The sequence below is a fragment of the Limanda limanda genome, chromosome 19 (assembly GCF_963576545.1).
Source record: "Limanda limanda chromosome 19, fLimLim1.1, whole genome shotgun sequence".
Lineage (NCBI taxonomy): Eukaryota > Metazoa > Chordata > Actinopteri > Pleuronectiformes > Pleuronectidae > Limanda > Limanda limanda.
This window is the reverse complement of record NC_083654.1, coordinates 16,371,131-16,515,309: the sequence shown is the minus strand read 5'-3', so window position 1 is coordinate 16,515,309 and position 144,179 is coordinate 16,371,131. Positions and strand designations below refer to the sequence as shown.

Below are 144,179 nucleotides of genomic sequence, written 5' to 3'. Positions count from 1 at the left end.
TTTTTTTCAGGGTTAACTTTAAAGTACTTTCAGCTTCACTCACAGATTAACTTTTCAATTTGCTTATAAATAAATATGCACATTATATATAATGTCTCTAGATATCTAAGATTTCATTTTATACCTGTTTTACTTACAGATGCTATTGTTTTTTGTATTTTGTTTTTCAATCTTTAAAGAAAGGTGAAGCATTTTGCAATGTTGTCTTTAAAAAATGCTTCACAAATGAACTATTTAATCTTAAATTGTGAGAAAACTTATAGGAGTACAATCCAGTCAGTGTGTGAAGATGTGGGTGGTTCTGTGAAGAGCTGTTTTCTTCTCGTGTTACTCGGTTACTCCCACTCGCTCTCCTTCTCTTTCACACACCCACAAAATGGTCTGTTTTCAATTTCATCCTCTTCATTGGAATCACCTGATGACAACACAAAGTGACTCCTTTATTTTCCATCTGTGCAGAACCCTGACATTCATCAGGGGCTTGATGACGGCGGGTGGTGATACCACTTGGGAGGGGGGGCGGGGGGGGGGGGGGGGGTTGGGTTGCCAGCCTATAGCTCGTTGTCCAGTTGGTTCATCAGTTAACTTGATCGATTATACAGCAGTCGCAGTCGTCAAGTTTCCACCTTAAAATCATTTTCAGTCTTTGCTGCCAACAAATATATAGAGGCTGTGTTAACTTACACTTTGGTGAAAGGCTATAGAGCAGTTTGTTTTAGGTTTTTGCAGATTTCCTTTGCTCAGATTAGAAATCTACCATCAATGTTGTGTTTTTAATATAAAAAAATAAGGTTGTTGGTTCAAAACTTTCCATCAGAAGTGAAACGTATGTCATCACTGAGCCAGGTAAATGTGCTGTCATCAGCTCAGGCTCATTTGTGAGTTAACACCACGTTAAGTTTGATAAATGCAATGCAATATGAAAATATTTTCATATGAAATCTCTGTTTTTCGTTTATGGAACCCAGTCGTGTTTGGTTTAATTCATAATGACAAAATGTCACCACACACACAAAAAGGAACTATAATGAAGGATAATGAATATTGTTGTGAGTGGAATAATTGTTTTAACCTTTTCCCTCATTTTCACATCAAGCCGTGCGTTCCTGCAGAAACTTGAAGAAATCACTTTAATGAACCTTTCAATGTAACGGCAAATACTTTCACTGCAGCCAATCTGACGGAAAACCCATTTTCAGACTTTTTCAGACAGAGTTTGTCTTTCACATATAAAGAACATTTTACAGCACATGAACATCTGCCCTTATCACGAAAAAGTTCTTGAATCTCATTGTCCATCCAACTTGACGTCATTCTCTGGGTTTCAGTTTCTGGCATCTCAACTGAACCTTGGGTGTTAAACTTCATTCAAATGTCAATCTTTCATTAAGTCAAGTTGAGTGAGTCACGAGGCTGATCTGCCTCAAAAAGGGCATTTGCTGTCGCTCTAGATTAAGAGTCCACGCCACAAAAGGCTGAGAAGACGAGTGGGATATGATGCTTTCACCATGTAGGGTGGTTCTTTCTGCACTTATATCAGCTGGTGACCACCCATCAGAGCTGTGATAGTGCCGCAGTGATTCTCTGCTGATTGGTGCCAAACCTGCTACTGTGCCAAAAGTTGATTTATCACATTCTGAAAGGATTTGTTTGAAGCTTGTAAGATCATGTTTTTTATGACTGCCATGTGGAAAACAGCCTCCCCCCCCCCAACAGATATGACCACATGCCTTTGCACACTCACAAATTCACATGAGCCAAAGCAATTAATTTCCTGCCTCTTGCCAAAAAGTTGATCTTGTGCAGCACTTGAAGATTTGGAAAGTGCGTGGGATCGTGTGTAGCCTCAAAGAGATACGGATAAATAAATAACACATATCACTATTGTTGATAGCGCTTCTTGCTTTGCCTGACAAGTTATCTATACTGGAGACTTATGGACGTAAACCCTTAAAAGACAGGAAGGGGACGGGAAGAGGACGAGAAAGAAAAACATTTACCCCCAAATATGAAATGAGAATTTCCACTCAGGAAAGGGGAGATGCTTTTCTAGCTTCTCTGAATATGGAAACGACCTGTGAGGCATCACATTGCGTCAGTGTCTGACGACGCCTGCCTGAACCATTAGAAACACAATGAGGTCAGGGGAGCGGAGGGCAGCGAGTGCCGAGGACGTCCAACACCTCACACAACGCAGGGATATTAACTCCCTATTAAAACTCACGCTGCAAAAAAAGCTCTGCTGCAAACTGGCAGTTCTTCACCTGGTGATGTGAGCTGGGTTTGTTTCAGTGATGTGTCAGAAACACTGACTGTGCTACAAACCAGATCCTCATGTCCCTCTCCACACTTCACTCTGAGGAATAACTCCAGCAGCTTCTCGGAGGTGAGAAACTCGACTGCTCATCAGAAACAAGCGTCTCATTAAACTGTCAGGGTTGATGAATCGATCCCCTTTAAATCGGAGTTAATTGCGCTCACGCGACTGATAACTTGACCTTATCAATTTCACGTCAGGGAAACTGGTTGGAGGCCGGAGAAGTGGTGTAAACGTGGCCATGTTTACCAGAGGCCTGTCACATCAAATGAAGCCAGAAGTGCAGCAATGGTTTACATCACGTCACTTTGTTGTACGGGTCAAAGGGCCAACGCTAAACACAATCACTGACTGGCCCTCTCGTCTCGCCTCCAGGACGCACCAGCCAGGGCCCTGAGCGCCGTTTGGAGTATGTGTCTATGAACTTGTCACGCACTACAGCCGCTATTACCAAGTACAAATAAATGGAAACTAATTTAGCAAATGGGGAGCGAAAGCACCACCACATGGTCCGTGACCCCCGTGGCACCGGGGTTTGACCACCTCGCTGCTCTCTCCGGCTCTGTTTGTTGCTCCTGGTTCTCTGACAGTTGACAGAACGGGCGGCTGGAGGCGAGCAGTGCTTCCCCACTTTCCCCAGATGGGCAGACAGCTGTGGCACATTCCCCAGTGTCCCCACTGAGTCCAAGCTCTGCACTGAGAGAGGCACAAGTTATAAAAACAGCTGACAGAACAAAAGCCTCCGGGGTTCATCACCAGTGACGAACTCCTTCACTTCGTAGGAATCGTATGAAGCTTGGATTCAGCAAATCCTTGCCAACATTTATTCAAACTGCATCATTCTGCACATGTATTGCATCAAATCAAAAATAATCACTGTTGTGCTTAAGGGAATTAAACCTCTTAAATTTCTGTTTAAACTTAGAGGAGAAAAATAAATACATTTGAAGCTACCACCATTTGCAGCTTAGCTTAGCAATGCAAAGAGCCTGGGAACAGGTGGCAACAGCAAACCTGGCTCCTTCCAAGGGTAACAACATCCACTCACCACCCACCTGAACCTCCAACGCTCACCAATCAACGTGTTACCAATACCGAAATGTACAGAGATGACGACATGTTGTGGTTTCACAGTGCATTACAGACCTTTTTCTTGGCTTGGCGCAAAAAACCTGTCTGCATGAGCCTTTTATAAACTGTTCTTTCACGTTTGAAAAGGAGAAACATTTTTTGGGGAGGTAAATGTAGGTAATGTGATAGAAGGACCATTCTACAGAGTTTAGATCAAATACCAACTTAAGGTCAGTAAAGGTTAAGTAGGGGAGTTCATACGATTTCTCCAAGTTTGTAATACACCGTTTGGTTCTGAGATATTTTCAGAATCCAGGGAAACAACTTTGGTTGTTTTGGGAGGAAAAAAGAATTTCAGGACAAATCATGTTTCAAACCTTTCTTACATTAGACAAAAAAACTTGATTTGATGCAACGGTCAACTCAGTTAATTCGCCTTCTCTGGCATATCAAAAACACATCTGTCAGAATCCATGGGAGCCAATCTCAGATCAGCTTTTATAGCTTTGTTCTACCTTTCCGTATTTCACTACCATCACCAAAAGTCTACCATTAACAATGACGGCACCCTTTTTCATTATGACACGTGGATAAATCTTCTTAACCTTTTGAACAATCACATTATTTGGCCTTGCAGCATTTGTCATAAGTCTTCTTAATGATGCCAGAGATTTCAAGGGTCTATCCGAGAACATAGAATACAGATGCATCCACCCGAGCACTCGGAACAGATAATTAACAACGAATGTGTGTGTGTGTGGGGGGGGGGCAGTACCTTTCATATCATCCGTGGCTCGTCCATGACACCACGCCGCACAGGACACTGAAAACCAGCCAGCCTTTCAACACTACCTCCCGCCCCTGCTGCTTTCTACATGCAAACCCTTTTTTTTTTCTTCCTCTTTCTTCCTCCCGACCGCTTCCCCTGCCATGGCGAGCGAGACATTTTATACTAAACACCTTCATATGCTGTGTTCTGGTTGCCAGAAAAGCTCTCCGTTTACAGAGATTGGCTTTAAAAAACGATGGCCTCTCTCAGGGTTGTTAAAAAAGTTGGCCTGTCACTGCCACTTCTCTCAGGTCCGACAAGCACCTTTCTCTGCTGGAAACGTCCATTCAGAGGAGCGGGAGAAGAAGGATGGATAGGTGAAACTCCCCAAGTTACCGATGATGACCACATTTCTGTGCAGATGCTGCGGCAGGGCGGGCCAACACGAGAGGGCGATGACCCGACGTCATACCAGGAACATCGCAGAAGGTCGTTAATCATCTCCCGTCCCACCTTTGATACAGAATGTGCTTTTGATTTCGGTAATGTAACGTCCATCCGGGGGATTTCATTTAATTGCAGAAAATGCCGTCAACGGCGTTTTAAAATGCCATTTCAATCAATGACTCATCGACTTGACATTGCGTACCTTGGTGGGATTTGAACCGGCCCGGAGGGGAGGCTGGGCAGAGATATGGTTACACTAGACCTCTTGACCCCCTGGAGAAATGATGTGGTCATCTCTGTGATTTAAAGGGAAAAATAAAAAAGACAAAAAGCCTGATAGATCTTAGCTCTTTCCATGTTGGCTTCAGAAGCTCGTGATACAGCTTTTCACTCAATAATTTAAGTTAGTTTATGGGAAACTGGCCTGGCTGCAGTTAGTGTTGTGCAAGTTACAAAAAAAAAAAGCCTCTGACTAAATGTTTATTTCACAGAAAGAGGTGAAAAGCTAGGGATTGTGTAAATCTATGTTACATCACGCCATAACTTCTTTTTTTTCACTGCTGCTTATTTCCACTTTTATTTTATTTTGACATTCTGGCCATAACCAACAGTGACTGTTCACCTTTTCCTGTGACTGCGATTTGGGTCCAACTCTTCAACCCTGAACGCTCTCATTGATATTTTTTATTGTTTCTGGTCAGTGTCACTTCACAAGGGAAAATAAACGTGTCATATTGTTGTGCACTTGCCCGTTTAGTTTTATAGTATTTTACCAATTAGATATGAGGGGTGAGGTGTAAATCTCACACACAGACTTTCCTCTACTCGCAAATCATCTCTTAATGCCACACACAAATTTGATTGAAACAGTACGGTAATAGTGCTGTGAAGGAAAATACAGGAAAAACTATTCCTATTAGCACTTCATTAAATAGTATAATGTAGTTGAGGTAATATGAGCATTAACATAACATTAGTTGATAAACCAACATTACTTTTGCACTAGAGAACTCAGATATCCCACATTTAACCTTGATTTGTCCTCGCAAAGGTTTGTCAGGTCCATTTGTGATTATGTGTGAATAATTATTGAAATCAAAAGCCTCCAAACAAGCAAAGTCACAGAAATGGGGTATGGTGAGGACACCAGCACCGACTTTCCATGAGGTCATACTGCTTTCTCTAAGACCCCTCAAGATTATGAAGATTTAAAGATTAAGATGAGGAAAATGTTGGGCACTGGTTCCGCCTGAAGGCAGAAAAGTTGCCGGACAGAAGAAGAGCAGAGTATGAACGTGTGTATTATTTTTTGATATCTGCCACATCACAGAAAAGGACACGGTCCTACATTGCAGCGGGAGGCAGCGTATGCGAGCGCCGTCACGCTGGGACGTCCGACCGAAAGACTTTACACCAACTGTGATCATGAGGGAAAGAAAATAAATGTATAATCTAACTTGAGAACCTGCCTGTGGTGCCTACTCTTTGTGCAGTTGGTTTCCGATAATAGCTTTGTGTGAATGTTATATAATGAGTCACTATTTTGAGATCTGGGCTCTTTCCTGACTGTAGGAAATCTTGACAGATTCTCAGTAAATCCAATATATCTCAGAGAGCGCTCAGGAGAAATAGACATCTTGATCTGATGCTGCATAGAGAGAAGGTTCCTGCCAAAGACAAACTGTAATGAAAGCTGACTCACATTAAGACATAGATCTGGATCTTAGTTTAACGAGTCGGATCCACTCGAACCCAACATCTTGTTTCCAGCAGAGAATCAGTGATTAATGACAGCTAACAGAGTCGTCATGTCAATTTAACTTCGGGTCCTCGCCGAGAGCATCACTCACAAAGGGAAATTAGGTGAAAGAATTTTGTGGGGCTCCTGTATTTTGTAGAGAAAGGCTGACAAGTCCGAGACAAGTCCAAGGATTCCTGAATGTTTCCTGGACAAAACATTAAGTAAAAGGGTTTAGCAGAAACTGCGCTAAAGTTGAAACAGAATAATTCAAGTTTCACACTGACAACTTTTATGTAAAAGCTCTAGAAAGCAAAAAGGATAAAAGAAAGAAAGATATGATTAAGCCTACTGCTCATTAGCAAATAAATACCAGGCATGAAAATGTCAAAAACCCTAAAAACATATAAAATTTTCTGTTGGAAGCTGTTTCTTATCAATTTACCCCCAAAAAATCTAAAGTATGTCAAACATTGAAATGGAGCATATTTGTTAGCATGTAGCATATTTGTAGCATAAGCACCCTTTGCACCCATGCTACACACAGCAGACTAGTCTGAGTGAAAAAACACAGTGTAATTCATTATAATCAAAATTGATAAAAGTAATTAAGCAATCAAAAGCAACGGCCTCATTATGCACCGATACCAGACTAATGAAAATTTAACGGTAATGGATGAAATACTGGTATGTAGGTGGCAATAAATTAACTTGAACACTGTTATCGATGTTAATTTCTATAATCATACTCCTTGTGTTTGACTGTGTATCAGAATGCAGCTGAAAATAAACCCTGTAGAAGTGCAGGCAGCTCTGTGCTAACGAGGTCCCTCTTGTGAAAGCACCTCAGCCTCCCTGTCACCTCGGAGCTGCGTAAATGACCAGATGCATTCCAGCTCCTGCCTGGAAACTCAGGACTGTGCTACAGCACATGGCGCTGCCGCCCGGCTGCTTGGTCTCTGCCGGGGCGATAATACGCAGCCTCCACGGCGCTGTGGGCAAACGCTGTGATTATAGAGTGAGCTAATTTTATCTCACAACTCACAAGCACAATAAATGTCTCAGATAAAGAACATTTCAGCTCGAGTTGCATGTTCTCATTCTGTCACGGCTCATGGATTATGTAAAAGTAGCAATGACATAGTGTGAATATAAAATGAAAGTACAAGGAGTGTTGACATTAATAAGAAAAATGCATAATACGATACAAAATATGTAATTTGCAAAGGAGAAAATGTCCAATGCGGTTGGTAGGAATAGTTTTGAAGAGAAAAAGTTTTGAAGAGAATTTTGTAGCCGATTATATTCAACACATTTCATTTCTTGTGAGCAGAATCCGAATCAGAAATACTTTATTGATCCCAGGGGGAAATTGTGTTTGTTCAAATAGCTCCATGCAAGATTAGAAACTTAAGCTTATAAGATTTACAACATATATAAAATAAAATATGAAATAAGTACAATATGTGCGTTCTGGACATTGGAATGAGAATGCACATATTGTACATATTTCATATTTTATTTTGTGTCATGTGAAGCGTGAGACGTTCCTCTTGCACACGTCTGCTCACTTCGCTCTCATATGAAAGGTGCTCGGCCTCTTCCACTGTGGAGCTCCGGCCCCGGGGCCCGGTGTCACCGAGGTGTCGGGAGATTCTACCCACACACGCTATGAAGGGACCGCTCAATTAATTGGGTTTCATATCTGCTGCAAGGTGTCAGGACAGAGGGGCACGAGTGTCTTTTCATTCCCTTACACCCTCTATTTTTACCGGTCACTGACAGCTGCCCAGTGCCGCACATGGAACCTATTCCAGCGGCTCGGGAACAAGTGCGTGGAAGACGCCCGTCCGCTCTGATCCAATCACTCTGAGTTTAATTCATTCTCAAATATTGATGTAGTCCACGATTTTAACGTCTCATGTAAGAGGACGTCCTCTCCAGTATCCCCATCAGTTCCAATTGCGCCTGTGGGGAATGGGAAAGTCTTTTCTCAGTGGTTACAATAAAAATAAAGCAAATACAAAACAGCCGTATGAGCCATCGTGTTTCATTAGGAGAGGCTTCCTTTTTATTTCCCAAAATAATAGACTTCAATGACCAATCGCTCCTCATTTATCGAGGAAGTCACGTTGTGTTAACAAGCCGGCGTTTATCGCGTGTTGCTCTGGGAGATCCAGAGTGAGATGTCTCTGTTGATCTGTAATTATACAATCACTCTCACAGCTGCTTGGGATTATGGTCAATTTGTTGCACAAGCGCTGAGACGAGTCTCCTGCACCGTGCCACACTCCACCTACAACATGATGTATTTGATTTGGCATCGGGATGCACACAACTGTCCGCTTGACATCGCTAATGCGACGGGATTGGCTGAACTCGTGCCAATGAGCTCAGCCCTGCGTCGCTGTGATCGATGAAAAGAGGTTTAGCAACAGGATTTCCACTGTAATTACAGCTCGGCCCATCGACTCCGTGTGCCTGCGCATGTTCGACTGCGAGTGAACGTGATTAATCTGCAAAACCCACGCGTTCCCTCGAGTGGCCCTTAATAAATCTGACCTCAATTTAGCGGTTTATGGGAGGGAGCTGCTTCATTTCACTCCAGTGTTGTGTTTCGTTCCCTCTTCCCTTCGCCACACATACCTGAGCTATGTCTGGCTTCGAGCTGCCAGACAGTTTCCGAGCTTATTACCAGCCACGTCTCTCCCGAGTGTCCCTTACGTGGTTCGAGAGATGGCATCTGCGTCGAGAGGATATTTCTGCCCCGGGTCGGTGAATGGACTCTTTGTGCGACCGGCTCAAAACCCGGCGTTCTGCAGAGCGTCATGAAAAAAAAAAGTGCGACTCGTGTCCTTATCTGACAACGGGCCGAAATGAGTTCCAGACATTTCGAGGGAGAAGAGGGAAAAGGTGCTATCTCAGATCTTGTAGGTGATTCGTCAGCCCTTTTTAAAATTCTGGCTTCGTTTTTTAAAAATATTATTATTGTGACTCTCGCACTATTTGCTGCAAATTACGATTTCATTAGAGCGCGATGTCCTCAGAACAAGATGGCCTGCAGTGATAGAGCTGGAAGTAATCGTTTCTGTAATTCAAAGCTCTCGCAGGGCGACAATGCAACGGCCTCTTGAGACGTCATAATATTCAACAGGATCATTCTGTTCAGCCTCGTATCAGACTGAGAAATTCTGCTTTGATCAAAACATAAATCTTTCTAATCCCTTGTTTCAGCATTGGAAGCCAATCTGCACCAGCAGCGATTTCACCCTTATTTGCCCTCTTGAAACTGGATTCAAGCCAATGTGCGGTGAACACATACAGGAGTTGGTACCGAGAAATACTTAGAATTTGTCGCACAGGTAAATCTTTCAACTGCAGTGATCAACGAAGGATTTCATTCTCGTCTGAGGACTCTTTTTTTTTAAATGTGTGTGGCTCCAGATCTTTTGCGTTAATTGGAAGATTGTCCCAGAATGAATAAACTCATTTTCTCTTTCTCTCGATAGATCCTGTTCTATCTATTCAATACATTGAGTTCACCTGTTGATGACATTGTCCATTAGCATGTTTGACTTGTGCAATCGTCTCTGAAGTAGTGAAAATAATCTCAGTAAAAGTCAGACATATGAATTGAAGAATCTATAAATTCTTTACATTAACTTTGTGTCTCGTGAAGTTCTATCTGAGCAGACGGAATAACACCTGTTAAACGTACTATTTCTAGTCCTGCATTCTTGAACTGAGCCAAATATAAAACAGCAAAACAATGAAATAACGTTTATTTTGGTCTTAGTTTGATTTAATTAGATTTTTGAACATTTTTAACACGATAAAATTTGGTGAAAACACACAGTGATATAAATACATGGATACACACTAACACACACGCCCCAGCGCATCACACAGTCCCCCCCCAAAAGTAAATATCATCACATCCAGCTTTAAACTTCACTTTCAGCCCAGTGACAGGAACGCTGAAGGCCGACAGAAGGATCTGTGTTGTGCGTTCTACAGGAGCTCCGACACCACTTCACATCGTTTGGCCGGCGGCTACACAACACCACCTGCAGAACAAGTCCTGATAAGAACCGGAACTAACATCTCTGTCGTCTGCTTCCTCCTCTGGATGGAAGGAATGAGAATAATGCTGACCGCGATTTGAGCTTCAACGCAACAGCTCGTAATCAGCCCGTACTGATTTGAGATGTGCGATGTAAAGTATGTGTGAGGACAGAAAAGATGTCTGCTCTTAATAAGCGTTGATTGTCAGTGACAATTACTTCAAGTGCCGATTGGAGGGTTGTTTGCCCCCCCACAGAGCCGACGGGTGTCTGAAACCAGACGCCGTGTTGGAGCGGCTCTGATGAGTGTGAACCAGTGGAAACTCTGGCGTCCTGCGGTGTTTTAACACTCACGTCAAACTCCCAGTGACCGTCGTGTTGTGCGTCTGAGTGCGTTTGACAGAGACCCAGCGTTTCACGCTCATTCAATCACCGAGTCCACATCTGTCACCACCGATGGAAACATAACAGCCATAAAAGACCGCATCCAAAAATACCAGTGAAGCTCACCAGCCCGACCTCCAGAGAGCGAGTGTGCAAGTTAAACACACACGGCCGATGAATCCATTAGAAGGAAATGGAAAATCAACCCATGTGGGGTTTTCTTCGTGGTAAAGGAACTGAAACTGCAGATATTTACTTATTGATAAGATTCTGAAGACAAATAGTGCAAAAGGAGAATTTATGGCCGTGATATTGATGAAACTATTAATTTGCTTTGAGGGTTTGACGAGAGGATTGAGACCAATGTCACAGGAGAGTATTACTACTGGCAGCCAGGTAGCTTAGCTTAGCATTACAGCTGGAAACAGGGGGAAACCATAGAATGATCATAAATACATCATAAACATATCAGACATTGTGGAAGAAACTACCAGCTGTCCCTCTTCCTTCCTCCATAGACAACTGATTAATGAATTAGAGAAACAGAGAAAAGAGGATTTTTCTGTTTCAAGTGATGTAATGGTTGCAGGGCCAAGTTATCTGACTGTATCTCCACTGCTGTGTGTGTGTGTTTGTTTGTCCGTGTGTGTGTGTGTTTACGCCTTAAGAGTAGCAATGGATGTAGGCACCACACAGCGTGAACGTCAGAGGTAACTGAATCCTGCTGTGCCCAAAACCTCCAATCCATCAGTTTGCAGGCACGCGACTGAGAGGAGGTCACAGGGGCGTCTGTGAGTGTGTCTGTGAGTGTGTGTGTGTGTGTGTGTCTGTGTGTGTGTCTGTCTGTGTGTGTGATGGAGAAGCTTAGGAAACAGACCAGACAACTGATAGTAGTGTGGTACTCGGGGCCATAGACTGGACAGAGATTAAGTCTGGTTCGGTTGAAAGATCCTCCGGCACAGATCTGAGACAAGCTCCTTTAATATCATCCTCGCTCTAAGTCAGAGAGGAGAGAGACTCATGAGTTCTATCACATCTTAAAGAGTTTAGTGATATTCTGACAAAGGGTAGCTTCACTTCAGTGGTGACAATCTCCTCCAAAAACTTTTTTGTTTAATATTTTAGGAATTACACATATTTGCTGACTCTCTAGTTAACCAAGTTCCCTCTAAAACGCTGAGATCATCTGTTTATTAGAGTTTCCCAAAGACAGCAGAAAGTTTATTGCAGCTTTTGTAAACAACGCTTCAAAGTTGATTAACAGACTCGCGCTAAATATCAGAGAAGCTAGTTCAGTCTTTAGAAGAAAACTTTAAACATTTCTCTTCACTTCAGGCTTTAACTAGATATAACAAGATGTTCCTTTGTTACTTAAAATATATTCTGTTGTATGAATTCAGTTTTATTTTTATAAATATATCTTATGTTGTATGTAAAGCACTTTGAGCTGCATTTATCGTATGAAAGGTGCTACACAAATAAAGGTTTTTACCACTATTATTGTTACTCACATTGTTTTTAAAGTACTATCAATAACTAGTCGAAATGAAAACAAATGTAGTTCCATTAATGTTTGACTTTTACTGCTGCCAGCTGCAGAAAGAAACGTGGGCATAAGTAGAAAGTAAAATAACAGCAAGACAAATTCCAGGGGAAGTTACTTGGGAATTCATCTCTTTCAACATGAGCTGTGTCTGTTTGTCTAAACGATGCCAGGACCGTCCGTCCTTCTGACTCCTGCTTTACCCCTGAGTCACAGTCTGCTCTGCAAGTGACTCAAGGAAGCATCATGCAAATCGAAGGGGATCTAATCTGTGGTGAACAGCGTCTGGGTTCTGTGTGGCACAGATCAAGGGAGTGTATGTAGTTTGAGGTAAAATCCAGCAAACCCTCGGAGCCGATGGGTCATGAAGGGTCTGATACCACGGCCGCAGGGTGGGACTGGGACAAAAAGACAAGGGGGACGGAAGGTATTTATTGGACCTATACTATCTCCACAAAGAGACAGAAGGAGCACGGCTGAATAAACTTTGGGAAGGGTCTCTGTCAAAGATAAAGTCGATGTCTCTCAGTTTATTCTTCAGCTACACGAGCCTGTAAAAGCCGTCAAGTCAGTAAATCATCCATCTGCATGTCTTATCTTTTATTTCTCCATCGTCTGTTTGGGAATTCCATGTCTGTCGTAAAAAAAAAAAGTGGATCGCAGGACTGAGTTTTAAATTGTTGGAGCAGGAATAGTGTCAGTGTCAAAGCGACACTCAGAGACGAGAGATTTATTGATTCGTCTGAGCTGGGGAAGAGGACAGGAAGTCGGTGATGGACTGACACAGGGGGGACATTTAGCATTTATTGGGGACGTTCCTCATTCAAGTGTCGAGCAGAAGTTCGACACTGAAGCTGCGTCCGATTCAAGGGATTCCCATGATTTGTGTCACCATGTTGAAACAAGAGTTTTAAGGTCCCTTGGGGTTTTCAACATGTGCATCGTTAGCTGTTCTGTTGAGTTGAAGCCTGATACTAACATTTAAAAGTGCAGGCATTGAAAATTTTGGTCTTGTCCTTCGCCGCCCCCATTATCTTTTTGAAAAACAGATAGTCACTGAAGTGCAATCAATCCTGGGATAGGTCTGCCTTAGAAGGATCCACTCATTGAACCCTTTGTTCCTTCAAGATTAAAATACAAATCGAGACACAGGTTATATCAACATAATTGTGCCTTTCACTGGACTGTATGTAGAAAGTAAAAATATATATAGGTGCTCTAAGAAACTGTAAGAATGAGTTTGAACCCTGAATGAAGTTGTGAATATGAACCCCAAAAATACATATATGATATTTAAAAAATCGTTGCTGGTTATCTACATTATTGTGACAAATTGCTGTAAACGTAGGTCAAGTGTATTCTTGTTGAATTAACAATAGCATTAAAGGCATCAGAGGAAACTGAAACCTGCTGTGTTCACAGCCTCCACTTCATCAGGCTGCAGAATTATCATAAAGCACTTCAGGCCCAGTGAAGCATGAGCGCCACCTGTTGGACAGAATGAAGTAACGGAGCAAATAAAAGCTTTGGATTCACTGTGAAACATTTCTCTACACACGACACGAGTCTGCTTTGCTTTTTCAATAAAATGGTAAATGCACGACAATAATCAATTTTTCAGCTCAGTGAAGTTCAGTAAGGCCAGTAAAACGGTTGACCTGGCTCTGTGTGTGAGGTAGAGAGTGGGTTTATGACCACACACACACACACACACACACACACACACACACACACACACACACACACACACACACACACACACACACACACACACAATGTCATAGCTTGTGTAGTAAAGTCCCAGACACACTGTCTAGAAGACGACCCATCACTCAGCAGCCAGTAGGAGGTTTTGCTGCGGAGTGTGCGACTATTACAGGGTGCACGTGTGTAGGAAGTGTGTGTGTCTGCATGTAGTATTGTGGGTCGGTGTTACGGGAGGTTTGCTCATCGGTGAGAGATTAATGTTTCAATCCTTGTGCCCAGATGCGTCCATAGGCTGTAGCACATGAGATATACTTCCGTGTGTGTGTGTGTGTGTGTGTGTGTGTGTGTGTGTGTGTGTGTGTGTGTGTGTGTGTGTGTGTGAACTTTTACATGTTGAATTCAAGGTCCTATGTAGCCACTCCACAGGGGGCAGGAAGTATCCAGACACAGTTCATCTCCTCATGTTGTTTATTGGAGGAAGTGGCTGCATTATTGAGGGATTTACTGTTGCTTCATGAGAATCCTCTCCACTTACACATGAGTCCAGTTCAGTGGATTTGAAATGAGTAATATGACTTTGAGTTTTAAACACTTAAATTTCAGGGGTTTCACTTTAACATGTGATCAAATTGTTGCCATTTTAATACATATTCCAAATCCCACATGGTTTAATACTTATAATAAACACTCAACACCGATTATTACTTGTGGTATCACTAATTTTTTTCTATGTTAAATACATTTCTTACCTAGTTTAACACAATGGCCAACTTCAAAAATCACCAAATAACCTTTCAAGATGTTGAGAAGAAGTTTTACACACACATATAGATTTGTTCTTACCATCACACACACACACACACACACACACACACACACACACACACACACACACACACACACACACACACACACACACACACACACAAACATTGCCCGTTTCCCCTTCAGGTCTCTGCAGAATTGAGGGAAACTGTTCCTCACTTTGGACCCCAGGGGGAGCTTGGATCTGTTTATGTCCCAGAGCCACGTGGGGGGGGGGGGGGGGGGGGTCTAGCCTCCCTGTGTCCTCTGAAATGTCCTAAAATGTCCCCTGGTGGCTCGGTGAACGCAGAGCGTTTGTGAATGGATGGGGAGATGTGGGGACAGATTTTTTTAATGTCAGGTTATAAATCTGTGTGGGTATTGAATCAATATTCCACAAACCACTAGATGGCAGTAGAGTATTCTACATAAAAGCACGCCATACATCTCAGTCCATTCACACACACTTTTTATAATAACACTCACACACACACTCAAGGACATATAACAGTCAGCTTAAAAGTCTGCCATTAAATCCAAAGTGCCACATGGTGTCTATCAGATGTTATCTTTTTGTTTGCGTTCAGTTTTTTGAAAAAAGATATAATGCAGAATAATCGCAGAAAAAAAGCATCTGCATATAAAAAGCTTTTCTTCGTGTGCTCGATGTTCACGAAGGTGGAAGGTGAGTGGCTGAAAAGACTGAGACATGCAGGAGCGTTTGCTTTTTATTTACCTGTTTTTGCAACACAATGGGTGAGAGAGGGAACACAGACTCAGCCTCCGGTTGTGTGACTTTGAATATACTGAGCTGTTTTACTGTTTTACAGGAGATGGAACACAGCGGTCTAATGTTACACGCTGCTTTGTGGAGGCCTTGCTCTCCTCTGTTATGAGTTTCTATAAATGACAAACTGAAACTTGATATCTGAATAGGTGCTTCAGCGTATACGCTCACCCTATGGGCCTAATATTTCACTGTGAGATATAAAGCATTCACGGCCAGCTCAGGAAAGGGGACAGCAGGGAATTTGATATATGCTTTTTGGAGTTGTTGTTGCTGGAGGTTGGAGAAACTGTAAAGCCACTTCTTTAAAAAAGCACCATAGCTATAGCTGTAGCTAGAAAAGCAGCTTAAAGTTGAAAAGTGTTCAAAAGTTTTCTGCATTTCCTGGCAGACGGTTTCAATACAGTAAAAACTCTTGTGAAAAAACACTTGGCCCTGCAGCTTCAGTAGAGACAGATACAATCAACCCAAAACTTGATCAACACCATCTGATGAAGCCCGAAGAGACCTGCGTATAAACATTTGTTACGCACATTCCCCAATTCTCCACCCTCCTGCTTTACCCCAATTTTCTGAGTTTTGGACTTCGGATCCTGTGATGTTCTGCCAGTGGCATCGAGCACTGCTCAAATATTTGAGTCCGTTTGCAGCCAGGTGGATTTAGCTCTGAGAACGGCGTTCCCCGGGCTTTAAACGGATGCCAATGCCAGGTACCAACTTCCAGGCAGTACGCACTGAGCGCCTCTTGTACCCTCGCTCCATCTTGCGTCACAACAGACTGTGAAGGAGGTGGAGACGGCCACATGAGAGACTGAGGTCCCCCCCCCCCCATCACAGACACACACTGGCACAGGGCTGCCGCTATCCAGAGTTCACAACCAGCAGAGATCAAAGCGGGTGCTTAGATGAGAAGGTGGGTTTCTTCAAGGTCACTGGGAAACAGTTTAGACTCCAGTTTCTAAACTGTGTTAGTTTATTCCAGTCTTACAATTGTACAATAACCTAAGCTTGAGTGCCCCCTGGTGGCCGGCTGCAGACTCTGGCGCCAAATAATGTCAAAACGTACGAGTATCAGTATCAGGGTCATTTTAATTTAATAGTAAATATTAAATACATTTACGGTAGTTTTGATCCCAGTGATTGTTTGTTTTGAGGGATTTTGATGCTGCAGCTCCACGCCACAGTACTGCAAAGACTCTGGCTCCAAATAACATCAGAAGCACAAAATGGCAGAGAGGTAAGTATGTCTTTATATACAGTCTGAACCGGAAGATAAGACTCTGATGCCTCTTCACCTCACAGAAATGAGGTCCAGCTCATCACTGCAGTGCAGCAACTGTAATGCATTTCAATCTGTTTCAGTACAATTCGCTCATTTCAAAAGACAGCAGAAGCAAACGCGACTCGACTTTAATTGACATTACCCCGTGTTCAATTCAGAGCAGAGCCGACTGTGGTTCCCTTAATTAAAATAATTTGATGAGTTCGAACCAGTTCAACGGACTGAAGAAGCTGTGTTTGATATCAGCAGGGGGGTTTTTCACTCTGTTCACATGTGACGCTGTGATAAGTCAACAATTTGTCTGAGAGAGCTGCTTTTATTTCCATGTTGTCGAGCTGTCAGCTTGTGTCCTCGTCATCAGAGTGTCTGCTCAGTCTGGTGTGGTCCCTAAAGTCTGTGCCTCTCATACAATACAACAAAGGTTCAGCTTCATTATTGTGTTATGATGCCTGTTGAGGTGACAGGGCGCCACACTGCTTATAACACCACATAAGAGACAAATCAGGGTTCAATGAATAAGTGTTTGAAATACAAAGAGGAACATTCTGTCTCCCACTTGGCTTTTACGACAGCAGTGGAATGAGAAGCGAGCACATTTGACACAGTGTGGATCTGAAAACCTGAAGAGAAACGACGCAGAACGGCCACGATACATCGTAACAATCTGCCGAACAATAACAAGACAAGAGAGGCTACGCGTGCACGGTCGGGGAGAATGAAATTCCTCAAATACCAATGGAAGGGTTGGATTTTCTCAGTAAATGAAATCCATCTTGCTCACAGTGTAGGTAAAATGGGGGAATGTTTGTAGTCCAAGGGGATTCCCATGGTAGATCAAACCCCTGTTGTTTCCATGAGAAAGAGGAATCCATGCCTACGCATCTCCAGCCCACAGGCCCGTGAGCTGGAGGTCGTCCAGCTGAGACGGGTTCTGACAACGAGAGATCAGCACGCATATGAAAGCGTGAACTACCCCTTCTTCTCTTTTTCTCTCTGGTTTCAGTCATCTCCGCGTGAAGCGTCTGTCTCTAAAGGTCCTTTTCTCACCAGCAGGGAGACACATGTCCTCCTTATTTTAACATTTTGACTTTCTCTATTTTCTTTCCGTGCGTCATTTATTTTTCCGGTGACGGCTGCTCAGCCTGTCATGTCGGATTTAGAAGGAGAGGTGGTGAAGTTTAGCTGTGGGGTGAGTTGAAGGTTCCACTTGTCTGTCTCCAAATCAATTGTTACCTCAAGATGAACTCCCACGTGTTCCTTATTCATTTTCCTATGTTTTATGTAAAAACCTCTGTCCTCATTCTCCTCTCCTCTTGTCTCCTTCCATTACTTCTCCTCCCTTGTTTCCTATTTTTTCGCTGACACAGTTCTTTAGTCCGTCCTATTTTATTTCCTAAAAGTAATATTTAGCCAGCATCAACAAAGATGATGTCAATTTGGCAGCACGGTCGTGTCATGCTACGACGAGCTGTGTCGGGTTTGATGAGCTCCCACAAGCCTCCACTTCCTCTCAAATCATTTCCATATAAATGAGCAGAAGACCGAGAGCATGTTTTAAATTCCACTTCTCTGCGTATCACTACATCTGCTCAGTTGTGTCTATTTGGCTTTTTGTCACATTTCACATCTTCAACCTCTGACGGATTTTTTCTTTTACCCCTCAACCACAGACCTTTCATCATATTTTGATGTGGCTGATTTTACAGTGTTACAAGGAAAACTTCATTAATACTCATTTCTTTCCTTCATAAATTACTCTACAGCAAACTGTAGTTACTGGATTTTCTCCAGCTATGTCCAAGGTCTTCACTGTTTGGGTGTCGACATGTCATCCATTTCTATATACAGTCTGAGAGCTAGCTGAACTAGCTTTCTACCGCTGGGGAAACAGCTTTTTGCGAGTTAAAGAAGGAAGTTTGAAGCTGAAGTACCTGCTAATGCTAACATAAGTTGTGCAGCAACAATACAAACAGAGAAACTTGGTAGTTTAACATGGAGCTGGCTATTCGAAGAAGATTCAGCTGCTCTTATGGTAAATTTGCTTAAAATCTATCTTTTGAGTCCATCTAGCAGCACACCAGGGTTATGACATTTGTAGAAATCACTTCCAATAACTAGCTCGCTGCTGACGGCTGCACTTCAGGCCATTTCTGACGGACTGTTTGAGGAAATTTCCCCCGAGGCGTATAACAGCCGTTCGACTGCCTCCACAGAATCCTGAGCACTTGTGATGTGTCAGCCGCAGCGCCTGAGAGACTCAGCGCAGGGATTAATTTCACCCTTTAAAGTTTGACTGACATTAACAAAGTTTGGTTAATTGTTCTTCATCGCAATTAAATTTCTTATAAAACCTCACAACTCACCACTCAAACCATTAGTTAGATCTCTCACCTTTCAATAGCACAGCCCACGCACACACACACACACACAGACAGACACACACACAGACACACACACACACACACACAAACACACACACACACACACACACACACACACACACACACACACACACACACACACACACACACACACACACACACACACACACACAATGCTTCGGCTAGTCCATGTCAGTTAATGTGTAATTAGAGGGACCTTAATTTGTATTTTTAATTAAGCAGTGCATAATGGGGATACAAGGCCCAGATATCAGTGCAGTATTAACGGTATGATGGCAATCGGAGCGATGACTGGTAATTACAGATGCACTGATGTCTGATTGCTTTTTGCTGTCTAATGAATTGTCTGCCAGAATAAATGGCTGTGATGTCATGGACGTGGTCCCGGTGACGCCAGCTGACCGCCACCTTTGATGGCAAAAAGTCCAGGTTTACTCTCCTTCGATAAATCACATCAAATATCTAACGGAAATATAGTATGTTTGCATGCTTGGATTATTCACTGTTTATTATATGGGGATTAACGTTCTATAAAAATTTAAGTCTTTCCTCGGATAACAAAACATGGGTATGAATCTATAAACAGCATTTAGTTCAGTATTTGTTGAAATAAGATGTGTAAGACAAAATAACATATCTGGAAGTCTTATTTCTCAAGATGTTTTCAATGAAATTTTCAGGTCAATCAATCAATCAAACTGTATTTGTATAATCCATATATCTATAGGGCTTCACAAGGTGTGACAACCCCCCCAAAAAACGTAGAAACCTCAGAGAGAGTATAACGAGAAACAGTTTGTAGCTCGATGGGAAGGCGTTTCAATGTTTAAAGTATTTATACATAAGAAACATCTGAATTATAAAGACATAAACTCAAATGTTTCAAGATTGCTTTTGAAATGTGAAGAACGCAGCAGAAGATTGTCCGGGTCACAACAACAGGAATGTCTCACCCGCTCATTTTCCGGACATTTGACCAGGGTGCTGGTGGGAAAAGTTCCAGAAAACGTCTGGAGAGAATGACTCGGGCGTTTGCGTTCCCACCCACAGCTCCTCTGCAACATGTGCAGACTTCAATGAACGTCTGAAAGCCGCTGATGTCGTCTCACCACGCCTAAAGGCAAAAATACTTAAAGCTGTGCTGGAGGACCACACACGAAGCTGGATGGAAAGCTTTCTCCTGACTTCACCCCACCGACTCCTTGTTCTCTATCCAAGAAAATGTTATTTCTTTCAAGCCCCGACACAATGAACTGTTTATATATCGTGACATACTTTGAAGTCGGAATCACGGCTCATTTATGCTCAGATACATCGGATCCGAACGGAGCCTCCGGTGCATAGTTTGCGTTCATGTTGTCCATATGCGTGCACGTCTTCTAAAAGCTAACGGATATGGACACTGACAAATCAGAGCAGCACCACGGGAAATCATGGGAGGGGGCAGTGTAGCCAATAGATTAAGCTGATTGAAGAAACTCCGCACTGCCCTCTAGTGGCATAGACGTATATGGACGGTGAGAGTTACATGTTTATGGTTGACTCGTGTGAGAATAAAGTACACACAGGTAGATTGAGGCAAAACATTGTACAGTTGCTAACATACGTACAGGACGTTATTATATATAATGACACCGGTTATTGGTGAAGTAATACTATATTATACTGCCTTATTATTCCGAATGCCATATGTGCATATTATGGAAACCCTCCAACAAAACATGAACCCTGTTTATTCATCCAAGCAGACGATTTAGAATCCCTCACCAATTTACATCTCTAGTTTTTTATTTTTCACCATATGATCTTGTGGGGGGCTAATAACAGAGTGTGTGGTTTTTGTTTTTTAAAGTACAAACTACAGTAAATACTCCTATGCTTTTCTTTTTCCCATTTCATCCTCGCAGTTTCCTGTGTCCTCACTTCACAAACACAAGACTTCACATTTCCCACACTCAGCTGGAAGAAAAACCTCAACTGCCATCCGGAAATTTCGCATAACCACTCTGGGCTGCAGTTCCCAAAATGCAGCTGAGCTCGACGAGTTTCTGTGGGTGGAGATGACACTGAAAGCAGAGTAAAGACTGTGTTTTTGGCACATCCGCAGGTCACTTCTCTGTGAGACAGGGGGGGGGGGGACACAGGTTTTTCCTCCGCTTCCAGTAACATAGCGATGTTTTTTCACTGGGGATTCAGGAGACGATGAAATAAGGGTGAGCCGACCTTACAAGGACACAAACTCAAGTATGTTTTTCGACGCATGTTCATTCACATGGTGAGGTCAGGTTGATCTGACCCGGGAACACACGCTGCGTGGATGTCATGAGAGGCCCGTTCAACACTCAGCGTTTGGGCGTAAACATGCCCACAGGTTCTCACATGCAGCACGTGGGGAGCAGCAAGGTTACGCTGCTATCAAAAGAAATCCGTGAGTAGGTCTAAAACAGGCTGCATTCAGCTGAGTCGATACCACTCCTTGCCTTGGCCCCTTTTCATCCGCCTTTCTTTCTTCTTTACAAACAAGTATGAGCGGCACTCCTGCACCTGAGTACGCACACACACACACACACACACACACACACACACACACACACACACACACACACACACACACACACACACACACACACACACACACACACACACACACACACACACACACACACACACACTGTGGCAGCAGAACTCACATCGAGCGTGTCCCTCTGCTCCTGTTAAAAATGAATGAGTGCCCGGCCTTCCATTTGGGATGTAGGGTGAAGAGTGGCCAGGCAGCGGAGGGTGGGAGGAAGAAGAGTGACGCTCACAAAAAAATCGTGGGTCTCAGATGTCTTCCCGAATGACACTGAGGGTGATGAAATTAGTATCGTGGCGAAATGAAATGAAGGTGTCAGAGGAGGAAAGAATAACAGATGCGTTTGTCATTAACGGGAGCGAGAGATGGAGAACGTCCTCGTCGCCATGGTGAGCCAGCATCGTTTGGGGATTGCTAAAGAGAAGGAGCCAATTAGGATGAAAACCCAATTTCTGGGACAGAGACGGATCAGGGAATTAGAAATGAAAGCTGGTTTAGATTTCACGCTTAGCCGCTGATCAGCTGCGATTCGCACGAATATGAACCTGAAAGGAAATCTGTGTTTAAAGTTTGGCGATGTGATTAAAGATTTCACAGACTTTGTTTGACTCGGTAAACACGTCGGTGTCATTTCATCCGCCTGTGCCGAGGGAATCAGCTCAGTGTTTCAGAAGCGATAAGCGGGATTATAAAGTACCAGTCTTCTCATTATACGGCAAATTGATCAAATAGTTTTCATGCCAGACAAGATTCAGTATCTAGTATTACATGTGTAGCCAAACTCTAATAAAGCGTATTGCTCTGTTCCTGAGACCTTCAATGTTTTCAAGAAAGTTACATTTAGAGAGAATATGAGTGTGGTGCCGGGCAGGATATGTTTCTGAGCTCCAAATATGTTTTTAGCTGGAGTTGGAAATACGAGTCTGGAGTAAACTGCAATTTTAGCAAAGTAAACGTGTCCTTAGGGTCTTAAAACGTCTCAAATTCATTCATATGAATTTTAGGCCTTTAAAACTCATAATTATATTAAAATATTAGGTCTTAAAAACATTTAGGTCTTAATGATGTTAGCTGCAGAAACCCTGATGGACCTGGGGTTGAGTCCCATAGTCAGGGTATGAAAGCTGGAAAACCCAGAACCAATTTATTGTTGGTTTGAGATGACATTGGATGGAATATATTAAATTGGTAACACTGATCTTGTTATATTTTTTTAAGACCTGTGAAATGACCCATTTTTTTAAAAACTCACTGCAAAACAAAGTCATCAATCTATGGCTTCACCACATTATCTCTCTGGTTATGTTTGTGTAGCTATACAACACAACCTGGGCTTCTTATGTACACTTCCTGTAAATGGGCGTATGCTCGGAAAGTGATGACTGACGTTGAAGTTTTGATCTGTTTTCAAATAACAGTTTAAGTTTTTAAGCCCTGGCAGTGTGAGGATCATCACAGTGTGTAGTCAGCTGGGTTCTCCTGAGATAAACCTCACAGTAAGGTCCTCCCTGTCTGTCCGAGCCCCTGAGCAGCAGCAGCAGCAGTGGTCTCTCTCTGAAAGCTCTCACTGTTCAGATGGTTTGGCCGCTGCCCGTGTTTCCCTGACGTGTGGTTGGCCCGGCTGGCTCGGCAGTGGAACCCCGCAGCTTGAAAAAGACCTGACTCGGCCTCTACCTCAGTTTGCACAGCCTCCGAGCGCGTTTGCTTTCTGCTGGGTTGCCAAGGTAACCGGCGGGCGGCCCTGGAAGAAAAACATCCCACTTACTGTCTGACACAGCTGAGAGAGCATAGCTGACAGCGAGAGGGAAAGCAGGCCGGGCTGAGTACGATATAATTCAGGTACAAGTGTGTTTATCCCATTGGTATGTGCTGCTGTTTATTCCCATTCCAGCCCTGCAGTGGTTGTTATTGTCCCTCTTCCAGTTCTATAAAACATATTCCCATGAACTGACAGTTGTAATACCGGCGGTGCACCTGTGCTGTTTGAATGTGCTCTTTCTTAACGTGAAGCCACACACGCTGACAGACATTAGACTGAGAATTTAACCACTGAGCTAACATCCTTTTCGTCAGAGGAGCAGGAGACTTTCTATATACAAGTGGATTACAGACAGAAACTCATTGTTTATGTGTTAGTGGATATGAAAGCTCAAAATACTGCTGAATATGATGTCATTCCTTCCCCGAGAGCCACCAGGAAGACCGATAATCTAATCTCACGCCGAGTCAGAAGTATGAAATTAAATCGAATATTTATATTGACACGCCAAACACCGGAGGGATGGAGAGGTGCTGACGAGATGAGTTAACGTTTCCAATGAATTCCAAATGAGAAAGTGGCCGAATGCGAACATATCTCAACGCATAGATTTCCTGAAATTCGTATTAGCCCCGGCGTGTCACAGGAGGTGGAGAATCAATGGGAATTCAATTCGTGGAGCGGCGCAGTGCAGGAAGCTGAGGGAAACCAGATAAGCTTTACATTGCCAGGGAGTATAAAAGGTGGGTGAAGGGGATGTCACCAGAAGAAGAAGGTTCTGTGTCGCTGTCGCTTCAGCCTCCGACACTCTGCGACTCTTGTAACTTGAGATAATATATGTACGTGTTTCAAAGTTCCTTCACCGTGATGTGCTGCCGAGGAAACAGCTTCTCTTCCGTCTTTAAACTTTTCCTCGTCTATTCAACTGCAAGTGGAATAAAAACTTCAGCACGCTTGAGTTTTAAAAAGCTGCTGCCCGGTCGTCAGGCGGAAAGTTAAACATAAACACGTTTCTCACTTGTACACAAACCTGGCATTAATGTGACAGACTTCACGGAGATTGGAAGACATGTAGCTGTGCAAGTAAAAGACAGAATTTAATCTAAATGTTTATTTGTGTTTGTCATTTATTTTTCAAGCGGAAAAAAGTGTAACAGCCTATTAGCTGACAGCAGCGTTTGAAGATGTCACGGTGCATCAGACTTAATGTGACAAACATTCAGAAATAACAACCTTGATTATTCCACCTTGTTTAAGTTCAACTGATTTGTTCATTCGTCTACTTTATACATCCAGTTGATGAAAAACGCTTCATTGTTGAGACTGAGGATTTGGGTCTGGTACGTTTCCAACCGAGTGGGACGAGCTCCAGTTAACAGATCGACGCTTGGACACAGAGCCCAACAGAACCAATCACCACATGCAGCAGCAGGGGGCGCTGTAGCTCGGTTACAGTTACATAGTGTTGCTTTAAATACTTTCCCAAACAACAGTTTTAACTTTTCCCGTTATTCGATAGGATGAGGACTATCGTGTTTAACGTAACTCTACCTCAGGGATCATCTGGTGCCAATACTGGAGTGTAAACATCGCCAAATCCAATAAAGAGGGGAAAGAGACGCTTACACTCATAGCTTCCATCCAGATTACTGAAGAAACTGTAAGTCAGTCAAAGCTTTTTTTTTTTTTTATAAAAAATGGTCAGGTATTAACAGTATGTTTAAATAGAGACATAATGTGCTTGGTTACAGGAAACAGGGGGAGGACGTTAGTGTGATGGATTCAATAAGAGAAATCAGCAAGAGCATCAATGGCAGATGTCTCTAAAGACAGATTTCATACAGCCTTGTTCTTTTATTGAGCATTGATGCCATATGGCTCCAGCTTTGAATGTCACCATCACCTGGAGCAGATAAGAGTGTTTTTTGGAAATGCACACTTGTTATGCCTCTCCCATACTGTGAGTCATACAAAATATCGGAACATGGCACCAGAAAGACGGGACATTTCCAAGATGGAAAAACCAAGAGGTGTAAATCGACAGGATTGTTTTTCCTCCAGGTTGGACTTTGAGAATTTAGACTTCGGAGACTCAGGCAGATAAAAGTCTGCAGACGCCACAGATGCCTTCAAAGAGCGGATTTGCCCAGGGACAGATGGACTGGAGTCCTGGTAACTGTGTGAGTCGTTTGGATTCACACACAACTATTTGGTTCTGCAGAGCTATAAAATTTACTTTGCCTCAAATGCAGGTTAAAATTTTTCTGTACAAGACATTTTCATATATTTTAATTTGATATTTCCCTCATAATTACCATGGTTGAGTTAGATAGAAACAAGATGAGTAAGTGATAATAAAATAAAGTTACTAAGGGTGTAGCCATAGCATGTGCATGAATATTTATTTTCATTAGCCTTACAAACAGCTTAGTGAGAATATAGTTTTTCAGATTTTGGTCAAAATGTTCTCATTTGCTCCCTTTGTTGAAGTCCGTCTTCAATTAAAGAACAACTGTTAACTCATAATCTACAAGAACTCCGGTTAATCTGTTTTATTTCACATAATTTTGTTTGTTTAAATTAATATTTGGTAGCTTCCTTTTCACATGGGATCAGCAATCTCATAAATTATTGTTGTAAATCAACAGTGTTTCTCTGCGGCTATGTGGGAGTTTTGCGTTTTCATGTTCCACCTTGTCAGCGGCCTCAAACGACTGAGATTTTGTTCATACTCATCGCAAACCCTCACAGAATTAACACTGAATCATGCACCAACTTCCCCTCAGTCATTACATGTCCAACCACAGAACTGAGGCAGAATCATAATGTCATTCTGTGTGGTGCGTAGGTTCCAGCGAGTCGCCGTGTGCTCACCCAGCCCTCAGGGTCAGAGGAGACTGAGCCATATAGCAGCCTGTCAGCAGAGGAGGGAGGGTGTGTCAATATGTGGTTACACACCTGCAATAACACACTGTCCACCTTTTATATACACTGTCACACACCTGTGAGCCTCAGTGTGGCCGAGTCAGCGCTTTATTTGCTTGCTTAGCCCTACTTTCTGAAGCTGGGGTGCTTGCCTGTAGGTGTTTTACCCTGCAGACGACAGACGGTGCATTCATTCCATAGGAAATGTATTGCAGGGGTGAGCGCTTCACATGATGTTAGATTTTCTTGGCAGCAAAGTTCCTGAACCATTATTTTCCATCATTTCACAGACTGTATAAAATAAAGAAAGAGTCTTGCTAGAAGATTGTGGACAAATCCTAGTGTGAGAAAATGCTGCACTTCATCCTGAGATATTCAGACACGTTGGACAGAATTTTCTTAACTCAAGCTGGATGCCAAGTCATCTGAATAAAAAACGAGAGGCTCCACAGGACTCCCATAAAACTACATTACGTCTTGGTGCATGGAACATTGTGGAGGATTCTTTATTGTTATTACAACGAGATAAAGCCTTTTTCCCTCATAACCATGACTCACCCTAACAATTGCTGCTACACAAAACATCAGTGGGCGATGCAGCGTGGACCTCACACACTGTGGATAATAACACATGACGTGATGGGGAAATGTACTCAGGTCCTTGTACCATGCGTTAGACAGGAGAGGCTGACGATCACTGTACATTATCATTCTACTAATATATATATATAAAAGAATATTAGTAAGAACTTCTCTGCATTTAAAACCTGTAAGGAATCCATTAAGCAGTACGTGAGTTTATCTACATTTAGCTCCCATGATAGCATGTCTGTCTAACCATGTAGAGACATGCACCTTCCAAGGCCTCGGGACATCATTACTACATGAAAGCTGGTCTTGGATACTGTCTTTGTTTAGGGAAACATTAAGATCTTTGGTAGGGTTGCGAAACACAAAAGCAGTGTCCCAATAAGGGGGGGGGGGGCCATCCTTTGGAGGCTGCGTTAATAGAATGATGGGAATACAAGCAATTCAGTTTTAAGGGCTCCTTCAAACACGGCCAAGAAATGCATCCTTCCAATGATCCAATGGTGTCCACCTATCGCAGCTAAAAGTAGCTAACGATGCAATGTTAAGAGATGGACAAGCTGGTGAGGCAAATAGAACATCCTTAGTATATGGCCTTCGAAGACCAAATAAATGAAGAGGCCTCAAAAGGATGTGGCCCCCGAATTGTAACACAGGTAAAGTTATAACGTATTTCAAAAGTATTTTTGTGTCTGGGACATGCAGCCTTCAGGACAGCATTCACGACCAAGTCAGGAAGCTAACATTGGATTAATTAGACAGCCAGTGTAGCCACAGATGATGAATCTGCCAGCACTGGCTGTAATTTCAGCCAAACAAAATCATGTGTTGCTGCCTGGAATTTAAAAAGCTGCTTTCCTAAAACCTCTGGCAATTTATCTGCATCTCCAAAGTTACTATAATCGATCAGCGACTCAAGGGCCTGATAGGACGATGCTTTCAAAATTGGAAAAATTTGAAAAAAGGTGATTTCCCTAACACGTGAATCAATTGCCTCTTTATCTCATCTTCTCCTCTCTCTTAAAATCCCATGAATTCCTCCGGATCTTTATCACAAAGGCGAGTGAAATCATGTCTGCCAAGATGGATAAGGTTGTGTACTATGGTGTCAACTTTAATAAACATTATGTGCTCAAAAAGAGACAAATAAAGCTTGGTTAGTAATCTTGTTAGATATTTCCCCTTGTTTTTTGGAGCAGAGGAAAGAATCTGGCTCGTTCTTTTGGCCTCAATAAGGAGTTGGATGAAAATCAATACTTATTCAGTGAGTGTGTTTGGGTTATAATTAGCTTGTAAAACATACAAGCTTCTTTAGTGGTTGATGAGGCTCAGAAAACAAAATCTGCATCTCAGAAGCAATACAAAAAAACACCAGTATTAAAAAAAGAAATTGTTTTAAAGCTGAAACAGATAAATATGTCTGCAGAATGTTCTATATTTTGCCAAATCATTTATCTCCCGCTTTTCGTTGCCCACCAAAAGGGCCTTGGCGGTTGTCAGTGGTTATAATTGCACATCTGGTGGCAGTTAGAGCTGCGTACTTGGCATCACTGAGGTTTCTGCCTCTCGACTAAAGCAGCAACACGTTCCAGGAGCAGCTCGGGTCGGGCTCGGCGCTCTGACTTCACCAGAAAACAAAAGAGCCACTTGATTGAAGGCGATGGAGCTTTGGTCTTCATGGGAGGGAGGAGAGACGTGGAAGTCTTCACTTAATTTCTTTTTATTTCGACTTCTCTTCTCTGAACCCTGGGATGTTGATGAGTGACACGTGAGACTGAGATTGGGGATAAAAGGCCTGATGCCTCCAGTGCAAGCATGAGAAAGAACGACGGGATGAAAACACCCGAAAGATGATTACTGACAATAGAAAATCAGATTCAAGGCCTGGATTCTGTAGACATCTCCCCCACATCTACACTGATGATGCTCTGCAAGGCTTCTCTTCTCCCTGTTGGTTAAATAGCTATTTCCAATGTGACTATCAGTTTCCCTCTAGGTGGAAAAATTCGATTTCCCAGTGGCAGCAAAGCACCAGCAGTGTTCTAACAGCCGAGTCCAGGATCCCTTCGACTTTAACAGGCTTCGTTTCGTGTTCTCCACCAGACCTTCTTTTTGTTAACAACCTTTACAGAGAAACAACGTCACGCTAAAACCCCGAAAACAAAATGACTTTGCGAGGATGAAATAGTTGGACCTCCTAGGAAGTGCAAATGGCCTCATCTCCAACAGAGCCATTTCTTTTTGAGTTATTCCATGCCATTTCTCATCCCTTGACTTTCAGCTGGAGCCAGTGTTTGCTGGAATTAAATGAGGTTGTGTGCGATGCCAAGTGCCCGGTCCTCATGAGGCACAACACCATGCAAACCAAAATCACACTGCAGCACATGGCAACCAACCAGGGTTTGGACAACACAATTTATATTCTCTTCTGAATCCTCACGTGTCTCATGGTTGAAAAGAAACACATTAAATGATATAACTACAGAGACGCATCAGTATTTTCACAACGATATGATTTCTGTTTTAGGTCGAGTGAGTTGTTCACTAGCATGAGGGTTGTTGGTTAGATTCCTGGCTCCTCCAGGCCACATGACAGAGTCCTTTAGCAGAACCAAATGGTAACCTAGTGGTTTGTGAACTGCCATTTTGAGTTTAGAAATCTGTCCACTCTAGATAGAACCACACTTTACACAATAAAACTATTGGCTGACATCATAATCTCCTTTGCAAAATGTTTATTGACGTAATAAATCAAGAAAGAGAAGATTTCTATATAATCTGACTTATTAGAGAAGTTGCCCTATTCTGGTAATTCCAGATAATGGAAGTTTCTGGCCTAAATCATCCCTGAGGTCAGTAATGATCTGTGATAAAACACTGCTTATGAAAGCGCTGACTGAACGTGTGCGTGTGAATGTGACTCTCAGTGTATTGCACCTCGAGTGAAACTAGGAAAGTGCTGTATAAATGCAGTCCAATTAACAAACAGTGTTTAACACTTAAGTATAATCATAGTAATTAAATATTTCATGCGTTGGTTGACTTATATCACAGAATTTGCTGTAAATAGAACAGACAGGAACAAAGTACATTTAATCAACTGTGAGAAAAAACATTTTATTCCAGGCTTCTTTTTACATCTACACAGGGATATAGTTTACTCTTTATGAAACTATATTCATATGAGAGCTGATGTATTCTGTTGAAGCCACACTCATCACACACTTGTTATCTTGCAGTTGCACCAAACTAATCTTTCTTCCTGCCCCATTAATCATCTCACGACCCCTGGGATTTATCTTGTGACCCTTTGGAGGGAGGATCCCTTGGTTCGGAGCCACCGGCATTAACTTATCAACTGTGAATGAAGAAGATAAATCTGGCTTCATCTTCACTGCAACAGTAAAATGCTACTGTGTATTTCATGTTTGATACTTGAAGTACTTTTCAGTACATAAAATGTTATACTTTTAAGTGTTATTTCAAGAACAGGCCTTCGAATGGAGTATTAATACTTTGACTTCAACAAAGTATCTGACTACCTCTTCCACCACCAGCCTTCCTGATGTTGGTACAAGTTCACAGCAGCTGGTGAGAGGTTGAAAAAAAAAAACGCTGTGATCACCTGCTCATGATTCATCTGGGTTGGAATGTAATTATAAAAGCATTATGAGTTGCTGAGAGCAGCAGGAACCAGAGAAGCGGTGGAGAGAGGCGGCGTCGACTCTCCTTGCCACCAGGTTATTTTACATATCTGCAACCCAAGCATCCCAACCCTCCCACCACCCCCCCGGCTCCTCACTGTGGTAATGACCAGTAGCAGTCACGGCCTCCTTGGCACGGCCCATCTGTTGTTTTTTTTGTTTTTCATACTCGGGGTGGGAGGGGAGTGGGCGGACGGGTGGGTTGATGTTGGCCTGGGTGAGGAATGAGAAAATGATGGGGGGAGCTTTAGCCACTAATTGTTGCCAGTCTGTTATTACAGTAGGTTGAACGCTAGCAACAGTTGCGCGGCCTGACAGTCGGACACAATGGTCATCGCTAAATTAAGCCCCAGTGCCGCTGACGCACTTCAGGCCCGGTGAGAAAGACAGAGGCAGTTTGTAGTCTGGCTCCACCCGCTGCCGAGTCAGACAGGAGTCTAAAGCAAATTACATTAATATCAAAATGTCTGCATTTCGGAATCAGAAACAGCAAATTAGGTTCATTAACTGGGCGTCAGGGTGGATCAGTGGGAAGCACTGGTTACCAACCATGAGACGGTGCAGGTTTCAGTCTTATCACCATTTCCTCTTGATTCCTCACAAAACAAATGCATATTAGATTTAGACTTCTGTCCTCTGTGCTTGACCCTGTGAACTCGAAGTGGTACCGAGGTCAGAGAAGAACTTTTTCTAAGTTTGTTTGTTTGTCAGCAGAATTACACAAAAACTACTGATTCCATCTAAATGAAACTTGAGGGGAGGATGGAACATGAGCCAAGAAAGAATCCATTAAATGTTGGCTCAGATGCAAACTAAGACATTTTCTTTTTAGCACTTTCTATGGCTTCATGATCTGCATTGTTTTGTTGGCTTAAGCACATATGACTGAGAAAACAAACAAGTGGAAGATTGCACGCTCATTTTTAAACTTCTCACGTTCACCAAACAATCGTTTCTTTGCAGCTTGGCAGATGATAAAAAAAGGTGTTTGAGAATTTTGGAGACTGTACGGCATGATTGAAATACCTGGTAAAAAGAGACTGCAGCATATTCCAAGGACAGCCTGGAGAATGAGCAGTGAGACACTTGTTGATGGAATCTCACACTGTACCTTTCCCCTCAGGGGTTTTCTGTTCAGCCATCGATACGAGTGTATTAATAAAACTTTCTCTCCTGAATGATCTCCAGACAAGCTTGCTTTTGTTTGCCCCAGCGGTTCCTTACCAGCGCTCTCCGCCTCATGCGCACACTCACGGCTGCAGCCAGCCATTGTTCCAGGCCAAGATAATAGTATCAGTCTTTGAAAGGGGTGGGTGGGGGGGGGAGTTACAGTTGGATTGGCACCAGCTGTTACAGCAGCAATACTTTGTGGACCTGATTAGATTACCAAATTACAGCCGATCTCATCTGACATTAATTACTGGACGGTAATACATTCCTAACTGAGCCCTGTGCAAAACATCCCAGGACTACAGACAAATTGCATGGTGCCCCCCCCCACAGTGAAACATGTCCAGAGTTAACAGAGACGTCTCAATCTCCTCTCAGGGCCCAGAGACTTGGAGGGTGATGAGCTGTATACAGGCTTTAATAAGGAAGACAGCTCAATCAGAATCCCAATCACAACTCTCAGAGGAAAAGACAATATTTTCCATTGTTGGCTATTGTTGCCAGACCTCCTCCTGAGATTATTGAGTATATACATGTAGCTAATGCTGTTGAGAGTTTGTGTTTCTTCAGTAAGGGGCCGATACAGAAATGCACTTTGTATTACATCTGCCAAGGAGGTTGTCTTCCCCCCAAGCTGTTCCTTTGTTTGTTTGTTAGCAGGATTTCCATGAAATTTGGTGGAACAATGTTTTAACGGTCAAGAAATAGACTGTTAAAATTTGGCGAGGATTCAGACATTGATTTTTGACATTTTCACCAATTTTGTATTACATTACATTTCATTTAGCTGATGCTTTTATCCAAAGTGACTTACAATAAGTTCATTCAACCCCGAGGGTACAAACTTAGAACAACAAGAATCAAGAAAGTACAAGTGCTTCAAAAATAAAGCAAAACTACAAAATGCTATAAGTAAGTGCCATTTAAGTGCTACTAAATTGTTAGTTTCAAAAATTGTTAGTAATTTTTTATTTTTTTTATTCAAGGTATAGTCTGAAGAGGTGTGTTTTTAGTTTGCGGCGCAAGATGTGTAAACTTTCTGATGTCCAGATGTCGATGGGGAGCTCATTCCACCATTTAGGGAAACACTGCAAGGATCTGAATATATAAATATTACATCAGAAATAAATTACATAAATATTGACCATTTCTGTCTGCAGTTAGAATAACTGCCCTTGATCCTTAGTGTTAATGGGTAGAGAAATCGGAAAGTAATGTAACACGGGACAAAACAATATAGAATTAGTTTTTTTCATGGGATGTGTTGACTTTATTACAAAATATAAAACAACACCAGACAATGAGGGCAGCAGTAAACAAAGTTCTGTAGCGTGTTGAATTATCAGGAAACAGAAACACCTCCAGCTGACAACGTGGCGTCACCGCTGGTAAATCCGGGGCTTGCAACAAATGATGAAATCAGGATGAAACCACAACCTGAGCGAAGGGTAATTTCATGCTTTCTGCCTGGTACGACTGCATCACACAAAGGGCAACTTTAAAACCGACGCACTGCCACCTGCTATTAAGTACATACATCATGGAAAATGATATATACCAACACTCTTATTTACTGCCCACACGTCTGTTGTCAGAGCCGTCAAATCCCCATGCGAAGCCGAATGAGCGGCAGAGTGCGAGGGACGTAGGCAGTGGGAGATTTACTGACGCTGTGGAGAAAAGGAGTCTGTGGTTTACACAAGGTCTGCTCCCTTCAAGGCAGAGTCACCTCCACAGCTCGTCCAGGCTCGTTTCTATTAAGATTAATAACGTGAGTATTTACAAGGCCCAGATCTCTGCCTCGAAACCCCCCGAGGCCACCATGAGGAAAACCAACAGCAGAGGAGATAAAGGAGAAGTGAGTGTGAGAACACAACTGAGCCTCAGTTCATTGCTATTTAAGAGGCTGATGTTTTTTTTTTATTCTCTTACAAGCTAGATCTTTATTGTGTTTCAATAAATCTTTAAAGGTTAACTTAAATTGGAGTTAATTTGTTCCTTCAAGCAATACTTTCATTTTGATTTAGACTTTTTCTGGGAGATGAGAAGATCGATTCCACTTTAAAAACCCACTGCAAAAACATGAAGGTTTGGTTTTACAGGCGGTTGTGTGGTGGGTTCTATTCTTGGCGTGAAGAAGTTATTTCCTGACGTCAATTAGTAGCCAACCAAACAATAACTGTACGTAACCCTTCATAAAACAACAAGCTGTGTTTTCCTCTTTTTGTGTGACTTTTGCTAAGCTAAGATAGCAGATGGCTGCTTGGAATAGCCCTTTATCTAATTAAGTTCCAAATATATTTTATACAATCTGTATAACATTTTTATGGGGGGGAAAAGTCTTTAACTCAAAGCAAACACAATATTCAAAAATCCAATTATTTTATTTACATCATGTAAACAGTCTTAACAGAGAAGAATCAATCTGTATGTATAGTCTATGGTGCAGGGTGAGGGACAAACTACTGTCCAGCTGAGTGAGAGACAGATCCAGTTTCCTCTCAGTGACCAGCGCTGGCTCCTCATTGGCCAGATCAGCAGGCGACATGACCTCAGCTGATTTCTCGGTCCTTTACCCTGCACCATTTCTCAGTCAGCTAGCGTTTCATGTTGGAATTATGAAGTTAATACAAGTTCAAAACTAACAACATGAGTTTGCATTGTATGGGATCCAAACCAAAATCAAAGCTTCTCATTCAGTCACTCCATAAAGTGAGCAAAGTGTAATCACAGCTGAGAGAGTTCAGACTAACTCCACATTGTCATAATTCATACGCTGTGTGTAACAAATGATCTGTGTGATACACTAAACACACTGCATCATATCTCATTTCTATCGTACTATCAGAACCCAACTCCTTCATTGGTTGGGTGATATAAATCAGCCAATGTGACCTTTTCACAGACATATCGGCGTCTGTCAGAACCTAAAACTTTCATTTGACAGAATAAACAACGCAGAAATTATGTGCATTTACAAGAAAAATGTATGGTATGCTAAAGTTTATAGTTAAGTTCATGGTTAAACTATAAATTATGAAGTCTCAGTGATTTCACACAAACTATTCAACACATAACCACAAATCTTTGTGGAATTATGTGGTACAGGTCAGGATTCATTTTCTTGCCGTTCTCGTCAACTTCCCAAGGAATAATACAGAAATATCTAGATGAGAAAAATACGTCACATTTAAGGTATGAATGAGTTTGTATAATTGTGTGCTGCTAGATTGAATTTATGAGGTCGGGTCTTGTGTGCAGACTGTTTTAGTTTTAAAATACATGTTTTGGCTGATGAATCCAAAATCCCTACTGAGTCTCAGACTGAAATAAATCTTTCTTCTCTTCCTCACTGTCCAGCAGAGCGTACTCACACTCACTTGGATCTAAAAGGTTGAGATTCACTTGCACTGCCATCAGTTTCTGCACCCTGTCAGCTGAGAGAGGACCTTCCACCTCTGTACTTCCAAACCGCGACCGCAGGCTTTCACAAGCTCCTGTAGTCGGAGGGATCTGAAGTATAGCCGAGGCCACGGCTGACAGCGGCTCAGAGGAGCACAGCCCCTTCCACCAGGTGGATGCAGACACGTGCTGGCATGAGCTCCATATCCCCTCCCCCTTCCATAGTCCCTCTTTGGCAGAGAACCTGGCGAAGCTGGCGAGCACTTTGCCCGCATCTAGATTTAGATGGTGTGACAGGTTGGATATCACGTAGTAAGCACTGTTAATCTGCTCCCCGGAGAGTGTCTGCTGTCCGACATACTTGGGATCCAGCATGTACGCTGCTGCATGGATGGGCTTTACGCAGAACTCCTGACATTTGTCTAACGATGCCAAGACAGCTTTCTGTTCAGTGCCGTGCAGCACGGACCCAGACAGAGTGGCTCCGATGTGGTATCTCAACTGACTGAACATGTCCACAACACCAGAGAGCGCAGTGTCGTCTCGTTTCATGTAATCAATATAATTCCTGATCGTGTACAGCAGGTCGTGACTGCTGATCAACCCTTTCCAAAAGGCAGGATCCTGTAAAGTTGCCCTGATGGATGCTTCAATGTCCAGTGTGGGAGAGATGGCCATTTCCTGCAGAGATGTCTGACCCTCCAGGAGGCTGCTGAACATGCTGAGCACCCCAATCCGGTCAGATCCTCCAGCCAGTGCCAGGGTTCCTCCATTGGAAGTGTGGTTTCTTATCTTTGTAGTCGGCCGGTGTCTAGAAATCTCTTCTGATAATTTCTGTTCTCTCACATACCGCACCACCTGCTCAGCTCTGCTGCACAATGCTTTAATAGATGGCTGTTCCACCACGTCGCCAAAGAGCTGCTGGATGCCAAACGCTGTGCAGCCAATAGCTGACACGTGTGGGAACGCTTCCTCCACTTGAGCCCAGGCAGCCTTCATTTCCGGGGCGTCATCCGTCACGACAGCAAAGACCTTTTGAGGTCCCACCTCGTTTATGATTTCTTTCAGTTCCTCAGCAATAGAAGCGCTTGCATGTGACTTCATGTTTGTGCATTTATAGAGCAGCGGAACAGGAGTGGCCACAACATAGACGATAGTTCCTGTTTCGTTAGTGTTGGACCAGCCGCTGCAGATGACTGTGACACAGTCCGCTTTCCCTATGGCGTCGTGAACCTGGTTTTGCACTCGGTCATACTCGCAGTCCAAGAGGTGAGAGGACAGATCCGCTGCAGTGGGCGGGCAGTAAGCCGGCCGCAGGACGCTGAAAAATCGTTTCCAATAAACATTGTCTGTGAGAGTGAGGGGCGAGGAAGTGGCGTACGCAGCTCGAGCCAGACACTCATCAGCGTATGCCTGGCTGCGCTGATCCACTGAATCAATGAGGAACTCTCCCCCCGGAGCGGCAGATGGTGAGAAGGGGAAGGAGGGAACGGGAATGGAGGCATCAGCAGAGCTCCCATCAGGCTCCGGTGACTGCTGGGAAACCACACAGTAACCCTTGCATTTGTCCAAATGCATCTGCATCTTGGTGGCGTTCTTCGTGTACGTCCTGGCACAGTAGTTGCACATGAAGGTTTCCCGGCCATCTTTAATGGCCGGAGTAAAATGCCTCCACACACCGGACTGCATGCGAGGCATCGTCTAGAAAATAGTCAAAAGACAATTTGACAACAGGTGAATAAAGGTGATAAAAGTGATTCGAATAATAATTAAGGTTTCTCTAGACCAGTTTTATTGATTTAGTTTATCAAAGAATGACAGACTTTAAAGTATCAAAAGGAAAATCTATGAGGTGCCATAGTAATACGTAGTAGTAATAATATTTTCAACCTGCTGTAAAAGTGCTGCAAAATTTAGAATGTCACAAGCAATTATAAATGTTGAGATATGATTAAGAAGTGTTCTCGCATGAATAAATTCAGTTTGGAAGATGTCTGCATTAATAAACTGGATTTAGGTCCAGATGTCGAGGATCAGTGGATGTGGAAGAGGAATGAAAATTAAATCAGGAGCTTAATAAAACGTTCATGCTGGTGGATATCAATTCATGAAGTGTTTGCAACTTCAAACACTTCATGAATTGATTAATAAATCATCCAATCATATTTATATATGGTTCTTAAACTGACTTCATCAATGGTGCCCGATCGGAAATAATGTTCCTACACAGCTTGAGCTTACACTTATATCTCAACTTTAAAAACAGAAGATTAAAGACAGAGCACAGTAAATGTACAAAAATATATAAAGTCATTAATTTATTCACTCACTTCTTAGTTTGATCAATTAATTTGAATCCATCCGAAGTCAGTGTCACGTTAGCTCCTGTAGCTAGCCTGGCTCCCCGAGCAGAGTAGCTTCAAACGAGGGGAAAACAGCTCCGTTTTCCCGGTGGTGGAATCACACCAGACCGGTGAATGGATCCACAGTGAAAGTTTAACTTGAAATGGTCATGTTTACGAGGTAAGTTTGTAAGAAACTTGGCGAGAGAAGTGTGTTTTCCTCTTTTGTTGTTGCTAGCGCCGCTACTTCCTGAAACTGAAAAGTACGGAAGCTCACATGGGACAGAAAAGGCGGAACTGCAGGAAAAGGCAAAGTCAGGGTGGAAGAGGATATTTTTTTATAGTGATACTACAGCTGGATAAAGCTCATGGAGAGAGACATTTAAATAACAATAATGATAATTTGATAGATTCTTCATTGACCCAAACTACATCCTTCCACCAAGTTTTGAGGAAATCAACCGAGAAACAAACATTGTTATTGTTATTGTTGTGCATTTGATAATAAACACTTGAAACACATACAGGGGAGAAAGCATAACCTCTGTGTCAGGGGTTAAAAAATAAACGAGCCAGATACAATCAACTAAGGCTCGGTGTTAATTTATGTTTTGAGGTAAGTCTACCAGAGTAAATTAAATAATCGAAATAAACAATCGTTCAAACAACCCAGATAAAATCAATTCATTTCTAATTTTCTGTCATTTACTAATCAAGAATTAGCAATCGCTTCAGCTCTTATTTACCATTTTGCCTCTTCTTCTCTCTTCCAAATACAATTGGAATGTGAAAACTGGGCCAAACCTGATGAAAAATGTATATGTGTATATGTTAATGAAACTTTTTAAACACATATAGACTAAGTTCTCGTCTATCGGTCACTGAACTGACCCCTGACCCCTCGTGTGGGTCTGTGCCGGTCTCAGTGTTAACGGCCACACTGATTCGCTCCGGCTCTAAATGACAATGATTATCTCTCGCTCTGGGTCACATTTCACTGCCATGTGTGTGTCATTAGAGAACATTTCTGGAGTTTATCCTGTTCCCAGGTTTTTGTGGCACAGTGAGTGCAGCCAAAGCAAACTCGCTCTATCTAATTTGGGGGGGGGGGCTGGGGGGGCAATCCGAGCCGTGTAATGTCGGGTTGCATCACAGCCCTCTGCGGACAGCGAGTATTCACTTTGACACGCTGCAGGGAGACAGAGAGAGAGAGAGAGAGCGACAGGACCTCATGAAAGCCAAGCGCCGTTATTTTCTCGTCTGTCAGCCTCGGATTAAGTTGCCCGACCCTTTTAGAGAGCGTCGGCCTCCGAGCCAGAGAATCAGGCGTCCAGACCGCAGGGACGACAGCGCAGAGGAAGGGCGGTGATGTCACGACATGGCAGCGATGGAGGATGAGGTTGAAGCACGAGGATGGAAGGGTTGGCGGTTCTCAAGCCTGCTCTTGTCTCATGGGAAACGTCTCGCCATGTTCCGTTAAATTATTACCTCCGCCAACGAGGTTGTGTTAAAGTCTGCATTCGTTTGTATGTCAGCAGGATTACACAAAATACTAGCTGATGGAAACTTGGTGGTAGGATGCATTATGGGTCAGGGAAGAAACCTTTTAAATTGGGTACAGATCCAGATCAAGGGGGAGATGCAGACATGTTTGCTTACTTTCTTTAACATTGTGAGGTGTTTTTTCAACATTTTCATTTATTCCCTTAAAACAATTAATGTATTTTGATGGGTTAGGGTTAGTTGGGTTAGTTGCGATGAACAACAGTTGGGCCTTGGTTGAGGTAAGTGCTCTATTGAGACATGAACAATCTACAGGGGACAGAAGGAGACAAACATTCAAGACATCGTAGAGAAACTCAATTTGATTTAAACCCCGGAAAGACACATTTCAAATGTTTTTATGTTTCAGATGTCGTTGTCCCCAAAGGCAAAAACTTCCTCTCTAATCCTCATGTAATGTGCAACAAGGGACAAGCCACTGTCCCTCACACAAACATCAGTATTGTTTTGTGTCTGTGCATGTTGTCGTGGAAACATTTTGTCTCCAAAGGTTCAAGCTATCGTTTCAGATCCGAGAGAAGCTATCATGTCTCCTCCGCCAAATGTCCGCTCTCACACTGAGGAGGCGTGCTCTCTCGGAGTCGGGCTTTATCCGACAGCGCTAGCTCTGGATCCAAACACTCTGTGACATAAAAGCCTTTCAATTATACCCCGTAAAACGCTCTGCTCTAAAAACATGAAACAGCACCGCACACTCTCGCCTTCGCAGAACGTCAGGCCACCCGATAGAGAAGAATTAAATTGGATCATTTTATTCCACTTTAATGGCCGATCTCTGCTCCTCGGAGCCTAAAGCTAAAACTCTCCAAGACCCTGTTTGCAATTACTTGATTATATCAAACTGAAAATAGCTTTAGTGAGGTCTGAGAGAGCTGTTTACAGGGAGACACCACTTGCTGAATGCGCCGCGTTAAGACAACAGCATTTGTTGTTGTAAGTTTAGTTTCTAACACCGGTTTCATGTGTTCTCTCCGTCGGTGGTTGACATTTATTCATACACAAGTGTTTCCATGTTGCGATAAAGTCTGCCGTCAAACAGCGAGAGGTTTTACCAGATGTCAGGTTCAAGTGGGTGTGATTCCTTTACTGTTTTTCTAGGAAACACTGACTTGTAACTGAGGGAAAACGCTAAAATGAGCGCTAAGTGTAACATCTGTTCAGTCGTATGTGAGGAGAAGCTCCCAGACGGCCCGAGCAGTGGTGTACGTGGGAGAGATAACCAGGAGGTATGTGGCGTACTGAGGCCTATGCTGTGCAAAGCAACACAACCAGGATGCATCACGGTCAGAGGAGGTAAAGCTGCTCATCAAACACGACACCCGGCTTCCTCTCCACCTCTCACTGGGGCGAGCGATGACGAGGTGATCCCCGATGTCGATATCGTGACGTGACAGAGAGTTTACTTAACTCCTGTACTCAAACAACAATTGAGCTATAATTGGATTTGATTTAATCTCACAAAACCAGCACTTTCCCGGGTACAATTAAAAAGGCAAACATTTCTGTGGTAATTCTGCAGCAGCTGTTCAAAGGGAGGACAGATGCACCCCCCCCTCCCACAGCCCTCTCCCAGCGAGCAGTTGGGATCCGTCGATGTCAATTATAATCCACCACAACAGTTGGCAGATTGTGATTCATTATCTTAAAGTAAGCATGAGCAGAAGTACATAGACTAATACAGTGCTAAAGTAATTAGCAGCTGTGGATGTGTGAAAGACCCTCCACGTTTCTGCTATCAAGCCCTACCCCCTGTGTGCAGTACCCCTACCTCCCAGCAGAGGCCACTGTGCCCTTAGTACCTCCACAGGACCTTTGACACGGATCCTGATGGCAACCGGTCAACCGAGGGCAACTGGTAAACCTGAGGGCAACTGGTTACCCCTCAATCACGTTTATCAAATTAAATATACTTTAAAAAGTACTATTCTTTTTATACATCAATTGACGGAGTTCTCGAGTCTGGTCTCATGTACAGCTGACTTCTCCTGCAGTGACTGTAACTGCTAGTTGACTTGGCCAAAGTATTTTATTGACAAATTGTTTTATACCTTGTATTACTGTGTACATATATATGCATATTTATTTCATTCCTATTTATTCAATGTATTAAGTTTTAATGTATCAACTTTTTTATTGTACCCTCGGCACCATTGTAAATGAGGGTCTTATCCCTCAATGTGTATTCCGAGGCTTAAATAAATATTCAATCAATCAATCAATTCACCTGAATGATGATTGATTGTGTTGATAAAAATATACGTTTCTACAACAACTTAATAACTTTCTAACACACAATATATCTCTCCTTATTAGAACACATGCAAATTCACTTGATCCAGATTTTTATTTGGATATTCACCAAATTGCATAAACTCATAAATATCAGTCCTTCATACATGTCTGATCTTTTCCATCAATAATGTCATGTCAAATAATTAATGAAAGTATTTTCATGTCTCAAATTAAACCACCAGTGAGGTTGGTTCCACACCTGTAACATTTCAAAAAGGAGCCTCAGTGATCTGGTGCAGGGCAGATATTTGAAGACGTGTCTTTACTAGTGTGTATATACATAGAGTGCACAAGTTGTATGGCCTTGTGTTCAACATCCTAAGAAACAGGCTCTGTGCTTTGTAATGTCGATATCATGGTGGTTATGAGTGCAGCACAATAGAAGCAGTGTTCTTTCATGGAGCTCAGCTGCTTGTGCAACATCTTGTGCTGCTGCTGGTCGAGTGTTACAGTGCGGAGGCAGCAGACTCTGTTTACTTGCACTTTTCATAATCATCTCTCTTTCTCTCCCCGTCCTTTCAGCATCTTTCACTCTTACAAAAACAGTCATCAGTCTGCCCATAAACAGTCATTTACACGGTTACTGCGGTCGCTCCTTTTCACAAAGCAGCTATAGCAGCAATAAGGATGTATAGACCAATGGAAACTAAGAGGCAATGGGTTTTATCTCCACTCTGAATCCTAGCCTGTGTATAAAGATAGAAGAAACGTCTGAACTTCCACAGTCCAGAGTTAAATCCACAAGTTTGTGCTGGAGCGATTTGGGTCTGGTGAAGCAAGGTCCAACCGATTTGTTCGCTCAACCAATCGTGAGTCAGTCTCAGCTGCCAATCACAACATTTCATAACTTAGAAAAATAAACACTAAACAGAAATGACGGAAACAATTTAAAGATTAGTTTGGTCCATGTCCTGTCCACTAACATGGAGGAGGAGACTGGGTGTATGACCTTCTGCTGCAGCCAGCGAGAACAACACGTAAAGCTAAATCAATCAGCTTCCTGTTTCCAATCCATACGTTTGTTTCCTCCATGTGAAACTTGGGTGCCTCAGTGACTGACGACCATCACTCTGTTCAAACGATAAAACTCCCTGGAAGATATCTCAACCCTTGTTCTTTGAGCCGATTGCTCGTGCAAATGTAGATTTACGACCGTTTCCTTTTGTGTTGTGTTGTTTCACGAGGCGAGAAGAGCAACACACCAGCGTCGGATACCAAACGTCATAACAACCTGAGCATTCATGCAAATCGAGTGACATTAATGAAGTTCACAGGCGACCAGCCTCTGTAGATAAACACCAAAGCAAGCGGTTGTTTACTGCAGCAGGCGGATAGGCGCTAAACATTTGTGGTTGAGGCCAAAACGGTAGAAAGAAGCATTTTCTCAAGTGCCTGAATTTTGTAACGCCACTGCTAACTGCATTGTCTACACTAAAAAAAAACATCCTTGTGCTTTGTTGCACAGGGAAGTCAGGCGGGAGGCAATTTGTCTCAAATGCAGAACATTTAAATAACAACGGAGCTCGAGCAGCCACGAAATATAAACAGATTTTCAGAATGATTTCCCTTCAAAAGCAGATACATTTGCACACAGTGTTCTCAATGTGTTTACAATCCCAGTAAACAGTGTGTAGGAGGTGCAGGAGTTGGTTACTTCCTTTTCTTTTCTTTAATCTCCGAGATGTTTTAAAGCTGCATCACACCAAAGTAAAAAAAAGTCAGTGTCACAGAGGATTTCTACAAGGCTCCGTCCCGATGATGCAATCGATGTGAAATCAGCAGCGAATCTTCTGCAGAATACACAGACAGACGATGACAAGTTTTATCAGTGTTTTCTTTTTCTTGGTAAATTGCTGTTCTTGGTTTGAAGCTGCTCTCCGACCGGAGCCGTCCTGTGTGGGCTCCCCCCCTGCGGCCAAAGACATGCAGCTAAGGTTAAGTGGCAACTCTAAATCACCCGTAGGTGAGATTGGTCATTTGTCTTTATACGTTGCGTTACTGGTCACCTGCATGATGTTATCATCTGTGTGTGGACCCCCCTTCTCGCCCAGTGGGAATGGCCCAATCACTCCTAGATGATGGATGGATAGACGGATGTTTTCTTTAATGTTTTAGAAAACATTGTTATAGAAATGTTCACTGAAAGTATCAAATAATCAGCCACCTTAGAGTAAAATGTATTATTAGTGAGTAATGTTGGGTTAATAGGCTGCGTGACCTGTATTTAAAGGGTTCCAAATTTTGAATGCGGCTCCAGGCACTTAGTTTTGTTCTTTTCTCTCTGGTCAGAAACTTCTCTTTAGATAGTAAAGGTCGCTGACCCCCCGCCCTCGCTCGACCCTCTTAGCGTGAATCACGGGGTCAGCGGTGAAGCCGGACAGCGACGTGTTGTCCACAGAGACGCAAACACTCACACACACATGCTGACGCTGAGATAACCATCCCCTAAAGCATCGTTACAACTCGGCCCCAAAACGATCCAACAAACACAAACACAGAAAATGGTGAAACTTAACAGTCACGTATGTTTTTTCTGTGGCTTTAGGAACGAAGAAAAGAAGAAAAACAAAGCCGAAGCCAAATCAATGAGCGCGACTGATGCATTCTTGAAGTGTCAGGGGTTAAAAAGGAGCCCTTTGGGTTGAGTGCACATGCTTCCAATTAGGCCTCAAATAGGCAAGAGGAAACAGTTGATTTAGGAATATTACTGAAGAATGACTTTAATTAGCCTGGAGACGAAGGGGCCCTGGATGTGGAGACCACTGTCAGCAGCAAACAAGGCCAGACATCATTAAACAGCAGCGGCGACAGGGGCTGACTCGCTGCAAACAAGACGACCAGGGCTGATATTTGTTTATATCAACGAATCATATCAGTTGACAGCAGGTTGAAAAAAGGAGAAGAATGATGAAAAGTAAAGGAGATGGAAGAAGCGGAGATTAATTGAAAGGAAACAAAGGTTCAGTCGCGCTCGTTACGCTTTTAATCCGCCGGGGAAACGGCGCCGGTGTCGCCTCGGATGTGGAAACCGCTGGATTGTGACTGTTGTGACTTTCAAACCGTCAATAGCCTCATTTGAAAAGCAAACACTGTGGTGAATTGAATGTCAACATAATGTTCAGCTCACAGCCTCATCTTATTAGAGGGGGAAGGCTTCCACTCGCTGGCTCTTAATATTTCAGCGTGCGGTGTTATCATGTTGACAGAGAGAGGTAAATGAAGCCCGGCTGGATTTCCACCGGCCTCTCGGTGCCAGCTGGGGTTTTATTCTGCTGTAGCACATGGAGGTTGTTTCATATACGGTAGAGGAAAGTAAATCAACAGTTTTCTGTACTTTTAACAACAGTTATTTTGCATGAATTGGCATTTATATGGTTTTGAAGGTCTTTTTGTGGCTAAATCGAGTCTAAAACCTTTTATTTTAGTGTCCAAACTGCTCTAAAATAAAAAAAACTACTCGGAACTGCATCATAGTCTGGACCTTTTGAAGCAACAACATGCATCTGCTTCCTCTGTGGTCTTATTGTTCCAACTCAACAGTGCTCATTCATTCATTGACAGCTATTTAGAACTTATTAATTCATTTTTAAGGCACGAAGGCCAACAACTTTCCAGTTTCCGCTCCTAAAAATACAAGATTTTGTTCCTTTTATTTGTCGAACTGAAAAACCTTGAGGGTCAAACATTGTTTGGACTGTGCTATTAAACTGAAGGTATCACCTGGGGTCTGGGCAGCTGGGATGGATATTTCTCACTTTTCTTGGTTTGATAAACAATTATTTTAGCAAGTAATCAAATGATTGCTTCAATTGATCCAAAACTGTAATAATCAGATTAATCCAATATGGGAATATGTATAAAGCAGTTTTCTACATTGAGCCTTTAAAACTTTTAATACATTCTGTGACTTTAATAATTTAGTATTATATTTAATCTACAGATCAGAATACTTCCTTCACCACCGCAGTAGTATCTCCCTCAGTCCCAAATCCGATTTGTCTTCCACATACAAAGTGCTTCTCTGATTTCTCTCTCGTCCTCCTGCAGGTGTAATGCTAATCATCACTTTATCAATTCAGTTTTATGATGCACTGCAGCATGTGCTCCCCCGAGAGCTGCTTTGCTTCCAAATAACCCATCAAAACTAACTTTCAAGGATGCATTGATATTCAGGCAATGACTTAACCAGGTAGAGATCCGTTGAGACGAGTCGGAGTAATTATGTCGCAATTACGCAGCTGATTCAGAGGAAGAAACACGACGGACGCCAATTGTGGGCTCTGACAGCTTCTCGCATGAATCAGTTCACGTGCAAATGATAAATAATTCAAATCAACAGGTCACACGTCAGAGAGCAGCAGCACAGGGCAAGAAAATTCTCATACGCAGGTATTAATGCACCAGATGTTAGAATATTATCAATGTGTGTGTGTATGTATCTGCTAATTTCTTGGCATTCTTCTTTAAGAGGTTCTGGTTGTCAGATTTGATCACATTTGGATATCAAGTATTTGTGCTAAGCTAGGCTAATCTGTTGGTGGTCATCAAGTTTCTCACGTGAATCTCTGAAGTAATAAGAATCAGGATAAACAAAACAATAGATTTTTATTTGTATGGCTCATACTCACAAGTCATTATTTGCCTTAAAGGGGTTGTGTATGTGAAAAAGGTTCAACATCTTCTGTCCTTAACCTTCGACTAGGATTAGAAAAAAGTACGTCACAGAATATCTTTTAACATTGGAAATAAAACGCAGAAACCTCAGTGAGAGAATAAGTGAGAGATCTCCCCCCACAAATGGACAGAGGTGTAATAGACAACGCATTTAACTGATCACATCAACAAAATAACAATAATATTACACTGATCTGATACTGTGACCACACTACGGTTAAAATGTAATGTTCCTGACCCAAACTCCACCATGCAGTCAGATCCAGTGGCACAGTTTGGAGCAATTTCCCCTTCGATCTATGTGCACTTTGTCCTACATATTTGTATATTTCTCCGAAGAAGCGGATCCTCGGCCCCTCAACTGCTACCAGATGTGGAATGCCAGAAATAATCTGTCCTTTTCAATCTCAATGAGCGCGGTGTCTCGACAAGGAGCTGACGGTCCAGATCCGGCCACCAGATTGTGGAGATCATACACGTGCATGTGGTGAAAAGTGGACGTGCACAGACACACACACACAGTAAGACTATTAGCTAACCTTGACCTTGGAGACTCAATCAACTTTAACCAAGAAACCTGTGAAGTAAAAAAAACGGTTCCATGCAAAGTTTCTATTCAAGAAAAAGAAACAAATGAACAAATTCTATTTAGACTTTCCAGATCATTTCCTCAGTTGTCACACAAACATGCAGAAAGCACAACCACGAGACAAATCACTTCCTGTTCTTCACGGCTTGTTAATGGCGTCACGCATTCTGCAAACCCGGTGGAGACGGTGATGCACCTGGAGGAGTTGTTCTTGTTTGTTTGCTCTTTTATTCGGCTCCGTTTGTTTTCAGCCGCACTGTTTGTGAAGTGTCGTCTCGCTGATGGCTCACAGCTGCTTCTGGGGGGGGGGGAGACAGACAGGGAACGCAGGAAGCTCTGAACGCTGGATGCCATTTCAAAACTTTGGGATCGCTGCCGGTTTAATGTGCATCATCACCGTGATGTATTGCAAACAACATGTCTCTGTGAGCAATGTGGCAGCCGGCTCTGGTTGCCAAAAAAACAAACACACAATACACAGAAACACACGGCGGGAAGATTTCTGGATATTTAATAAATGGTATTGACGTTGGTCTTGTTTTGATTGTGTGGGCGGTGGTGGGGGGGGGGTATATTCCCCATAGCATATACTTACAGCTGGTCTCAACCTTTAGCTAGTAGCTGTGTCGCCGCCAACATAAACAACCAATCCCGTGAGCCGGGTGCCAGGCATCATAGCAACCCAACATGTGTACAGCAACAGAACATAGTGGAGACCGATCGCTCGTCATCCAATCAGAGGAAAGTTTTCCAGAGTGGAAAAAGTGTCGGAATCAATTATCGTAGGTTCCAGGAGGGAAAAGTAATTTACCTCAAACTGAACCAAAAAAAAGAAAGCTCCTTAACAAATCATAAGCGAGTAGAGAATTAATGTCAGAACTTTACATTTGGGTATTTCTCTGGCCCGCAAAAATACACTCACACAAAAAACAAAGCAGAAAGACTATTCATGTTCAATTTACCCTGGCTCCAGAGCAGTCATTACAATGTTTGGCAGCAGCTCACCTTCATGGACGGATTTTAGAGCGGGACTCAAATTCATAGGAGGGGAATACCGGTCGTACAGAATGAGCTGAGCTGGAATCGTCCTTAAAGAAACCTCTTTCAAAAACCAGCCAGACGTGCCTGGAAATACATCCACAGCCTCGGCCGACCTTTTCGCCTTTTTCCACGTGAGGCCGCGAGGAATGTTTGAGTTACGTTCCTGAGGAGTTTCTCTCGTGGAAGCGGAGGCAACGTGTCAATAAGACACCAGATTGCAGATCATAAAGCATAACAAGCTCACATTTCTCAAAACAGTCTGCGTATGCGCTTGAGGGAAAACCGAGGGTGTTTTTTGAGGGAGAAAAAGAAACGATTATATTAGATGTTGGATTCCAGACATCGTGGCTCATTGTTGTCTCTGTGGAAAGCAGAGCAGGATCTGGGGCCCTGTTGCATGGTCACCCTCAAGAACCGGGTGTCAAACACTCTGTGGGAAACCAGAGCTACAGCGGAGGAGATGAAGTCATGCTCCAAGTACTTTTCTCTGGTTGTGAAGTGTAGTGGGGTGTTTCTTCACAGCTCTTAGACTGTTGTTACCTCCACTATTGGGCTGTTTGAAATGCCAACTGAGATTAACAGTTTTTTATAGATGTAGATAGCTAGCTAAATCACAAACCGTTAGCTTTAGATTAGATTAGATTCAACTTTATTGTCATTGCACAGTACAAGTACATATACAACGAAATGCAGTTTAGCGTCTAACCAGAAGTGCAAAAAAAGGCAGTAAAAGTGCAGAGTATTGTGCGTATTAAAGTGAAAATGTAAATAAATAAGATCTGTACAGTAGAAATATATATGGAATATTACAGTATTAACAGGAATTGTAAGATATAAGAACGATGAATACACTATGAGCAGGATAAAAATATAAATATATATCAATATGGATACACTATAGGCGAGGTAATACAGTAGTAAGAAAAAAGTAACAGTAGTGCAAATGTACAAATGTTCAAATGATCAGTGGTTGGAGGAGGGTGTGTGGCAGTGTCTGGCAATAAGAAGTATATGAGTATTGTGCATATTAAAGTGAAAATGTAATAAATAAGATCTGTACAGTAAGAAATATATATGGAATATTACAGTATTAACAGGAATTGTGCTCATAGTGTAGATCATACACTATGAGCAGGATAAAAATATAAATATATATAAATATGAATACACTATAGGTATAATATCCATTGGTTAAAAATGTTGTCTGAAGCTAACATTTAAGATTTCGAGCTATTTAGCTAATTAACCCAAAGTCTGCTCCATCAGTTGGTTACATCGGTTAATATTGCATTATTTAGTTATTCAGACTAAAACATTGCAACTTACATCAGAGCAGATAGACACTGTTTGATCAATTCCCTCAACTTTTACCCGTCTGGTTTTGGAAAGATTTCACCTTCCAAACTCTTTATACAAAGAGTTTTGTTTTATTTTGATTTCCTTGCTTCAAATAACCCTTCACATCACCAACTAAGGTTAAAACTCTGTCCTCAGTCGTCTATGCACTCTCGTGTATTGTTCCTCCTTTATCTTTCTCCACCTGTTGCTTCCTCTCAATGTCTTTAATGCCTCCTATCTCGTCCCGTCTGGCCTCATGTGATCACTCCCTCCGCTCTCTCCTCCCTCGCCTCCATCTTCTTCTTCTTCTCCTCCTCTCGCAGAGATGTGAGGAGCGCTGCTCTGAGGTCTGGCCTCGGAACAAGCGCTGGCCTTGTGAGGCTGTGTTTGCTCGGCGAGGTGTTTTCTCACATCGCAGCGTTTCACGGCCTCGCCTGGCAGATCACACCTCTGTGTGTACGCCTGTGTGCCCGACTTCGGGAAGACAGTGAGCAGGACTGTGAATTCATCTATAGTTTGGGCTCGCTCTTAATTGCACGGAGGTAAACATGCATCTATGCCTGTTTAGCTACTTGTTCCTCGATAGGTCCAGGGTGTGTGAGAGCATGTGTTTACAGTACTGAGTTGTGTATGTTTAGAGTGAGAGTTGCCCCCAGGCTGTGCCCACCTAAAGCCTCGCTCAAAGAGTAACTAATGAACCAAGGCTTTCCCGTCTTCCTGTTTTCTGAAACAACAAACATTTAAGGGAATTCAGCAGGAGGACGAAGAGAAAAACATCATTCACCTTAAGTGCTCTCAAACGAAACACGTAAAACCCTTCACGAGTATGACTAATCCTGAATGAACAGTGGAAAAAATCGCATCACGTGCCTTAAAAACAAAGGACTCTTCAAGATTATATTTGTTCTTTGCATTTTAAATAGAGTGAGATAAGCAGACACCTTCAGACCTGCTGCGATTTAACTATTAAATTCATCATCATTTTTACCGAAGCAGATCAGTATGTCAGAAAGGTGCAGAGCTGCTAGTTTTTATTCTCTGCTGCGTCATAACCCAAATTCTCATGTTGATATTAGAATACATCACGTGAAGCAGCAAAACATGAGGCACATAAAGCTCATGTGAGAGGATTAATGTGTCAGAGGTTGTTTCAATACCTGAAGGTCGGGTCCAAACCATTTCTTCTGGTTTCTTCTCTGTTTCCACCATGCTTTGTTGGAGCCTGACAGCTGAAGGCTGCCAAGCAGGCTCCATCATATACCTGGAGAACTCCCACTCTGTTCCAGGTCACCTATTGTTAGTTCTCTGCTGAGCATGAGCAGTGTTTTGCTGTTGTGCTTCTTTCATTAGGTTTAATAAAAACACAGAGTTCTATTGACCTCCTATTGATGGATTCACTGTACTGTGCTTTGATTGATAAACTCATTAAAGCCCATTTATTTCAGTCAATTTAGACACAGGGAACTTTGTTATAGCACATTATAGGACATCTTTTCAGCAACAACCTTTTTCCCTTCACACATTTGCTCAGAACCTGCTATAAAATATTGATTTTGACCTTTTCACAAACTTCTGTGCAAGCTGAAAGTCTCAAGACGTTGCCCGAGGTATCGGCTAGAGACTCAGGAAAAGATATTTATATACTGAACTAATTTTATAATGCACCAATATATCTGCACGTATGATTCTGATACACGGGTATAATTCTGTTCCAGTTTGAACTTGATATATGAATTTATCTACAGTCCAACCTGTACATAAAGCTGGACGACTTCCTAAAGTTGAAGCCATCTTGATCTCCCCTTGGTGGCTGTCTGAAGTAAAGGCCAGGAACCTGCATTCGCCATGTTAGTGGATGGGACATGGCCCAGACTATAAAGTTACAAAAATAAACAACTGATTACACACTGATGATTTGTCCAAACTTCATCTTTCGGAGTTTTGATTTAATTAGTTATGAACACAGGGCGAACCATCATGATTGACAGCTGAGACCGACTCACGATTGGCCGAGCACATGTGACAGCAGGACCTCGATACAGTGACTCCATTCCCCAGATCACTACTGAGGTAACGTTCGTACAAACAATATTTTGGCTCCATTTCTTGATAATTGAAGTGGAGACGCATCGTCCATCTCCATTTTCTGCCTCGGGTGTTTACAGACAAACTGTTTACTGTCTCAGTGCGGAGAAATAATAACTCCATACATCAATCCCAAGTAATGACTGTGTGTGTATATACACACACCTGCCTCGTCTGAGTCCCCCCCCCTGAGATGTCTGAGGCGATGCATTCAGAGATGTTAGCATTCCTCCTCTCAACTCAGGACATTTAGCACAGAATGACCTGAGGGACGGGATTTCCCCGAGATAATCTCGGAGGCTGCGGTGGAAGGAGACGCATCAGCACTTGTTTTCTGCTCAACACCAACACCGTCAAAAATCTGAAAAATGTTCAGCGTCAGAACGGATCGCTCTAAACAAGACTTTCAAAGTCCAATATGTTTTTTTTAATTTGTCATATATATATTGCTGCAGTTTAGAAGTATAAATATTAACCAGATTTATCGTCGCCATCATGTCCGTTCACTCCTGGACCCGAATGAGATTTCCACGTCAGAGGGTCCGGCCTCCCTGTCTCTGATGCTATCGCTGCCGCACAGAACATGGGGAAAAAGATGGAGACACAGACAGACGCTTGTGCAAGTGGAGTTGCTTTGCCTCACCACCGTGACCTCCCTCTCCCCCTCCCTCTCCCCCTCCCTCTCCCCTTGCCTCCCGTACCAACAGAGAATGACTGGTTGGAACCAGACAAAGAGGAATTTCAGCGCTTCGGCCAAGAAAAATCAGAGACCAGAGCAGAGATCACATTGCATGTAGATGTAGTTTTTGAACTTACACCGATACCAGACTGCGAGGTTTCGGCGGGTTGGCGAGCAGCGAGTTCTTATGCAACAGGGAGGAGAGCAAACAGAGCTCCAGCAGCAGAACCCTGGATCTCCTAATCAAGTCGGTGTACCCTGTGTACCCAGTGATTTGTTGGCAATAGTTTGACACACTACTTTAGATAAAAACTTGGATTTATATTGGGTTTTTCAAGGTAACCACTTCACAGAGTTAGGGAAACTAAAAATACATCAAACCAAGGACAGAAAATTAGAGTAGAAATGCAAACTGTGGATAATGGTACAAGTAGTAAAAAGACTTAGTAGGTTTTAAGGTGTTTTTGAAAGTGTGAAGGAGGCTCTTGAGAGCGAGTATCTCAATATCATTATTTTCGTGCTCATAATCAATGCCTAGAGAATGTGGTAATTGTATTATGACATCACAGAGTTAGGGAAACTAAGAATACATCAAACCAAGGACAGGAAATAATAGTAGAAATGCAAACTGTGGATAATGGTACAATTGGTAAAAAGACTTAATAGGTTTGAAGGTGTTTTTGAAAGTGTGAAGGAGGCTCTTGAGAGCGAGTATCTCAATATCATTATTTCCGTGCTCATAATCAATGCCTAGAAAATGTTGTAATTGTATTATGAGTATTAGGAAGCTTTTATTTTTCGTTTTCCATCTTGAGGAGATTATAAAGTTGTTTAAAAGACGGTCAACGTCTCCGGCAGGCGTCTGATTCCAGCTCCTCACTGACCAACATGAAAACATCAGCCCACAGGTTCCTCCAACACAAGTCCCCATCTTAGAAACTCCTGCACCAGACGTTTTCTTTCGGCCTTTCTCCCACACCCTAACCCCTGTTTTTCTGTGTCACACTCTTTCAAACGCACACATATACACACAGGGCCTCTCCTGTCGTCCACTCCCCTTCCCAGCAGAGTGATGCAGCTTTGCTTTTATGAGATACCAGAGTCGGGCTTGCGGCAGGATGACTCGCAGCGAGGACAGAGGAACCATTTTATGCCCGGCCGCCTCACTGAATCCCTTTAAAATATTCATTCATAAACTCCTGGAGCCTTTTACTCCACATCAAACACTGCGCCCATAGGAGAAGCACTGAGCTGATGCGTCCACAGAGGAAAACAAAAATACAGAGCAAACAGGACCACGGGTGAAAACCAAAATTAATCTAAATATTTATGCGCTAAATATACTCCCGGTATATTCATTGTGTTTTTAGGGAAATTATCTGGACCCGAAAGTGAATCAACAGGATTTGAAATTGGGAAAATGTTCAAAAAGCCATGAAAACTGCTTTTTCATTTTCTGCACAGCAGCTGTGTTGATCTTTGGGAGATGCTCCAAAAGCTGCACATTAAGAAATGAAGCCTCAGAAAGGGATCTGTGAAGGTGAAGCAGAGGAGACACCGTCCCTGGGTTGTGCAAGTTGTTCATGTTTGGGTTGATAACGTTTGTTTTTCCACAGAGCCGGACAGGCACTTCTCATTCAGTGGTCAACGAGACAGAGTTTACTGACCTTTGGACTGAGGTTCACTAGAGGTTGAGTTGATTCCTCCTCACTCAGAGATTCAAGCTGACCAGGGAGGCCTAAGTTCCAGATTCACCAACTATCAACAATGTCAAATCAATCTTTATCATTATTGATTTCTCTCTATTCTTAATCCAGATCTCTTGCACCACACTGAAGTGAAGGAGATGAGGTGGTTTCCTCTGTTTTTGCAGAAATGTACAGGACTGTTGGACATTGGCGGAGACACTGACCGTCCTCTAGTCCAAAGTGTAGTTTTCACTGTAGATGAACTACAAAATGGTTCTCTCTTCCAAGGTTTTCAACAAAGAACGCGTGTCCGGTGATGCACAAGTAAATATTAAAAAGCAAATATCAATACTTTTGATAACAACCGTCATCTAAAAGAAGTTAGAAAAGTATGTGTATGGACTATATCGTTTTACCTCAGTATTTTAGCTTTAGACAAGTTTAACTAATTGAAAAACCAAAAGTTACTACACAAACACAAGGCTGCTGTTCTCACAATGTTTTTTTTTATATAATATTCCTTCCTTTTCCGTCCCTGTCTCACCACAAACGACTCCTCTTCACAGAAGCCTCCCCGGCATCTTGAATGTCACCTGAATTACCTCTGAGATTCCTGCTGCACGGGCGCCAGGACAATCTCCTCTCCGACAATATCACAAACTCTGCAGTGAATGTCACAGCTAATAGAGGCCTGCATGACGGATTTATGCTTTTAATCAGAGGGATGCTGGAGTGTGGGAGCAGGAGCGACACAGAGAGAAAGAAAGAGGAGGAAGTGGAGAGGAAATTAGGAGAAACTGTGATAAAAGCAAAGGCCTGAGATGAAAAGAAGAAACGCAGGAGTGTACGAGGAGAGGAAGGGGGGGGGGGGGGGCACCGGTCAGTCACGGCTGCCATTGTAATGTCGTGAAATACCAAAATCAACTCAAGACTCTTTACTCCGTTTCAGTCAATTAAATTGAGAACGTGTTTTTGCACATCTCAGGAAGTTTTATGTCACACTTGTTGTTGTTGTTGTTGTGTAAAAGAAAAGAAACCGGTGAGGAGAACAAAGTGAGACGCGGCCTCGGTAGAAGATCTTTGATTGTGTGTTTTTCTCTCAGTTCCATGTTCATGAAAGCACCTTGGCCCATTTTTTATCCACGGTGTCAACACAGTTTGTCACGGCAGGGACACCAAACATGGAGGCTGCCAAAACATCCCCTTTCTGGATGGAGTGCTAGATGTCCCCCCCTCCCTCCCCCCCACACACACACACAAACACACACACACACACACACACACACACACTCCTTCCTGCCCCTTCCTGCACACACACCATAAATCATCCTATGTCTCTTTGACGTTGACCTGCTGATGAACCACACGCTTTTAAAAAAGTCATTTAAATGGCAAAAGAAGGGGCCACGCACACACACACACACACACACACACACACACACACATATTGAACATGCAAACACACGTGCATTCTGTGAGGTCAGAAGTTGAATATTTAATACTTGTACCTCTCCAGACACTTTTAGCCTAGTTGCCCCGAACGGAAGTAAATAAATGTTACATATAAATGTTGGAAACAGAAATAGCCTGAAATGATTCAGCTTTTAAGTCTGTTAAAGGTTCATTTTTTAAGCCTTTATGTAAAAAAAGAGATACGTCCATTTTAAATGATGTAACCGTGACTCCCCGCAAACTTCCAAGAGTTTCTGACAACGACAAACATGCGGTGAGGTCAAAGCAGCTGTTTGTCCCTGTGGCCGGGCGAAGTAACATCATACAGATACCTGAAACTTTTTAACTACAGACGTTGACAACTACTGACAAAATTAATGCGGAGAATGATCACAAGGCTCCGTCTGTTTCCGTATCTGTCATTGAGCATAAATTCGCCTTAACTCCGTTTACGTGGTTCTAAATTTCCCCTCGGGATCAACAGAGTATCATATTTCAGTCAAGTAGTCAATTGTGATGCCTGGCTACACAGATTCAGCTGCATCACATCAGATGGTGATTTATATTCTGTTTTCATATCACTGATAAATGTACCTTTTACTAGATATTCTGTCCAGGCAGACAGGAGAGAATTTAGGTCACTTTCAGATCATAAAGAGAGAGAGAAATTGAAGAAGAGTACTTGTAAAAGTCAGAAAAATAGAGACAATAAACAACACTATAGAGAGAAACAAACAACATAGAGCACGACAGAAAGAACAAAAAACTAAAATCAGAATGTGGGTGAGGGCCTGAGGAGAAACAATCTGAGAGCGACGGGAAAACCAGCAACTCCAACAGCGTGAGGGAAACCAGAAACTGACGCTTTCAGTTGACAGTTGTAATTAAGTTAAACTACCAAAGTCAAGACTGAAACATGCTCATTGTGTTTAAATATGTTTTTGCCAACTTAGTATATAACAGACTTAGACTAACAAGAGCTGAAGAAAGAAAGTAAGTGTTGAGAAAAATGGATATTCACACATCGTCGGCTGGAATAAGTGGATGATAAGTCAAGTACTAAATCCAGGTTTAAGAACAGAAAAGTCAATGGACACATGTTGTATCAACATTGGGTAAAACTTATTAGGTTTCTCTGTCAGGCTTCGATCTCCTATTCCTGCTTCTGTCAGAGCTCCAGACCTGCAGCTGAAAACGCTGAAAGGTTTAAAACATATTAAGATGCCAGCTTCTCAAAAGTGAAGACAAATCATCACGATCTCGACCTAGGCTCCAAACTCAAAAGTGCACAATGCTTTGTTTTTGTACATTAACAGAAAGTGGTACAGCTTTGTCTTTTATACACATTTAATGACGCAGTCAACCAAAATCTTCTACTGCTTCCTGACATGTGAATGTTTCACTAAGCCAACTTCCCCATTGTCTTATTTGCTTGGACCAGACCAGCAAGACCAGGACTGTTGTGTCAAAGGTACTGAGGCCAAAAGTAAAAAAGAATATGAACCATTTTATCAGGCATCCACATCTGGTATCATGTTTTTAGTTTTGCATTGTCACCATATCTGCTTCCTGCAGGATGTGTTTTGATTTGCAGCATGTTTTCTGTTTCTGTATTTGTGTTTTTTGAATCTGCATCGTCTCTGCTTTTAAAGCGTGTTTTTCTCCTCATAGATAATGTTAGTGGCCGTGTTTCACCTTGTCAGCCGTCACTCTCAAAAGTTTTCACCTCAATCTGAAATAAACACTTAAGCAAACGTCAAATGTGTTCAAACCAGATAACAGTGAAATGAGTTTGCATCATGAAACTAGTCTATTAGTTAAAAGTGAGGTCTTTTTTTACTCCTGATTCAAGATGTCAACATTCCAGAGAGGATTTAAAAAAGACATTGTTTGTAGCAGGAAAACAAAAAAGGTGCAGCACAGAAGTCGCCTCAAAGAGCGGGAGAAGAAAGGGACGGTCCGGGTCCTTTCAGTGGAGGACGAGGACGAGCCCACACAGATGGGCTGGGACGGAGGACGCGCTGATTAATGATTAATCTGCCTCAGCCACAACAGAGAGGATGCAAACACGGCCTGGGAGCAGAGCCACTTCAAACCCCGGCAGAGAGAAAGGAGAGGAGCAGATCTGGCATCATTCAGCCTGCTCGCTGGAGCTCGTGCACATTGTGTCCTTAAGTGATGGACCAGTGAAAGAGACGGCTATTTAAAGCCTCTACAGTCCCTGCTGCAGACCAGAGAGGGGGGGGGGGGGGCGGTGCCGTGTTCATGTGGAAGTGTGTTTGTGCGACGGAGAATGAGGCCGACGGGAACAAACATAAAAGAGAGAACTACGGTTTTATTAATGTGATTTTGTTTTATTTTCACTGCAACGAGCGGTTTGTTATTAAAGAGGCAAAGTGACTGAGACGCTGCAATGAAAGAGACGATGGTTTCAATCAGGCTCTTGGATACTTTGATGTGAAGGAACTTTATTATCTATCAATTTATAATATTTAAATTGAATTACTTCACACAGTTAATCTAGACTGATGTAGAGTTACGGTAAGTTTTAATTTTGCTATTGTAACAATCGTCTTATTATCAAATCACTTAAACAATGACATTTCACCTTGTAGCATCAAATAACTAATTAAAAGCAATTTTACATGACAAATTAACACTTGAATAAACATTGGTGTGATATCAGATATTGAATCCGTAGCTATTTAGAAAATCAGTTCATTAATGAACTCAATTTAAGAAATGACATATTATATATGAAATTATAATTGTGAATATTTGCTTCTTTCTCTATTACAATTACTATAGCATAGTGTCTTTGGGTTTTGAACTGTTGGATAATTTGAAGACGTCCCCTCACATTTGGCAAATTTGTATTTCTGACATGTTAATGAGCAAACGATGAATGTATCATCATATAAAACGATTAACAGCTTCATCAATGCAAGTCCACAGAGGAAGTTAACTTTTCACTACAACGTACATTTAGCAAACGGTCCCCGAAAGTTATCAAAACCTTTTTATGGATATAGTTCTATTTGATTTGTTAACTGTGCAGCAAAGCTGGAAGCATCATGAAGGAGCTCCTCCATTAGTGAAATAGAAACTGACTGGTTCTCAGGTGAAGTAGGAACTGACTCTGGTGCTCAGGTGAAGTGGTGACCAGACGCTCGGATGATGACGTCTGAATCTATACATTATAGAGATGATGTTTCTTTCCTCCACTCTAACAAATGACTTTCTCCTCCTGAGGTTGATGCATTAAAGTGACACAATCTGTCCAGAACAGCATAAACAGTAATGATGGCGTCAACTGAAACATTAGAGATGTTAGAGCGTCATGTTTACTGAGGACAGATTAATGACAGGATGTCATTTTCTTCAAAAAAAAAAAAAAAAAAAAAAAAAAAGGGAGAGGCGGTGGACTAGTGGCAGAAACTTGGACTAGTGGCAGAGAAGGGGTCTCTGGTTCGATGCTGGTTCGACTCCACGGTTCGTCTCCTCGGAGTTTCATCGAAAACTTACCTGGATGGTATAACAACATAAAAAGACGAACCTGGACCTGTCCAAAGATCAAAAGACTATTCTCCGTACCCTGTCTAGTGCCCCTGAGCAAGGCACCTTACTCCCCCAACATCTGCTCCCCGGGCGCCGTACACGGCTGCCCACTGCTCTGCTCTGCAGTGTGTCCTGCACCAGATGGGTCAAAAGCAGAGGACTAATTTCCCCATTGCATGAGTGTGTCTTTGCATGTTTGTGCATGTTTGTGGTATAAATAAAGTGTTTCTTTCTTTCTTTCTTCATGTGTTATAGGGATTTTAAATTTGGTTTCACAATGTGTAAGGTGTTGTTATCAGACTTTTGTCGATTGTATTCATCCCTTTCTTTACAAAAGCTGGAGCCGTGTCAGTGAAAGTCCTGTGCAGGATGATGAAGCCGCTGTTCAGTCGTCTGCTGCTGCTCGTGTATCAGTCATCTGATGGCAAAGCAGCACATGATTACTTCTCTGAGTCGGAGACGGACGAATACTGAGAACAGATCATGATGTGGCCAGGTGAGGATACCAGAGAGAACACGGATGGAGAGAAAGATGCTCGGTGGGAGGGAGAGGAAGACAGAGGCGGCGCTGAGGGGATATGAGTGTTTGGTGTGTGTTTTGTGTGTTTGTTGTGTGTGTGTGTGTGTGCGATGGCGGTGGTTGGGGGATTTCATATAACAGATTAAAATCAAAAAACCCGGAATGACATTCAAAATGAAGCCGGCAGGATTAGACTCCAGCCGGCGTTTGTGGTTTGATGGACTGTCAAAACACTTTTCACAAGATTACCCACCTGTCACAGGAATGCCGTGGCGTATACATTATACAACCCTGATAACATAATTGGATTCCTGGTCTGACTTTTATCTATGGCCTCCAAAAAAAATGTTTTAAATAAAAACACAAAACCACTTCTCTCTCTTATTCCTGCCAAACCCGGCTCAGTCCTCAGCGTGCGACTGACTTGCTCACATGGATTTATTTATTACACCTTTTAGCTGCTTATTAGATCACCACGGCTCTCAAAATACCACCGCGGTCTATTTTATTTAACTTCTCATTCCTTCGCCTCTGTCTGAGTCCTCTCCCTCCCCATCTGTTCCCGCCACTGGCTTTTGATCAAGCTGAAGGGAAAAGCTGCTAAAACCAATACACCCGCTCGGTCGGCCCAGTGTGCGAAATACCAGATGGCAGCTTCTCATCTCTCCATCATGTGAGCGCTGCGAGCGACTGTCGGTCCTGATAACTCTGCCTCCCAACGTTCACAGAGACAGATGCCGTGAGAGAAGCGGCTCCGAGTGGTCGCTCGTGAGGAACCTGTGAAGTTTTTTTTCCGGGTTCCTAAAAAGGAGCACGGCGGCGTTCTAAATTAAGAGAGAGAGAGAGAGCAGGGGTTTTGATTTTTTGCGTTTGATTCCTCGTCGTTGCTCAGAACAAACCAACGAGAAACAAACCAGAGGCAGCAGATTGTTGTTTTCTCGTGATTAAGGTGAACTATGAAGCATTAAATGAGGAGCAGAGAAAAGCTGCTCCCTCTCTCTCTCTCTCTCTCTCTCTCTCTCTCTCTCTCTCTCTCTCTCTCTCTCTCTCTCTCTCTCTCTCTCTCTCTCTCTCTCTCTCTCTCTCTCTCTCTCTCTCTCTCTCTCTCTCTCTCTCTCTCTCTCCTCTCTCTCTCTCCCTGGTTTCGACATCATGACCCTGACTCGTCAAGTTGCTGTGATTTGGGCTGATTACCTGTTCGAACCTGTCGTTATATAAGTGGAGCTCCAAAGGTCTTGTTTACCAGCGTCTGTGAGGGGCTTTCCACCGTCCCAGTGTGTTTCGTCAATGTACCAGAGTATTCCAACAAGTAGTGCGAGTAGATGGTTATAAATAAAGACTGTATTCAACGTGAACAATGAAAACAAAAGATTAGTTTGTTATTATGTTCTTTATGCCTGGAATTTTAATTTGGGCTGATGCAAGCAAGTCATTTTCTTTAGGACTCATTATTTTGTTTTTGTGCTGATTGTGTCATGACCAGTTTAAGATGTTGAGTTCATCGCTTAAACGACTTTGCCACCGCCTGTGTTCTCCCCCCCCGGTCCAGGTTACCTTTCTGAGCCATTGTGCAAAGGTTGTGTAACTGTACTCTTCTTTGTCTGCACTGCATCTGGGAGGGAGCAGGACATTGGCAACAAATGCGACAAACAAAGTGTGTGTGTGTGTTTGTGTGTGTGTGGTTTTATCGATGTCAGACGTGAATGTGAATGAATAGAGTTGGTGAGTCTGGCCCCTCGGGATCCGATTGGTTGATTGGAGGAAGAGGTGGGTGGCAGATCCATGCAGCATTACTGCACAAGTGTGTGTGCGTGTGTGTTTGTGTGAGAAGCAAAGTTAAAGCTCTAAAGCCTGAGGGCTCCCACTGGGTCTGAGGAATCAGACAAAGAAAGCTGATGGGCACCCAGGGGACTGTTAAGAAGCCCCCCCCCCACACACACACACACACTCACACACTCACACAGACACACACCTGTGCCTCAATGTGCACTAGGTCATGTAAAGGTGTTGAGAGCAGACGTGTTGTGTCTGGAGTTTCAGGGTTTTCTCTGACTGTAGCAGACGTCCTCCTTTTCACGACCCCTGGGCTGCGACAGCAAACACACAATCACACAGACACACAGACACACAGACACACAGACACACAGACACACAGACACACAGACACACAGACACACAGACACACAGACACACAGACACACAGACACACAATCACACAGACACACAGACACACAGACAAAAAGACAGACCGACCTGAACAATATCTCCGTCTCTGTCTGCACACTTCAGAACCCCCCGAAACTTCGCTTCACCAAGGGCACACACAACGAGACAGGGATCCACTTCACTTAGCGAGACTCTGTTTGAATTCTCAAGCAGCAAAACATTCATCATACTCATTCAGGATTGAAATAGAGATCTTAGAAGTTGTGATCTTCAATTGTGGTGAGCGAAGCATTGCAGCAGCACAATCTTCTCCTTCACTGTTGAGTTATATGTTTGGTTTCCAGCTCTATCTGGATACGTTCAAACTGCAGGAGGACTGTTGGACCACATACTGCTTTAATCTAACACAGTAAACATGTGTTTCACGCTTCGATCCAAAAGTTGGTTTACATTAAATTTAATGTTGGGTTCATTTTACCTCATAAATAGCTTCATACAGAACTCTTCTAGCCTTGTGAAAACTGAAAGTACTCGTAGATGGACTTATCCACCTCAATATTGTGCAGTTAATCGTCTTCAGTAGAAAATCCGAAAGACAATACCAGCGTTTGGCTCGATACCGTAGACTGTAAATAAATATAGGTGACACCATTCCCTCCCCTTGTACAAAGATTGTGCCAAAATATCCAGGATACGGGTTCAAGTGTCACATGCTTGGTCAGTCTCAGCTGTCAATCATGAGGTTTTACTCCATTTATCCAGCATCAAATAACTGGAACCAATCTTTACTGAAACAAAGTGAACACTTGAACAAACATCGGTGTGATAAGAAATGACTGATGTGGATACCTTCAGGTTTGGTCCATTTCCCATCCACTAACAAGGAGGAGGTGGGGTTAATGACCTGTACTGCAGCAGTTCACCTGGTGGGGGTGTGGATACGATGATAATGCCTTACTGTTGGGGCTCTGTGGTGGAGACGCGTCTTTATTTACAGTCATTTCTTTAACTCGACTTGTTTCAAACCTACAGGTCGTCAGTATTTAATACTCATAAGAGAGTTTGTTCCTTTAAGAGATTCAGTATTAAACAGTGAATGATTATAAATCCTCTTTAAACGAGGAGCACTCACCTGGGGGGAGATTAACGACACCCGGTGACATAAAACATGTTCGGCTTTAAAAGGCCGCGTCACTTTTCAAGTCTGAAATTGGAGGATTTCTGAAGTGACAGCGGCGTCGTGCTCAGACTCACACACACCCCCCCCCGCTGACGACCTCCTCATATCGGCTTAATGGAAACACAGACGCTGAGCCGGCTGTGCGGCTGGAGGACGATACCTCCGTGTGGTGAACTTATAAACCAACACGTCTCCTGCACTGAGCTACATCCAGATGTGGCACACGGATCAGACCGGGGATTCCACCGCGATGAAAGTCATAGATTTCCTCTTTTCCTCTCAGTGCTGCACTCACATTAATGCGCTTTAATCAAAATAAGACGCGTTAAACCTCCCATCGCGACACACAGGGAAGGAAAAAGAATCTGATAAGAGGAAGCAGCCTCGTAGCCCTAGGCGGCAAATCCAGGAGTCACGGGACTGGGAGATTAGAGCGAAGGTTCTGTAGCGCTTCATGAGGATTTACAGATTTATCAGTTTGTAATAAAGACGAAAAAGGATCATGTATGAAACCACTGAGTCAAAAAAAAAAACAGCGTTCAGGCCTCTTCATGCTCCGTGCTGCTATTTGAAGTGTTACCTTCCTGATAGCAGTCAGCGCTCTGTGTGATTTACATCACTCGCCAGACGACAAAGTTCAACTGGTGAAATCCGATCCTGCAACCCCCCCCCACCCGTTTCCTCAGCTGTGCAGGGGACCCACGTTTAACACGTATGTACACATGTATGTACCCATGTACTGAATGCACACGAGTGCTCAATCCCACTCGCTCGCTCTTTTTTAGAAAATAAACTGCAAGACGAATGTTAGCGTCTGATATTCAGATTAGCACCAGGCAAAATGGGCATCTGGGGTCGTACAGCAAAATAAACTGAATTCATTCTAATCTCCATACGATTCCTTAAGTATTGAAATAAGACAGATTACACAGAAATATAAGTAAAGTAGTGAAGTTGAAATCGCAAACTTCCCAACACATTAAACATTTATTCCAAAGACATGACAAGAGATTTCTAATCTTTTAAAGAACGAACACACTGGACGATTCAGTAGAGTCTTTTAAAAATATTGATTTCTGAGTGGAGGTTTTGAGAATTTACAGATATTTGCCTGATGTGACTTCAGAATCAAATGAAACATGGAGGACTGCTGTAACGCTACAGGATGCCTCTGTCAGATAATCTGTTCCGATCAATGGAAAACGTCCCCATGATGCTCTGGACTTATTCTCTAAAGTGAGCAGCAGGTGGTGAACGTTCAACCAAACATCATCCGAGCAGTTTCCTCCTCTGCCACCGACGTCCGACCGAGGCCTAAACTCTGAGTTTCCAGCGACCGGCAGCCGACCGACACCAGGCGGACAGCTCGGAGACAAAACAACCCCGTGTTATTAATGAGGACGCTTTCCACCTCACTTGCGAAGGTAAATATCCTGGATGTGGAGCCATATGGGCTGCTTCACCGAGCCCCCTTCAAAGAGATCTCAGGGATTCAGAGTGACATCACGACCGCCGTGAAATAACAACCATCACACTGGATATAACCTCCCACAGCTTGGGCTCAGCTCCGTCTGCACAACACACATCACACTCAACAGACCCACACTCACTGTGAACAGGCAGAGGTGTGGACATCAACACTGTGAGGGTAGAATTCCTGTATCTTTCTAATGCATGGAGTTATCCCAGGCCCTCAAAGTCATCTGATTGGTTGATGTTAGTGATTAAACTACATAGGATGATGGTTTGTTTTATTTTTTGTGAGAAACCTGGTTTAGACCTGTCCTGCTCCTAAATAAAATCAATACGGGCATTGAGGAATTGACAAAATCAATTCTACAAATTCTCCATGGAGGCATCCTAGGTGTACACACTCAAACATGATGAAGAACTTGTGAGAGAAGTTGGTCCGGCAGCGTCGAGGTGTGTGGGAAGTTTCTAAAGCTATTTGTCAATCTGACAAGAGCTTTGTCTTATTCATTCTGAAACCGTACGAGGAGGAGCTGGTTGCCTGGTTACCTCCCCGTGTTATTCCTCATCAAACCAAGGAGAATATTTATTTAGTAAGGGAGTCTTGGGGAAGATGTGCAGCAAATGGTAATTAAATAATAATAAGATAGACACAGGTTTGTGCACACTTTGCCAGATCTTGGCCAGAAATAAGCCTTAGCAATTAGTTTTGTGTTATTTGGGACATAATCACCATTTATCACATGGGCCACTCTAGGTTCACATCCAGATTACAATTTGCCTGGAGCGTGAGGTTTGCCAACTAAAGGCCACATTTGTTTTGGGATATTTGGGCCACATTTGCTATTTTACAAAAGGGACAATTTAGGCTCATCAAGGCCACAAGAAAACCATAAGTGCTGCATCATTGCCTGAAGTGCAAATGCTTCTGTATGCTTCTGGGTTCCTGAATGAGAAGTTCTGCAGTTTCTTCAGATTTCACCCGCAGGCCGTGTCTGAAAACAGCTTAAGAAAACACAAACTGAAACTTATTCCTAAGCTTCAAGTCTATTTTCCTCAAGTTGATGTCAAGCAGTGATACCGACACACGTCATGAATAAAGTTGAGGTATTCTGCAACGATCAGCTCAACATTTCTTTTTTGAGAAACGTGTCAAAATGTCAGCAATAAAACAGCCGCTGTCTGCTTGTGTGATTTCTATACACGCAGCACAAATACACAACACTCATTCATTTATCGTGGAATTTCTCCCAAGGTTCACACACACGTCAGCAGAGGCAGAAAGTCCAGTCCCCAGGTTTGTTCTTGTAAACTGCACTGAGGCTTCAGACTCTTTTTTACTTTATCTAACAAAAACGTAAACACACAACTAAACCTGTGCGACCACACACACACACACACACACACACACACACACACACAGTCCGTTGTCTCACGGGACCGTAGCGTGCCCCCGACTCTTGACATTGCGTGAGGCAGCGACTGCACACTTGGCTGCATCTGGTATTTCTGTTAAACCCTCAGAGCCTCATCGCCGGGACTACAGTTTCAAACTCAGCCGTCTCTAGCGTGTATTGCATTTCCACGAGACACATGTTTATTGTAGAAATACGATTCTAGAGTAAAATGGAAAATATTAGACACCACAGGGCAAAGTTTAGGAATCGAACTGGGGAACAATATAAAATGATTTCTTTTTCCCCCCAAAAGCCGTAAGTTGATTGCAGCTGTGGCTCTAACGTGTCTCCATCCTGACGAGACAGTGAAAGGACAAAGTTGCAGCGAGGACACAGTGGCGAGTGTGTTTTATTCAGAGCGAATCTTCTGCTCTGTGCTGAGTCTTCGCTCGGCTGCACAAGTTAGACAAAAAGAAAAAAGCCACAGATCGATTGTTCTCTCAGGCTACAGCCCGAACGTCTCGCTGTTCGTCAAGGACAACAAGACGCTCAGATAGCATGAAGCCTAATGTTCCTCTGCTGATGGATTCCGAGGATAGAAAACCGTTCTTTGTGGCGTAATGAATGTGTGGCCGTAAAAGAATATTGTTTTTAAATCACTCCGAGCGATGCCAGTTCTCACCTGTAGGTGCAAACTGAGCACTGGGCCATAGCGGCGTTGTCACAGACGCACAATAGAAAAATTGTGTAACAGAGCACGTCGGCCACATCCATCTTTAAACCAGCCCACCAGCCCGGCTCACCCAAGGCCACAGGCCCGCTCAACAATGAGAGGCCTATTACAGGGCAGGGATGGTGATAAAACCGTCATGGTTATTAAACAGCCGGGTAAGAAATAATAAATGTTGAGGACAAAACTGGTAATGATGATGGTTTTCATCGTTTTTATTATGCGCTCCGATAAGTCCCCTGTAAATTGAATCAATTGATTTTGACAGTTGTGGACAATTACTTCAATGAGTATTCCAGTGAAAAGGCTGATGGAAGGATACAGAGAAGTGAGCGGAGCGGGAGTCGGGTCTGTGTGGTTCTAGGAAGAGATGACGGCCGGCTTGGGATTCAGGTTACTGTGAACTCTGAGTGGGGAAATGTGGAGGCCATGTAAGTTCACATTATACCTGCACGACAAGAAGAACAAAATCCTGAACCAGAGAGGAAGACTTTCTCCTTTGGTTCAGGTATTTGTTCATCTGCAGTCTGCACCCATTTGTTTGACCTGCATCTACAGCAGGTGTTCAAACCTTAAAACTAAATCTGTGCACCAAAACAAACCAGAAACGGTTGCTGAACAGACCTAAAGGTTTTCTAACCATGTACTTGTGTGGTTAGAAATAAGTCAAATGGCTTGTTTTGGTTTTTATGGCCGATAATGTTACTGTTAGCTGCACATGAAGAAACCAGTACTGACAGGATGAAAATGGCAATCTTCACTGTTGAAGTCACGTTCATTCAGTTTTACCTTTGTTATTTTCAGACATGAACTATACAAAATGTTGAGTCGTGCATTGTCTAGCAGAAGATTATCTGGGTCAGACTTATTTGCAATATCCGGAATACTCAGGTCAGAGGTGCCGTCTGGCTGGAGCGTGTTTTTGTATCCAGGACATCGACACAGGCCCTTATCGCAAAAATCTACATGAACTACATCCTGAGATATTTGTATTGTTTTGTTTTTTTTCAGGGACATTACCCTTATTTGATGTCGGACTGATAGAGACCACAACACATTCACAACAACACAGGCACAGAGATAGTTCCTGTTCCCCTCGTCTCTCACAGTGAAATACAACCGGAAACCTCCACCATGCAGCAGCTGGTTCCGACACACTGACAGCCGTGATGTCACAGAGGTCAGAGTTCAACCTGGCTGGAGCCACGGAGACACTGGGATCCCCGGTCGTCATTCGTCACAGCACAGGAAGAAGTAACGGACGTTAGTGAGTCATTAGTCGGTCTTTAAAGGAGGAGGTTGTTGGAGGGTGAGTGAGGTAAAGACATCTTTGTCAACACAATGATATAAAATGATGAAAGATCAGTCGGCCTTGGGATGACATCATTTCTGTCTTTGCTGAGAAACAAACTATGATAAAGCGTTTTTATCTTAAGGCCGTTTTCTTCAAAGATGGAACATTTCTGCCATAAACAGCTTTTAAAGTCTTCTTTTTAAAGTTATTTTTGGGGTGTTATGTCTAAAAATACCTCGTCTGACTGATACTCGTCTTCATCATCTGAAGATCTGCCCAAGTAAACCCACTGACGTCTCCTTTTTTTCCCTCAAGGCGCCACCAGGAGTTAAGTTTAGATCTTAAGTTGAAGTCAGGGAGAGGTCACGACCTCGGACAGACAGCGGGTCAAAGCCCTGGCGACCTGTCTGCATTTCTACCACATGCATGTTATTATTCAGGTATGCAGGGAGGAGCTGGGGATTGGGTTACAGTGGACTGGCCATTCGTCAGGGCGACGAAGAGACGGCAGCGGAGACAGAGCGAGACCACAGGGTGATAAATATCAGCCGGAGCCATCGATTGTACGAACCTCAGCAGCAGCGGCCGAGATCACAGAGCCACGAAATGAACCACGCAGGGCGGAGGAAGATAATATGACAACAAGAGAAAAGGAAATGAGAGAGTGATGTGGTGGAAAGGAGGACACAGATAGAGTCTGTCGGTCCGGAGGCTTAACGGCACAAATCAGTACCGTCAGGCCCCCCCATCCCCCCCCGCTCAGCTGACCACAGGACCTGCAAGTTAATTTATAGATCGGGTTTGTTTTTTTCCGTGGCCGCCTGGAGCCGAGCACTCTTAGAAAAATCCTGAGGGGAAGAAGCAGTCGAGACTGGAAAGTTATTATAACGGGTTTTTGCCTTATGGGTTGTAAAGTTACGAGAACTCGTAACTTTATGAGAAAAAAACTTTTATTTTACGAAGGGAAAAAAATTGTAGTTGTCATAATTGTATGTGATGTAAAATCATAATTTTGTAAGTTGTGTTTTCACAAGGCTAATTCTTTTAAGTTTACTTGAATAAAGTTGTAAAACATTAATGTGCCGACCGAGTGCCCGAGCCCGGACCGACTTGAGGGGCGGTATTAAAAGAAAAAGTAGAATGACTGACAGGTGAGTTAAAGGAAAACAAGAGGGTTCAGATGTTCCTGTGAAGAAACAACAGTTTAAGAGAGAGCAAATACACTGAGAGCCAGTCAGACGTGCACTGGAGTCAAGCTGTTGACGATGTGAGAACTCAAATGTCCGAGTCAGTCGCTCTGGACATTTTCCTTCCAGCTCTGATGACATTTCTAATATGCGAAGGTCTGCACTTTCTTTAAATCACGATGGTCGGAGAAACATTTCAGTCAAAATGACAGAAACATACTTCTAGTTGTTTTCATCCCTGCAGATTTTCATCATTCATCATTCAGCTGAGCAGCAGCTTCTGTTTTTCCAAGTGAAATGGAAAAGAGCTGTGAAGTCAGCAGGTGACTCAATAACGTGGACGACACGGCAGCATGAACCTGAGGCTTGAGCTCTCATGCCCAATGACACACGGAGCAGAGGGGTCAACCTCTTCCTGCCCAGATGTGCAGGAACATCGCAGGAACACACAGCTTGACTGGAAACTACAGTTCTCATGTTGAGTTCCACAGGCCTGCCAGAAAGCCACGGACTGTTTCTGATAGAAATACTGTTATAGTTAAATATCTGGTCTCAAAAAGAAGCTGAGAAACTAGAGCTTGCATGTGTTTCCTCCAGACTGGACCACAGTTCAAACTTTTCTCCATTTGATCCAAAGTGCTGCAGCGCCAGAACTGACAGGAGCCAGAAAACGTGACCAGATTCCTCCCACGTTAGCTGCTTTAGCTCGCTGCACAATCCAGAATACAAGAGTCTATATAACAGTAAACATTTGCAGTGTTAACATACCGAAAAGAATTCATTGTAGTATCAATGTCAGACTCAGCTGGTGTCACGAAAAGCAGAAAGAAACAAACTTCGATCGGTTTCTTCTATAGAAAGTAGCCACAGCCCCCAACAGGGAACCAGCTTCTTAATGTCTGAAACGACATCTCCACTTTCAAGAAACGTACATGTGCAATATACATCTGCAGTATTTTTACTAGAAAGACACATGCAAGCAGAGCCAGTATTTCACATATAAAAGGAGTATTTCTGCAGAGCATGATATTTAACAGCACAATATAGTTTTCCACCGAATAAAAAGCCACATATACTTATTTACATGGTTTTGCTCTGCCCACCTGCTGCATCAATTCTATAGGAGATGAGTGTAGTGATATGGAGGAAATACTGTATATATGTGTGTGTGTGTGTGTGTGTGTGTGTGTGTGTGTGTGTGTGTGTGTGTGTGTGTTGTCCGTAGGTAGACTCTCTTCATGATGCCGTCCCATGCAGTCTCATTAAATGTGGTCTCTGGCAGGGAGCGCAGCGCTGCACATTCTCAGGGTGTGGTGTTGAGAGCTGTCTAAAGTTTCACATTTCTGTGTGTGTGTGTGTGTGTGTGTGTGTGTGTGTGTGTGTGTGTGTGTGTGTGTGTCTGCTCATTAGCTTTAGATGCCATTCTGTGCACTGATTGAGCCCATAGCCCTCCACTCATTGGCCTTCCACCAAACACACACTCTGGGGTTTTATAAGTCAAACACAGAAGACCCAGTTTTATCAAATGCCTGCCTGCATGTGTGTGTGTGTGTGTGTGTGTTTATACGTGTAAATGGTTTGTAAATAATTCATTGCAAACTGAATCAGGAGTCTGCACATGAATGTAAATTGAAAAAAGGCAACAAAGGCGATTTGAGTCAGAAACCCGGAGCAAGGAGGAAATTATGATCCTGTGTCTCTCTCTCACTTTTCTTCAGCGCTCACGTCTGTTGTGTTTCCAAGCGTCGGTGCACAGTCTGCCACTCGGGCGCTACTTGCTGGGAACATCTGACAGAACAAAACCACGGCCGTGGGAGTGAGAGGGCTGTGATGTCTGAAGCAGCAAGAGTGTAAAGCCCTCAGAGAGAGAGAGAGAGAGAGACAGAGAGAGAGAGAGAGAGAGACAGAGAGAGCCAGAGAGAGAGAGAGACAGAGAGAGAGAGAGAGAGACAGAGACAGAGAGAGAGACGCACACACAGACACACACAGACAGACACACACAGTCGTATCTCCAAGGCTCCCGAGGACATTACACTGACTTGCATTGATTTCTTGGAGGCTAACTCTAACCTTTACAATAGTTACAACTTGCCCAAAGCTTAACCTACTGTGAAAACATGTAATGATTTACATTATGGTGTGTGTATGTGTTGCATTGCGTGTGTGTGTGTGTGTGTGTGTGTGTGTTATTCTGACATGTGGACAGACACAGTCTTTGTACACAACAGTAAACGCAGCCCAGGTGAAGCTGAGCGCTGCATAAACAACCTCTGAGCAAGGAGCTAACGTGGCTAAGACGACACAGATATACACACACATATAGACCTGCCTGTATTCACACGCACACACACACATACCAGGTGTGTGCTTGACACATGGTGATGATGGCATGCAGGCCTGACTAATACCCGGAGCCTTACTGGTGAGACTGGGGGCTCGTCCGGGCGTATGGAGACCATCACTCACACCTCGCTGGCGATAGCGGCAGCAGAAGAGCAATGGTTTTCACTGAGCGGCTCTGGCCTCTCACATTACAGCCACTTACTCCAAATAATCACACTCCAGAGCTGATTAAAGGAGAGAGGCTTGAGATAAGAACAGCCCCAATGGATGACAGGGAGCGAGGGAGCGGGTTGAACCACATGAATCATCGGGAGGATTGCGATGGAAAGAGGCCTCGCACCTCTCGTTAGCCGCCGCGCGAAACCAAGCAGGTAGCGCTTGGCGGGTCCGGAGAGGTGTCGCCCCAATCTATCTGACAGCGCCCGAGTCATGGTATTTTAAACTCGTCTTTCATCTCCAGATCGGTCCTCTCAACGATAGGGGCCCCACCGCTCAGCGACACCCCCCCCCCCTCCTCCGAATGAGATAAGCAAGGCAGATGAGCAGGAGAGGACGGGATGAAAGGAAGAGGAGGGGAAGGGTTGGATGGAGGAGATGGATAAGGAAGGTGCCGTCATTGCACCTCTGCCCCTGTGAGGAATATTCAGGGTGACACAGCGACCGGCTTTGATTCGTAGCTGTGAGATAGAACACGTTATATAAGAGAGCACTTTATTATGCTCATATTCACACACCGATATCAATCTGCTGTGAATGATGCTGATTGGGCGGAGTTACAGGGGTCAGCACGGTCGCCTCACAGGAAGAAGGTTCTGGGTTTGAGCCCAGATGGTCGACCGGGGTTTCTCTGTGTTCCTGCCACAGTCCAAAGACATGGAGACTCGAAATTGTGTGAATGTGGTCATCGTATGTTGGCACCGTTATGGACTGGCGACCCGTAAAGAGAGAATCTCGCCTTTGACCCAATAATCTGTGCATGGTTCATATTTAACTCCCAGTAGTGAGATGATAGATCCTCAGTGCCTCATCCTCGTTCTATCACATTCTTCACCCTATAAGTTGCTGGATCATTAAGGGCCCTAATATGGCAGATGAACTGTTTTCTCATTATCCAGTTAGCGCTCTGACACTTCTAACCTAACAGCACCCGCTTGTTAGTTTCCTCCAAACTCCAGGGCTGTAGTGTAAACAACACGTGTCATCATTCCTTGTGCATGACACACACTCATATTTATCGGTGTGTGAAGAGGGGACAGAAACGTAGCAGTTGCTCTCGATTGCCGCCATAAACCAGATTTTTAATTTGCAGCACGAACCCGAGGTTGTCATGGGAGCAGCAGAATAGGTCCTGAGACAACAACAGCACTAATGGGAAACAGCGTTCTCCACGGCCGTGCTCATGGGTTTGGCCTTTGTGCGCCAGTCGGATGTAGTAAATGCTTTCCTCCCATTCTCGCTAGAGTCAATGAATTCGATCAAAACGCTTGGAGTTTGCAGGAGTGATTTAATGCCTCCTCCGTCTGTGAGTGGAGGAATATTAAAGAATAAAGCTCTGCGCACTAATAGCTGCTGGTTCCATCATTTTGTTCATTTTGCTCATCGTGATGAACAGAAATCTGCAGCTTGTTTGTGTGTTTCCTCCTCAGCTCTGCACGTCAGCGATGATAATGTGTTTCATTGTTCGACCGTGAGTTTGTATCCGTCTAATTTCCACTTGCATTGGTGAGAAAGGTGTGAATTGCACACGTCTGTTAATGTCGTGGCTGGTAACTTGAGGGGAAACTGAAGTTTTGTTTAACACAGAACACCCACATACTTTAGTTGCAAACCAACACAGAACCGTAAAAATACTTTAGTTGCAAACTTTTCTTCCATTTCTCTGCATGTTCGATTTTATTAAGACGGTCTCTATTGTTCTAAACCTGCCGTGCTGGTGAAAGTTAAGTGTAAATGTCACAAATGTCACAGTACTGATGAAAATACGCTTTGAAATAAGACACAAGATCAAATAAGATATAATGAAGTTGGAGAGTTGATAATTAATTTGTTTTCTTTTAGCTAAATACTAAATAATAAAATGGTAGTACAAAATAATAATTTCACCTCTGCTATCCGGTTATTTTCCATCTTATAATTAATTTCTGTGACTTCTCGTTTCCTTGTACTGACGTCACACAGATTTAAATGGTTTAATTAAATTAGAGCAACAGGAGATTTGACCTCTGACCCGATGGCTGAGTCGTGTGTTGCGGGATACTGCAATGAATAAAAAGACAGAATTTAAAAAAAATTATACAAATTAGATAATTAATTCACACAATTCTCCTTTATTTATTTTAAGATTTTCAAAATAATTCAATCTTTTCATGGACGAACATATAACTTTATGTCATTATGTGACTACGTTTTATAGTAATAGTGACCACAAGGTTAAAAGAAGCATCAGGAGCTTTTTAATTTTAAGCTTTCAGTCGCATTTTGTGACCTTCGTCGACTAATTGGGTTTGCTCAGTAGTCATGGAGACGGAGTCGTAGTTATTGTGATGAGTTGTGATGAGATGTGATGAGGGGGGGGGGGGGGGGGGGGGCTCTGGACTGTATACCTGTTTACCTGCTTCAGGCTGAACTAACACAACCTGCAGCCACAAACACACGAGTCACAAGATGGAGTGTTCGGACATAGATTTGTGAATGATGTGAAACGTACGGATTGTGATTTCCAGCAGGTGGTGTGTGTGTATGTGTGTGTGTGTGTGTGTGTGTGTGTGTGTGTGTGTGTGTGTATGTGTGTGTGTTGGTCCACTGGTTGTTTCTACCAGTTTATCACAGAGCGAGGGGACAAGGGGTACTGGGGCTGATTTAATGTGCTCATTATAGGGGAGGATTTGCCTCATTACAGTTTTGACGCTGATACATGTAATCCTGCGTTCCTGTAATGAAGCTACACGCGTCCTGATTGGCTGATTTTAATTGTTCTGATGGAGCAGAGCAGACACATTGGTGGTGTTTCAAAGCCTGGTGCCGTGTGATGGACCCTAACCAGCATCTTTACACATTCACCTACAGATTCAGTGCATCTCCAGCTCAGAAGAAAACTATTTAATGAGGTTGATTTGTCTTAGTTTTCATCCAAGTGACTGTTGAAGTACATTATGAGTCTATTCTGTTTACACACGTCAGGCTACGTGAGCTGTTTCACTTCATTTGACTGTTTAAGTTACAGAATATTGTTTTGGATTATTTGTTTATCCGTGTGTATCCGTCTCCAAATTGCCTGCACATGTTGGCGTAGCTGGATGCGTTATTTGCTTTTGACAAAATGAAAACATGTCAGAGTAAAACTATTGTGAGGGAGGATTTGGCTCTTGGAGGCGATATGTCCCCTGAGGTAATGGGCTCTTTGTGCAGCGAGTTGATAACAGGGGGCGACTGTGGTGATCATCACGGGTCGAGGGGGTGAGAGCAGCGATATTGGGAAAAAAGGAGGAGATGTGTCGTCATAGAAGTGGAAGGAGGAGATGAGGGAGCGTGTTGAGATAAGGGAGCAGAGACACGATTTCTCTGAGGCGCTGAACGCCTTCCATTGTTGACGTCCTCCACACAGATGTGCACAGATGTGCTTCAGAGGACGGAGGAGGTGAAGGGGAGGAACTTGATTATCTGCGAATGTTATCTTCGCCCGCAGCTGCTCTCAACTGACATCCTCCTCCTCCTCCTTGTCCTCCTCCTTCTCCTCCTCCTACTTTTGAAGTGTCATTCAGTCGACGTGGTCCGAACAGAGCGCAGCACAAAGTCAGAACGCTCAGGGAGGTCACTAACAGTATTTCTGTCTGTAGTTTTGAGACTCATTCTAATAGGAGGTTAGCTTCCTTCAAAAGTTAAAAATCACAGAAACAGTGAAACAAACAATGCGTCATCAACACATGCTAAAAATGATAATTTTAAGGTGTTGGGAGCCACATTTTTTAATTTTTGGAGAGAGAAAAACTTTACAGGCTAAATTCAGCAAATCACTACGAGGATTTCCCAAAAATATCAAACAATTTCCTCAAAAATATACATTTCTACAGCTCCTACATGACTCCTATACTCCTACACGTGCAATAAGATGCTGAAACGAAGCACAACACAGTTCTTAACTTTTTACATCTGCATCTTTCCCTGTTTATTGCTAAGAATAACATGTTTTAGGGAAAGTGATTTATAATATGAACACGTCACATCACTTATCAATTATTTAGAGGGAAACTCAAGGCTGTGCTCCAACACTGGGCTCCTGTCACATTATTACTTGAGATAAATATATATATATATATACACTTTGTCAGCGGATTTTGATTTTGTGACACCGCAGCTTGTGGGGAACTGTCATCATATGCCTGATTTTTTGGCCTCTTACCAGTCGAGTCCGGGTTTGATTAGATTTGAATCACTACACAACGATACTGATGCAAGAACTGTTTGATATTTGCAGAACGAAAAACACGCTGGTTTAGTCGATGCGAGTCTTTCGGTTGCTCGAAGAGGCAGTTTTCGTTTCAAAATGATAAAACCACTGAATGAACAAGGCCTTATTTTCCCATCATGCATCAGGACCTTCTGAAATAGCTGAAAAGAAAAGTGTCTCAATATAAAACTGTCGACCTCTGACCTCCTGCGACTTCCTCATGTTCCCTCCGACCTGTTTGGAAGAGGGTACGACAAAGGGGATTGTAAACCACCTGCCAGCTGAGCCCAGGTCCTATAATAAGTATTTTGTCCAGTTGCTATGGACACAGATGGCATATCTAGGCCGGGGGCTGTGATAATAGACAGGAGGTTGGGGGGGTGAATGTGACTCTGTGGTCACTGCTCTGATAATAAGCTCGAAGGTAACAAGCAGCAAACGTGTTCACTGTGGCTCAGATAGGATTTTCCATTAAATTATTAATAAGTCATGTGAATGCAATGAAGTGAAAAGTACAGTATTTCTCTAGACTGGAAATAAAGATGGACAACATGTCTTCTCTGCCAGAGACTGTGGAATAATGGTCGTGGCTGTGGACCAATCAGGAGTCGGTCTCAGCTGTCACTCATTATATTTCAATACGTTTTTACAGCATCAAAGAACAAATTAATTCAACTTTAACTTTGTACATAGACGAGTGTGATAAAATTACTGTAATCATAAAATAAAAAACATTTAACATGACTTTTGAGATTGGTCCATGTCCCATCCACTAACACGGAGGAGGCAGTGTTTATGACCTATACTGCAACCAGCCACCAGGGGGAATCAAGATGATTTGGTTTTATTTCATTTGATAATTGCGCTGCCATGTTGTCCATCTATATAAAAATAATGTGGTGCAGATCTAAATTCAAAAACCTTGATAAGGGTTTGCTCTTCACTTTGTGCCTTCTTATTATTTATTTATTTTGTGCCGCTGTCAAATATCTATAATATCAATAAAAGAACATCTTATCTCTCCTATCTCATAGTATAACACAATTTTAGCAGAGAAACTGTTTGATTCCCACAGCAGATTCATGTAATATGTGTTTGCTCTTCTTTGCTGTACACTGCACATACTGTATATTTGGACATTTTCTGACAAAGACAATTGTCCCTTTGTGCTCTAAACAGAGTGAGTGCTCCTAAACTCTCTGGTGTCATTTGAAAGAAAAGCCAGGAAGCGCTGGTGTTTCCTCGGCCCTGAGATCGAGTCACATGGCGAGCACAGTTGTTCCGTTTACATGCTGCGGCTTTAGCCGAGGATTAGCTGTACAATAACAGAGCCTGTGTTACACACACGGACACACACACATCCGATAATGAGAGGAAAGGACTGACAAAGTGTTGCCACCTGTTGAAGATCATTTCCAGTTGTTGCCTCGCTTTTCCATCAGCCTCTTCTTCCTCCTTCCTCCGTCCTTCTTCCTCTTCAGGGAGAAAAACAACCGCTACCGAGTCACCTTGAGCTCCGACACCTTTCCTCACGGCTCCCGCTTCTCCTGTGACCTCTGACCTCCCGACAGCATGGCTGCCGTTAACCTGACCACACATGCATGCACGCCGTGACATGCAGGACACGGCGCTGACAACTGGAGAACAGCGCCAGCTGTCGCGTTGCTTTCACCTTCACAGCTGCTGAGCCCCGGTGTGCACGGTACATTAGGCGAAGCCATGGGGAGTGTTCATGTGTGTGTGAACATACGCACAACCACGTGTGTGCACTTTACCTGTGGTGCACGATTTCTTTGTTATTGCAAACACAACAACAAAACAAAAGAGTGAGGAAATTGAAGGAAACTGCAAAATGAATAGAGGAGCAGATTGAGTGTGAGAGCAGAGAGGAGGAGCCGGGCTCTTTCAGGGATGTGGAAATGAATACGAGTCCGCCACGTAATCAGCTTATCCCGGGACCTCGCTGGCTGCCGCGCTTACGCAACGCTGACAGCATCTGAGAGCCTTTCATTGAGTTCTCATTTAGCAGGACAAGAGTCTGATACACGCCACGTCCACCGGGCGGCTCGCCGTGCACAGCTGGGCTCGCACACATCCTGCAGAGAGCGTGTGGGCGGGATCGAGCTGCAGGGCCAGAGGTTACCAGAGGTTGTTGTGTGTGAGTTCTTGCTTTTGTTTTATTGGTTGAGAGCAGATTGTGTGTGTGTGTGTGTGTGTGTGTGTGTGTGTGTGTGTGTGTGTGTGTGTGTGTGTGTGTGTGTGTGTGTGTGTGTGTGTGTGTGTGTGTGTGCATCAGCTGCGTCCTGCTGCTACACCCAGTACCTCTCTCCATCTCCGTGTAAGGACAGAAGATACATGATGCGTTGACCTGCTGTTTAAATAAGTAAAGAATCCGCCATGTCACCATTGTTCCCGCCTCCGCATTAATACATTTAACCACTTACAACGAATGACATCATCCGACTTTAAATAAACTGAAAATGAATCACAAGCAAGTCAAACACACTCTTCTGAGTAACCGTGCACCCGTCACTTTATTCTTTCAGCATCGTGGGTACGAGTCCGTCTCTCGGGAGGCGATTTATTCTTGGCTCCAGTTGATTTTACTTTTTAATGAATTGAACATCACAGATACATGTTTTGCTCCTTAACCCGTCGAGCGACCGTGATGCTTGGCTCCGGCTGCCTTTTTTTTGGGGGGGGAACTACTTTAAGTCTGTCTCTTCCAGACGTCGGCATGAGCACTTCTCTCTCTTCTACGAGACGGCTGCTGTCAACACTGTCATTTCTGAGGCAAATAGCAGCAGAAATAAAACCAGCCCAGTTCCAGAAGAGTCAAGTTGCTCCAGTAACTTCAACCAGTATAGGGGGGGGTCACTCAATGGTTTGATTTAGTCGTGAAGCAGCGAGAGATCATGGGAGATGTTTTCTTCACCACCATTGCCGATAAAAATCTACCTGACCTGACTCAGGAGGTGCCGTAAAAGTTTTATTCACATTACGCAGCAAAGGGCGGAGCTTAATTGTGTGAGTGACCAATACCAATTACATATAAAAACGCCCCAGAAGTTATAGCAAAGACCTTTTTAGACATTTTAAAAAGGAACTTTTAACAATTGTTATCTTTAAGAAGCTCATGAAGGACATAAAGCTTGAACTCTCCCGTGCAGGAATATTTTAAACCACACAGAATATATGCAACAGACATTTAAGATACAGTTGTGAGCGACTAAAATGAGAAAACCACTGGTGGTTAAAGGCTGGAATGGATTGGCAGCGTGCTGACAGGAAAGGAAAAGTCCCTGTAACCTGTATTTATCCAGTTAAAATGTCTGAGCACACATGCTCCCTCTTAGCAAGGCCCGGCTTCACCGTTTCATTCTAATGTAATAACAAGCGCTTTGCTCTGAGCTGCAGGAGGTCAAGGTAAGTGCTGAAGTGAGCGAGGTAAAAGGGGATTTTATAAAAATTTTAAAGAGGTAATGACTCAATCTGAGGCAAATTACAGATTTTGTGGATAAGCAATTAAAACCCACTGTCTTGCTGAACTTTAGTTTCATTAGTTTGGTGAGGAACCGGAAACCTGCAGCCAGAAGTGTAGAGCTACTGGTTCTGTACCAGGGGGAACTCCTATGAGGTGTATGATTGTGTTGTGGCTTGTTCTGAAGGTTAAGTGAAACTTTAGTCGACTATAACTGACGACACAATCAAATCTTAGGCTGTCTTTACGTATATTGTCAAGAATGAATCAATACATTACATGTCAATATGACCACCCCGACTGTTCCATTTATTCTTTTGTCTCTTTTCTCTACATAAGGGATACGTTGGATCTTAAGAAGATTTAGCAAATGATGAATATTCTATTTCCTCACCGGGAGAAGAAAGTGGCGCAGCGTCCTTCCTGTGCGGCTCCGTCAGCACGACACCTCTGCCTGCAGCCTTTTGGCAACAAGTGAGCATCTCTACTACTGCATGAGGCTGTTGGAGGAAAGCTCCAATCTCCACTTACACTCACAGTTTGAAGTATTTAATGAAGAAGTTCTGTTGGGACGTGAATGATGAAGTTCTTTAGTTGCATCTACTTCCCTCAGTTGACTTTATTTACTGCAGCTCACACGAACCCTTGGCAGCATTTCCTCTCGACTCTGAACTAAATGACCTGGCTCCTCGGTCTGAATTCTACAGTTTATAGTTGTGTAGTTGCATTGTAACAGCAGCTAGGAGCAGGGATCAGTCTTGGCTGCATTTCCGATGCACTTTGGTCCTTGTTAAAAACACAAGGGAAGCACTTGCTCTTTCATTTTCAGGAGTCAACAGTGTTAAATGTCAAATAAAACTTGACATTTAACACTGGTTGTTGTTCAGTGCAGGAGTGTTGTTAAAAAACTGCCGCCATTTTTAAACTTGTCGGCCAAAAAGACAAACACATAGATCCATTAGAGATCTTAACAATTATTATTAGCCTGTAATTAACAAGGTTAGTCCAGTTAAGATTAAAATTAAAATAATTATGATGAAAAAACAAAAATAGCAGTAACACAGTTTCAAAAATAAACACAATTAATAGACTGTAAAAAGTAAAATCAACTGAAATGTATCAAGAAAAGTGAAAAGATGATAAAAGGTCCTTTAAAGATTATGCAGTTTGAAGTATAAAAATAAGATTTTATCTGATGTCAGACTTTTTTTTGTGTGTATTTTTTCATTTGTTGAAATGCGATCACATCCGTCCTCATTGGAAAACGTCTGTGGGACATAAAGCATGTCAGAAATATGCCACACACACACACACAAAGCTAAGTGTGTCTTTCTAAATCATTCTGTGTGTGTGTGTGGATTGTGTGCTCATCTTGAATAATGTGTGTAACAGTCATGAATTCCAACGATTCTCAAATACACGCTCAAAGTCTCTTCAATTCCCCGATTTGGAAACACAGAAGTACTAGATGTGCAGATCACTGGTGTCACAGTCTGACACCTCCTCCTCCTCGTCCTCCTCTTCCTCAAACCAATATCACACTTCTCCTCCTCCAGTGAATGCAGCTGCAGAATTCACCGTATAGCAGAGGCAGTGCATGCACAGACCTGACAGCAGCTTCCCTCAGATAGAGATCTCACTCTATACAGGAAGCGTTGGCGCACACGACTCAGATGAAAGAGGATTCGCTGGAGAAGAATCTCCCTTTTTAAACATTAGAAACAGAAACACACACTCGTCCTATATCCTCCTCCGCTGCCTAACAAGTGTGTCTGAAGTGCACCCTCACGGCATGTTGATTGGGTGTAATACAAAACCTGAGAGCTTTATTAGGGTCTTCTGGCTGTGCAGTCTAGACAAGGAGTGTTTCAAGTGATGGCGCACCCACCTCTTTTGTCTAGAGGAGAAACAAAGGAGCCTTTCTGCTTCCTGGGCAGTTCACCCACTCCGGCAACAATAGAACCGTGCTCCTCAACTTGGGTTGGTAAATGTGAGGCCGGGTTTTCGGCAAGGGGCCGCAGGTAGTGGGTCTGAATTCATAGGGAAGTCTGGAAAAAGGAAAATAGAGAGAGCAGGTATAACGGTCGATAAAGAGATGGCGTCAAATGATAAATATGCACTATATACTTTTGATTTGTTAAAAAAAAAAAGACGTGTTCCTGCTGGTTTGCTCATTGCAAACATGGGGGAAGGGGGGTCCTCTGGTTGAAGGTTCTGTTTGTTTGAGAGATCAAAAGTATCAGAGATTTCCATAGCAAGAGAAGAAATATGAATATGAACAGTACAGAGTTTAACAACAGCAGAATTCACCATGAATGTTTTCTTTGATTTCCCCACACAGATAGATGAATGCTCATAATGAGGTGTAAAGTTAACAATGTTGACAATCATAGTTTAGCAAATTAGCATCCTTATGTTTTACAAATAGCACTGAATGTCATTAAATATTAGACTAACTTATAACCTCGTAATCAGGAAAGGTAATAAGTAAACAAGCAAAATATAAACTCTAGGAAATACAGCAGAAATAATATATACAGTGTTAACAGAATATATGCCATGTGAGAATAGATATATATAGTGTAACAGGATGGCACATTGATATTAAATGCACAGTGTAGAGATTCACAAATGTCAACCTCAAGAGAAAGAAGATGAATCGGCACCAATTGATTTGAAAAGATGTTAACACGTTTCAATCTCTGCTTGAGACAAATAAAACGATAAATAATCATAATCATAGCAGCTTTTTCAGCAACATAATAATACAAATAAGTTTGTATTAATATTGTATCTGTGGAATCCTCACGATTTGAATGCATGAGATAAGATAAGATATACCAAAGATAAGTTCAGTACAAACAGCTCGATCTTCTATTACAGACTTTCTCTAACTATAAACCTCACTTTTTCTGTAACGCCCCCCCAACACTGTAAATGCCTAATTTAGTGCTAATAGGCCACTGTCTGTTTTTATAAGCAGTCACATGCAACCACCAGAACTTTACAAGGGTGTGGTTTTCTCTAAGTGCCTTTTTGCAAGAAACGCAATTTTCTCTAAGGGTATAGTTAGATGGGTGTGAGGGCGGCGGGCGGGGGGGTAGAGGGTGGTGATTTGGTGCCGCAGCGCAGGGTGAAATCAAGGTCCAAACATAACCACTTAAGCAATTCTTTGACGAAAGGCAAACTGTAATCTGCGCCGAGCAGGCCTCAACGCAGCTTTCTGAAAGGTGCAGCTCAGAATAGAAGCAGCGTGCGATGTGAAATCAGCAAAACAGAAAATCCTTTGTCTCAGACACGAGAAAAACACTTCATTAATCGCCCTGAGTTCCACGTGTTAGACTTTCTACATCAGCAGCAACTGTAATGAGGCAAAAACTGTTGCTTAATCTTGCAGAAACAGATTTATTTGCCTGCTAGATGGAAACGAGTGGAGTCACGTTAGCTCTGGTTTCTGTCCATCTGGTCATTTGAGGTACAATATTCTTGTAAAGTGCTTTATGATCATATGCAAATCTCTACCTTTGCTCTCTCTGCTGTTTGATGCTCAGCAGGTTGTGAAGCACGGCGAGTTTCAGAGGTTTAGGAAACAAACGCCAGCTGAAGCTCAGATGGAAACATTGAAAGTGATGAGGTCACCGAAAGTAGAGTTGTGGGCTTGAAAACAAAACAAAAAGCCAAATGGGCTGAACATGGAGAGATCTCAGACAGAGATTCTGAGAAATCACTGAAGGATTAATCATTTTTAGTTTATCTCTCCGATTAAAAAAACATTGGTATTTGGGCATGTGTGAAAGGAGAATTCTGGGTAAACTCCACAGCCAGCAAGACAAATCTGAAACAGGCTTTACAGGCGAGCTTTGTGAATGTTGTTGAGACGTCTGTGGTGTCAGAACAGTCCTGACCGCAGCCTAATGAGACATTTTCTATTTCTAGCCTTCAACGGAGGTGTTTCCCCAAACAGAGCCCACACACACAGAACAGAAACCATGACTAATGTTGTGATTCACCTGCTCCGAGAACAATGTGAGATTCTCCGATTTGCTTTCTCATACATCGTGAACTCTGCTGCGCAATTTCCCACCAATAACCGGCAGATATAACAAGAATATGGAAGTGTCTGCAGCGGTGATCTTTTCTGACATCTTTGAACAGCATCCTAATATAGATCCGTGCGATGAGTAGGGGAGAGGGAGAGAAACCGTGGGAGGCAGCGAGCATTAGAAGATTATCTGATGTTCCGCTGAAATGAGAGAAAAATGTGTTCATATTTCCACTCAAGTAGGGAAATAAAAGATTATTCGCACTCTTAACACCCACTCGTTCCCACAGAGCAGATGAGATTTACAGTCAGTCGTTACCACCGGCGTCGGGTGAAAACCCATTATCATAAATAGAGAAGCTGTGTACCTGGAAACACAGAGAAAAGGCCATAAAGATTGTGTGAACTCTGTGACATGTCTGAATAACAAGCGAGTCAATCCCGAGTCCTCTGATTTATGAAATGTTTCACTGCATAAAGAAGACTGCAGCTCTTCAGAAATCATTCTTCTCCTCATTGGACTAATACAATCCAATGAGAAGAGAAACTGTCTTCAGCTCTGTGGATTATCAGACGTCTCCGTTGAGGTGGAAATATTTATTCTTCCTGATGTTCGGGAGGTGAAAAGTGCATCGCAAAGCAGCGAGTCAAAACAGGCAAACAGCCTTGCACGAGAGTGTGTGGTGTGGCGTGTGTGTGTGCGTGTAGCAGAAAGTGTGCGTCCTCAGATGATGCTCCTGAGTGTTGTGTCATCTTCTCTTTCTCTCTTCTCGTCTGGAACAGAGCCACGTCTCCGGAAAGCATCTTACGACTTTAAGATGATCGTAAAAATCCATCTAACAAACCGTCTTCAGCTTCAGAGATGCCCCAGAGGGATTTTAACTTCAGGCACACTTAGGAAATAATCACAGAATAATGACTGGCTGGTTCCAGCTCGGAGAACAGAGTCTCAAGAAGGAGCGACTGAAAACGACTTGTTTTTTACAATATTTTTGGTGATTTTTCATGTTTATACTTTTGTTCAGTGCTTCAAGTGGCGTCTGCAGAAATCTGAACATCCCAACATGATCAACTATACACAGGCAAAACCGTCTGAAGAGGAGCTGGCACCTTTATGGAATGGATGTGACTTATCAATTGCAACCTTCTGACAAAACTTCAGTTGCTTTTCAAAACCAGTCCCAGGTTAAACTAAAACTTCTTCTTATTAATGTCTTCAGTTTGCAGCTTCCCAGACACAGCACAGGAATGTTCGCAGTAGATGACGTCCATATTTTGTAAAGTACAGAACCCAAACGCAGCCAAATGCAGGTAAGTGCAACTAATTACAGAGCGTGGTGGCAGGCAGCAGAGGAGAGGCCTCAGGAATCCAAAACACAAGAAAACTCAGGTGTTAAAAACTCAGGAAACAGGACAGGAAACACTCATCAGCCCGAAACAACAGGAACTACCAGTGTGAACTGAGCTGAACTGACAAAGCAAGAAGGAGAGAGAAGCACGGAGAGTAAATACACAACCGGGGGGGGGGATAATTGAACACAGGTGAAACACATCAGTGTCAAACAATCAAAGCGGAGGGAAACAAGACAAAAACAGGAAGTAAAGCAAGAAGCTACAAAGTAAAATGGGAACTAATAAACTGAAATGTGCAAAGAACTGAGATAATAATGCAAATCCAAAAATCAAACACAAGGAAATGACAAGGCCAACGTCTATTAATACAAAACAAATCAAAATATAATATAAGTATGAAAAACAAAAGTCCACGTTACCAAATATCATAAACTCCACCAAGTCTTTAAATTAAACATTTTACTAGAAATGTGCTGTAAACAAAAACACATGCTTTCCAAATGCTCATTGCAGTTTTGAGAGACACACAGATGTACAAGATATTTATATTGCGATAGAATCACGACACAGACAAAGTCTTAAACCTTCACTGCTCTTCACAAATCGTATCTCAAACTTGAACATGAACCCTCTGACACAGACACCTCCTGCAAAGTGTCTTTAGAAGACACGTTTCACCTGATGTCAAATGTAACACCTGCCGTCTCCAGAGTCTGTGTGAAGCTTAACCTCCTCTTCTGGATTAGGAACCTTTCTTTCCCGACGTCTATTCACCCTGAAACAACATGACCGGACAGCGTCGGTGCGTCTCACAGGTCGTCACATGTCAGGGGCGTGTGTGTGTGTGTGTGTGTGTGTGTGTGTGTGTGTGTGGAGCAGGTAATTGTGTTGTTTGGGCTGAACCTCGTCTCTTTGACATGTGACTTAAGTGTGGTCCATAGCTCTGGTGACAGGTACATTAGGCCCACACACTGGATGCACTGGCTGGGAAAACAAACAACAGTTCAATCATGGGATCCTTTTGTGTGGAGCTTTGGACAAAAGGTATTTTTCAAGGTGTCTTACGGTTGTTGATGAGTCCTATGAAATGTCCCTTTGGCTGTTTGTCCCGAAAAAAAAAAGAAAAGCCTAGAAGCCACAGAGAAACATTAGGCCTACGTGTTGAAAAAGTAAAAACAAATACATGGAAAACTATAGCATAGAAAAAAATCGGTTTCAAGAGACTTGGATAAGAAAGAGATTCACTGTCATCTTCCATAGTTTACTTTCTCTAGATTTATCCTGTACAGCCGACAAAATGTAAGGTATATTTATACAATGTATACAAAATACAACATTTGGGACATATTGTCAAACTGTTATGCAAGAAGTAAAAGGTGTAGAGCTACAAGAAGCAGCTCAGAGACTCATCGTCAACATGTTGAAAGCTCTGTCTACAAAAGTCGGAAGTCTGATGTTGAGGATGAGCAGACTCAGGTCAAAGGATCGCAGATTCCAGTATGGATTTGAAAAAGAGCAGAAGGAGTTTGTAGGAGATCCTGGATTTAACTGGGAGACAGTGAAGATGGATGCGGGTCAGATGGAGATGTTACTTTTGATTATCGCCCACAAAATCTAAGCATTAAAGTGTCGTATTGTATGTGAAAAGTGAGAAGCTAGGCTAACTAGCTTCTTCTTGGTGGAGACTTATCACTAATATTACAAAATTGTGTTAATTTAACAAGTAAACATTCTGTACGTCCATGTGTTACAGATGCACATATACAGAGTTCCTTTCAGAGTTGTTACTACAGCTAACAAGGCAACTGGGCTCCTGGCTGGTTAACTGCCTGTGCAGCCAATGAAATTTAAGTGATATTGCTTAACTATTTCTGGTGCTTGCACATGCAGCAATAATGCGCACATTAAATTACCCGTACTGTCAACCCGTACCCCCCGGAGAGAAGCCCAACGACTGCACAAAATCAAATGGACATGAGCCGGCGTTCAATACACAACAATATGTTCACTCATCCAAATTCTACATCTTAAACCCCTCTGCTTTCAAAAAGGAACAGAAAACCACAAACCAAGTATATAAATATTTCAAAAGCCCCAAAGTTAAAATCTCGCCGGTTGACATCTTCAAGCCAAATGGAATCTGCACACATACTGAACAGCTCGCTTGATAAATACATCATTCAAAATGACTCCAGCCTAAAAATATGACTCGGTGAATCATTTATGGTTTCACAATCAAAGTTGTTCTCCAGGCATGAGGCTGCACAGCGGGAGTGAAAACCTCAGACAGGCGCTCGGGTGAGCAGCTGACGGAGAGGAGAGCGAGCAGGAACAGAGGAGGCCTTGAAAGAAGAGTTTGCATCCTCTTAATGTTTGCATCGGCTCTTCTCTCCAATGAGCAAATGGTTTCATAATTTATCCACAAAAGAAACATTAAAACCCATCCAGATGGATTTCCATAGGGACATATGCATTAATATAGAAAGTCTAGGGTAAGAGAATGAGAGTAAGTTTGATTTTGTCTGAAAGGTCCTTTTCAGTACGTGTGAATAAGACCTGGTCCCGCGTGATCTGTGATGAAAAACCATTTACACAAATTACAGCTCTCTCATAGAAACAGCTCACAGTGGGGTCATCATTACTCAAAACTGTAAAGTGCATCAATATGGTGTTTTTTAATCTGTCTGATCTGCCTGTGTGATAAGTTTTTATTCGTACAAAATTCCATGTCAAACAGCAGGAATAGCCTCACATTGAAAACAAGGTCGAGAGCACGTGTGAATAAGACGTCCCTCGACGATCTCCTTCAAAGTGAGAGACAAGTGCACAGAGGGTTTCTAGTCAGAGAGGAGAGGGTGAGGGCGGCACGTTCAAGCAGGCGGAGGCTTTCAACCCAATAATCTCTCGCTGTCCACGCCGCAAAAACAGGACCTGGACGAGCAGGGCGCTGAAATCACACAGACTGAACCAAGACCCAGTGGCTGAGTGACCGTCGCTGGCCTCCTGTCCCCCACCCCTGAAATCCACAGCTCAAACTCACGCATGCCCGACAAACACAACAGCACACGACTGCACGGGTGAAGACAGTTCAACACAAGGTCGTCAACAAAACAAAATCTGTCTGTCTTTAATTTGTATTGATGTAAAATATTCATAACAAGCCATGATATTTAAAGTTGCATGTGGCAGAACTGCGGGTGGCCATTCAAACTTTGATGTGGAATGGAAAGGTTCCCTGTGGAGCTTTCTCAGAGTCCAACATCATTATGTTTACATGTTTCTCACCAAAAGCCAAACAAGCATCATAAAATAATTTTATTTTATATTTCATATTTCAAACCTGTACTGTTTACATGTTTCCAAGCATCTTATCACTGCCAACAACTCTTTGGTAGGAATATGTATCACAATGGAACATACTCGTATGTGTGTGTGTGTGTGTGTGTGTGTGTGTGTGTGTGTGTGTGTGTGTACATCATGTGCACAACAAACACACAAAACACAACAGCTCCCCACATGTGAAGCTATACGTTATTTACAGGATCACACTCATCGTACATAAGTTGAGTCTCCTCAACTAACCCATCACACAGTGTCTACAACTTTTCAAACCCCGCCCTTCGCCCAATGCCAGCTGGGATTGGCTCCAGCCCCCCCACGACCCTTAATGGATGAGCAATAAAGATGATGGATGGTGATGGATGATGGTTGGTTTGGTATTCTCGGGTGGTGTGGAAATCAGTTGGCAGAAACTCTTGGCTTACACCACTAAACCCACTTTTTATGATATTTATACACAGAGTAGAATTGACATTACCGTCAAAATGTCCATGCTGCTTCGATACCGTCCAAGATTTGCACGCTGTTTTGACCTTGCATTAAATCCCATTGAGAATAATTGGAGAGTTTGGCCATTGTTGTCGACCAATAAGGACACAACAAATCATAAAGATCTTCTTTGCACACAGGAAGAATGTGATGTTGAAACAGGATTAAGCTCCTTCCCTGAATTACAAACTCACAAGCACACTGTTAAGACCATGAGGAATTTCCTTAATTGTAGAAAGGAGAGAATTTTGCTATGGTCTTTCGGGTGCATGGTTGCTATGGTGATGTCATAGTAATAGTTTCCCTCACAACCTCACAAGCATTGCATTCTTAGGTTCACTTCCCCTCAGTTAAAATGCACAGTATACATTCCTTGTGCTAACACACGGCCTTGATAGCTGGCTTCGGGCCGGAGTCTGTAAATGGCAGGAGCCCCCCAGAGTGGGTCAGGGATCATTCGCTGGGGGGGGGGGGTAGATGGAGGGCCGCCGCAAAGGAGGAAGTGAGCGAGGGTGATGACCTGAAGGAAGAAGAAGAGGAAGAGGAAGAGGAAGAGGAAGAGGAAGAGGAAGAGGAAGAGGAAGAGGAAGAGGAAGAGGAAGAGGAAGAGGAAGAGCGTCGGAGGTTTAGGATTGATGGATAACTTGGTTGAGATAACAGCAGGGTGTCAGTGCCAGGGGACGATTGGGGGGGGGGGGATCGCTATCTCTTCCTGCATGCTGGGGGCAGGTGTTTCTGAGAGTTAGATACGCGGACTGTAGATACTGGTACCTTCAGTGAACGTGGAGAAACACGGATTCAATCACCGCTGACAATACACACACACACACGCAAACACACACACACACACACACACACACGCACACACACACACACACACACACAAAGACACTTCTTCATTCCATACATCCCATTCCCTGTCATGTAGTCATGGGCTTCAAAGTCCTGACGGGACGGGACCACCACGGTTAGTTAAGTAGACACATGATCCATGTCCTGATCACAGTCAGGGGGTGGAGAGGGGGTTTGGGGGGGGGGGGAGGTGAAGATCTCACGTGGAATTGATGAAGACAAAGGGAGGGCGAATCAAGAGGGAGCGACGGAGAACGGAGAGGGAGATGAAACGAGATGTTGGTCCCGTTTGAAGAGGACAAGGGCGCTGCTCCATCACTGCAGACTTCAAAGCCTCTTCATTAAAGCCTTGTCTGGAGATGGGAGTTGTTCCCTCCGCTCTCTCTCTCTCTTTCTCTCTTTCTCTTTCTCCCCTCTACGTCCCCTTCCTCCTCATCCCTCTTTCCTTCCCTGTCTGTCTCACTCACTCTCTCTTTCTTCCCGTGCCTCCACTCAGCCATTACAAACAGCAGGTAGGGAGGCAAAGTGAAAGTGAAGAAGAGCGAGGAAGAGACAAAGGGACACAAAGGGAGAGAGAGAGAGAGAGCATCCAAGCAGGCAACACAGAGTCTGTTGAGTTGAAGGGGGGGAATGTCTTTTCCCCCGAATCAATCTTCTTTTGTTGCCGCTCGAGCTCGGGCCTGTGATTTTTGACCCGTTCTTCTTCTTCTCTGCAGCGTGAATGAACCAGTGTGAGACGGATGAGAAGGTGAGCACAGGCTTGAGTGAAGAATCAGAATAGAAACAAGAGGCAAAAACTTCACGATGTTTGAGGCCTGTCAGGGTGATGTGTCACATAACTTATTAGCTGTCACATGAATAAAAAAAGAAAAAAGATAAACACAGTGTCCCCAAAAAGTCAATCTCAGGATTTAAGAATTTCAGAGCGTTTGACACTAAACTTAATCCGAGAAAGTCGAGCGTAAAACTCAAGCACCGGTCCGTCCCTACATTTCTTCAAATTTCAAACTCTGGTTATAATCTCATAAACTGTTTTGGATTTGATTTTGCAACCAGCTTGAAATGATTATAATGTGTTTTTGATGCAGCTGATGTGTTTGATCCCCGACCTGCAGTGAGCTCATCAGGTCGAGTCAGCGTCATGACGACATGTGAGTGAACACCACGCTGGGGAGAACTTCAGGGGGGGTGCACCGCTGATCGTTAGCTCCACATAGGGAGCATCCTCCTGGGAACATGCACTTAGGTCTTCACATGGTCAATCAAAGGGAAAAGCAAGTGTTATTTTGTTCTGATTGGACATGGGCATGGACATCTGTCCGACGGAGACCGTCCCTGCTCGTCACAAATGATAGAAAAGCAGCAGCAGCCGTGATGGAGGCTGTGATGGAGGGATGTAAAACCGGGGACAAAGTCTAATGAGAGTGTGATACAGCCGAATTGCCAGGAGGGAAGCTGTGCATCAGTACGAGGATGTTTGCTCCGGCTGTCACGTCCGTGGTATTTAAGAGTATAAAGTTGTCAGCTTCACTTATCAGAAGTACAGTGTCACTGGCATCAAAGCTGCTGTTAACATATATTATTGATAAAGTCTGCTTCAGGTAAGACTTTAGCTTCAAAGATGTTCAGTAGATCTTCCTGCAGCCTTTGGGCCAAAAGAGTTTTTCAGTCATTCAGGCAGTTTTGTTTTACTTTAATGATCCTCCAACACCATAAAGGTAGATGATATCAAATGACATATTTGCTTATTCCACCAATGAGACCTCAGCTGTCTCTTAACATAGCGTATTGATCTCACTCCATTTTTTTAATGTTTCTTCAATATATCATCATATTTTTTGCTGTCAAATAGTTTGTTTGATCAAAGCTAGTGCTGTTCAAACTTGTTCTCTAATTATTAATTAATACCATATATTTTGAATAAGTCAACTAAGTTGGATCCAGGGATGGTTGAAAGCCAAAGGTCCACCAACATGGAACAGGTTCTAATTATGAACTAATTGGAGCATCCCTAATTATAATGGTTCTGCTCAAACATAGTGGTAATGCGTTCTTGTTTCCTAGTTCTCACCGAGGTTCCAACAATCCTGAACAGAGCCGATTCAAGAACAACGTATTAATTGGTTTAAAATGGGAGAATAGAGAATATCAGTATGCTCCATAGATTCAAACACCACTTCTAAAGTGATGGCTCACATCTGAACTTCGGCCGCGACGATTCAAATTACCTCCAGAGCGCACCCCCCCGAGGCTCAGGAGATCCATGTGTTATTCTCAGCTACAGGAATGAGTGGTCAGATTAACCCCAGTCAGGAGTGACTCACGGCTGAGTGTTAATAATCTGTCAATTCTTTCATTACCCCACCCGTCCACGCCTCACAGGAAGTGGCTCTCCACATCAGTCACGCAGCGGCGGCGCATCCATCAGCAGCTGATGACAACGTGACGACTTCTCCGCAGCCCACAATTGTCACGATGACAGCTGTAACTGACAGCTTCCCCACATCACTACACGTACGTATTTAAAAAATACTCTCAGCATTAACAAATATTTATTCTGGCTCTTCTGTGCCTTTGATTTGTCTCCATCCAGATTGTCTACATCAAAGACACATCCCCCTTCTTACGCCTCTGGTCGTGACGCCCTGGAAAGATGATTTATTTGGAGATATGAGGCTTTCATCACACAGCACTGCAATGATTATGAGAACAAAGGCAGCAGTTCAAACCCTGGTCTTCGAAAAAAAGGTCTGGCGGAGTTCAATGCCCCCCCCCTTTCACAGTGTGATGAATACATAATCAAACAATATGAAAGACAAAAGCGATGGGATCAGCGTGTTGTAACTTAACTAACATTCCCACTGAAATGTGGGATTTATTATAAAGTTAATAATGAAACTTTCAACAATACAACTCATCTCTCTTTGCCTTGATTGATCTCTAGTGGAACTTTTCACAGCAATACTCTAAATGTTTTACTACAAAGAATATCACTGTGCAGAGAGCAGCTGCAGTCTATGTAACAGAGCCGTAACACTTTATATTAAAAACCACAATTCAAACCATCACTGATACAACTTTTCCATCCCAAGTAAAGCGAGCGTTCCCTTTGGGCTCCGAGCACAAATCCACATGACTCCTACTCCCCGTGGCTTCGGATCTAATTAGTAGTATAACGGTTAGAGCCGTCCCCATCACGCTCGGCCTAATCAAAAGCAAAAGTTACATTTCCCCTCAGTGGACCGGCCAATGAAATGGAGATATCACGTTACAGTGCTGAGAGCTGGGAAAGATGAGAAGCGGTGAGAGGTGTTTGTGTGACGGGTTATGAAACTGAACGATTTCCAAATCCCATCAAGAGGAAGGCCAGCGTTTAATCAGGAGAGTCGGTAATTAAGTGGCAAAGTGAACAGCTTGTGGTCTTTTTCCTAAATTGAGTTTGTCGTGTGCGCGGGCGGTTATATTTCTAAATTGTATCAGCCGATAGTTTGTGTAACGTGCATCATCCCACCAACAGTTCTGCTGTTTGGAAGTTAGCACTTTTTGTTTCCGATGGTTTCTGAGAGCAGATATGTTTTGTCAAGTGCCGAAATCATGAGGAATTTTCAAAAAACTTAAGATTTAATACCTCGTGGTTTGTAAGTTCGATAAGTTTGCAGGAAATGTTACGAGCCGTGTTACACTTACACTCAGACCTATTTCTGCAAATCCTGTCAGACAAAGTGGGATAAGAGGACGATGTGGAGCAGAATGTTTCGATTTCATTCGCTCTTAATCTTCGAGAACATTACTGAAAATGATTCTCTGTGTAAGCAAGCGGAACACATTTTATCAGGGAGCGTTAATCCTTCTGGTTTAAAACACAGTGTTGTGTGCCAACAGAACATTAAATTTACCTTGATCAATTATTCTTAATAATCCAATTACTCCTTATCAAAATGGGGATTTAGTGTCTTCAGAAAAAATGAGGTTATTAAAACAAATCAGTGCAATCATGAAATTTAATTGGATGAGAGATGAGTGGACTCCGTTTAAACCTCACTGAATACACTTAGAAAACTTTTAAAAAGATAAAAAACATAAAGAGAGAGGCCATGAGACCAATGTTATGAGCTCTCAGCGCCATTTTGTTCTTTCTATTCTTATGTGTAAGTGGACGGGAAATTGGAAACACAGTAATTCTGCTCTTTGAAAACATGATGAACTGGTCTGTTACCGGGAGAGGAGAGGTTAGTTCTGTCCTCGCGTTCAAATCACAAAAAGCTTTAATCGCCACATGGATTTTCTCAGACAACAGTAAGAATTGTCATTTAATTTGCATCGTGCTGTTGCTCCAGATTGATTCCTGCTCCGTGCTTTTGTTTTGCTGGAAAACCTCTTCCCTCATCATTAGATTGGGTTGGTAATAGTCATTGCACTCCCCCCCCCCCCCCCGGGCTCCAGATGACTTGTTCTTTATGCAGCACTGATGGTTTGATTTGCTAAATGTTCCAAACCAACTCAGCTGCTGCCTCCTCAGAGCAGCCGGAGCTCCGAACCCGGTTTTATAGTCTCGACCGAGGAATTAAAATTGTTCAAATTCCCGACTGGATCAACCACACTGAGAAAAAATTGTTGCATAATTACTTTCATGCTTCTCTGCCTAATGTTAAAAGCACCATTAAGCTTTAAAAACCCCAAGACCCAAATTACATTTTTCTGACGTGACTCAGTGCTTATAAAGAATGGAGCGATAATAAAGTCGATGGAGACTGAGCCACCGCACAGAACTGACACCAGCCCAGTGCATTGTGGCCCTTTCACAACATTCAGACATGATTTACCTCCTAAGTATCTTTGGAGCAGTAAAACCTCTGATCCTAGGAAGTGCTCAGCGGTGAATTAAACCAGCGAGGGAAATGCTGCTCCTGCTGGGTTTTCTCCTCGCTCCTCTTCCACTAGTCCAACCTTGATAACAGTAAAGACAGTCAACTGGACAAAGAAAATAAATGGTTGGACTCATTAATGCTAGGTGTCTTCAGCACAATTAAATACAAGCTGTGTCCCAATTCAGAGGACAAAGTCTACGACTAACCGAAAAGGCTGAACCGAAAATGAGACGCTCCGGTTTAAGGAGGATTTCCTATTTGCATCACCAGTTTGTCCCGCCCTTACATTGTTAGCTACTTTGAGTGGCCGCGCTAACTGCATCTAACCAGGTCGTTAAAGCTAACTTGTTAAATTTGTCGTTGAATCTCTTCAGCGCAATGGATCCTAGAACAAGATTTGGCCCGAGAAAGATCGACCCGATGAATCCGTCTAGAAGGAAGCATTTGTAGGACACATTTGAAGGAGCCTGTTGAACGCAAACAGCCTAGAATTGGGACACAACTATCGTGACTATCAAACAAGCCAACAGAAAAATGTCCTCTTTGTCCCCTTTTTACTTTGTCTCATCCAATCCCAGCTGATTTTTTCCATGTCCTTTGTTGTTTAAGTTTATTATATCTGGCTTAACTTTAGTTTTGTGCTCATCATCTTATAATTTATAATTTCAGCAAGCTAACGTTAGTTTGTAAGCATGGCTCTGTTGATGGCTGTCTTGCTTTGTGCAGACTTTAATGTCTCACCAGCTGTTTGATGGATTGATATGAAATTTCCCCCCGGTACTGCAAGTTGCTTTTAATACGGCTTAAATGTTTAATGTGCTGTGCTTTGTTCAGTATTTCTTCCTTGTGAGGACACACGCTCAAAACGAAACTATAAAAATACATCCTTGACGTCAAGTGTCCGTAGGGAGCATGTGTTTCGGGTTCTGCTCCTTATTCTAAATTAGTTGTGTGTAGTTTCCTCTTTTTGAGACGATGAGTCACCACTTTTCCGTCACAAGTCGACTGTAATGATACGTTATTTGTAAAAGTCAGAACTGTTCCTGAGTTTAAAGCCATCAGTCAACGTGCAGCAGTGAGATTGAGGCTTACGAGCAACACCAGGCTCAGATCTGCTGAGGACTTGTAGCTTGGACCGAGTCTTGCACTTCATCACACTGTAATTATCACAGTGCAAACCTCGGGCTCGGACTCGTACGCCGGCCTGATCCAGTGCCGTGTTGTGTGTCTGCTCACTGGGCTGCTGCTCTCGGTGTTTGGGTCAGCGAGGTCCTACGTGTCCGCCCCAGTCGGGCCCGGGCTTAGTCTCAAGCCGGGAGCTTTTATGAGCCCTGACAGCCTGTTTACCTTGGACGCCATTTCCGCAGCGTTTCTGCATGGTTTGGCGCTGACTGCCAGTTGACGGCCGACAGCTTTATTGAATCAGCTCTGCAGCTACAAAGGAAGAGAAGGGGGAAAAAAACTAAAAGAGAGACAGAGAGACAGACAAAGGAAAGGACCGAATAGAGTGAAAGAAAAGAAAGTTATATCGTGGTCGGAAAAGCCAAGAGTGGTTTACATTTACATTCCTGGGGGATACACACACGCTGACCCGTTACACTAAACTAAACACAACACAGGCACTGCGTAAATCCTGGTTGCACTTTGACACAAAGTTGAGATTAAAAGGGCAAACACACACAACGCAACTGCACACAGAGGAAAGGACAGATTGGGAAATGTTTGTTACTACAACAGCCTCAACATATACGGCCGCTCTCATTGGCTGGCTGCTTCACCACCCCTCTAAATGGATCCTATCCTGGTGGGATGCCTTGTACAAACTGCCCCAGGGCAAATATCACATACCATACGAGAACATACTGACCCGATTCCTCAGAAAGGAGTTGAAAGAGGAGTATTCACTTAAAACAACATATCAAAACCCAGAGGTAGCTTTATCGCACCCCCAATGATCTGCCTCCCCCTCGGGTTAGATACACACACACACACTCGTAAACACACACACACGTACGCACACATTTGAAATATGCACTGATGCATGCATGTTCAGTTCCTCTTTCCCTTTCAGTCTTCAAAGAAAACATCACAAGGTGGTTTCAGCACTCAAGCAGATGTGTGGGGATGAATATGAATAACCCGATTGTGATGAGGCAGCTCGTAAAGTCACGACACAGCGACGATCAAATGTCAAAGAAAATACCCGATGTCCCGAAACTGAAGTAAGAAAGAAGATCAACGTAGAGGAATAGATTTGAGGAATTATCCATGTTTACAACAATATTTAGACAACTGGCCTTAATCTGAATAAGACGTTATTTTTACGATTTAGATGTTTACATGAGCTGCTAGTAGAAAATGTTATATGCCGATGTCGTAAAATGCTGTTATAGTTCAATTAGGGCTCATTTATTCTCCCTTAACGTACGAAAACAGATCTGAACGTTCCAAACGACGTCACCATTACTGCCCAAGGAATCCCATCTACTCCTTTATGACAGGTTTCAGGTGATAGATAAACAAGTTATTGAAAATAAAGTTGCCCCCCCCCTCAGGGTTTGTCTCATCCTCACAACATCTGCAGTCCTGAGTGTGTGAGATGAAACCCCAGCGTCACACTAATCTTCCGCTGGAACACGGTGAGATTAGGACACTAAAATGATGATATGGTGAAACACGTAGAGATTATACATCTGCACATCGATAATCTCCTCAGACTTTAAGTAACGTTAAGAGAGCGAATGTGCTGTTGAGTATTAAAGCCCGTCCTACATTTTAAATGGTCTGTGTTCTATTTATAGACACATATTTGACAAAATATTCATTTTTTTTGCACAGATTTGCTGTAGGGTATTTTGGGCTTCAGGGTATCCATGGTGAGAAAAGCTTACCTTTGAATAATTCGCCAAATGAGCAGGTTGTTGAAGACATTCTTTTTTAAAGTTGGCCTGTTTAATGAGCCGTTAAATGCAAAGCATCTGCTTTTAACTTTAAAGACAAAAACACTCGGTAACACATCCCAGGAGGAGTCTTTGCTCAAAGGTGTTTCAAAAAAATAGGAAACAATTAAACTAAGTGCCTCAACACAAGAGCATGAGCGACACATTAATAGATAGCACTATTTGTTGAAGTTGTTCTGTATTTAAAAGGAAAAGTTCAACATTTTTAGTTAACAAGCGTCATGTCGTCTTGGTTACCAAGCGCCAAAACATTGGGAATCTGACAAACTGTTAACATTCCACTGGTTTGTGTCATGTAACCCAATCAAACAGTGATGTCAGCTCAAAGTGTTGGACTGCTAACACTAGCAGTTTGCTAATCACCGCTAATGAGCTATCAAATATGTTGTTTAACCTTGGAACAGGGTCTAAACACGCAGATTTCAACCATCCATTGCAAAGTATCTATTATGGGATGGAGCCAAGGTAGTGAGGTGTATTATGATTTGGTCCATGTCCCATCTGCTAACATTGAGAAGGCGATGATTACGAGATATACTGCAGCCAGCCACCAGGGGGTGAATGAGATATTTTGGCTACGATTTCTATATATAATTCAAATTAGTACAATTTAAAATCGTGTGAGACATAGAAAAACTGCAGAGTTTGCTTAATAAATGACGTAATCCACAGTTAACGATGCATTTTCACCTGGAAACCTGACGTCGTCCACAAGAATGAAACAAGACGGAACAAGCAGCTGGTATTAGGCCACAATGTTTATTCAGTAGTGTTGTTTCAATTTATAGGTACAATACTGTCAGCTTTTGTAAGACTAAAAAAAAAGTTACCATTACAGTCATCCATGCTCACAGAATGCCAGTCAAGTCGTTTACACCCCTCCTTTGTGTACACACCCGCCACATGCTCACCCCGAGCAAGTACATTTCCAAATGGTAGGCACTTTGAAGGTTTAAAACATTTGTGAATATACATTTATATATATTTATATATCTTTTCATATACTAATAAGCGATTGGACTCAAAGGTCAGATCTCTAATAAAGAGAGAAAGAGGAAAGAAAAACCATGAAGGGGTGATGAAAGAAGAGAGAGAGTGGGGAAACAAAATGATGTGGCCCTGGTGGAGGGGAGAAAGTGTCGGTGGAAATACTGTGAGTCTTTGGGTTTTTCAGAGTAGTTCAGTACCTTAGGTCCTGTGACAAGAAAGGAGAACAGACATGGGGGTCGGGGGGGAAGGAGGATGGAAGGAACATGAGGGATGGAGAGGTAGAGGGACCAACAGCTGCATGTGGGTGGTGTCGGGAGTTTGGACAATTTAACAGCAACTACTTCACGTTACTGTAGAGCTGAGAAAAGGCAACTTCACAAACCTGCTGAGGACTAAACACACGAGTCTCCTCAGAGCAAGTGAGTGGACGTTAACGAAAAGAGGAAAAGACATTTACCTTTGTATTTAATTGGCGTTGCTACAATTCTACCATTTTGTGGCCGTGTCTTTTGCATCAAAACGACAACCCATCTTTTACCAAATGCTATTTTGAAATGCCTGCACGGACCAAGAAAAGTCCTCAATGTGAGCCGGATTCATCCAACCCACTGAGAAACTTGATTTCTAGAGGTAAGGGTAGGTGGGTTGGTGGGTGGGGGGGCAGGGGGGGGGGGGTTCTGGGGTTGTTTGCTGTAGAGAAACTGTATGTGTCTTGCTTGTTGGTGGCCGAGCAGCAGCAGGACTTCACCGAGCAGGTCTCTGGGCCTAAAACCGTCAAAACACTGGGAGTCGGACAATAGCACCAGGCTGCCCGGGGAGAAAGGGAGGTGGGGGTTAGGGAATGAGAAAAAGAGATTGGTGGTGGAAGAGGGTGGGACCTGGGCCCTTCTCAAGTCTGATTAAAAAGAGGGTGGGAGTGAGGGATGGTAAACAGAGGGAAAGAGACAGGGGTGGGGGGGGGTGGGGGTGTTAGCAGAGTTCTGGTGCAGTCAGTTAACTGAAGGGACACGCTGAGGACGTCGGTGGCTCTGGGCCGGAAAAACACCAGAAGCCACGGAGAGGAAAACATCACCCCCGAAAAACGCTTGACACACGCAAAGCTGCTCGATGGCAGAGGGAAGCAAAGCAGTGAATGTGCAATGTCAGAGAAAGAGAGAGAGAAAAAGAGAAAGAGAGAGAATGCATTTAAATAGAAAAGAAGAGAAACAAGGTTTGTGATTATTCATCGAGCCCTGACACATTATTATTTTTCCTTTCTTTTTTTGTAAAGACCGATTCCTGGTTATGAAAATAAAAACGCTGTCGAGAAAAAAGAAAGGCTACACCGAGAAGAGACGGACAAAATCAACCAGACAAAATGAAACGCTCACGTTCGACTAAAAAACAAAAACAAAAACAAAAAAAACGGATGTGAGAGCAATAAACACTGTAACCTGAAGGGGAGAAACATTTACATTGACCATTAACAGCGTTAATATGAAGATCAAAAAGCTTCATCAAAACTACAAAGGCAATTTTTTTTTTTTTAACATCAGAGAAAAGATAAATTAATGTAGTACACCTTTAGAGATTAACATCAGACATGCTAGGACAAAATAAAAAGAAACAAAAAAATTGAACGTAGGATTGATACAGGATAATTATCTTTCAATTATCTCCACTTTTAAATTGTTTTTCTTTACAAATAACACACTGCTACAGTTAAAAGTAGTCAGCGACTAAAAACTGCTCCTTCGGCCTCGTCGCCTTTTAACAGATCCTGTTTTTATGATTTTTTTTCCAGCCTTTTTCAAATAATACACAAAATGTTTAAATACACTGAGATTTGCCATAAAATGAGAAATGCTTGGTTTTCATTTTTTTTTTAAAAAGAAGAAAGAAAAGGTCTCACCTACAATACTCTATGCAAAAGCTTTTCCTTTAAGCTATTTTTCCATAATCAACTTTGAAAACAATTGTTTTTGTCGTTTCTTGCTGTGTGCGAAGAGATTTGTGTTGTTGTTGTTGTTGTGGACTGCGTTTTTCTTTTCTTTTTTTTCAACAGTCACTTGAGATTTGTCAATGTGGTGATGGGAGGTGGGGGGGCGGGACCTTATGCATAAAACTCCTTGGTCGGGGCCTTCTGATAGGCTGCGCCGGAGGGTTTCCTCTCGCCCAGGTCGTAGCTGCCCTCGTCCTTCTTCCTCATGCGGTAGACGAGCAGGAGGATGAGGAAGATGGCGAACAGGAAGCCGATCACGCCGCCTGCGATAACAGCTGAGAGAGAGAGGGAGAGAGAGAGCGAGAGACAAAAAGGGGAAGTTAGCTGTCAAAGCCTCAGGAGGTGAAATCTACTGTGGGTCCTCCTGGAGAGTGACACCTTAAATTGCAGGCTGCTTGAAAACGGAGCTGCCTGTTTATGGTTTAACACGAAGCGGCTCTTCCATCTCTCTATGGGTGCCCCCCCCCCCCCGTCTTCTTTTTCATCCATGTGTTCCCTTTATTTTAGGAAATTGATGGGCGTGGAGCTGAATCTTTTGATGACATTAAAGCCTTGTTGTGTTCTGCTCCAGTTCTGTTGGATCAGCAGGTGCACTTCTCTTTCACGCTGACAAACAAAGTCCTGTTACCTTCGTTTCCAAAAACAATTCCACTCCTACAAGCTTCTATCACCGAGACACAGGGGTGGTAGCAGAAGCTCTGGCAGTGATCTGGGCTTTGCAGCACTTTCAGGTAGATCTGGCCTCCGAGAAGCTAATTGTAGTATAAGTAGAATCCAAATAAGAGGCTGGTGCAGTGGGTCCTGCTTGTGCAGCCTTATAATTTGGACATCCTGCACTTTAAGGGCAAGGAGAACATTATGGCAGACTCCTTGTCCTGTGCACTTCTTTGAAACATTAAAATTAACATTTCTCATTGCTCACTCACAGATTCATCCTATTGCATTGAAGCTTTTTCACTTCAATTTCCTCTCGTGTGTTGTGTGGTTTCTCGACAGGAGTATAAGCCACGTGTTTCAGACAGAGGCTGAGGAGAGGAGCTGCAGCAATGGACAGAATGAGAAATGCGACGTGTTTCCTGAACATAAGAGCCTGTAACCTTTTCAAATAATAACCAGAATTAAAATGATGAGTATGAGCATAATGTCTCTTTAGAACATTTATCATTATTTACAGACATTACGTGGTCTCCCTCTTTTGTGCCTAACCTTCCAGCAAGGTTGTGACACACAGTTCCTGCTATTGTTGGAATAAATTGGAATACTAATCCACTGCAACAGCACATCATCAGAATTTAGGGATTAAATGTAGTGTAACCAAACCGCGGCCGTCAGCTCCGACTGTGGAAACCAGTGCTGTTACTAAAATGTCAATCTCAATCAACAGAGTCGGTCGTTTTCCGTGGTTCACTTCACCTCCTCTAATGTGCTGGTGAGTTTGAAAGCTAGCGTTCCATTAAGAGGATATTAATGCTCCAGTCCTTGATTGGTACACAGAGCTGTGTTGCCCCAAGTGAGGCTGATTCGACACGGTCTGTGTTCCAATCAGCTGAGGCCGACTGGGACCGAAGAGGAGGAAAGTGGAAGTGCTGGCTCCATCTCTGAGGTGAAATCCAGAGAGAGGCAAACAAACCAAGTAGAACTGGATCCTGCACCTGAACAGGCCGATACTGAAAAATGGGCTAGACTAAAATATTCACTACAATAGATATTCTGAAGTGATCTTTGGTTTTAAGAACTATAATTTCATCACTTAACAATATGGTATCTGTCCTCTGCCTTCCTTTGTTGTTAAAGTGCTGCAGACGTCTTGTAATTTAAATCCTAACCCTGATTATAACGGCTCTGCTCCGCATGGACGTCTACAGGACCACAGACTTCTGAGTCACAGATCCACTCGCACAATTTGATGATGTTACATTTATGAGGTCACTGGATTGTAGGAAACCATCTCAGCAAATTTGAAGTGGCTCTAACAAAAACAGTTTAGTTTGTTTAAAACAACACAGGAAATAAATAAGTCTCTCATGGTTTAGGAGTTTTTTCTGCCCCGTTGCTCTTTTTTGTCTCGGTTTTTAAGCTTGTAGGTCACTGGAGGATTTCCACTCTCCCAACTTTCCGGTCCCAAGTTCAACTGTAACAAAAAATACTAATTAATCTGCGGCAGGGTTTCTGAATCCGACCCTGTGAGACTAAGACAGAAACGTTTGAGGTTTAACTTTCTGTAACGGACACTTTGTGAACCAATTGGCCAACAGTGGGTTAACATAAAGGGAAATCTGAATTAAATCCACCAAGGCTTTATTGAGAAATCCCCCCCCACTCTTCAGCTTTGACCCCGACTCTCCTCACTAATTCTCCTAACTCGCCACATGAGCTTATTTTACTCTCCCTCCCAATTATGCCTGTATGAGGTTCTTTATAGCTTCCTAATCTGTTTAAGGGTTCTCCTGGTGCTACGATCTGCCCTCTGCTCCACTTTAGCTTTCCACATGTTGACTGCCTGCCCCCCCCACTCCCCGGGTAAAGATCCTGGCACGCGCCCAAACTGCTGAGCTCCACCAAGCAGCAGCACGGTGAGTAAATGAAAATTGGATTACGGGCAATTATTGTTCATAGGAATCACGCAGGAGATGAAGATTAACGGTTACGAGCGAAAAGGAAGAGTGAACTGAGAGGAAGAAGGGTGGAGGTGACCAAATTATACTTTCATTTACATTTACGAGGCATTATTGCAGGACTTTATATTGGCAATCACATCTTTTCCATTACAATCCAAGAACAATAAGCAAAAACAAAAAAGAAATGAGCCCATCAGTCAGAGGGAGCTGTGACGCATCCCGTCCTGATCTGTGCTCGACTCGTTGATGTTGCTTCAGCACGTCGCCAGCACCAGATGGAGATCACAACAGAGCGCGAGCGAGCTGCCAATCAATGTTGTGCCTCAGACACGCAGGGAGACGAGAGACGGCATCAGAGAGCGCTGCCATTTCTGAGGCAAATCATTTTCCTTTTTTCGTGTATTCAAAGCAGCGAACGCCCACGATTGTTGTGAGTTCTGCTCGGCTCCAAAGAGGGACGCTGGCAGAGTTTATTAAAAAGTAATTATTTTGAGAACAGATTGGGAGGGAGACTTTAGGGAGAAATATTAACCATAATTCCAGTTCCGGAATTACGCTCACGTGTTCTTACATATTTCGAATCTGAGGAACAGTAGACTGCAAAATAAAGATTAACTCCCAGAATGCATCATTGGTGGAGAATCAAACTGGGAAGCTGAGGGAGAAAACTAAAACAAAGACACTTCAGTGGGAACAGAAAGTGGAGTTGGGTTAATGGTGTATAACTGTGTAATACATGAGCATTTTAGCTGCATATCAGTAATAATACACCTGAAAACACACGTCATGTGACCAATAACGTACACTGGGCATGTGTGAACAGGAAGTAGATTGTCTCCTCTACAGATGGTAGCTTAAAGAAAATGTAAATACTACAATCAAGATACAACACTGGTGAAAAGTGAGGAAAGGGATTTCTTTTCTTGGACTGGGGACAAGGTGGAACTGTCCCGAAATGATTTACAGCATTTTGCCTCCACCGCTGGAAATCAAGTTAGGACTGATAAGAACCTGCGTCATCCACAACATTGAGCCATTGTTTCCAGACGTCTCAGTTTTTAGAGGTCTATGCTTCAATGCATCCCAGGATGTTTAGACACTTGAAGACTCTGGAGGCGAGTGGACGACAGACATAAAGTAGTTCTCCAAAGAAGACATGCATTGATTGTCTGTTACATACCTGCCAACACCTCTGTCCTCTGGAAGAGGTTTTCAGTGTGAACCTCCACGGGCTGCAGGGGTGAGTCGGGGGCACTGGTCGTACTGGTGATCTTCTGCATGTCCTCTGTAACTGGCACTGGTGCCTGGGTAAGGAGATGGAAGGAAGACAGAGAGTTGTGAGTGTGACTTTCGTTTTTTTATTGACATCAGACTTTCACACTCTCTCCTCGAATATGCGTTTAGAATCCTTAATTTTGGTTTTATAGCTTAATCCCTAAATCCCTCCCTGGTATGATAACGACTGTAAGTGCCAAACTATTTTTGGCCAGGAGCAGAACATTTTAGGAGACTCTCACAGTGACGGCAACATTTTAGGAAATCAGTGAACAACAAACAAGATATAAGCTGTTTTGAGTCTTAATGCTAAAAAAAGCAAACTAACCAGCTGCACAGAAATTATGATTCTGTTTTCTATTTCCCAAATTACTGATGTATTCCTTTAACGAAAAAGAGGATTGCCAAGGCCCAATATATGGAACTGAACCAGTACAGTTGACCTGAGAGGAGAGTTGAAGAGAGTAGTAGTGAGGAGGATAAATGGAACGTGGCCAGGTAGGCTCGGCTTAGGGCGGTTGAGACCATGACAACTAATCCCAAACAGATGCAGTCTCCAGTACGGTACAGTAGGAGCAGGAGCGAGATCGAGGACGGCTCCAGAATATGTGATTATGTCCCAGGGAGATGTAATCCTGCATATTTTTTGCGATGGAGCGAAAAAAAACACTGAGAATTGACGTGCGCACTTGATCTTTGTCCTGAAAGCGACCTCACAGCTGCTGGTATTACAAGGGATTTGATGACTATATACTGGGTCAGATAAAGACACAGTGAGGTGCTGGGCCGCTCTGTGGAGTCTTGGTGGTTAGAAATGAGCCACCGTGATTATTCCTAACAGCGGAAACACTCGATGGAGACACCATAAGACACAAAGAGGATATGTAACCAGTACATCCATGATTATTAATCACAATAAAATTCATAATTTGATCACATATCTGCTCGTAATGAAGCAAATAGAGTTTCAATTTGGACTTTAGAACCCTTTTTTTTAACCTCTGGAAAGACACCATCTGTTTCCCCTACATCCATTAATATCAACTAATATTAACTAATCCAAACACCTCAACTAATATTAAATCTGACATAAATGAGAGTGTGGCGATCATCTAATCTACCTCTCAAACAAAAAGAGAAGGCCCTGCGTTTAAATCCTTTCAGTTAACCCCTTGGACTCTGAGGTAGAAATGATCAGCCTCAGCCTACATTGATATTTCCTGCTAATTATGATTTCTTTGAGTATTTTCAAATGCTTCATATCGATAAACTCTGTGCAACATAAGCTAAAGTCAATCAACAATCATAAACGATACAAGTATTGAAATTGTCATAGGACGGTGGCTTCAGTTTCCTGTTACAAGAAGAATGAATGTTCTAGCTGTTATAGTTTTTGTTTAAACAACCTCTAGAAGTCACAACTTTCTTTTCCTCTCTTGCTCACTTGTGTCCAGTCCCTCGACCCGAGATACAGAATAAATTCTTGTTTGCCGTCCTGTCGATATCACCGAACCTCTTACCTCTGTTCTGAATGGTTTCCTGGGCGTGCTGTCGCGTGTCTTTTCTCTGACCGTAGCCGAGTCCACCCTGGGAGTGAAATCTTTGGTGGAGTCCACGGTGGGCTGTGCCGCGTTGGGCTCGAAGTAAACCGCGCTGATGGTCACCGTTTCCTTCACATCTTCTTCACCCACTCCTGGGAGATACCAAAAAAAGAAAGAGGATGACAGGTAAATAATGTTGCTCAATGACGGAGGAATAAAATGTCTGAGAGGCTAAACTCTGTGAAAATTAAAGTAACGTATGACTTGTTATGGCTATTTTCTTCAGGGCATGTAAAAACGTTCAAGCAGCGATGTGTGAATGTGCAAAGAGGTCAAATATGGGCATGCACGTGCATCAATATTTCATATCCAGAGAATCCAAGTACTTTGTCTCACTTAACTTTATATTTTATAGATTTCAACGCATGATTTACAGTTCAAAGATGCAGCCGAGCAGAGCTAGAGGTTATATACAGTATTGGAAGTGCTATTGATCACTGTCCTCCTTTCACCTGACGTGACCTTCTCCCTCTGCAGCTCTGCACCTCCCTCAAGGAGACGAGCTACTTTTGACCGAGGAAGGAGCGATTTAAGAAGAAAAAAAAAAAAGGTGCTTTGAGCAAGAAGAGCAGAGGTCTAATGAGAGCTAATGAAAAAGACATCTGAGAATTTGCACACTTGCCCACGGGCGGGCCGGGGTGACAAGGCAATCTCAATTCAAATCGAATGAGAGAAAGAGAGAGGCGATGAAAGAAAGCAGGGAAATAAAGAAGGAAGAGAGAGGAGGGAGGGAAGGAGGAAGGGAGGGAATGTTGGCACAACTTTACTCTACAGTTGAAAGAAGGAAAAACTTCTCGGTTCATAAAACTTACCGGCGGAAGACTTGAAAATGAATGTCATCACACCTCGGGGTAATTGCCTGTGTTCGTGTGTGTGTGTTCCTGTGTGTGTGTTCCTGTGTGTGTGTAAACGTGTGTGTGTGTGTGTAAACGTGTCTTACCTGAGCCAGACCCTGAGTTAAAGTCGTCATCATCTTCAGGGTAATAACCTCCTGAGCCTGTGTCATCCAGGTACAAGTCATCAGCCTGAGAGGACGACTTGGCTGCTTCTGCTATCTGCAAAAACCACAAGATAATGCTGGTGAGGATTCATGTTCACCTCCATTACATATCTCTACACACACACACACACAGAGACGCGCACACACACACACACACTCACAAAATCTATGTGAGACATTTTCTCTGCGCCTGTTTCACACAGAACACTTTCTCCTTTTCAGAGTTTCAGCTTAATATGAATCCAAAAGTGGCCACTGTTTAATTCTGGCCTTTAAATTATTAATTACACCCTCTCCGCCTTGAGACCAGCACTTCAGTGACTGGTTATGTCTTCAGTTGGCAAACATAAGAAACCTCTCGGGTAGAAATTCAAAGCTTGTATCATTAGTGCAACTCGAGCAGCACAAATCTTTGCTAAATTCGCCATCCCGAGATCTCACGGGCCGCTAAGTGCAGACAACCCCGACGGTCCGACTTGCTGCAGCAGCTTTAAAGAGAGAATTAGTGCAAACACAAATGTTCAGCTGGGCGTTTGTCTCTTAGACGGGAATATGAACAGATCACCGCCTTCTTTCAAACAACCATTTACTAAGACACTACAGCTCCCCAAAAGTGAAATCAAAGTGTCATGATCGCTGCCCTGGTGGCCAGCTGCTGTATAGGTCATAATTCCAGCCTCCTCCATGTTAGTGGATGGGACATGCACCAAACCAATAAGTCAAAAAGCACACCAAAGATGCTTTAAGTCATTCTAGGGTAGTTGTTATCACAATAATGCTTATTCAAGTATTTATTTTTCCCGTACGTTTGTTTTGATTGGTTATTTCATGCTATAAAACCGGAGAGAAACGTCATGTCGTTACTTTTGCAGGTGTCAGTTGATTTTCAAATTGCTTATTAGATTTATTATTTCAGTCCGAATTGGGAGATTCCCCTCAAAGTCGCAAATGTCAACGGACAGGGAAGTCAGACGATCTGTGGGATTCCTCCTCTGTAGCCCACGTCCCTGTTACATGATCAAATTAAGCGATCGTCACTCCCTCGCCACCGCTTGTTACCAGGACAACTCACCCAACCAGTGGGAATGTTTGTGTTCCAGCTTAATGGAGTAACTGGCTGAAGAGTTTAACAAGGCCTGTTTGTTTGGAAAGCTGCTCGTCACACGGTGAGATTCTAATGAGACCAACAAAAAACAAACTCGGAAATGAGACTTTTCACACTGAGGAACAGAAATATGCTGGAAACTTCCACATGACTGCTGTTATATAAGTGTGTGTGTGTGTTCATGCTACACAGGAATATTAAAGGTGGTGAGTGTGTGTGTGTGTGTGACTGGAATAGATATACACATCCATGGCAACATCCATTCAACTCCTATTCACCAATCAGTGGTGGGCTGTACGGCCCCTTCTATACTGATAGTCCTGCTTTAGAAAAAAGGTACAAAAGAGTGTGTGAGTCTGTGCGTTTGTGTGCGTTTGTGTGGCACCCATTAAGCTGGCTGAAACACTTCCAGGCTTCCACTGCTCGGTGCGTGTTGAGCTGATAAATTTGAGGCTGAGTGAAGCCGGATTGGAGGAAATAATCAATTGGCTCGACAGGAAATAAGTTATTTTCTTTGTTCGGTGCCAAAAATGTGAGAAAGCTGAGAAAAAGATAAATGTCCCCCCCCCCGGTTGGAAGCAGCAGGTACAGTACAGCCGAGAAACAGTCACAGTATTACAACTGGTAATTGGTTTGTGAATGATCCGTTTTTTAAGTAGTTTTACTTTAAAGCCTCGATAATTTATTGGTAGGATGAAGAAATTGGCCGATATGAGCCTTTTATAGACATTATTGACCCATTATTTTATAGAATAAACATTGTACAAAAGATGTGCTTGACCTGATATTTCAGATTTAAAAAAAAGGTTTACTTTATTTTCTTAATACAAGTTATATATACGTGTGTTTCCTTAATATTTAGAGTTATTTACAATAAAGTTTATGGATAAACTGTAAATGATCGAACCTAAAGCACATTTGTTCTTCATAAGGGTCAATGACATCTTCAGCAATTATTTTAAATATATATGTATATATATATATATATATATGGCTTTTGTATCGAAATCTGCCCCCAGAAATCCTTATCTATTGGTTTACATATCCTGTCTTCAAGTGTATGTGTGCAGGACTGAGAGCAGATTTTCCTTTGGGCCCAATAAAAGTAAAGTTGAACAAAATAAATAAATAAATCCAAAAGTCCTAATACAAAATCCCTTTCACAATTTGACAGAACCCCAAATAGCATCTTCAGGTTGTTGTTCTTTTGTTTAACAAACAGTCGAAAAATTCCAAATATATTCATCTCTAGTGGCAGCAAATCCTCAGGTTCTTTCTTGATAAGCGACTTCAATGACGGACGCTTCTGTCGCCTCCCTGCTCCATCCTCGGCATTTTCTAATTACAGCCAGTATTCTAATGCGAGTGTGTTCAGTAATGCTTTGGAGTCATTGTGTGTGTGTGCATATGTGTGTGTGTGTGCTTTTGTGGAGCCATGAAAGAAAGGACCTGGCACTCTCCATAACAAAGAAGCAGGGAGTAGACACAGCGAACAACAGTGTGAAAGAGAGAGAAGGGGAAGACAGAGGCAGAGATGAAACCGAACAATACGTTTCTCCATCTCTCCTCTCGCGACTGCCGCTGACTTAAAGGCCTTTCACCGCTGAGCCGCCGGATCAAAGAGAGAATTTGTTCAAAGCAACTTTATCTTAACCTCTCCTGCCTTGTTTTCTTCCAAACACCACCCCCCCCCTCCTCTCTACTCCACCGATGCACCGGTGCATGTGGTCCGCAGGTCTTTATGCAGTGATGATACCAGCACAATGGGGCAAAGAGGAGGCAAGGCTGCAGATCAAATGGGGACAAAGGCCACTAATGAGAGAGAGGCCACACACACACGCATGCATCAGTGGACGTGTTTTACAAATGCATGCAGGCATTCATCGATTCATTGATAACACATACGCACACATTAGCCGGAGCGATTGAGAAACATGCCATGACACCACGCAGACATGCAAGCAAATGGAGTAATAACAATGTGGCTTTGACTCCCACTGGGGCCCTTTGATGCAGGGTTCAAAGATATGATCGCTCCAATGAGAACACCCTCATCGGACTTGTTAATTATATTAACGGATGAATCGTATGTGATGCTCCAGGAGTCAGATCTAATTATAGTTCTAGTTTTCCTTTCTTTAAATTCCCTTAGGATCCAATACAAAGTGTCTGACTGATTGTTATTTAAATTATCAATGAATTGAATGATTGTTTTCTTGATTTTGCACTTTTTCATTGTTGGACAGCAAAGAGAAAAAGAGCCAATCACAAGCTCCCAGAGTTGGATGAATTCAAATTAGAGATCGGCCGATAAAATCTGGAAATAAACTTTCGCAGACGTATCTGTATTGTTTACGTGAGGAGATATGTTACGATATAAAAACTTTTATTCAACAGAATGAGGTGCAGAAGAAAAATGAATATGATAAATATATGTAATTATACTCAATAAACATGCTGGATTTCTAAGGGAGTCCACTTGTTTGCTGTCGAGTTCGGAACAAGATAAAAGGAGGTGCATCTAGTGTTCAGTGGCTCTGTTTATTTGCAGCTCGAGGTTGCACAGTCTCGTCTGTAATCTCCGTGTTGCAACAGTTAAAACAAAGCACTTGGATTAGAGAGGTCCGACTGCACGAGCCACACGACTCCCACCCAATCCAGACAGATCTGAGAGGAGGAAATGGTCTGTTTGACCTTGATAAACTTCAACGACTTTATCTGAGTCCCAGCCACAAACTGGCCAGTGTGTGCGCACGGGCAATAAACTTGATAAAGCTCGACTTTCTCCATCGCTGGCGCACACACACACACAAACACACACACACCCAGACAGACACACACGCAACCACACGTGTGCACAGACACAGCAGCCCTGATAAACTCTGCTCTCTTTATCAAACCAGTGACATTTACAGGTAGTCTCTGCTTTCTGCCCTTATCAGAGTCTCTGAGCTGAACCAGACATCAATCCGCTGACAAGTAAAGCAGAGGGAACACCGGAAACCAGCAGGTTACTTCACTGAGGCTGCTCTGGTCTAAAGAGCCGGAAAAACCCTACAGAGGGAGGAATAGATTCAGGAAGAGAGGAACATCATTAATTGATCCAGATGGAAATATGTAATTAGCAACTTATTATTTCCTTAAGGCGATCGATGTTAGGTTTTCCCACGGTGAGGAAAACGATTCAGATTCCCATTTATTATACAGCAATAGATAACTGACTCATCCCTCCTTAGATACATAAAACTGCGCCCTTTCCCCTTCGCTATATCATCATTCATTCAACTTGAAAGTGAATAGTTATATTTTATAAGATGATAAACCTCGACCTGATAGACCTTGACAAGGGTGCACAACATTTTTGAAGAATAATTCAGGGATCTTGCGAATGCTCGTTAATATGATTCATAATAAAAATGCAGAACTAGCAGATTGAAATAAAGGTTTTATTTTGTTTGTCCTTTAAAAAAAAAATCTATCTTTCAATCTTTTGAACTGGAGATTAAGATGTTGTGATCTGGCTCATCTATGAGGCTTGAATGAATGTGAGGGCACTGTTGGTGGAGGTTTATTCATAGTAGTTTAGCACTGAATCCAAACTAGGAAATATTATAATAATAAGTAGTATTAATCAACAGTATGTTATGATCCCAGTATCATATACTCTAGTTTTGATCTTACTCTATATGCTCACATGTGAACCAACATGACCTGTGCACAGAAATCAACAGTAAACACGCTGCAGAGTGGAAGAAGCTGGCTTATCTTCACTATGACAACCAGTAATAAATGCTGAGGTTTTTCTGGGAACTATGAGCATCAAAGAAACACGTTGAGTCTCTCTCCATAAATGAGGCTCAACTTCCCACCGGTCCTGCTTTGACGAGTGTCATTCTCTGAACTGAACACCTTGTAGTGGACTAAAAAAAGACCGAGCGTCAGAGAGAAGCACAGAAGCAGAGGAAGAGGGAGGCGGACATCAAAGCCCCTGAGTGACACTTAGTAAGAAGTACAATACACACACACACACGCACACACAAATGCTCAAAGCAGCTTTGCCTTTGTGCACAGACAAGCGAGTAAGAAAGAGGGCTAAGGTTCATACACATATAGAAATCTACCACATGTGTGCTGCCCTCATCGCACACAAAACTACACATAAGCACTTAAATATATAACTGTGTGTATAATAATAGTAAGTGTCTGAAGTAGGGATTTGGGGATGGAGCCATGGTAACAAGGTTGCAGCGATACAGAGTCAGTCTCAGCTGCCAATTATGACATTAACCTCGTTTTAATGGCATCAAATAACAAATCAAAACCAAATTTCTTAGAAAAATGAACACTTGAACATACATTGGTGTGATAAGAACTATTGAAAATCACAGAAACTACCTTAGATGAATAAAGTAGTTGATGAAATGTTTTAGTTTGCTCCATGTCCAATCGACTAACATGGAGGAGGGGAGGAGCCAGCCGTTCATGCTTATAGTTTATATACTTCACTATTTGCAGTTCCTTGGAATATTTTTGATGATATAAGGGAGCAAATTCATTTCCAGTCAAACTGTACAGCTAGATTTGTCAACCCTACTTTCAATTCTTCTTCTAACCATTATTATCTGCCTCTATAGCCGGTGGAGCTTTGGGTCTTCTCCAGCAGTCGCTCACTCGAGGATTCACAAGTCTGCTCACTTTCAGCGACAGCCTCATTTAGGCGCTTTTTAACAAGCAGATACAAAGTAGTGGGATCAAGTTTACAGACGGTGAGAGGAGCAGACGGACGGAAGGAAGGAAAGAACAAGTGGAAGGTAGCAGAGCGGCTGTAATGAGCTAGCAGCTTGGGATGTGTGCCCTCTATTAGCTGTGAGGGGAGCGACTGGCATCTCTGCCTGCTAATGAACTAATAAGCCGGCAGGAAGTGCGGCTCTCTCGCTCTCCGTCCGTCTGTGTGTGTCGGTTTGACCTGAAAATCTGAAGCAGAGGCAAGGAGCTGCACAACAAATTGCAGATGACATAGAAGGAGGGATTGAAGAGGAGATAAAAGAGAGAGTGGAGTTGACAAAAGGGAAGAGAGGAAGAGGGGAGGGAGGGAGAGAAGCCGCTGCTGCGGACAATCCTGCAGCCGGGAGGTTGCTGTGCTAAAAGCCTGTCAGAATCACCATGTCCATGCCTAGGGGGGCTTGAAAGGCACCAGGCCTGTATGTGCTTACTCTATCTGAGAGAGTGTGTGGGGGGGGGGATATCTGCGTCGCTCTCTCCTTTTTTATAAGAGATGGACGGAGGGGACGATGGGATACATATGAAGGGAAATGGAGTCATCTGAACCAACCCAGGGCCCCAGACTTTCTGCTGTTGACACACTGCGCTCGCTTCGAACTCAACAAATATTAGCTCATCTCCGAGTAAGGCCAGGGGGGGAAAAAGAAGTGTTCCTCAAAAGGAATGCACACACACACACTCACAAACTCACACACACACACTCACAAACTCACACTCGAACATCTGCGTATCCATGAAAGCACCCATGGGACACGCACATGTGCCAACACAGACACACACAAACCCCCGAATCCAGCTCTCACATCTCAAAGGCGTGAGAGGAATACACAGAAACACATCATAACACCGACTTCAGAGGGAGGAGGAGAAGAGTGGAAAACAAGTGCACGGGGGCCGGGGGGCCGACAGCGGCTCAGATCCTCCGCTGTCGGGCCGCTGATCGCTCTGGTTCCAGTTCCTGAAGTCTACCTCAGAACGGCAAGAAGCGTAGGAAACAAGAAACAAATAATAAACCCATAACAGAGGAAAGAATAACACCCGTCGCTGCTTTCCAAGCACAGTCACTTCTCCACCAGGTTGAAGGCTTTGTGCTTTACAACCGTAACGTCTCTATAATTCATCGGATTGTCTCCAGCCACTTTATCAGCCACTGCTCTTACAAACCTGCGTCCTCTTTTCGTATATTTAATTCAACACACTTTCACTCTTTTGTTACACATTGCCTAAGTTACTGAAGCTACACTTGTGAGACAGTACTTACACGAATGGAGCAACTTAGTAGATTAATCAGCAACGGTTTCCATGATAGTTATTATTTAACTTATTTTCAGGGAAACATGAGCACAGGTCAACATTTTGGACTAAACTTCTATTTACCACTTTCTGGCTACATCATGTACATGTGGTACAAATCCAGTCCTGTGAATGATTTGTGTCTGATTACACGTTTATTTACTGTCCCAACCGGGCAAACAAATATCTGCATCTAGAGAACTCAGTAAAGTTGGAATGGGGAGTGTGTGTGTCTGTGTGTCTGTGTGTGTGTGTGTGTGTGTGTGTGTGTGTGTCAGGATTTGATAATCCCTAATTAACAAAGTAACGGTGGCAGAGAGAGGCCTGCTGGCTTTCACTTTATCTGTTCTATTCGGCTTGTCACAGATCCATATAGAAGGGCGACGGAGCAACACAGTGTGGCAGGCAACCTGTTTCAATCTGCTGTGGACAACCCAGACTCCACCCCCACCCCCCCCCCACCCACCCACTGCCTCCGCCATGACACAGGCTTTATCACTGCACAACAGACAGGACCCTCAGAAAACAGAAGGAAAGAGGAGCAGGTTGAAGGCTGAGAGGTGTTGGAAGACCTGATTATGCATTTAGCTATTTAAATCTGTTTAATTTCAGACTCCTCGTAAAGGTTATTGCTTGATTTCCCAGGCATGGGTGACATTTTGATTTGTCGTGATATCACAACAGCTCTGATTTCACACACCTGAGTGGTTTTCTCACCATTGTGATTTAGAGCAATCTTGAAATTTAGAGCAATTTGCCATAACAGACCGACAAAAGCTCGACATTTTCTCAGAAAGCTGGAATAATATCAAATTGATGGAGATAAAATAACCAGTAAGTGTCCCTGAGGGTGGTTATACCTTGTTTGCTCTGGACTTTCTGCCCTTTTTCAGTTTAGACCAAACCAAACCTAGAGAGAGCAGACCAACTGCGACAAGTTGAGACAACATTAGACAATAGAAAGAGAAAAATACGCTTTTTGCTGTTTGTGTCTCCAATGCAGACGTTTGTTTGACGCATTCAAACTAATGTTGAGTTCTGCAGTTGCAACAAAATCAATGAAATTAACTTCTTCATGCATTTTATAGATTTAAAACTACTAACAAGTAAAACCAACACTTCCAGATGTGTCTTTAATTCTCCTGAAGATCTTTGTCTATGCCGAGGAGAAATCCTTCAAATGTGATTTTAAAGGAAACTTCCTCCTGCTTTGCAACTCTATTGTGACAGGGAGGAGCAGAGGAAATGAACAATAGCCTCCCTGGTGTGTTGTAGTAGCTGTAATGAGCAGCAGGCGAGGAGTGACAGAAGAAGCCGAGTCGGGGGAGTGTTTGGTTTGGCCGCCATTGGGTCCGGTGAATCCAAGAAGCATCGGACATCAACAGACCACACGGCTCCATGTTTGGTGCATGAGAAACAGCTGGATTTGTGATGGTGTTTGTTGTTAGAGACAGGCAGAGCTGGCAAACATTACATTTGTCCAACACCTGCTGATCAGTAGACAAACCGCTGGGAGGAAAATAAAGTCTGTGTGTGTGTGTGTGTGGGTGGGTGGTGAGCAATGTTTGGGAAATGTAAAATCGGAAGAACCGGCAGAAACAGCCACCTACAGGAGTCAGGATGTCAGACCGTAACTCTTACAGGCTAAGAAAAGTTAGTCTGTACCCTGTGTGTGTGTGTGTGTGTGTGTGTGTGTGTGTGTGTGTGTGTGTGTGTGTCTGCCTTTGTGCTCTTTGAACCCACTCTAACTTTTATTGCCCTCCCAGGGATCATAATAAGGAACTAATTGATAGTCTTTGAGCTGCGGGCTGGGGAGAGGGGGAGTTCCTGCCGGAAGTCAACACAAATCAAACTCTCCCCGAGCCCTTGAGGTCTGGAGCTACTCCAGCTGAGTTGTGGTACGTGTGCGTTTGTGTGTGTGTGTGTGTGTGTGTGTGTGTGTGCGGGGTGGGGGGGCGCAAAGACAGAGAGGAAATGTGTAAAAGAGTGCGACTGAGATAAAATAAGAGCCGTCGTCTGGAGTTGACTTTTATGGCTCACACATCTCCTTGCCTCCTCACTTAAGCACCTGAGCTTCCACTTCTTAAGTCGGAGGTTTCTTCCTGTTCAAAACAAGTTTGTTTTTTTACGAGTGCCTTCTCATCGTAGGAACGGGTGAGCTTCTCTCTGAAATCTCGTAAAATCTCAACCTTGTGCTGTCATTTGGCGCTGGGTCACTTTTTGGAAGTTCATATTTGGATGTTAATGTTTGAATTAAATCTCTAGAAGTGCAACACGCAGTCTTACGCCTTGCGATCCAGCAGAGGGCGATACCTATCATCTTGACCTATTGCATGCATTCTTGACCTATCAGTAAAGTGAGCCAGTAATGTTACGTTAGCCGTGTTCCGCGTAGACCGCAAAAGCCAAACTGAAAGGAATCTGTCTGGACTACCGAGGATTTCTGTGATTTGCGACATCAGCTTATCCCGATCTTGCCCCTGTCGCCGGGCAACAGAGTCGGTAGTTGGAAAGGAAGATAAAGTTTTAATGCCACCTGGTGTTTTAACATGTATAACGTTACTTTAACGTACTTTTAAAAAACGACGTTTGCCACCGAAGCTAAATCAATACTGGGATAGTTTGGCCCCGAAGAGGATTCACCTGTTAGAGACTTCATAACTCAGGAAGCCTTTGAAATGGGAAAGTCTGGTCACACTGCTGGTCTCAGTGAAAGGTGTGAAATTCATTGGAACTTGGAAAATTTGGGGATATAACACAAAGTCATAGAATTCCAGTCACTTCTCCTAAAATAGGTAAATAATACAAGTCAACCCAGCAGTGAGAGCTTCACACAAATAAGTTTAAAAAGCGATTTAAAAAGAGTGACACTAACTTGACTAAGCCCAACACTGTACAGTATCCTCTGGAAAATTCCTCCCACCCCCTCTGACCCTGTTCATTTACCCCCTCCTCCCTCCGGATTAGATCACATTGCCTCGGTAGGTGAAAGGCCCCCCTCAACAACCTGAGCACAAGCCGAGCATGTGGGAGCTTTCAGCTCAGATTCATATCGGCTCTGATTCCAAAACAAACGGCCATCTGACACAGAAAGCCATACAGCACATTCCACTGGGCTCAAGCGCCTTGGTGAGGGGGAGCAGGGGCAGCTTCTAGCTCCGGGCTTTCAAAGACCGTCTGCACCGCACTGCACCGTGGGCAGAGTACGGTGAAAGCTAGGTTATTTATATATCTGTTTGTTTTCAGGATTATGTCAAAAACGAATGCATTGATTTCCACAAAATCCAAATAATATCTGGTTTCACTGGGGGATTATTGGGCCTTTCCTGAGGTGTGTGCTCTGTTCTCCACTAAAAACATTTAAATGAACCACTCTATTATTTTTATAGCAATAAAAAGATTGCCAACCTAATCCTGCAGCTGTAAATACCCACTGGCACAACCACATATGTATTAATCCTCGTTTGGAAATAGACCCCAGCAAAAACACATTTGGCTCCTGTTTGAAAAATATGTATTCTTGTCCAGTTTTTAAAGTTTATGCCCAAATGAATAAACCAATGGTTCTGCAGCTGGAACCACAGATGTGTTGAGCGTGGACATAAACATTGGTGACTATTGATTAATCACTCATTGTTTTGATTAACATCAGAGTAAGTGATGAAAATGACAAAATTAATAAAACAAAATGTTCCCAAACACTTTCTAATCATACACTCATGCAGAACAATAATAGGTTTATTACAGTTTTACACCTGGCTCGGACAGCGCAGTCCTGCAGAAAAACATCTGGCTCTCTTTACGTGCTGCATAATTAAATGTGTTCAGCAGCTACTCAGTTACTTGGGACTCCCACTGCTTCGTGCTGGACAGGTAGTGTGCAGCTGTGACCTGTGGTTTTTATACCACACATCAGTGATTGTCATTGCAACTGCAAATTACCTTGAGTTAGTTGATGCATAAACGGAATATGTATTCTTAGCTGCATTATCTGTGTATAACTCTGTCCAGGCTTTTCACATGAGAACACAGATGAAAAGTCAACTGACCCTTTCCTCTCACACAGTCGTGCACGCTGTTATTAAAAGGATACGACCAGTCTTTACAGGTGCATTAGCACAACTTCACGTCCTCACAAAGATAAAAGGAAACACTGCAGGACTACAGACCTTTCTGTGAGAGTGCTGCTGCTAAATGGACGTGACGGAAATAAAGAATAAAAGGGTAGAAACTGAAATTATGAGCCATTCTCAGAATTTCTAGAGCACATCTGGGTTATCAGTCTATACGAGCCTTTCACAGATAAGATTGTATCTATTTTATTCTTAATATTCAATGTATTTGTATTTTCTTTTTTGTTTATTTGTCTCCTACAACAAAGTTTGTTGCAGACATTGGCCCACTAAAGTCCACTTTTAAAAACTTTGACACCGGAGTTGTAATTGTGGCAAAAGAAAAACAAAAAGAGCTTGAGGTTGGCGGGCGGGTCGAGTCTCAACCCCGGCGATCATTACGTGCTGCTCTGTGCACCAGCGCCACATGCTCCTCTGTGCTTCATTCCCACAGACCAGTAAGTCACAACATGGAGCGGCTGTGATGATTTCCTCCCTCGCAGTATTGCTTCCCAACAGGAAGAAAGACAATTTCATGGCTTCCAAGAAAAACAGCCACATGCTGACAGGCCACCGATCTCGCTCTCGCCTCACAGGTCCGCTTGTGTTCGGAGGCTAATGCAGGAAACAATGGAGAATGCCACCACCACTGCCACAATTAGGTTAAAAAGAGAAGCTTCAGATCAGTGTGTGTGGATGTGAGAATAAAGATCTCCTCACGTGCTGCAAGACATTACCGCTGATTTACCTCACCACTAAATAACCCGCCGCTCTAATTAAAGGCCGTCGGATTCTGCCAAGCGGCTCTCGGGAGGCCCTGATCGGATTTAATGTAAACTTAATGCTAACCTTCTCACTGTGAAACTTCTTCTTCAGCGCTGCCAGAACTCATAAAGAAACGGGGGGCGGGGGGGGGGGGACAATGTGGGGCTCATGTGGCTTCAACATGGCCCTATTTAGAGAATACCTCAGTGCTGTGGTATCCAGCCCCGTGGACCGTAACTGCCTTTCTTTCTGCCTTCTGCACATGAAGGAGCCCTGCAGATTTCCCAGGCCTGGTGGCGAGCACCGCTGAATCCCGCCTTCTCCTTCTTCTCCTCCTCCTCCCTGCTCTACACCCCCCCCACCCCTGCTCGCCCGCCCGTCCACCGGCCTCTGATACGCACGGGAAAGCCGAGATTCTTTGTCAGCTGTGAAACTCTAGACTCTGGGAAATGGGCTTCACCTTCCAGTCATCTCTGGTGCTGAGGAGGGCGGGCGGGGGGGTACGATTTGCTGCAGCACGGCAGCTTCCTCCCCTCCAGACAGGAGAGAAATATGAAGCTTAACAGAAAAGCTGGAGCTGAGTAAATGTAGAGCAGCACAGACGCAGTGAGAGAGAGAGCGAGATAGAGAGAGAGAGCGAGATTTAAGTACATTATATAAAACAGGTTTCATATTCTGTATCTCAAAAGCCTCCAGTAACCCGAAAGCACTAAGGCGGCGCAGCATGGGAACAATCTGGAGTTTCTCCACTTAGCTTGAAGTGATAGCACCAGCCCATATCGTGAATACCACATATCACATTCTGCTGCAGGGACTCGAGCCGTGTACACACGAATGTGAGCAGCCGTATGAAGAAGTGACGTCTGGTTAACACGAGCTGATACATGCAGAGAGGTTCTACCGACAGCTCAGACCTCTGTTTGCAGTGAAGGCCACAAACTGACCCTTCATTGGTTGATAGTACGAGTACTGGTCAAGTGTTCCTATACCAAGTACGGAGGCTTGAGTTTACTCGCCAGGTTTTGTCTTTCACGCTTAAGTCTGTCCTGTCAAATAAAGGCTTAAGGCCCCAAACATAGCTTGATTTTAAATGCATGGGGTCTGGAGAAGCCCTGGGGCCAGCTTGGGTTTACAGGTCACGCTGTCGGAGTCACAGTCTCGTGAACTCAGGTTCGTAAACTGTTCCCCTCGGATCAACGTGCGGACACAACTTGATTTACGAGTGGAAACAACGCTCGACAATGAAATGGTTAAAATGTCCGATGCAGAATCCAGTATACAGCCGCTGAGTTCTTATAACACTCTTAATGTGATAAAGAACTTTTAGCATTTGTTCTATTAAAGTGACCAAACGTCCCAAAGGTCAAAACTTCGTAAAGCTCAAAGCTGACATCTACAAAATCTACATCTGTACAAACCAGCTCACAGACATTCCGGTCCGAAGCAAAACAAACACCCAACAGCACAGGATGTCTAGTAGCCTCAGGTACCTGGAATGTACAGCTGGCATAAACAGAAACGCACAAACACACTCGGAGAAGCATTTTTCATGGACATCATCAATTTCCTGCTTTAATTAATAGCCACCTCTAACTCTCATGGTAGTAACCTCTAGAACCAAAACACCCTCGGCTGCTTTTCTCTCTCACATCCCAACGCCTTGAAGCTGCACAACACTTCTGCATCGCCAACTTAACCTTGAGATCATGGGCATCGGAAGCGTATTCTCTCTCTCTCTCTCTCACCATACTCCTACTAAACGCCACTGATCAGACCTCTGCTCCTCCATCACAGCCTCATTCCCCTCGGCCCTGACACTGCAGCTGTTCTAGCCTTCGCCTGCATCATAGTGATACACAGAGCGTCTTACCTTCCAGCCCACAGGTGCACACTGAACGAGACCCGAGCATTTTGTCTATAAGCGAGAGCAGGAAATGAATAGTTATGCTGCTAACTGAGCAGAAAGGAGAATAGAGAGCCTGAATAACACCCCACTCCCATCAGTGCCGGTGCATGATTTCCCATCTTTTCGTGCCTACTCTGTAATCCTCAGTTCAGTGGGCAGCAATGTGTGCATATATATACATCCTCACTCCATTTAAATGCATGTGCGACTCGTGTATGCACGTCCTGCAGGTCCACAGGGATCCGCCTGGTAGCATGTGGCCCGGGACTGAAGCCCGGCTGTGTGGACATGCCGTCACACAGCTGATGCACAGAAAGAGTCTGATGGTTTGAAGGCCCAGGGAGGAGGAGGAGGAAGCCAAGCCCCGGACTCTGGGATGGAGAGAACACAGGTCTCTCTTTATCTCATGTCCTTGGACACGGCCCCGGCTGAGAGGACGGGGGGGGGTGGGGGTGGGATGGAAACTGCTTCGACAATTATTTGTGAGAGCTTAACGTTGAGCTATACTGTATCTACTGTTGAAATAATGAGTAAATTTTCTTTATCTTCTTATTACTGCAGGAACTTATAGTTGATTAGCTGCTTAGTGATGATTTCAGAAAAAGGCTAAATATATCTGTAGACTTTCACAAGCTGTTTTCAGACATGAAGTGTGGAAAAGGTCGAGACATTTTCCAGAATTTGTCTTTTCTGCTGCGGAAACATGTATTATCTGTGTTGTTAAAACCCGCAGTTTGAGGACAAAGCAGCTCTGGTAGGTTGTGAAGGTCAAATTTCATTATCTTTCAAATTAAAGTCCACATCAGCTTTCTTCCAAACAATACCCCGCTGTCCTAAGCAGGGATTTAGTATTTTGCAGACATGCTGCGTCCAAACTGCTTGATTTGACCGATGAAAAGAATTATTAGCATTAAAATACATATTCTGAAATAAACATCACCACCGTAACAGTGAAGACTTCAAAAGCTTTGCCGGGCGTCCAGCTGAGATCTATCACGCTGTGGGTAATACTGTTTAAATCAGTGCAGTGCATACACACACACCTGTGCCACGGGCAAACACACATTGCCAATACAGTGCCTTGAATACACACACACACACACAGACACACACACAGCTCTGACATGTCAATACGCATTAACACATGAGCTGCCACGTGTTCATGAACACAAACAGTTACTTTAGCTTGAGCAATGATCCACACTTTTACAGTATGCAGTAAAATGGCCTTCTCCCTACACACACACACACACACAGACACACACACACACACACACACAGTGAGTCAGTCATTTCTCTGGAAAGGGATGAATGCCGTCTTTGAAGCTGCAGCAGACCTACAATGTCAACCATTCCTGTGCTAACACAGGTGCTGCGGCTGCCGCTGCCGGAGAAGTCCACTGAAATGAATATTTTAGAGTACATGTAAATATTTGTAGATATATGAGTGTGTGTGTGTGTGTGTGTGTGTGTGTGTGTGTGTGTGTGTGTGTGTCCAGATGTGTGCTGATGTTAAACATATCAAAATACTTCCAGTCGGAAGGTACGTAAGCAACAGTTTCGTAATAACTAACAAACTGAGGCTTGTATACATTCGATGAATGAGGATTCTGAAACGAAAATACACAATCCTCGCTATAGATGTCGTCAAAATGTCCTGATTATTCTTTTTAAATTTGTTATCGCACTAATAATAAAGGCATGTGCCTCATTCCGCATTCTATAGCTACTGCAGAGGTTTATACAGTGGGACTGATTGTGTTGCTTGACATTTGTATGATCGTGTCCACATCTTTCTGTGGTTGTGAGGACAACTTTTGGATCAGTGTATTTGAGTGTTATTCTCTATCCTACTACACATTATATACACACAGTATACAAGTATCATAATCACCGGAGAAGCACATGGGTTCATTCAGAGTCCTGTGATCTGCATCACTGACTGCACATTGTCAACACACACTGCTAGAATGTGTTGTTTGAGTCCTATCACTATCACGCATTCGCCCAACGATGTCTTTGCAGGCTTTGTACTTGCTGTCTTTGTTCTTTGAGCTTCGTCAAACGCCGCTTCATGGAATTTACATGATGAAAACAACGTAAACACTACAAATCCTTCAGCGCCCTGAGTTCAATCTGGGGAATAAAACACTGTGGGGACTTTTATAAAGTGTTTTAAACCCAGTGCCCTTGAGCTTTGAAACAATGGCCTGGCACAAAGTTTCTGGCTCAAAAGGGCGTCAATGTCATTACTTACTGATCATGTGCTCTGGACTTAGTGCTAAGCTAATCAACTTGTCTTCTAACAATCGGAGCGCAGGGCCAATTCAATTCCAGCTGTCAAATGTAAAACAATTCAACTCAATACGGGACAGGCCAATTAGTCAGTTTGTTAGGAAGCCGAATATACAAAGAAAGTTTTTTTCTCTCCCCGGTTCGATAGCATAGAAATCCTGCGATCGATGGATTGTCAGCGGTTTCTTCCATTAGTGGTCGGCGGGCCGGCTCCACAATCCTCCAGCGCTCCGTGTCACAGACCACGTCTCTCACACCTCGCGCAGTCTGGTTCCCTCTGTCACTTTGTCAATGAAGGGGAATGGTTTCCATCAACCGGGCCTTTTAAGAGCGTGTGTGTGTCTCGCTAGTGTTGTAAAAACCAGCAGGGGCCGAGTGTGGGTTCAGCCTCCGTGCCTCCATCTACTCCTTTGTGCTAATGTACTGTAGCTACATGCACTAGAAAGTGATTGTGTGATTGTGTGTGTGTGTGTGTGTGTGTGTGTGTGTGTGTGTGTGTGTGTGTGTGTGTGTGTGTGTGTGTGTGTGTGTGTGTGTGTGTGTGTGTGTGTGTGTGTGTGTGTGTGTGTGTGTGTGTGTGTGTGTGTGTGTCACTAGCGTCTGCTCGTCTACATGTGACTCCAACCAAGCCTGTTGCCAAAGAAAACCCCAGACCTCTTCATCACCAGTTCATTAACACCACAACATGAAAGCTCTGTGGGGGACGCCGGGGGGGTCAGAGGTTTGCTCCACGTCCTCCTCACAACATAAAACACTAGATTGACCGGGTGGACGAGAGAGGGTGGGGGGGGGGAAGAGGTTGGACACAGGTGAGGAGTTTGAGTCGATTACAATTTGCTCCGATTTTATTTAAACAACAACTTTCCTGGGATTTGATCGTTTGAGAATAAAAATCTGGTTTCATATACGTTTACTCAAGCTGCTTCCAGACAGGCACTGAACGTTCTCCTGAAATTTCAGAGAAGCTGTATGAGAGAAGGCAAATGATAATATCTCAGGATGACAAAAGAGTTGTCATCCATGGAGAAGACGCAAACGAATGTCAAATGGTAAAGACGTTTTTGGATGATAAGGACCGACACCGGGATAGATAAAACCTAAAACATGTGATTTCTACAGCAGTATTTACACGTTATTATCCTGCCTCCTGCATATTCTAGTCAGGCAGCTAAATATTCTGGGCATGTTCCTGTTGTTGTGAAAGCGTCTGACCCTGAAAAAATCTCCTGCTGTGTTCTCCATATGCGAAAGACAAACTTTGGAAAATGTCTGAACCCAATTTTACGCACGAACTGCAGAAAAAGGCTTCAGGATATTTAAAAATCGCACAAATGTAAAAAAAAAATAAAAATATGATTTGTATAAACCCAGATAACCAGAGTTCATAATCAAATGAAGCACATTTTCAAATCCCGTTAATGCAAGTGGCCATTCAGGCACTTATCATTGCGGAGGGGAGAAAAATTGATGATGTGCCACATTCCTCCAATCCAGGATGCCAATCTCTGAGCCCAGCCTTTATCACCTGAGATGAAAGCCGAGGGGGGGGGGGCAGAGAGGCAGATTGGGCGGAGGGGTGAGGAGCGGTGGTGGTGGTGGCGGTGGGGGGGGAGACGGTGACGGGTGGAGAACGATTTTGCTGCTTTGTAGGCTGATCTGGTTCAATCCTTGTGGTGGTGCAGCGATTGAATTCCCATCCAAGCCTTTTTCCTTAAGAGGATTTGGGCTGGAGTGAGTCGGCCGGGCCACAGGACGGAGGAGCGCGAGGGGGGGAGGAACCCGTAATGGGATGATGGGAGCGATAGAGGAGGAAAGAGACACGGCTGCAGGAGCAACAGAAAGAGGAGGATTGAGGAGAATCGGCTGAAAAAGGAAATAAATAAGATCCAGCTCGGGTTATATGAATAAAGGGAAAGGTCAGGGATAAATCCTGCTCTCAGCCGAGGTGAACTTCTCATTGCTTCTTGATAATGCGTTAGCTATTTAAAGACTGGGAGGAGATAGAGAGAAAGGTTAATGAAATAAGTCACACACATTATGACTGTCAGAAGGAGAAGGAGGGACGTATAAGAGAGAAAAGAGACAGTGATGTTTTAAGGAATCAACAGAAGGAATAAAGAGGCAAAGGAGAGATGAGCGGCAGGTGGTGATCTATGATCCCATTATCCTGGGCTAATCCTGACCAGCAGTGAGCGTGCTAGTATGTGTACTGGCAGACACGTGTGTGTGTGTTTACGTTGTTGGCATGACACTCACCGAAGCATCAGGTCAACCTGTAACCAGATACGAGGGAGAAATGATGTGGCAACTAAACTGCAGGTACAGGGGTTCATTATTAAATTGGGTTTAATATGAAAGGTTTATTCGAAATTAGAAAAGGTAGGAAGGTCGCCAACATCTAAAGATTGTATAATTTTTTTTCTTTTTGTAATTTAGAATAAACGCTGGAGAATACTGGTGCAAAAATGAAGAAAAGCGTGGATACGGAACAAGAACTTTAACGGTAATGACAGGACAATTATATTTACAATAGCATCTATTCAGTCGGGCAAATTAGCCGTTTAGCCCGACCGGCGCTGTGAATCTCCACAAAAGGTTTGAACGCCACCATCGATTGGTCTCTTAAGCGGTTTCTCTTTTGTCCGTCTGCCCGACGTCAGAGGAGAAAACAGCGTCCGGTCCTCAGCTCGGGTCCACGAGGCGATGAAAGTCCGGTGTAAAGGTTTTGAGAAGCAGCAGGCAGCCGTCAAGAGCATGAGAGTTGGCAGCCGCCGAGTGCCGTCATCTTCAGGACAGTATGCACCGGGTTTTATTAATAGTCAGCTCGCCAGTGAGTCTGGGTCGCCATGTGTTTGTGTTCAAAGACACACTGTTCAGATTAGGAGCTGCAGAATGCATCAGAGACACCGGGCTGCACAACGAAGCAACATCCATAACTACTGCAATCAATCAACAGCAATATAACAAAGGTTTAATATATATTGATGGATCGCGGATTACATTGTGCAAACACAAGTCTCAGCTCGTAAAGACAAAGAGTTTAAAACCACAACCTTCACTCAGGAGCAATATTCAGCCCTTTGAACTGAGAAGAAATAATAATGTCACGTTTATCAAAAATATATATGTAAATTGTTTTAAAATCTTATTATAATTTGTGGCTGCATCGTCAAGCCATAATCACAGATAACCAGATATAGGAATTTTTCAGATTTCAGAAAAACAATAATATTATATGTAAAATGTAAATGCTTTTCATTTCTGCATTGTTTACTCTGTAAAATAAAACTATATGAATATTAATGTCTATCGAAGATTCATATCAGCTGATATTATTGGGCAGATTTAATTGTTTCCCGTTTCACTTCGACCAGATAACACAAACATTTAATACGACACGACCTGAATGAACATTAAGTCCCAGATCATCTCAATTGCAATCCCAGCACCACACAGCCACAGCAGTGTATGCGATTTTGCTTTAATGGTCCAGTGAGAGTCGGAGCATTGTTGTGTTTGAAGAGGATTTTCTCCTCTGGCTCTAATCCAGTCTGGGCCCCCGTGTCACATGATGATGATGCTGCTGCTGGACGGATGAATGACTGCTGCAGATGTAGATGTGCAGGTCATCACTGTGTTAAGCCTCAGGAGGAAAAACACACCAGTCCAAAGACGCTGTAATCCTGCTTTAATTATTTACCGGCCATAATGGTATCTGCATTTATGTTTGCTGATAAGAAAGGATGAAGATAAATTTATAGAAATCACAGAAGAAAAATGTAAATTTGTTTAAATCAAATTATTTATGATACATTTAATTGTTAAACTGTAAAATGTCAAGTCTCAATTATATTATTATTATTCTCAAAAGGGTTTGATAACGACATTTAGGAATTGAGAATCCTTGTTTAGTTCCTGCAGGACATTAAATATATATATTCAAGTGTTAATGCCAAATCCAGGGGTGCTCCATGTTAGCGAAAAAACATTCCATCGTTTATCTGATGATATGAGTTTAATATGAAAACTCAGTAATCTGAGTTTATCGACTCAAGGGTGGTATTTCCAAAAGTCACAGCGATTCCTCAGAGTTTAGCACCAAAATAACATCAGCTTCAGATCCTATCACTTAAAATTGAGATGGAAACTGATCCATTAAGGACGAGGAATTATTAAAACGCAGGAGTTCACTAGGGGAGCTGATTATCGACAGACATTTCTAGACGTGCAAAAATTGTGGATATACCCTTTAGCCAGATGTATTCGGAAAATCAGTAGAGAAGAGATTGGAAAAGTGTTTCCATGGTAAACCACGTCTGGGAGATGGGTGAGACGGGCAACATGTCTGTCTCCAGTCCGCTCTCGATGGGCTCGGGCACAAACACTGACTGGATCCAACGTGGGCAAAGCATGACTCACGTAATTACACATTAATGACACTAATTATGGGTGAAGAGCTGAGCTGCCTGCCAGACTCGGTGTAGGGTCCACAACCACACGCTCTTAACCTCTACTCTCCATCGCTACTTAAACTTTGAAGCAACATTTCTTCAAACCCTGACTAATGGAAATTCTTTCAATGTTTTCTTGGTGTTATAGGTTAAATTCCTGCAGGAGGTTTCGAGTAGTGCATGGCCCACCAACATGGAACTAGAGGAGCCACATGCTGAGGTTGGTAATTGCACAAGTTGGTAATGTGCACCCGTAAACCTGCTGAACCCTGTAAAACGGGGATTAGCCTAAACAACACGTTCCCCGACACTTCATTTGTGGCCAAAGCAACGATTGTTTATCTCGCTTTGGAAGAAGAAGAGCTTGAGATTCCAGGCACAGAGAGTAAAGCCTGCAGCCACAGGCCCCGGCTCCATCGCCACACTGTTACCTGTGTGGATAAACGGTGTTAGGAAGTCACCTGAGGTTAAGTTAGCACATGCTGAAGATTAGCCCGCTGCGGCTCCAGCGCACCTCTGAGCAGCGTAGGCCCACGCTAAATCGGACTTGGCATGCAAACAGCAGCCGGCGGCTCCACGTCTGTTCGGGTAATGGTATCGATGCCAGTTTGAATCGCTCACACGTCACAGAGGACCCAGGCAAACACAGCGGAATGTGGTTGATCTACAGGAAAATGATCTGCAAGAATTTCCTCAAAAAAACAATAAGCCATCTGAAGACGGGTGAAGGGATTTGTTGATATTTCAAAAACTAAATAATTAATTATCAAGACGAAAACAGGCTGGAAGCAGCCCATACTGCAGGTCTTTTAAAAAAGCTATATTCTATTGACACTATAATTAGTTTCTTAGCTATAAAAGCTTTAGATTGTGTGAGAAGACTTCATAACTTATTCTTGAATTCCTTTATCATACGACATTAAATTATGGAAAGTATTATCTGATCATGAGAAGCTTCAGATTGAATCTCTACTTCTTTACTTGCAGAGATATGTTGGAAAATTCATATTTATTGACCTTAACCTTCACGTTTGACCTTTAATCATCTGGAGATACCCTTGCAAATAATAAACCCATCACGTTTGGTGAAAATCCATCCATGCTTTGTTGAGTTACTTTGTACACACACCCACACACAGAGGCTGCACTGGGCGACTATTATGATTCGCTTGGAAGATTGTTTTGCACGTGCAGCAGCGATTCAGGCAAAACTCCAGATCTTTCTTTGCTTCATAAACCCCTGTATGGGAAATAACAAATGTGATTTTGTTTTGGAGAATACACCCCCTCCTTCTTAGGGATCAAACACCAATCACACAAAGAGCGAGCCCTTGTTGTGTACATGTGTGTTCGTCTCTGCACATGTGAGTGATGTTTGACAGACGCACCGCAGCTCCGTCCGCTCAGATCCGGTGCAAAACAAACGGCTCCACAACAAAAGGAGAAAACGCTTCCATGGTTCACACATGCAAACCAGCTGCTTGATGCATTCTTCTCTTATCAGCCCAACAACACAGAAGTAAACTCAGAAATATAGGTAGACAACTCTCATCGCTCTTGACAACATCCTAGGGTCCGTTACATGTCCAGCTCTGAAACGTCTGTAACTGAACAAGGCTTTTTTTTGTATTGTGTGGAATGAAAGATCGATTGAGGTTTTCATCCATAATATTGCAACAAAAATAATCTTGTCTTGCTTTCTTGGGGATATTGTGTCAGTGTGTTTTTTTTTGTAGCCTCTGGCTTCCATTTGAAAGTGATGAGGTGAAGTTCTCGTTCATGGTCCGTACTATGTAAATAATTTAATTCTGGGAACCAGAATAGGCCGGCACCTCTACAGTTAGGCTGCGTTCTCAATCTTTAATGACTTTGTGGAAGAATAAGCTGGGACTTTGAAGAAGTGCCAGTTATCAAGACAGAAAACACAATTTCAGCCGAGAGAACACATAATTAGCAGGAGCCCAATCTTTTCTTTTCTTTTTTTTGTGCGTTCTCTCCATTTTTGGACGCAGGACAGCGATCACTAACAAAACTCCTGCAGCTAAAAATGGCTTTTAATGCATCTGCCAAACCTCTGCTCCCGAGCTCGCAACACGGCCTTTCCCCAATTCTTTCCCTCAGCTGTAATTCTGCAAGAATGTGTGGTTTGTGCACACTGCAGTCTGGCTTCCCTGAAAGGTCTTGAAACAACACAAGATGCTGGCCGACTGACGCTCCACCCTGTGCTCCAGGTTTTAATTAACCACCACCTCCCTGGCTGATGGGCTGCTGGGGAGGCCCAGGTCTCAGAAGAGGCTTTGTGAGTGGTTGTAAGGGGAAAAAATTAGAGGATATGTTCGGACACTGCAATTGCAAATCACAGGGAACCTTTGAAAATAATAAAGAGGCTTTCGGACAAGCAGTAAAGTACGGACATTTTCCTGAAGATTACAAGAAGAACACAAATGTCTCTTCCGGCAAAACCTCTCGTAAAATGTCGTGAATATTCACAGCGAGCAAGTCGGTGTGTTGATCATGCCGCTAACACGCGATGGACGAGAAACTGGTAGAGGTGCCATAGTTGTCAAAGCTGCCAACTTGGGAAGACGATGAGATTCGAGAGCTTGTGGCGATAAGGGATGACATTTAAATTCTCAAACAAGTAGCAGGGACATAAATGTTTCTGTTGTAGGTCTGACCTGGAAATTCTCCATCTTTGGTCTCCGTATGTGAAAGGTTGAAACTTCGCCAAAATGTCTGAACCAATTTTCCAGACATTTTCTGGATGTTTTCATGTGTGAAAACAGAGATGAAACGCTGAGCTCTAATCGATGATATCTGGCAAAATAAAATAAAAAACTTCTGCCATGTTGTGGTGATACATTCCTTATTGAAGACAAAGAAAACCCCACCAGGGAACTTGTGTTTCCAGCCTGTTCTGCACTGCAGGTCTAAGAAAACGTGTCATAAAGCCTCTTGTGGAGTGCAACCACACTAAACAAAAGCCGAGGGGGAGCGTTGAGCAATCATCTTCAAAACAGGCATCTTCAATCGACTCCTCAGAGATGTGTGGGCAGCTCTGTCTGCCACACACACAGATGTGCTGAGGTCACAGGAGTTCATTAGATGCACATTGTAAAAGCGGGATGCCACAGCGTCGCTCCGCAAGATTACTGATAATGACTCTTAAAAGCATGAGAGAGGCAAAGTCACTGTGTATATGATAAGATAAAATGATTAAAGCCTCTTTTCTCATACACAGAAACATCAAAAATGTTCAGACATCCAGTTAAACACTATATTCCGCCAATTTATTATTCATCTTTCAACGTGTCAGAGGTCTCGGCAAACGGAATAATCAAACCGCTGCAGCTGAGGCCGGGATATTCAGAGTTTTCTTGCAACTTAATAGCTTTGTTGACTTTTCCCGTCTGGTAAACATCCTTGTCTCTTCCTCTATGGCCCTGGTTTGTCACACAGGTTTTGCTGAGCCCAAGCCGAGAGATTTTCTCAGCCTTTACGAAGACTCGAGAGAGAGAGAGAGAGAGAGCCGAAGCAGACGTTATAAAACTGTTTTCCTCTCCAGGACTGCTGAGGTGATCTTGAAGTGTAATGTCAGTGGAGATCCTGTGCAGGTTTGACTGGGCTCAACACCGTGACAGAAACTTCACTACGTCTCTCGGAAACACAGACAACGAATTTGATCATCGATTCATCCAATGGTTGAAGTCATTTGTCGCTGCAGAGAAGCCAAGAATTACTTAGTTCTGGCTGGAAAAATAAAGATCTGGCACAGCGCTCTTGCTCAGCATCAAAACATATCGATCATACGGACGTTTCCATGAAGGTCCAGAGGGACGAATGTTCGGATGATCAATAAGCTTTTGATGCTGAGCAAGAGCAGAGTGTGGAATCTCTTCTCAAGGCTCAAGCGACATTTTCCAATGCACGTGCACCTGAGACTGACGGATGTGCAAATATCTCCCTTGAATAAGTTCAACGAAAAAAGCTCTTGTAAGCCGAGTGGATTTCCTCCCTCAAAAAATAAAAGAAAACATCTGGAAAACCAATCTAAACATATTTTAATTCCAACATCTGTTACAGTATTCTTTCTGTCTGCCTTTGTTAGCCCACTGCTACAGTTACATGCTCCTTAACCAGATGACAGCCCACCATGATGTAACCCGTTGGCTTGTGAAACTCCATTTTTGAAGCCCAGAGTCTGGCATTTTGGGTTTTGGAAACTAGTAACAACCATATTTAGATCCTTCTCTCAAGGCTTCTATAGAAATTAATATCATTTTGCAACCAGTGGAGTCGCCCTCATGGTCTTAACGCAACCAATGGTCCATCAGTGGGATAACCGGTAAAAACCTGTATGGGAGACAATCACTTATGTTACTGAAAAGTTGTGAAGCTTTGAGGCTTTAAGCTGCTTAAAGCTTTGGCAGATCCTTCATTCTCTTTATATCCGCTGTTTAATTCTTCGGGATGAATCTGAAAAACCCCTGTAGAGGCTCCAGTGTCTTCAGGAGGACAGAGAGGACGTCCTGCGGAGTCTGGAGAGTCACGGGGGTGCAGCCACTTCCTCTCTCCGCCACCCAGTGACTCCATTAAAGAAATTATCACCATCAAAGTAATCAAGCTTTGCTCCCTGCCACGCCAGCCTCCATTATAACCATGAAAACCGGTTTAACCGTCGCATGGAAGCGATTCGGATTAGAAGTGAAAGCAGTGACCTTGGCTGATGCTTCTGTCAAAAGGGCTTATTTTTTGGGGGGGGAAGGAGCTGGAGCCCGGGAGGATGGAAGAAAGCAGAAGACAGAGTGTCACTGAGGACAACGTGAAAAAAGCTCAGTTTGTCCTCAAAAGTCCAATTGAGTGAAGTGTATTTAATGTGGAAGTTTTAATGTGCTTAGAATTTTATGGGTTTATTCAGTTTCCAATATCCAAACCCCAAGTGCAGCAAAGCCGGCAACCTACAAGAAGTCAACCATGCAGAAATAGAGTCCCAGTAAAGGGGTTCAAAAGGTCAACTGCAGTACCTGACTGCAGTAATGACACATTTGGACTGGCGCTGTCTGTTTGCCTGAGAGATCCGTCCAATGAGAACGTTCCACCCATCAAGAGTGCCGTGTGGCCGGGCACCGGAATGGAGAGCGCCCCGTAATGAGCGAGTCGGCGGTATTTGCATTCAAAATCAAAATGGATTCCATCTGACACGGTTTCACTCATCTAAAGCCTCTCAGGGCGGAATAATAAACCCAATCCCTCGGCGTAATGGAGGAGCGGCTGCCGGGGGGGCCGGGGGGGGCGCTGTGTGCCACGTCGGGCTCGGCTGAGAGGGGTTTACAGTCGGTGTGGAGATCACAGATGGCTGTTAACAGAATGCATTAGTAAAGATTAACTCGCCTGGTGGAGTCGCCTCTTTAGAGCCTGTGATCATGTTAACAGCCACGACACTACGACTGTATGAGGCCTCATTAGATTTGGATTTGTTTCTTCTTTTTTTGTAAATGCCGCAACAAACTGGTAATATAAATATATTTGCATAATGTGGAACATCTGCAGAAGTCAGGATGTTGATGATTATGTTTTTGGCACATTTTTGCTGTTGTTTATCATTTTTCCATTCCTGTAGGACGACTACATGTTGAGTCGGTTGATCAACAGCTACAATGGCAAATATTTGAAAGTTTCAGCTCATGCAATGTGAAGTTTAGCTTTTGTCTTTATCTTTAGTGATAATTAACTGGATCAACAACTAATTTAAATGAGTTTCTTTCTTGAAGCAAAGCACAACTTTTAATAAAAAACGAAAACACAGCATTGCTCAGTTTTGAACTCACTACGACCAGTAGCCGTTTTCTTCATATTCCTAAATTATGTTTGTCCAACCACTCCTCACTTTATCTATATTTAGATGTTTAGAAAGAACCATCATCATGCCACAATCCCCATATGTGAGGCCACTGTTCAGCAAATATCCTTTCTTACCACATCTGATGTTCTTCTGGAAAAGAAATGCTGTATCATTGTAAAATGAAAGCAAACAAAACTGGAAAAACAATCATATAAAGCCCTGTACACGTTGGTGTTATTTTCCATAGTGTAGCAGAAAGAGAATAAAGCAATAGAAACATTGAGGCTATGGAGATTAATGCTCCGTTCACAGGAGGAGCTCTGTTCACAGGTGTTACTTTTTCCACAGTATTTTTTTGTGAGGAGAAAAAAAAAGAAAGGAAGATGAACGTCTCCACAGCTCCCACCTGTTTTCTCAGACTAAAGACTATAAATTAGATTCAGACTTGGTGTGAAATGAGCCTCAGTCTGATCCTCGGTAGCAAACGAAACTCAACTCCAAGCGTTATTTTTTTTTTCCTGCTCTGAGCTCATTCGCTGTGACAGAGTGACTCACTGTCTGGACCGGTTTGATAGTGCGGTCAGAGTTTAGGCTTTCAAACATCGGACGTCTGCCACAACAGCTCACGGGAACATCTGGATACGGATCTGAGGTCTTGATACGACAGTTCCTCCGAATCAAAACAAGGAAATGAGGTAAACCTTTGCAGAGTCAGCCGTCGCCACTGCCTTTGAAATTAAAGTGAGATTAAAAAACTAGGATGTGAAAATACACGTTTAGGGGAAGAATGCACATCCGAGCGAGGAATCAAAAAGCTTATTATTAAATAGCATGTTATGCGCTCATGAGGAAATCATTGAAAGGTTGAAGTACTCAGGAGACGACAGGAAAGGGGAGTTCAAACTAAAACTAGGCCAGCCATGTTTCCAAAGTTCTAAGTTCTCTAAGTGCTTGCCAGAGGAGCACGGACGACAAGGCATAAACCTAACAGCTAAAAGTAAAACACTCTTGTCAGTGGAAGAAGACTTCACACAGCACCAGACATTTAGAGGGTAAAGTGCTATGTGGGGATTTGACTAATAAATGTCCCACTCCAGCTCATCAGCTTTCCTAAATACCCTCTGGAATCCCTGCGTTCTTCCCATGGAAACGGCTCTAAACTGAGCGACTGCACGCAGTATAATTTGCGGTTGGTGATACACCCTGCACAGAAAGCCTGATTTACACCCTCCGGCTCGTTCAGCGCTGTTTTGACTCGAGACGAGGGAGAAATAATGGGAAGTACAGACATTAGCAGCACATTTCTGTGCTCGGTGGAATGGGGCAGATATCAATTTGGCGCCTTTAGAGACGATAAAGCCCAATCGTAAATATGAGTGAGCACAGATGTGTTAAATGTGCCTTGCCCTTTTCCACAGCGATCTCGGGAGTTGGATGGAAAGAGCTCGTTGACATCATTGGCTTCAGATACCCGCCATTTTTCTTGGATCGCACACAGATGGAACAAGTTTCGGATCTGGAGTCACCGTCTGTGCCGCAGAACCAAGTCGACCAGGACGGTTTCACAAGCTGCGTTCGATTTCACTTTATCCTTTAACGAGCAGAGCAACAAAACTTGAACCGACCACATTCTCCCCTAAAGACATTTAATACAGCTGTAAAGGAAAAGCGTTGATCTTAGATGGAGTAATCTGTGAGCGGTCCCATGTCAGAATTTAAGATTTACATAACTTGCAGCAACGATGCCTGTTGATCATTTAATGCTATGAATTAGACAATACAGCAATAAGATGGGTTTGGATAATAAAAATCTCAAGCTGGTAATACTGTCTCTCCCCTTCCAGCCAATCAAGCTGCAGGAAATAGCCTTCAGTTCCTGTTTTTGCAGAAGATTATGATGTCGAAAGTTCGTATATAAATTGTTATCACTTTATCGGTGTACCATATTAGATATTTATCTGAAGAAAATAAATTAAGTTCTTCTTAGGTCAAAATGACCTTGACTTTTGACCTCTAGACCATCTTTGAGCCCGGGTGAAAGTTTGTGTATCACCAACAACAACCAAATGGGAATATTCACCATGTGCTCTTCTGTTCCTGAGTTATGGTGTGGAAAAATAATCAGGAAAGTGCTTTTTGCAAAACTTGGTCACAGTGAAAATCTAATCGGTTCAACTGCAAAGATCTTCGAATTTGAAGAATGTCCTGAAATATCAACCCAAAATCATTCATCAGTCCTGTAAACACTCAGCTATTTGCTTTGTGAAGTGGGAGACATTTTTTCAAAAGCCCTAACCACAACTCGTAAGATCATTTTTCCAATATTACTCAATTTGAGTCAAATAAACATCTTTATCCCGTTTCTTCATCCCTGCTCCAGACTCCATTTGGGTTTTATGGAGCCACTTTGGTATTAAAGTGTGACCGAGGTTTACGAGAGCAATTAAAGGCTACAACCCGAACAATAATGAGGCTATAGTGTCGTTTAGATACCATGAGATTGTTAGTGGTTGAAAAGATGCTTTGACTCAAATGCACAAATTAACTGATGTCATGTTGGTTTAAGATTAGAAGTGAAAAACAGATCAATCAACTGTGCTACTACTTTAATGAACAATTAATAATTTGAAGTCATTTTCTAGCAGCTTTTCAAGTCGGCGTTTAAAAATAGATGTGACTGTCGATCTGACAAAACAAATTATTTAAAGACAAAAAAGCGAACGCACAAAACACCTCTCAACGTATTCCTACAAATTCCCAACTGCTCACTAAGCCGCCCAGTCTGGCAGTCACATAACCAAAACACCATCAGTGTCTCCCTGTTTACCACATGGCTCTGCATCCGTCACCCCCCCCCCCCCCCCGCTGGGTGAGACGCTCTTCACACCTCACACAGCGACGCACAGCCTGGGAAAACCTGAACAACCAAAAGGGGAGGTAGGGGAGGTTCGCACTCTCCCCTCCAAACTCCCTCTTTCCTTCATCTCTCCTTTCTTTTTCCCCCTTGCTGGCTGAATCTGGAAGGCAGCGGGGTAGTTAAAGACAGAAAGAGAAGGAGAGAGAAAGAAAGAAAGAAAGAAAGAGGGGAAGAAAACAGACGTCCTGACACAGGGCTTTCCCCCATTTCTCTTTGTCACCACCACCACCACAATCCCCCCCACCACCACAGTGCTGCCAAGGAAGTTTCCATTTGCTAAGCTAATTAAAATTGAAGAAAACCCAGAATAAAGAGGGTGGGAAAAGAGGAAGAAAGAGAAAGAAGTAATGGCCGGGGTCTGCTGCGTCTAAATATTTTCACCCTGATTGCCACATGCAGGTTTTGGTCGTCTGATAGGTCTGATGGCAAGTGAGACACACACACACACATATCCAGAGTCATTTAAAAAAGTGGGGACACACACAAACACATGCGCAGTCAACAGACTATTTGTGAGTCTTTACTAGTTTGCACGGGTCGCTGCCAAAGTACGAGCCTCTTCCAGAACTCGTCAACAAGAGAGAGGAGGAGGAGGTGGAAGGAGGAGGAAGAGAGAGAGGGAGAGATGGGAGGGGGGGCAGTTTCTTTCAAACACACATACGTCCTGCAGATGTTAGACAACTCACATGTTAATGGAAGGGGGGGTGAAAAGAAAAAAATAAGGGGTGCATCTTGTGTGTGGGAGGAAAAACCGGAGAATGAATACATCCTTTGCCTTCATTCCTTCCAGCTGCCGGAGAGGAAATATTGTGCCACTGTTCTCAGACTTCGTCCAACACACTGTGGCAATGACAGGCAGCGGATTGACCACGCTGCCACAGAGACGTGGCAAGATGGTGGGTGATGTCATTCAGGGGTCCGTATGTGCAAATGCGGCTACATCTTCACTGCTACGTTTTTTATTTGAATTATTTATTCAATTCTCTGGCAACCACACTCCAGAGTTGGAGAGTTTAAAATCTCCAGGTTAGCGTTGTAGTCTGGTCGAGGAGAAACTGAAGTTTGGACACGATGACGTAGAAAGTGATTTGGTCTTTTCGGGCATGACGTAGCCTTCTCCGATTCGTCAGGCTCCTGTCACATGACCCACCCCCCCTTCCAGAAGAACACAACCTGTGCAATATGCGACAACTCCTGTGTGCAGTGACAATGCGTTTTCAGGTGTATTCGTTTGGGGCTAAAACGCTGGTGTGGACAGATATCGTTTTAGTTAGAAAACACTGTATGGTTGTCGCTAAAGACTCTGAGGCAATGACAGGAAAGATGACTCAACACACAAAGGGGGGGGGGGTAGGCATGAGACCTTGTGTGCAAATGTGTCTATATCTGCCCGTGCACGTGGCTGAGTGGTGACAAAACAAGAGTTCATGCGTGGACACAGATGGATTCAGAGGGAGAGTGGGAGAGAGGAGGGGTTTGGGTGCTTTCAGTGGTCCAGCAGCAGCGAGTGAGCGAGTGGCCTCCTGCCTTCTGTAGAATCCATTAGTGATTGCATAATGCCAGGCAGACAGGAACAGAGTGAATGCACCCCCCCCCCCGAAGGAGACGAACAAGAGCAAGGAGGAAGAAATTTGCTTTCCCCCCCCCACGTGTGTGTCAGAGGTGGATTTATGAGCGGACATAAGGACACAGATAAAGCGGTGGCTCTGCAGGAGGAGCAGGTTGTGTCGTCACTTTGAGGAATTCTAGGTTAATGCAAAAATAAAAGAGCATCATTAAATATAGAGGAGGAGGAGCAGTCACACGTCTCCTCCCATCTCCTCCTTCCACCTCCTTTCACTTCTCTGCTCCCTCGCTCCCCTTTCATACCCTCACATCCTTTATCTCATCGTTGTTTTTTATCCTCTCGTGTTTTGCTCCTCCGTTTATACTCTCGAATAAAGAGCGACGGGAAAAATAGGCCGAACATTTGCTAAACCCGCCGCTGATGAGCAATTCACTTAATCATCGTGAAGTGGATTGGAGACAGAGTGCTCAGGTTGAAGGATGCTGCTTCTATCGCTGCAGAATGAGACGAACATTAACCGATGTATAGGCCTCATTCAGGATCTGAAGGCCGCGTGGAATGCAGCAGAAATAAGTAAAGTGTTGCATTCAGTTCTAAAAAGCCTTGGAGAGTGTGAGGAGGATTTAAAAAAAAGAAAACCTCTAGAGCCTTGGACACATAACATGCTTTCAGGATTCATACAACCTTCATATCAATCCACCAGAAAGGAAATAGGAGTGTGAGTTATTTTGTACTTGGTACATCTGAAGAACGAATGATGTCTGCAGGTGTGTGTGTGTGTGTGTGTGTGTGTGTGTGTGTGTGTGTGTGTGTGTGTGTGTGTGTGTGTGTGTGTGTGTGTGTGTGTGTGTGTGTGTGTGTGTGTGTGTGTGTGTGTGTGTGTGTGTGTGTGTGTGTGTGTGTGTGTGTGTGTGTTTTGCAAGAGAGCTGATGTGCGTCGTCTGTAAAAAAAAAGGTTCAAGTTGAGAGGAAGGTCGGCGTTTGCTGTTCATTTCATTAGCAGCGAATCAGCAGGTGCAAAAAACTAGCTCTCAGGTCGGAAGAGGAAACTCAAATAGCGCTGTGAGACTCAGATAACACAACCCGACAACACACAACCCGACAACACACAACCCGACAACACACAACCTGCACCTTCACCCCCACCTCTGCCTTCGGAAAAGCCATCAAGAGCTTCCGACTTGAAGTCCCGGGCTTTGGCCTCTTCACCCTTGGAATAATATAAGGCTTCCCCCCCCCCCCCTCTCTCTCTCTCTCTCTTTCTCTTTGACCATCCGAGGGCACTTCATCACAGCGACCCGACCTCACTCGCCCTTTTGAAGAAAAGACTATAAGACGCAGCTTTGGCCCTGCATCATCCTGGCGGTCATGTGGGTCAGGCCAGAACAAACGCCGGGTTTGAAAAACACAAACAGATGTGTGGAATCTTTTCTTTTGTCGTCTCTGAAAATCCCCTGAGCCTCGGACATTCCAAGCAACGTCTCCCCTCCCGCCGGCCCACTTCCCTCCGCCTAACCCTGTTCCATCACGCTCCAGTTTTTTTTTTTCACCTCCTCCGAAGCCCAGACCAAATCCAGACTCACCATCCCCACCCCCCGCCACCCGCCCCTCCACCCACCACCCACCTACCACCCTCCGCCGTCTGAAGTGATTCCTCTAAGTGCGGCATCCAGAGTGCGAGACGGCACGCAGAACCCTCCCGTAAATCACAAGATGTAAAAAAGGAGGTGAGCAAACACCCACGCTTCCCACCATAACATGACACAAATTACAGACCCGGGACATCTGGTGAGTGGCGTGCACCAAAACACGGCGGGGGTGGGGACGAGCTCGGCGAGCGCCACTGCCAAACTCTTCCTCCTCGGTGGCAAAAGTTCTTGGACGCAGAGGATTGAAGAAACGTCACCGAGAGCAAACGATCACAGCTTCATGTTCACTACAAGTGGAGATCACCGGAAAAGAGATAGGATAACCAAACAGCAGCGTAGCTTTGCTAGTGAGGATGCAAATAAACCAAAAGGCAAAATTAATAAACGGAGATCAAAAGACCCCCTTCACCTCAGCCATAAACATTTTTGCCCACACCACCAGGCTCAGAGACACTTTCGTCCCCCAGACCATAAGACTTTTAAACTCCTCTGAACTGCAATAACTCCACCAAACCACCACACTGGCATATTTGCACCAGCACCGTAATAAGCATATTTTAATATTTGCACTACTGCACAGATTGAACTATTGTTGTTTAACTTTTCTCTCTAATCTGCACGTTAGCACCGCACGTGCCCATAACTCTGTTACTGTATACATTTTTATTCTATTTTATTCTATTTTGTTATATATTGTTGTTTTTATATGGTTGTTTTATGTTCACTGCACCAATGACACCAAGGCAATTTCCTGTATGTGCAAATATACTTGGCAAATAAAAGAATTCTGATTCTGATTCTGATAAAGATATATATTTAGATATATATATTTTATTTTCCATTTTAAATTTTTGATATTCTATTTTATTCTATTTCATTGATATTCTATTTTATACTATTTCTATTTTTATTGAATTTTTTTGGTTGAAATTACTGAGCATTGCTTAAAGAGAGCCTGTGACCCAAGTATTTCATTGCCAGCGACTGCTTCATGTTATCTCTGTGCATTTGACAATAAAAATCTTGAATCTTGAATCTAAATGTTATGTAGACACGAACACTGACATCATCCCGTTTATGATCTTTTAGGAATGTGACAAAGACAGAACAGTTCTCCTGCTCGGTGGTGAAATCATTTCCTGAAGCTGGTTTCATCTCTACCTTTTTCAAAAGAGCTGCTTGGAGTTGCGATACATCTCTATGATGTGACGGGATAATTAAACCACAGAGCGATGGGCCTGGAGCAGGTTATCAAACACACACTTGTCAACACCAGTGCAAGTATTGACAATCAATGTCATGTGTGCCTTTCCACTCAGGCCTCCGGGGGGGGGGGGGCAGACACAGGGGAGGAAAGTATTGATGAGGTGAGAGTGTGTGCGTGTTCGGTCTGTGTCATCCAAGTCGGTTTTGATGTCTGGAAACGAGTTTGTCTCGGGTCAGACTAGGTCACGACAACAGGAAGAGATCGGGACATTCAGGTGAGGGGCGGAGCCTGGGTGGAGGAGGAGGAGGCAATGATGAGTTATCGCCAAACGCTATCGACTGGCGTTGTCTTTCCAAGTTGACGACAGCCTTCTGCATGTATGACAGCTCCTTTCACATGTGTCGCGTGATAGAAACTTGGTCAACACATCCATTGGTTCTGAACAACAGCCTGACCTCAGTGCATGTCTGAAAGTAGATATAGATGATCAGGATGCTAGTGAAGCTTACCCTCAAAACTTAGATAACCCCTTCAAATAAACAACTTCAAACTTTTCCAATTTGAAAAATCCTACTTTGAAGCGACCCATAGAACATCCACCTAACATTTTACCTTTGTGAGACTTTGAGCTGCTGTTGACACTGTGTCAGGAAAACAATTTGCTCAACACTATTTCCTGAGGCTGTGATTTGCAGCAGAGAAGCAGGTTGGGCCGTTTCAGTTCAATGAAGAACTCAAGTGTCTGGTATAAAAAAAGAAAGTATTCCGTGGTGACCTCATGCAAAATAATGACTCATTAGAACAACAGTGTCTGAATCAGCTAATTGGACGAGCGGCTGCTACAGAGGAGGCGGCGCCGCGCCAAGCGACGTGTCACAGCCCACAGAGAAACAACAGGAGGGGACAATAATGACAGGGGTTGCACATGGAAGTGCCAAAATCTGTCAGAGCGACAACACGGGCAATTTGCACAGAGCTGATGCACGCAGAGCTGGAAGAGCTGCAACCCTGGACCTGAAGAGAGAGGGATGAGGCAATGAGACGAGTATGGATTTTAAATCAGAGCGCTCTTGAATGGGAGGAAAATTGAGAATGAAATTGTGGGATGTAGCTCGGTGGGGGAACTGCTTTTCATTTTGAAATGTCACAGTCATTCAACACTTTGCGACCAGGAGGCAGACGACAGAAAAGATTCATCCACGACTGATGACATTTACTCAGTCGATCTGTTTCAATGAGCGTGAACCTGCAGGACTGTCACATGGATGCAGCTGTAATACTCCTGTTTACTCACTAAGAATCACATCCTTCATTTCAGATGTCAAACTATGGGTCCGCACATGCAAAAAAAGATATTAACAATAACCAGCATGTGGAGTCAACTTTAACTGTGTCAAAAACCAAAGTAAACTGAAGCTGAACTGATATGGAAGTAGTGAGAGAAGCACATCGACCTCTGCAGGATCTTTCTGAGCATGTCAGACATATTTTAACATCTTAAACAGGGCGATAAAATAATATCAATAATTGTCACATATAGTTCTAATCGATGGCAATATTACAAAAGACAGATATATGTAAATAGATATAAGTGATCTATAAGTCAGACTGTTATACAAGTTTGTCATTGTCTGAATAAGAGTTTTAAACCAACAACCTTTGACTCAAGGGACAAAAACTTTGTATTTAAACTTCAGAGGAATAATCATGCAACAATGATCACGATAATTATCAACATCGGGTGTTGTGAACGTTTTTAATCTTGCAGTGAAGATGACTTTGTGATGTGGCAGCAGTGAGCTGGGATTCCACGACCACATCAGGTCCAAACCAAACAGTCAAATCACAGTTTTTTCATCAGAGGACACAAAGAGTGGAGGCACGAGCACGTGAAAACAGCCAAACATTATTTTAGCAATACAGCAAAAGTCCATTAATATGAATCGATATGAAACTTAATTGAGCTAAATCTCAGATGTATATGAGGAGTTAAAAACCACAACCTTCACTCAAGGGCCAAAAAAACTGTCTAAAAACTTCAAAGGAAAAACAATGTAACAATTTATCGCTACAATCGTCGAGATGAACGTTTTGATCTTCACATAATCTGTGGCCACGTCGTCCAGCTCTTAATCTGAAAGGACCTGAGGACACTGATTTCAGTGGAAGTGTGAACTGGCAGCAACCACACACACACACACAACCACACACATACACACGGACACACACACAGTTCAATCCCTGGTCTTTCCATCAGAGGACACGTTGCAGGATCTTTTTCTTTTTGCAGAGAATCGCGTTGAAAGCAAATGAAAAACAACCTGCAACTGTATCGAGGCGAATAAAAGAAGTAGCAGTGAGTGGACCCCCCCCCCCCTCTACCAACAACACACACACTTTCAACTTTGCTCTACCCCCCCCCTCAAAAGAAGCACTCACCCTTTCCCCGGAGAGGACGGCAGCGAGGCCGAGGGTCAAAATTATCCAAACGTTCCTCATTATTCCTCTGAACGATTCAGTGAAAAAACGCGTTAAAATGTCAAATGTCTCCCCCTCTTCTTCTTCCTCTTCTCCTTCTTCTCCTTCTTCTTCTCCTGCTCCAGCCGCTTCTCTCTCTCTCTGGATCCACCGGATACGTGTTGCGTTTTGGGGGATATTCCTCCTCCTCCTCCTCTCTCCCGACACTTCTTCTTCTCCTTCTCCTGCTTCCTTTACTCCTTCTTCTTCTCCTGCTTCTCTTTGTTTTTGTTTCAGTGACAGAGTTTAAATAAAGATCTCTGTTCAATCTGCAAAGTCCTCCGCGTGCTGCGTGGTGTCACTGAGATCTGCTGGAGCCGCACGCCGCTCTACTCTCTCTCTCTCTCTCTCTCTCTCTCTCTCTCTCTCTCTCTCTCTCTCTCTCTCTCTCTCTCTCTCTCTCTCTCTCTCTCTCTCTGTCTCTCTCTCTCTCTCTCTTCACCTCTCTCTCGCTCTCTCTCTCTCTGCCTCTCTCTCTCTGCCTCTCTCTCTCTCTCTGCCTCTCTCTCTCTCTCTCTCCCTGTCTCTCTCCCTTGCTCTCTCTTTCTCGCTCTCTCCCTCCCTCTCTCTTCAACAAAAGTACCCCCCCACACACACACAGTAATCATAACAAACCAATTAGGTGGTTTATTGGCAATAATTATTGATTATTATTGTTTGCTTTGTTGTTGTTGTTGTTGTTTTCCACAGGGAGGGAAGTTAATTGAGCCATTTATCTATAACGATAATCTACCTGGTTCTGCTTTAAATGTGTATTACTTATAATGAAGCCTCTTGCAGGATGAGGGACACATCTGATTGGTCAGTCTGTTGATTCAGTGTGTGCATCCATATATATTATATATAGTCATAGACACACAGATACTGTGTGACGTATAAACACACTACACACTATAGTTGGAATTAAACACTGACAGGAGCGTTTCCATATTTAAGCCTTTTATGGGCAAAGTCGCCCCCTGCTGGTACAAATTGATAGCTCCCCCCAAATATCTACACAATACTACTTTTTAAGAGTGTTATCTTAGTTTTGTAAATTCATGCATTTAAATGTTCTACCTCAACACTTATTACCCCTTTTGTGTATTAACACCTCAAAGACCCTTGGGGGTCCCCGGGGCTCTTTGACAACTTCTGCTTTAAGGGTTTTCACAGATAAGATTAGATTAGATTAGATTAGTGTGTGTGTGTTTGTGTGTTGTTAAGTGACACAAACACACACACACACACCTGAAACTTTCTGTGTCTTGACACAGTGTTTGTAGACAGGAAATGTTTTATTCAGAATAAAAAAACAATACTAATAATATCAAAGCCTGCCAGAACATTGGTATTACTGGATATCTTTAAACAATGAAACGTCAAAGATTATTTTTCAATAATTGCGTTGAAATTACAGTTGTTGAGAAGACAATAACATAGAATTGAAATGCATGGCTTCTGGTTCTG

General features: G+C 43.3%; 2 protein-coding genes across 2 annotated transcripts; both read right to left on the bottom strand.

Moving 5' to 3' along the window:
* Nucleotides 1–33,300: 33,300 nt before the first annotated feature.
* Nucleotides 33,301–38,015, bottom strand: LOC133026025 (uncharacterized). The gene is made up of 2 exons (XM_061092837.1): nucleotides 37,769–38,015; nucleotides 33,301–37,139 (listed from the first exon to the last, which is right to left on the bottom strand). Exon 2 carries the CDS (start codon nucleotides 37,134–37,136, stop codon nucleotides 35,346–35,348), a length of 1,791 nt encoding a protein of 596 aa, XP_060948820.1. The 5' UTR covers nucleotides 37,137–37,139; nucleotides 37,769–38,015; the 3' UTR covers nucleotides 33,301–35,345.
* A 59,582-nt stretch (nucleotides 38,016–97,597) lies between these two features.
* Nucleotides 97,598–143,058, bottom strand: sdc2 (syndecan 2). The gene is made up of 5 exons (XM_061092890.1): nucleotides 142,653–143,058; nucleotides 106,263–106,377; nucleotides 105,242–105,414; nucleotides 103,627–103,750; nucleotides 97,598–100,103 (listed from the first exon to the last, which is right to left on the bottom strand). The coding sequence occupies exons 1-5, from the start codon at nucleotides 142,710–142,712 to the stop codon at nucleotides 99,940–99,942; spliced, it is 636 nt and encodes a 211-aa protein (XP_060948873.1). The 5' UTR covers nucleotides 142,713–143,058; the 3' UTR covers nucleotides 97,598–99,939.
* Nucleotides 143,059–144,179: the final 1,121 nt, after the last annotated feature.

Bases quoted from the DNA above. Each gene is read 5' to 3' on its own strand.
- sdc2 (XM_061092890.1), bottom strand. From the start codon at position 142,712: ATGAGGAACGTTTGGATAATTTTGACCCTCGGCCTCGCTGCCGTCCTC. The intron at 106,378-142,652 runs GTGAGTGCTTCT...TGGTTTTTGCAG, and splicing joins CCGTCCTCTCCGGGGAAAGG to ATAGCAGAAGCAGCCAAGTC. The intron at 105,415-106,262 runs GTAAGACACGTT...GGTATCTCCCAG, and splicing joins TAACTCAGGGTCTGGCTCAG to GAGTGGGTGAAGAAGATGTG.
- LOC133026025 (XM_061092837.1), bottom strand. From the start codon at position 37,136: ATGCCTCGCATGCAGTCCGGTGTGTGGAGGCATTTTACTCCGGCCATT.